Source organism: Primulina eburnea, chromosome 2 (assembly GCF_022965805.1).
Source record: "Primulina eburnea isolate SZY01 chromosome 2, ASM2296580v1, whole genome shotgun sequence".
Lineage (NCBI taxonomy): Eukaryota > Viridiplantae > Streptophyta > Magnoliopsida > Lamiales > Gesneriaceae > Primulina > Primulina eburnea.
The window spans coordinates 16,856,550-16,985,637 of record NC_133102.1 but is presented as its reverse complement, the minus strand read 5'-3'; the positions used below and the strand labels follow the sequence as shown (position 1 = coordinate 16,985,637).

At 39.3% G+C, this 129,088-nt stretch overlaps 1 pseudogene; it reads right to left on the bottom strand.

Moving 5' to 3' along the window:
* Positions 1–12,041: 12,041 nt before the first annotated feature.
* Positions 12,042–100,117, bottom strand: LOC140824156 (uncharacterized; annotated as a pseudogene).
* Between the last annotated feature and the right edge of the window lie 28,971 nt (positions 100,118–129,088).

Here is a 129,088-nt window from a genome sequence, read left to right as displayed (position 1 = left end):
CAACTTCAGTTTGTCCATCCGTTTGAGGATGACAAGTAGTAGATTACAACAACTTGTGCAAAGTTTAGCCCATAAAGTAATCCAAAAAATAGAATCCCTCTCCTTCTTAGTCCTAGGCAACCCCAAAATAAAGTGCATAGAAATGTCAGTCCAAGTTCTTTTAAGAATAGCACGCAAAAGTGTTCCTAAAGTTCTATTTACAACTTCAGTTTGTCCATCCGTTTGAGGATGACAAGTAGTAGATTACAACAATATTGAGCAAAGTTTAGCCCATAAAGTAATCCAAAAATAGAATCCCTCCCCTTCTTAGTCCTAGGCAACCCCAAAATAAAGTCCATAGAAATGTCAGTCCAAGTACTTTTTAAGAATAGCACGCAAAAGTCTTCTCAAAGTTCTATTTACAACTTCAGTTTGTCAATCCGATTGAGGATGACAAGTAGTAGATTACAACAATATTGAGCAAAGTTTAGCCCATAAATTAATCCAAAAATAGAATCCCTCCCCTTCTTAGTCCTAGGCAACCCCAAAATAAAGTCCATAGAAATGTCAATCCAAGTTCTTTTAAGAATAGCACGCAAAAGTGTTCCCACAGTTCTATTTACAACTTTAGTTTGTCCATCCGTTTGAGGATGACAAGTCGTAGATTACAACAATATTGAGCAAAGTTTAGCCCATAAAGTAATCCAAAAATAGAATCCCTCCCCTTCTTAGTTCTAGGCAACCCCAAAATAAAGTCCATAGAAATGTCAGTCCAAGTTCTTTTTAAGAATAGCACGCAAAAGTGTTCTCAAAGTTCTATTTACAACTTCAGTTTGTCCATCCGTTTGAGGATGACAAGTAGTAGATTACAACAATATTGAGCAAAGTTTAGACCATAAAGTAATCTAAAAATAGAATCCCTCACCTTCTTAGTCCTAGGCAACCCCAAAATAAAGTTCATAAAAATTTCAGTCCAAGTTCTTTTAAGAATAGCACGCAAAAGTGTTCCCAAAGTTCTATTTACAAATTCAGTTTGTCCATCCGTTTGAGGATGACAAGTAGTAGATTACAAATTTATTGTGTAAAGTTTAGCCCATAAAGTAATCCATAAATAGAATCCCTCCCCTTCTTAGTCCTAGGCAACCCCAAAATAAAGTCCATAGAAATGTCAATCCAAGTTCTTTTTAAGAATAGTACGCAAAAGTGTTCTCAAAGTTCTATTGACAACTTCAGTTTGTCCATCTGTTTGAGGATGACAAGTAGTAGATAACAACAATATGGAGCAAAGTTTAGCCCATAAAGTAATCCAAAAATAGAACCCTCCCCTTCTTAGTTCTAGGCAACCCCAAAATAAAGTCCATAGAAATATCAATCCAAGTTCTTTTTAAGAATAGCACGCTAAAGTGTTCCCAAAGTTCTATTGACAACTTCAGTTTGTCCATCTGTTTGAGGATGACAAGTAGTAGATTACAACTTTATTGTGCAAAGTTTAGCCCATAAAGTAATCCAAAAATAGAATCCAAGTTCTTTTTAAGAATAGCACGCAAAAGTGTTCCTAAAGTTCTATTGACAACTTCAGTTCTATGGACTTTATTTTTGGGTTGCCTAGGACTGAGAAGGGGAGGGATTTTATTTTTGGATTACTTTATGGGCTAAACTTTGCTCAATATTGTTGTAATCTACTACTTGTCAACATAAAGTAATCCATAAATAGAATCCCTCCTCTTCTTAGTCCTAGGCAACCCCAAAATAAAGTGCATAGAAATGTCAGTCCAAGTTCTTTTTAAGAATAGCACGCAAAAGTGTTCCGAAAGTTCTATTGACAACTTCAGTTTGTCCATCCGTTTGAGGATGAGAAGTAGTAGATTACAACAATATGAAGCAAAGTTTAGCCCATAAACTAATCCAAAAATAGACTAAGATTACAACAATATTGTGCAAAGTTTAGCCCATAAAGTAATCCATAAATAGAATCCCTCCACTTCTTAGTCCTAGGCAACCCCAAAATAAAGTCCATAGAAATGTCAATCCAAGTTCTTTTTCAGAATAGCACGCAAAAGTGTTCCCAAAGTTCTATTTACAACTTCAGTTTGTCCATCCGTTTGAGGATGACAAGTAGTAGATTACAACAATATTGAGCAAAGTTTAGCCCATAAAGTAATCCAAAAGTAAAATCCCTCCCCTTCTTAGTCCTAGGCAACCCCAAAATAAAGTGCATAGAAATGTCAATCCAAGTTCTTTTAAGAATAGCACGCAAAAATGTTCCCAAAGTTCTGTTGACAACTTCAGTTTGTCCATCCGTTTGAGGATGACATAAAGTAATCCAAAAATAGAATCCCTCCCCTTCTTTTAAGAATAGCACGCAAAAAGTGTTCCCAAAGTTCTATTGACAACTTAAGTTTGTCCATCTGTTTGAGGATGACAAGTAGTAGATTACAACAATATTGAGCAAAGTTTAGCCCATAAAGTAATCCCAAAATAGAATCCCTCCCCTTCTTAGTCCTAGGCAACCCCAAAATAAAGTCCATAGATGTGGGGACCCGGGCTCTAACTCAATTCTTTTGGGATTTAATTGGATCTTTGCTCGAAAATGTAGGTCAAAATTTTGCTTTTAACATTAATTCAAATTTATAATTTAAGCATAACATGTCTTTATATTAATTAAACAACATAATGTACATACACGTCTGTTTTGTACACTCATACACTAGTGTTTAAAAGTTTCAGTACAAGTCTAGGACAAACAACTAATAAGCTGCAACGCCCGAGATCTCCACGCTATCAACAATCTCTCATCTTCCTCGTGACCCCGATCCTGCCCCACCTATTGCCATGCACACATACAGACACGACAACAGCCGGATAACTCCGGTGAGAACAAATCCCAGTATAAAACATGGATGCATGTAATGTCATAAATCATGTACAAAAGCATAGCGTATATCATTTAACATGAATTAACATCTAAACATGTAATAGAATACAAATCTGTATTCAACATCTAGTTCTTGACTCGATTCATTTCTACTCTAGGGATCCCGGTGTGAATAAGACGGTCTTTCACCTACCCAACCACTCGGGGTGATGGTACGTCTTATTCCTAGACTTCGGTCAACTCTGTATCGAGGGTCTACACATAGAGCAAATCTGCTCCTATGCGTCGATACACCGAAACGTCTAGTTTTGGCCAATCTGCCAATGTCTCCTATCTCAGGACTCGAATATAAATCAATAAACAAGACATTACATAATCAAATGTAATAACAATCTAGTATGTGATTTAGGGAAACTCGTATCAAATCTGAATCGAGTTGTGCAATCCCGTGACCACATGAATTATACCTTTCTTGTCGATCAATTTGTCACAATCTCGAATCAGCTGCCAACTCTGTCAAATCTAGTCTGAAATAACAATGTAACAATACATTCTGTCAAGACCTAACTCATATCAAGTTTTGCACAAGTCAATACTCACTCATACTCAACCTCGGTAACAATCAACGGCATAACGACATATTTCTTGGTACCGATCAACTCAATCTCAACACAACAATATCACAATCAATCATAATCAATCATAATCTCATCCAACATAATATCTATACTGAAATTTGCAAAATCTCTATACATTACATGCTGGAAAATCAAGACCATCACGTACAACATCCATAATTCGATCCGGTAGCGAATATACAATGCTCATAATCTCAAGAACACATATCTTCAACAAAATCATACTTTCTCCAACACATATATTTTGAAACATGCTGGAATGAACAATACTTACATCCTTTGCTAGCTCTTGTTGCAAGTATCACAAATCCGGGCTCGGAATTAAAATCAGATGAACAAATCTTGCACAATATAATTTCTAGGCTATGAAAAACTTGAGGATTCTTGGGAAGGAACTCTCGGTTCTGCTGATGGAGGGATGAAGAAGTGAAGTGTCAATTCAACATATATATATATCATGCCATGTGTCAAGTTGAGAAACAAAGGTGGCACTTCGCATGCAGCACCGCGGGTGCGGTGGCTCAGGAGCGCGGGTGCGCTGTGCCCACGGCATGCCTTGCATTTTTCTGGAATTCTCCGACCGCGGGTGCGATCATTGCAGGACCGCGGGTGCGGTCGCACCACCGTGGGTGCGGTCTTACTAACACCGCGGGTGCGGTCTTGCTTCGCACAAATCCACCAACTTTCTGTCAATGCACCGCGGGTGCTGTGTCTCCTAGCACCGCGGGTGCGGTGTAGCTTCGGCCATGCTCGCTCAAAATTCCATAATTCATGCAATAGTTTCTACTTTCATCTTATGGCATGCATTCTCATATCTTCCGAGTCTCTCTCATGAATGAATACTAATGAATCTCGAGCCTTACAATAGAAATGTCAATCCAAGTTCTTTTTAAGAATAGCACACAAAAGTGTTCCCAAAGTTCTATTGACAACTTCAGTTTGTCCATCCGTTTGAGGATGACAAGTAGTAGATTACAACAATATTGAGCAAAGTTTAGCCAATAAAGTAATCCAAAAATAGAATCCCTCCACTTCTTAGTCCTCGGCAACCTCAAAATAAAGTGCATAGAAATGTCAATCCAAGTTCTTTTTAAGAATAGCACGCAAAAGTGTTCCCAAAGTTTTATTAACAACTTCAGTTTGTCCATCCGTTTGAGGATGACAAGTAGTAGATTACAACAATATTGAGCAAATTTTAGCCCAATATGGGCTAAACCTTGCTCAATATTGTTGTAATCTACTACTTTTTCTCAAGTAGTAGATATTTACAACTTCAGTTTGTCCATCCGTTTGAGGATGACAAGTAGTAGATTACAACGATATGGAGCAAAGTTTATCCCATAAAGTAATCCAAAAATAGAATCTCTCCCCTTCTTAGTCCTAGGCAACCCCAAAATAAAGTGCATAGAAATGTCAGTCCAAGTTCTTTTAAAAATAGCACGCAAAAGTGTTCTCAAAGTTCTATTTACAACTTCAGTTTGTCCATCCGTTTCAGGATGACAAGTAGTAGATTACAACTTTATTGTGCAAAGTTTAGCCCATAAAGTAATCCATAAATAGAATCCCTCCCCTTCTTAGTCCAAGGCAACCCCAAAATAAAGTCCATAGAAATGTCAATCCAAGTTCTTTTTAAGAATAGCACGCAAAAGTGTTCCCAAAGTTCTATTGACAACTTCAGTTTGTCCATCCCTTTGAGGATGACAAGTAATAGATTACAACAATATTGAGCAAAGTTTAGCCCATAAAGTAATCCAAAAATAGAATCCTTCCCCTTCTTAGTGTTAGGCAACCCCAAAATAAAGTCCATAGAAATGTCAATCCAAGTTCTTTTTAAGAATAGCACGCAAAAGTGTTCCCAAAGTTCTATTGACAACTTCAGTTTGTCCATCCGTTTGAGGATGACAAGTAGTAGATTACAACAATATTGAGCAAAGTTTAGCCCATAAAGTAATCCAAAAATAAAATCCCTCCCCTTCTTAGTCCTAGGCAACCCCAAAATAAAGTCCATAGAAATGTCAATCCAAGTTCTTTTTAAGAATAGCACGCAAAAGTGTTCCCAAAGTTCTATTAACAACTTCAGTTTGTCTATCCGTTTGAGGATGACAAGTAGTAGATTACAACAATATTGAGCAAAGTTTAGCCCATAAAGTAATCCAAAAATAGAATCTCTCCCCTTCTTAGTCCTAGGCAACCCCAAAATAAAGTCCATAGAAATGTCAGTCCAAGTTCTTTTTAAGAATAGCACGCAAAAGTGTTCTCAAAGTTCTATTTACAACTTCAGTTTGTCCATCCGTTTGAGGATGACAAGTAGTAGATTACAACAATATTGAGCAAAGTTTAGCCCATAAAGTAATCCAAAAATAGAATCCCTCCCCTTCTTAGTCCTAGGCAACCCCAAAATAAAGTCCATAGAGATTTCAGTCCAAGTTCTTTTTAAGAATAGCACGCAAAAGTGTTCTCAAAGTTCTATTGACAACTTCAGTTTGTCCATCCGTTTGAGGATGACAAGTAGTAGATTACAACAATATTGAGCAAAGTTTAGCCCATAAAGTAATCAAAAAATAGAATCCCTCCCCTTCTTAGTCCTAGGCAACCCCAAAATAAAGTCCATAGAAATGTCATCCAAGTTCTTTTTAAGAATAGCACGCAAAAGTGTTCCCAAAGTTCTATCGACAAATTCAGTTTGTCCATCCTTTTGAGGATGACAAGTAGTAGATTACAACAATATGGAGCAAAGTTTAGTCCATAAAGTAATCCAAAAATAGAATCCCTCCCTTTCTTAGTCCTAAGCAACCCCAAAATAAAGTGCATAGAAATGTCAATCCAAGTTCTTTTAAGAATAGCACGCACAAGTGTTCCCAAAGTTCTATTTACAACTTCAGTTTGTCCATCCGTTTGGACTACTTTGCGGAATCTTGGTGTACTTCAAGATTCCGCAAGGCGGCAATCGCAATTATCACCCGAATAGAGGTTATTCTCGATAAAGGAGAATATGTGTCAAAGTAATCAAGCCCTTCTTAGTCCTAGGCAACCCCAAAATAAAGTCCATAGAAATGTCAATCCAAGTTCTTTTAAGAATAGCACGCAAAAGTGTTCCCAAAGTTCTATTTACAACTTCAGTTTGTCCATCCGTTTGAGGGTGACAAGTAGTAGATTACAACTTTATTGTGCAAAGTTTAGCCCATAAAGTAATCTATAAATAGAATCCCTCCCCTTCTTAGTCCTAGGCAACCACAAAATAAAGTCCATAGAAATGTCAATCCAAGTTCTTTTTAAGAATAGCACACAAAAGTGTTCCCAAAGTTCTATTTACAACTTCAGTTTGTCCATACGTTTGAGGATGACAAGTAGTAGATTACAACTTTATTGTGCAAAGTTTAGCCCATAAAGTAATCCATAAATAGAATCTCTCCCCTTCTTAGTCCTAGGCAACCCCAAAATAAATTCTATAGAAATTTCAATCCAAGTTCTTTTTAAGAATAGCACGCAAAAGTGTTCCCAAAGTTCTATTGACAACTTCAGTTTGTCCATCCGTTTGAGGATGACAAGTAGTAGATTACAACTTTATTGTTCAAAGTTTAGCCCATAAAGTAATCCATAAATAGAATCCCTCCCCTTCTTAGTCCTAGGCAACCCCAATATAAAGTGCATAGAAATGTCAATCCAAGTTCTTTTTAAGAATAGCACGCAAAAGTGTTCCCAAAGTTCTATTTACAACTTCAGTTTGTCCATCCGTTTGAGGATGACAGGTAGTAGATTACAACAATATGGAACAAAGTTTAGCCCATAAAGTAATCCAAAAATAGAATCCCTCCCCTTCTTAGTTCTAGACAACCCCAAAATAAAGTTCATAGAAATGTCAATCCAAGTTCTTTTTAAAAATAGCACGCAAAAGTGTTCCGAAAGTTCTATTTACAACTTCAGTTTGTCCATCCGTTTGAGGATGACAAGTAGTAGATTACAACAATATTGAGCAAAGTTTAGCCCATAAAGTAATCCCAAAATAGAATCCCTCCCCTTCTTAGTCCTAGGCAACCCCAAAATAAAGTGCATAGAAATGTCAATCCAAGTTCTTTTTAAGAATAGCACGCAAAAGTGTTCCCAAAATTCTATTGACAATTTCAGTTTGTCCATCCGTTTGAGGATGACAAGTAGTAGATTACAACAATATGGAGCAAAGTTTAGCCCATAAACTAATCCAAAAATAGACTAAGATTACAACAATATTGTGCTAAGTTTAGCCCATAAAGTAATCCATAAATAGAATCCCTCCCCTTCTTAGTCCTAGGCAACCCCAAAATAAAGTCCATAGAAATGTCAATCCAAGTTCTTTTTAAGAATAACACGCAAAAGTGTTCCCAAAGTTCTATTTACAACTTCAGTTTGTCCATCCGTTTGAGGATGACAAGTAGTAGATTACAACAATATTGAGCAAAGTTGAGCCCATAAAGTAATCCAAAAGTAGAATCCCTCCCCTTCTTAGTCGTAGGCAACCCCAAAATAAAGTCCATAGAAATGTCCATCCAAGTTCTTTTTAAGAATAGCACGCAAAAGTGTTCCCAAAGTTCTATTTACAACTTCAGTTTGTCCATACGTTTGAGGATGACAAGTAGTAGATTACAACTTTATTGTGAAAATTTTAGCCTATAAAGTAATCCATAAATAGAATCCCTCCCCTTCTTAGTCCTAGGCAACCCCAAAATAAATTCCATAGAAATGTCAATCCAAGTTCTTTTTAAGAATAGCACGCTAAAGTGTTCCCAAAGTTCTATTGACAACTTCAGTTTGTCCATCCGTTTGAGGATGACAAGTAGTAGATTACAACTTTATTGTGCAAAGTTTAGCCCATAAAGTAATCCATAAATAGAATCCCTCCCCTTCTTAGTCCTAGGCAACCCCAATCTAAAGTGCATAGAAATGTCAATCCAAGTTCTTTTTAAGAATAGCACGCAAAATTGTTCCCAAAGTTCTATTTACAACTTCAGTTTGTCCATCCGTTTGAGGATGACAAGTAGTAGATTACAACAATATGGAGCAAAGTTTAGCTCATAAAGTAATCCAAAAATAGAATCCCTCCCCTTCTTAGTCCTAGGCAACCCAAAAATAAAGTCCATAGAAATGTCAATCCAAGTTCTTTTTTAGAATAGCACGCAAAAGTGTTCCCAAAGTTCTATTTACAACTTCAGTAAGTCCATCCGTTTGAGGATGACAAGTAGTAGATTACAACAATATTGAGCAAAGTTTAGCCCATAAAGTAATCCAAAAGTAAAATCCCTCCCCTTCTTAGTCCTAGACAACCCTAAAATAAAGTCCATAGAAATGTCAATCCAAGTTCTTTTTAAGAATAGCACCCAAAAGTGTTCCCAAAGTTCTATTTACAACTTCAGTTTGTCCATCCGTTTGAGGATGACAAGTAGTAGATTACAACAATATTGAGCAAAGTTTAGCCCATAAAGTAATCCAAAAGTAGAATCCCTCCCCTTCTTAGTCCTAGGCAACCCCAAAATAAAGTGCATAGAAATGTCAATCCAAGTTCTTTTAAGAATAGCACGCAAAAGTGTTCCCAAAGTTCTATTGACAACTTCAGTTTGTCCATCCGTTTGAGGATGACAAGTAGTAGATTACAACAATATGGAGCAAAGTTTAGCCCATAAAGTAATCCAAAAATAAAATCCATCCCCTTCTTAGTCCTAGGCAACCCCAAAATAAAGTCCATAGAAATGTCAGTCCAAGTTCTTTTAAGAATATCACGCAAAAGTGTTACCAAAGTTCTATTTACAACTTCAGTTTGTCCATCCGTTTGAGGATGACAAGTAGTAGATTACAACAATATCGAGCAAAGTTTAGCCCATAAAGTAATCCAAAAATAGAATCTCTCCCCTTCTTAGTTCTAGGCAACCCAAAAATAAAGTGCATAGTAATGTAAGTCCAAGTTCTTTTTAATAATAGCACGCAAAAGTGTTCTCAAAGTTCTATTTACAACTTCAGTTTATCCATCCGTTTGAGGATGACAAGTAGTAGATTACAACAATATTGAGCAAAGTTTAGCCCATAAAATAATCCAAAATTAGAATCCCTCCCCTTCTTAGTCCTAGGCAACCCCAAAATAAAGTCCATAGAAATGTCAATCCAAGTTCTTTTTAAGAATAGCACGCAAAAGTGTTCCCAAAGTTCTATTGACAACTTCAGTTTGTCCATCCGTTTGAGGATGACAAGTAATAGATTACAACAATATGGAGCAAAGTTTAGCCCATAAAGTAATCCAAAAATAGAATCTCTGTAACGCCCCGAAAATTTTAAAGTCCACGCAAACCACGTGCATGCAATTATTAAATTCTTTGTATTTTAATTAATTGTTTTAATTGCATTAATATTAATTATGTTGTACATAATTGCATGTTTAAATTATATTTTCTACATGATAGCTTTAAAATGATGTTTTTAAGGAATATTCAAGTGACGATCGAAGAACGGGGACCGAAGGCTGAAAAATAGAAAATGATTTTTATTTAAAAGTTGTTTTTAATTATTTTAATTAAGGGTGATGTTTTTCTTATTTTTGAAAATATGGTGTTTTGAGGTGATTTTATACGCCGGGACGTAAATTTTATCGGTGTTGGTTTTTCAACAAAAATACGAGCGTTTTGGCAATCCGGCTAATAAATTCACAAACTTTATTAAACAAAATTATTTTTAATATTTTGATTAAATTCTAATTAAGCACTATTGGGCCTAATTAATCTACTTAATGGGCCTAAGCTTAATTAGTAACTTAATTAAGTATTTAATATTCAAAACCCACCCAAACCCTTTACAAATCACACGACACTTTTTAAATTCTCTCCCAATTCTCCCCACCCCTCTCTTGTATCACGGCACACACAACTCACAATTTGAGAAGGGAAATTCGAATGGTGCTAAGGAAACAAAAGCCAAGGTTGCGTCCCGTTCTTCGTCGTCAACGGATACTCGAGCGTATTTAACGCAAAGGCACACCCTAATCTCCTTTTCTCATCCATCATATCATATAACTCTTTTAAATATTGGATGCATGAAGATTATGTAAAAGTTTTCTGAAATTTTCGGTTTATGCACTCTAGTATGCTAAAATCATGATTTTAATTTCTTTAAAGTGTTCCTTGCATGTCGAGGGGCTGCCATGACATTTAGGGTTGATCAAGTTAAGTTATTATGTGAATTAAAGTCACTTACATACACATCAAACTCACGGAAATCACATAAGGAGCAAGCAAACAAGCTGTAAATCTATTTTACTGTAACAGGCTTGGGGTGGTCGGGTTTCATGGGTAAGGGGCTGGCTTGGAGTCAGGGCTAGCCAGTGTCATGGTCTGGGTCAGGGAAGAGTCCTAGCCACGCTAGGACTCGAGACATGAGGCTGGGGAGGAGTCCTAGCAATCTAGGACTCCACCCGAGAAGAAGCAAGGGTAGCGCAGGCTTTAGCTGTTCACTTAGGTGTCATATTTCGAAATTAAAGAACCAAAAATGAATCCAAGGGTCCACGGGGGTGGCTCATGACTTGGGAGGGTAGAATAAATTATAAAAATGCTATGTTTAAAATTTGGGATCAAAATAATGAGTTTGGATTTATTCGGGATTTAATCGTCGCACGAAACGCTAATTAGCGAGTTAATTGAAAAGTCTAGTTTTAAGCTTCATAAAATCATGAAAAATTATATTTAAGCTTGAATAATTATTATAAGTCTAAGTTTCTGATTTAAGAATTTTATGTTGAGGTTTGGGATTTTTCGGGATTAAAACGCATTAATACGTCTCAATTATAGAATAAATTAAAAGTCATTGTTGTATGCCAAATAAAATTACGAAAAAATTCACGTAAGCTTAAATAATTATTTGGGACATTTTAGAGTCATGAAATCAAGAAAAAGTAGAATTCGTAAAAAGTCGAGTCCACGGGTAAAACGGTCTTTTTACACCGGGAAATTAGTAAAGGTCATGGCAGTGCCCGAAATGCTATTTTACGATATTATGATTATGTTTAAAATGTTTATGAAATGTTCACGATTAAATTATGATTTTAAATGTCTATTTGTTATTTATGACTGAGAGAAGACATTTAAAATACATATTGCATGCTTGGTTTCAAAAACGAAAAATGTAATGATATTCATGATTTTTCTAAGTGATGTGAATGGAATAAAAAAATGTGGAAGGATGTGAAGTTATTGTGACTAATTCGTTAATGGTGGCGACGTCGTGAGGGTTATGGTCCCAGTGGGAGTCCGACGATCGTGTTTCCATCATTGCGAATATGTGGTAACGGATATGTGGTAACGGTTTTGTGGTAACGGAAGAATGGAAATATCGTGAGGGGAGAAGGCCCCAGAGGGAGCCCATTTATGGGAAAAGGCCCCAGAGGGAGCCCCGACGATCGTATTTCTGTTCGAATCATGATAGGCCAGGGCCCAGTTGACCGGTGAGAGTGTTGCCGGTGTCCCCCGCCGCCCAGTACTGTGGTTTTATGTAGATGGATCCATCGACCCTCATGATCATGATCAAGAAAGTCACAATTAACGATCTGATTTCAACAAAGGAAAAGGAAAAATGAAAAGGAAAAAGGAAAATGATTATGATCAAGTTAAAATGTTTTATGTCATGATAAGGGAAACGATCAAGACTTTTATGTGCATGTCATGAAAGGGTTCATGAAAAAGTTTTATGCATCATGAAAGTATTTATGAAAATGATTATGTTTAAGTTTATGCATCTTCATGATAAAGATATTTTAAGTACAAGTATTTTTCACCGTTATATGTTGACTGTATTACGTATTACTTGTTATCAAGATTATGGTGTGTTGAGTCTTTAGACTCACTAGGTGTGATGGATGCAGGTGGTTCTGAGGGAGGCCTTGATGAGTGATACTACTGGACTGATGGCGCACACAACCCGAGGACCAGCGCATTATTTTCCGCATTACGCTTTATGATTTCTTTTAAAGATTTTAAGACTATTTATTTATGCTTTGGAGAGGTTTTTGGAGAATTTAGTATGGGCTACACTTTTCAACATTTATTGCTTTTTAGGTTTGGTAAAACGTTTTTACGATTTCTGGTTTGACTATTACCTTTCAATTTTCAAATACTAGTTGGATGATTTACTTTAAAATGGTGAAAGATTATTTTATGTGCATGTGCATGCAATGACCGAAAATGTGAGAGATTAAAAAAAAAATTTCTAGTACTTTTAAAAGCAATAAGAAGAACAGGACGTTTCAATCCCTCCCATTCTTAGTCCTAGACAACCCCAAAATAAAGTGCATAGAAATGTCAATCCAAGTTCTTTTTAAGAATAGCACGCAAAAGTGTTCCCAAAGTTCTATTTACAACTTCAGTTTGTCCATCCGTTTGAGGATGACATTTCTATGGACTTTATTTTGGGGTTGCCTAGGACTAAGAAGGGGAGGGATTCTATTTTTGGATTACTTTATGGGCTAAACTTTGCTCCATATTGTTGTAATCTACTACTTGTCATCCTCAAACGGATGGACAAACTGAAGTTGTAAATAGAACTTTGAGAACACTTTTGCGTGCTATTCTTAAAAAGAACTTGGATTGACATTTCTATGGACTTTATTTTGGGGTTGCCTAGGACTAAGAAGGGGAGAGATTCTATTTATGGATTACTTTATGGGCTAAACTTTGCTCAATATTGTTGTAATCTATTACTTGTCATCCTCAAACAGATGGACAAACTGAAGTTGTCAATAAAACTTTGGGAACACTTTTGCGTGCTATTCTTAAAAAGAACTTGGACTGACATTTCTATGGACCTTATTTTGGGGTTGCCTAGGACTAAGAAGGTGAGGGATTCTAGTTTTGGATTACTTTATGGGCTACACTTTGCACAATAAAGTTGTAATCTACTACTTGTCATCCTCAAACGGATGGACGAACTGAAGTTGTCAATAGAACTTTGGGAACACTTTTGCGTGCTATTCTTAAAAAGAACTTGGATTGACATTTCTATGGACTTTATTTTGGGGTTGCCTAGGACTAAGAAGGGGAGGGATTCTATTTTTGGATTACTTTATGGGCTAAACTTTGCTCAATATTGTTGTAATCTACTACTTGTCATCCTCAAACGGATGGACAAATTGAAGTTGTAAATAGAACTTTAGGAACACTTGTGCGTGCTATTCTTAAAAGAACTTGGATTGACATTTCTATGGACTTTATTTTAGGGTTGCCTAAGACTAAGAAGGGGAGGGATTCTATTTTCGGATTACTTTATGGGCTAAACTTTGCTCCATATTGTTGTAATCTACTACTTGTCATCCTCAAACGGATGGACAAACTGAAGTTGTAAATAGAACTTTGGGAACACTTTTGCGTGCTATTCTTAAAAAGAACTTGGATTGACATTTCTATGGACTTTATTTTGGGGTTGCCTAGGACTAAGAAGGGGAGGGATTCTATTTTTGGATTAGTTTATGGGCTAAACATTGCTCAATATTGTTGTAATCTACTACTTGTCATCCTCAAATAGATGGACAAACTGAAGTTGTCAATAGAACTTTGGGAACACTTTTGCGTGCTATTCTTAAAAGAACTTTGATGCGATCATGGATAGCCAAGCTCCGAGGAAAGCATGGAAACACATGGGAGTGGCGTTTGGGAACCAAAAGAAAATCATTCGAGCATTGTTGGAGAAACCCGAGGCTACACGGACGTGTACACGGACCTGTACACGGGGTCCGTGTCCTTCACAACCCGAGATGAGCAAATCCAGTGCCTGCACGGACCTGGAGACGGACCCAGGCACGGGGTCCGTGCCCTTTGAAGTTGGCGAATACAGTGCCTACACGGACCCGTACACGGAGGAGAGCACGGGGTCCGTGACCCTTGATTCCGGATGAAGATTAGTACAGTAAGTACACGGACCCAGACACGGAGGTCTGCACGGGGTCTCAAAAGTGTGCTCAAGCTTTGTATTTGGGATATCAAACAATCAAGGTTCAAACTTGTGAACAAATGCGACCGACTCACTTGGACTGTGTAGACAAGAAATTCGAATATGATTTTTTTTTTTTTGACTGAGAGAGACAATTAAATATGACTCTCTAAAGGGAATTGAACAATATTTCAAAAAGAAATAATGGTGAATTTTCGGAATTTTTGTACTCTTTTTTTTTTGGCTTGAGTACTACTCGAAAATCCCAAAAAAAAGGTCACCAACAAATTTCGAGAATCACAGATTCACGAAAAAAATTACGAAGAACGATAGAACAAAACAGATCTGAAAATAAACGAAGAAATAATACAGATCTGCAATTTAAGAACAGGATAATTTACTTGAATTCAATAAACCTGAAGCTCTGATACCAAATGACGTGAATCTTGATACGAATAAATAGCAAACACGATTGAAAATAAATCGCACCCTCTATTCAATTACGATATTAAGATCCGTGTGTTTTCCCGATCTTTTGATTCAAGTATAGTGTGATATTCACCTCTAAACTAGCAAGAGTTTAGCAAAAAATAAACACGAGGATAAACAATCGAAAACTATACGAACCTTCGAAGAACTTTGCCTACGACAATCCGCACAAGCAACGATCGACAAACGCCACAAAGTTAAAAACTTTGATAAGTTTGATTTGATTTGACAAAGCTAAAAGCTTTGAAAAGTTGAGAGAAAATTCTCACAAGTTTGATAAACTCAAAATATTATGTGTATTGTGTGTTAAAATTCGTCCAACCTAGTCTATATATCAAAAGATATCAAAAATCTAGTCTCCCAAAATAATAAAACTCTAGAAAAGGAAATAAATCCACGCAGAAAACACTAGGCACGGACCCCGTGCAGACCTCCGTGTACATACTGTAAAACTCTTCAATCGGGATCAAGGGACACGGACCCCGTGCTCACCTCCGTGTACGGGTCCGTGTAGGCACTGTATTCGCCAAATGTATAGGGCACGGACCCCGTGCCTGGGTGCGTCTCCAGGTCCGTGCAGCCACTGTAAAAACTCATCCCAGCTTGTAAAGGACACGGACCCCGTGTGCAGGTCCGTGTACAGGTCCGTCCAGACTCGGTCAGCAACATCAATGCTTGAATGACTTTCCGTTGGCCTACAAACGTACTCCCATGCATCACGACCTCTTCCGGCTTGCTCATGACTCTTTGTAGCGCCTCCTTGAATCTCTTTAGTCGACCCCTCGTGATTGGTCCCTCCGGCAACTGCAAAGGATCCCATGCTTTCCTTGGGACGTCCACGTTCGCATCATCCAAATGACGTGAATCTTGATACGAATAAATAGCAAACACGATTGAAAATAAATCGCACCCTCTATTCAATTACGATATTAAGATCCGTGTGTTTTCCCGATCTTTTGATTCAAGTATTGTGTGATATTCACCTCTAAACTAGCAAGAGTTTAGCAACAAATAAACACGAGGATAAACAATCGAAAACTATACGAACCTTCGAAGAACTTTGCCTACGACAATCCGCACAAGCAACGATCGACTAACGCCACAAAGTTAAAAACTTTGATAAGTTTGATTTTATTTGACAAAGCTAAAAGCTTTGAAAAGTTGAGAGAAAATTCTCACAAGTTTGATAAACTCAAAATATTATGTGTATTGTGTGTTAAAATTCGTCCAACCTAGTCTATATATCAAAAGATATCAAAAATCTAGTCTCCCAAAATAATAAAACTCTAGAAAGGGAAATAAATCCGCGCAGAAAACACTAGGCACGGACCCCGTGCAGACCTCCGTGTCTGGGTCCATGTACATACTGTAAAACTCTTCAATCGGGATCAAGGGACACGGACCCCGTGCTCACCTCCGTGTACGGGTCCGTGTAGGCACTGTATTCGCCAAATGTATAGGGCACGGACCCCGTGCCTGGGTCCGTCTCCAGGTCCGTGCAGCCACTGTAAAAACTCATCCCAGCTTGTAAAGGACACGGACCCTGTGTGCAGGTCCGTGTACAGGTCCGTCCAGACTCGGTCAGCAACATCAATGCTTGAATGACTTTCCGTTGGCCTACAAACGTACTCCCATGCATCACGACCTCTTCCGGCTTGCTCATGACTCCTTGTAGCGCCTCCTTGAATCTCTTTAGTCGACCTCTCGTGATTGGTCCCTCCGGCAACTGCAAAGGATCCCATGCTTTCCTTGGGACGTCCACGTTCGCATCATCCTCCCCTTCTTGAGAAGGATTTGTCCTCAAATCTTGCTCGTCACCTACATCAAACAACGACAAGTCACTAACATTAAAAGTAGAGCTAACATTATACTCACCCGGCAAGTCGAGTTTGTAGGCATTGTCATTGATCCTCTCAAGAACTTGGAATGGTCCATCGCCCCTAGGTAATAGCTTCGAGCGTCGCTTCTCCGGAAACCTCTACTTCCTCAAGTGTAGCCACACCCAATCGCCCTTCTCGAATACCACCTTCTTTTTCCCTTTGTTGGCTTGCTTAGCATATTGCTCATTTCGCTTTTCAATATTAGCTTTTACCTTCTCATGCAAACTCCTAACGAATTCAGCCTTCTTTTTGCCGTCTAAGTTTAACCTTTCACTCACAGGTAAAGACATCAAATCCAACGGAGTCAAAGGATTAAAACCATATACAATCTCAAATGGTGAATAGCTAGTAGTAGAGTGCACACAACGATTATAAGCAAATTCAACAAATGGCAAGCAATTCTCCCAATTCTTTAAGTTCTTCTTGAGTATAGCACGTAATAAAGTTCCTAACGTCCTATTAACTACCTCAGTTTGACCATCAGTTTGAGGGTGACAGGTCGTAGAAAACAGTAACTTAGTGCCAAGTTTAGCCCACAGTGTTTTCCAAAAGTAACTTAGGAATTTAACATCACGGTCCGACACAATGGTCCTAGGCATGCCATGCAGCCTAACGACTTCTCTAAAGAATAGGTCCGCAATGTTAGATGCATCATCTGTCTTGTGACAAGCAATAAAGTGTGCCATTTTAGAAAACCTATCCACAACAACAAATATAGAGTCCCTCCCCTTCTTTGTCCTAGGTAACCCCAAAACAAAGTCCATAGAGATATCAACCCAAGGTTCACGAGGGACGGGAAGTGGTGTATATAATCCATGTGGTAGTGTCCTAGACTTAGCTTGTCTACAAGTTATGCACTTCTCACAAATACGCTCAACATCACGCTTCATGTGTGGCCAATAAAAATGTTCATGTAATGCACTTAAAGTCTTAGCCACCCCAAAGTGTCCCACCCCCATGTGCTTCCCTAACAAGTAATTCACGAATTGATGACTTGGGAATGCACAATCTATCCTCTCTAAACAAGAAACCTTTATGCAAGTAAAATTTATCATGTGGACCATGCATACAAGTTTCAAACACTTCCTTAAAATCATCATCTAGCACATACAACTCTTTAACAAGTTCAAACCCCAATATTTTAGATTCCAAAGTAGAGAAAAGTACATACCTCCGTGATAGTGTGTCGGCCACAACATTTTCCTTACCTTGCTTATACTTGATCATGTAGGGGAATGTCTCTATGAAGGCCACCCACTTAAAAGAACTTGGACTGACATTTCTATGGACTTTATTTTGGGGTTTCCTAGGACTAAGAAGGTGAGTGATTCTATTTTTGGATTAGTTTATGGGCTAAACTTTGCACAATAAAGTTGTAATCTACTACTTGTCATCCTCAAACGTATGGACGAACTGAAGTTGTCAATAGAACTTTGGGAACACTTTTGCGTGCTATTCTTAAAAAGAACTTGGATTGACATTTCTATGGACTTTATTTTGGGGTTGCCTAGGACTAAGAAGGGGAGAGATTCTATTTATGGATTGCACAATAGTCCATAGAACATCATATATAAATTCCATTCAATTGAGAATAGAACGCAAAAGTGTTCCCAAAGTTCTATTGACAACTTCAGTTTGTCCATCTGTTTGAGGATGACAAGTAGTAGATTACAACTTTATTGTGCAAAGTTTAGCCTATAAAGTAATCCATAAATAGTATCCCTCCCCTTCTTAGTCCTAGGCAACCCCAAAATAAAGTCCATAGAAATGTCATTCCAAGTTCTTTTTAAGAATAGCACGCAAAAGTGTTCTCAAAGTTCTATTTACAACTTCAGTTTGTCCATACGTTTGAGGATGACAAGTAGTAGATTACAACTTTATTGTGCAGAGTTTAGCCCATAAAGTAATCCATAAATAGAATCCCTCCCCTTCTTAGTCCTAGGCAACCCCAAAATAAAGTCCATAGAAATGTCAATCCAAGTTCTTTTTAAGAATAGAACGCAAAAGTGTTCCCAAAGTCTTATTTACAACTTCAGTTTGTCCATCCGTTTGAGGATGACAAGTAGTAGATTACAACAATATGGAGCAAAGTTTAGCCCATAAAGTAATCCAAAAATAGAATCCCTCCCCTTCTTAGTCCTAGGCAACCCCAAAATAAAGTCCATAGAAATGTCAATCCAAGTTCTTTTTAAGAATAGCACGCAAAAGAGTTCCCAAAGTTCTATTTACAACTTCAGTTTGTCCATCCGTTTGAGGATGTCAAGTAGTAGATTACAACAATATCGAGCAAAGTTTAGCCCATAAAGTAATCCAAAAATAAAATCCCTCACCTTCTTAGTCCTAGGCAACCCCAAAATAAAGTCCATAGAAATGTCAGTCCAAGTTCTTTTTAAGAGTAGCACGCAAAAGTGTTCTCAAAGTTCTATTTACAACTTCAGTTTGTCCATCCGTTTGAGGATGACAAGTAGTAGATTACAACAATATTGAGCAAAGTTTAGCCCATAAAGTAATCCATAAATAGAATCCCTCCCCTTCTTAGTCCTAGGCAACCCCAAAATAAAGTCCATAAAAATGTCAGTCCAAGTTCTTTTTAAGAATAGCACGCAAAAGTGTTCCCAAATTTCTATTGACAACTTCAGTTTGTCCATCCGTTTGAGGATGACAAGTAGTAGATTACAACAATATGGAGCAAAGTTTAGCCCATAAAGTAATCCAAAAATAGAATCCCTCCCCTTCTTAGTCCTAGGCAACCCCAAAATAAAGTGCATAGAAATGTCAATCCAGTTCTTTTAAGAATAGCACGCACAAGTGTTCCCAAAGTTCTATTTACAACTTCAGTTTGTCCATCCGTTTGAGGATGACAAGTAGTAGATTACAACAATATGGAGCAAAGTTTAGCCCATAAAGTAATCCAGAACTAAAATCCCTCACCTTCTTAGTCCTAGGCAACCCCAAAATAAAGTCCATAGAAATGTCAGTCCAAATTCTTTTTAAGAGTAGCACGTAAAAGTGTTCTCAAATTTCTATTTACAACTTCAGTTTGTCCATCCGTTTGAGGATGACAAGTAGTAGATTACAACAATATGGAGCAAAGTTTAGCCCATAAAGTAATCCAAAAATAAAATCCCTCCCCTTCTTAGTCCTAGGCAACCCCAAAATAAAGTTCATTGAAATGTCAATCCAAGTTCTTTTTAAGAATAGCACGCAAAAGTGTTCCCAAAGTTCTATTTACAACTTCAGTTTGTCCATCCGTTTGAGGATGACAAGTAGTAGATTACAACAATATTGAGCAAAGTTTAGCCCATAAAGTAATCCAAAAGTAGAATCCCTCCCCTTCTTAGTCCTAGGCAACCCCAAAATAAAGTGCATAGAAATGTCAATCCAAGTTCTTTTAAGAATAGCACGCAAAAGTGTTCCCAAAGTTCTATTTACAACTTCAGTTTGTCCATCCGTTTGAGGGTGACAAGTAGTAGATTACAACAATATGGAGCAAAGTTTAGCCCATAAACTAATCCAAAAATAAAATCCATCCCCTTCTTAGTCCTAGGCAACCCCAAAATAAAGTCCATAGAAATGTCAGTCCAAGTTCTTTTAAGAATAGCACGCAAAAGTGTTCCCAAAGTTCTATTTACAACTTCAGTTTGTCCATCCGTTTGAGGATGACAAGTCGTAGATTACAACAATATTGAGCAAAGTTTAGCCCATAAAGTAATCCAAAAGTAGAATCCCTCCCCTTCTTAGTCCTAGGCAACCCCAAAATAAATTGCATAGAAATGTCAATCCAAGTTCTTTTAAGAATAGCACGCAAAAGTGTTCCCAAAGTTCTATTGACAACTTCAGTTTGTCCATCCGTTTGAGGATGACAAGTAGTAGATTACAACAATATGGAGCAAAGTTTAGCCCATAAAGTAATCCAAAAATAAAATCCATCCCCTTCTTAGTCCTAGGCAACCCCAAAATAAAGTCCATAGAAATGTCAGTCCATGTTCTTTTAAGAATAGCACGCAAAAGTGTTCCCAAAGTTCTATTTACAACTTCAGTTTTTCCATCCGTTTGAGGATGACAAGTAGTAGATTACAACAATATTGAGCAAAGTTTAGCCCATAAAGTAATCCAAAAGTAGAATCCCTCCCCTTCTTAGTCCTAAGCAACCCCAAAATAAATTGCATAGAAATGTCAATCCAAGTTCTTTTAAGAATAGCACGCAAAAGTGTTCCCAAAGTTCTATTGACAACTTCAGTTTGTCCATCCGTTTGAGGATGACAAGTAGTAGATTACAACAATATGGAGCAAAGTTTAGCCCATAAAGTAATCCAAAAATAAAATCCATCCCCTTCTTAGTCCTAGGCAACCCCAAAATAAAGTCCATAGAAATGTCAATCCAAGTTCTTTTTAAGAATAGAACGCAAAAGTGTTCCCAAAGTCTTATTTACAACTTCAGTTTGTCCATCCGTTTGAGGATGACAAATAGTAGATTACAACAATATGGAGCAAAGTTTAGCCCATAAAGTAATCCAAAAATAGAATCCCTCCCCTTCTTAGTCCTAGGCAACCCCAAAATAAAGTCCATAGAAATGTCAATCCAAGTTCTTTTTAAGAATAGCACGCAAAAGTGTTCCCAAAGTTCTATTTACAACTTCAGTTTGTCCATCCGTTTGAGGATGTCAAGTAGTAGATTACAACAATATCGAGCAAAGTTTAGCCCATAAAGTAATCCAAAAATAAAATCCCTCACCTTCTTAGTCCTAGGCAACCCCAAAATAAAGTCCATAGAAATGTCAGTCCAAGTTCTTTTTAAGAGTAGCACGCAAAAGTGTTCTCAAAGTTCTATTTACAACTTCAGTTTGTCCATCCGTTTGAGGATGACAAGTAGTAGATTACAACAATATTGAGCAAAGTTTAGCCCATAAAGTAATCCATAAATAGAATCCCTCCCCTTCTTAGTCCTAGGCAACCCCAAAATAAAGTCCATAGAAATGTCAGTCCAAGTTCTTTTTAAGAATAGCACGCAAAAGTGTTCCCAAATTTTTATTAACAACTTCAGTTTTTCCATCCGTTTGAGGATGACAAGTAGTAGATTACAACAATATGGAGCAAAGTTTAGCCCATAAAGTAATCCAAAAATAGAATCCCTCCCCTTCTTAGTCCTAGGCAACCCCAAAATAAAGTGCATAGAAATGTCAATCCAGTTCTTTTAAGAATAGCACGCACAAGTGTTCCCAAAGTTCTATTTACAACTTCAGTTTGTCCATCCGTTTGAGGATGACAAGTAGTAGATTACAACAATATGGAGCAAAGTTTAGCCCATAAAGTAATCCAAAAATAAAATCCCTCCCCTTCTTAGTCCTAGGCAACCCCAAAATAAAGTTCATTGAAATGTCAATCCAAGTTCTTTTTAAGAATAGCACGCAAAAGTGTTCCCAAAGTTCTATTTACAACTTCAGTTTGTCCATCCGTTTGAGGATGACAAGTAGTAGATTACAACAATATTGAGCAAAGTTTAGCCCATAAAGTAATCCAAAAGTAGAATCCCTCCCCTTCTTAGTCCTAGGCAACCCCAAAATAAAGTGCATAGAAATGTCAATCCAAGTTCTTTTAAGAATAGCACGCAAAAGTGTTCCCAAAGTTCTATTGACAACTTCAGTTTGTCCATCCGTTTGAGGATGACAAGTAGTAGATTACAACAATATGGAGCAAAGTTTAGCCCATAAACTAATCCAAAAATAAAATCCATCCCCTTCTTAGTCCTAGGCAACCCCAAAATAAAGTCCATAGAAATGTCAGTCCAAGTTCTTTTAAGAATAGCACGCAAAAGTGTTCCCAAAGTTCTATTTACAACTTCAGTTTGTCCATCCGTTTGAGGATGACAAGTAGTAGATTACAACAATATTGAGCAAAGTTTAGCCCATAAAGTAATCCAAAAGTAGAATCCCTCCCCTTCTTAGTCCTAGGCAACCCCAAAATAAATTGCATAGAAATGTCAATCCAAGTTCTTTTAAGAATAGCACGCAAAAGTGTTCCCAAAGTTCTATTGACAACTTCAGTTTGTCCATCCGTTTGAGGATGACAAGTAGTAGATTACAACAATATGGAGCAAAGTTTAGCCCATAAAGTAATCCAAAAATAAAATCCATCCCCTTCTTAGTCCTAGGCAACCCCAAAATAAAGTCCATAGAAATGTCAGTCCATGTTCTTTTAAGAATAGCACGCAAAAGTGTTCCCAAAGTTCTATTTACAACTTCAGTTTTTCCATCCGTTTGAGGATGACAAGTAGTAGATTACAACAATATTGAGCAAAGTTTAGCCCATAAAGTAATCCAAAAGTAGAATCCCTCCCCTTCTTAGTCCTAAGCAACCCCAAAATAAATTGCATAGAAATGTCAATCCAAGTTCTTTTAAGAATAGCACGCAAAAGTGTTCCCAAAGTTCTATTGACAACTTCAGTTTGTCCATCCGTTTGAGGATGACAAGTAGTAGATTACAACAATATGGAGCAAAGTTTAGCCCATAAAGTAATCCAAAAATAAAATCCATCCCCTTCTTAGTCCTAGGCAACCCCAAAATAAAGTCCATAGAAATGTCAATCCAAGTTCTTTTTAAGAATAGAACGCAAAAGTGTTCCCAAAGTCTTATTTACAACTTCAGTTTGTCCATCCGTTTGAGGATGACAAGTAGTAGATTACAACAATATGGAGCAAAGTTTAGCCCATAAAGTAATCCAAAAATAGAATCCCTCCCCTTCTTAGTCCTAGGCAACCCCAAAATAAAGTCCATAGAAATGTCAATCCAAGTTCTTTTTAAGAATAGCACGCAAAAGTGTTCCCAAAGTTCTATTTACAACTTCAGTTTGTCCATCCGTTTGAGGATGTCAAGTAGTAGATTACAACAATATCGAGCAAAGTTTAGCCCATAAAGTAATCCAAAAATAAAATCCCTCACCTTCTTAGTCCTAGGCAACCCCAAAATAAAGTCCATAGAAATGTCAGTCCAAGTTCTTTTTAAGAGTAGCACGCAAAAGTGTTCTCAAAGTTCTATTTACAACTTCAGTTTGTCCATCCGTTTGAGGATGACAAGTAGTAGATTACAACAATATTGAGCAAAGTTTAGCCCATAAAGTAATCCATAAATAGAATCCCTCCCCTTCTTAGTCCTAGGCAACCCCAAAATAAAGTCCATAGAAATGTCAGTCCAAGTTCTTTTTAAGAATAGCACGCAAAAGTGTTCCCAAATTTTTATTAACAACTTCAGTTTTTCCATCCGTTTGAGGATGACAAGTAGTAGATTACAACAATATGGAGCAAAGTTTAGCCCATAAAGTAATCCAAAAATAGAATCCCTCCCCTTCTTAGTCCTAGGCAACCCCAAAATAAAGTGCATAGAAATGTCAATCCAGTTCTTTTAAGAATATCACGCACAAGTGTTCCCAAAGTTCTATTTACAACTTCAGTTTGTCCATCCGTTTGAGGATGACAAGTAGTAGATTACAACAATATGGAGCAAAGTTTAGCCCATAAAGTAATCCAGAACTAAAATCCCTCCCCTTCTTAGTCCTAGGCAACCCCAAAATAAAGTCCATAGAAATGTCAGTCCAAATTCTTTTTAAGAGTAGCACGTAAAAGTGTTCTCAAATTTCTATTTACAACTTCAGTTTGTCCATCCGTTTGAGGATGACAAGTAGTAGATTACAACAATATGGAGCAAAGTTTAGCCCATAAAGTAATCCAAAAATAAAATCCCTCCCCTTCTTAGTCCTAGGCAACCCCAAAATAAAGTCCATTGAAATGTCAATCCAAGTTCTTTTTAAGAATAGCACGCAAAAGTGTTCCCAAAGTTCTATTTACAACTTCAATTTGTCCATCCGTTTGAGGATGACAAGTAGTAGATTACAACAATATTGAGCAAAGTTTAGCCCATAAAGTAATCCAAAAGTAGAATCCCTCCCCTTCTTAGTCCTAGGCAACCCCAAAATAAAGTGCATAGAAATGTCAATCCAAGTTCTTTTAAGAATAGCACGCAAAAGTGTTCCCAAAGTTCTATTGACAACTTCAGTTTGTCCATCCGTTTGAGGATGACAAGTAGTAGATTACAACAATATGGAGCAAAGTTTAGCCCATAAACTAATCCAAAAATAAAATCCATCCCCTTCTTAGTCCTAGGCAACCCCAAAATAAAGTCCATAGAAATGTAAGTCCATGTTCTTTTAAGAATAGCACGCAAAAGTGTTCCCAAAGTTCTATTTACAACTTCAGTTTGTCCATCCGTTTGAGGATGACAAGTAGTAGATTACATCAATATTGAGCAAAGTTTAGCCCATAAAGTAATCCAAAAGTAGAATCCTTCCCCTTCTTAGTTCTAGGCAACCCAAAAATAAAGTGCATAGAAATGTCAGTCCAAGTTCTTTTTAATAATAGCACGCAAAAGTGTTCTCAAAGTTCTATTTACAACTTCAGTTTGTCCATCCGTTTGAGGATGACAAGTAGTAGATTACAACAATATTGAGCAAAGTTTAGCCCATAAAGTAATCCATAAATAGAATCCCTCACCTTCTTAGTCCTAGGCAACCCCAAAATAAAGTCCATAGAAATGTCAGTCCAAGTTCTTTTTAAGAATAGCACGCAAAAGTGTTCCCAAAGTTCTATTGACAACTTCAGTTTGTCCATCCGTTTGAGGATGACAAGTAGTAGATTACAACAATATGGAGCAAAGTTTAGCCCATAAACTAATCCAAAAATAAAATCCATCCCCTTCTTAGTCCTAGGCAACCCCAAAATAAAGTCCATAGAAATGTCAGTCCAAGTTCTTTTAAGAATAGCACGCAAAAGTGTTCCCAAAGTTCTATTTACAACTTCAGTTTGTCCATCCGTTTGAGGATGACAAGTAGTAGATTACAAAAATATTGAGCAAAGTTTAGCCCATAAAGTAATCCAAAAGTAGAATCCCTCCCCTTCTTAGTCCTAGGCAACCCCAAAATAAATTGCATAGAAATGTCAATCCAAGTTCTTTTAAGAATAGCACGCAAAAGTGTTCCCAAAGTTCTATTGACAACTTCAGTTTGTCCATCCGTTTGAGGATGACAAGTAGTAGATTACAACAATATGGAGCAAAGTTTAGCCCATAAAGTAATCCAAAAATAAAATCCATCCCCTTCTTAGTCCTAGGCAACCCCAAAATAAAGTCCATAGACATGTCAGTCCATGTTCTTTTAAGAATAGCACGCAAAAGTGTTCCCAAAGTTCTATTTACAACTTCAGTTTGTCCATCCGTTTGAGGATGACAAGTAGTAGATTACAACAATATTGAGCAAAGTTTAGCCCATAAAGTAATCCAAAAGTAGAATCCTTCCCCTTCTTAGTTCTAGGCAACCCAAAAATAAAGTGCATAGAAATGTCAGTCCAAGTTCTTTTTAATAATAGCACGCAAAAGTGTTCTCAAAGTTCTATTTACAACTTCAGTTTGTCCATCCGTTTGAGGATGACAAGTAGTAGATTACAACAATATTGAGCAAAGTTTAGCCCATAAAATAATCCAAAAATAGAATCCCTGTGGCGACCCGGACGCTAATCATCTTCTTAATCATCTTTGGGATTAAATTTTCAATTAAGATAAAACAGGGTCTAAAAATTTTTCTTTTTAACATTTTACTGCGGAAGGTAATGGAATCTAAACAATATACATCTCTGTATGAAAACTACAGTTCAGTAGAAAAGTACAATACTGTACAACATAAGTCTAAGGTTCAATTACTAAATTCAAGTAATAAACCAAGTCTGCTACAAGTCCGGAATCACCACGCTAACTCGTCTTCTCTCATCGTCATCTCGACCCTGATCCAGCCCCACCTGTTGTCATGCACACATACAAAACAAGACAACAGCCGGATAACTCCGGTGAGAATAAATCCCAGTGTAGAACATGGTAAGCATGTATATAAACAACCTGAATTATAAAACATGCTATCATGTATAGAAACAATCTATTTCATAATCTATGAAATTAATCAAATAAGCATGCAACTCAAATCAGATAAACATGCATATAAACAATCTTAATCATAAAACATGCTAACCCAACTGAAAGCAGTAATGATGGGTCCCATGATCTAGGAGCCACATCCATATAAGCATGCAGTTCTAATCAAATCATGTCTAGACTTGACTCGATCTATAACTCTAGGGATCCCGGTGTGAATAAGACGTCACTGTCTGTCACCTACCCTACCGATCGAGGTGCTGTACGTCTTATTCCTAGACTTCGGCCTGATCTGTATCCACATCTACAAAAGGGCGGTGATCTTCCCCTAAGCTGAGATATCGCCGAACGTCAAGCAGTCTGGCTGATCTCCAAACTGTCTTATCTTAAATGCATGAATACAAAATCTGTAAACAAGCATGATCATCTTAATGCAATGCAACATGATCTGTACACAAAGCATAATAAGATAAAACATAAACAAGAATATAGTATGTGATTTATTGGGCAACTCAAGGATGATCTCGATTGAGTTGTTTCTTCCCGAATATCACATGATTTATACCTTTGTCGTCCCTGTCTGACGAAGACGATGATCTGTATTCAACTCTATCCATCTCGAATCTGAAATGACAATATCGAATACGCTGTATCAGTAATAACTCAATATTTCATCTGTTCTGATCAATATTCAATTCAGTATACAATCTGATCAATATCTGAACAAGATACAATCTGAGTCATATCAATAATATCACAATCTAATCAAAATCATATCTGAATCTGATCAATCTAACTCAACTGATGTTTCGACGGCATAACAATACAATCTGAATAACCCCGTCAATCTGAACATCACAAATATAATACTGAACTCATAATCAGTGTCAATACAATCATACTCTGAATACTAACACAATTCTGATATAGAATCTCAGTCAATATCTTTCAAAAATCATAACAATTACAGAAACAATCTGTTCTTTAATCTATCTTCAATTCTACAATGTCTACGGTAGTAGAAACACCATATCTGAATCATATGCAATTCTAGCAATATCATATTCTCAAAACATCTCAAAACGTAACAAAACTTACGTCCTTGTGTAGCTCGTAGCTAGAGGAGTACGCTACCGTGTTCGAATTTGAATTCTGATGCCCGGATTCTTCACAAATGAATTTAGAACCTCACGAAGACAAGTTTTCTCTCCACCCTTCGATTTCTGTTCCTTTCTCCTCTGAAAGACACGAGTTCCACTTATATATATACTACATGCAACCATCTAAAACGTGGCCTACTTCTTGGCGCTGCACGTCAGACCGCGGGTGCGGTGAGTGTAAGGAGCGCGGGTGCGCTCAAGCGGTGATCATATCCAAAATGTTCGAAGCAACGACCGCGGGTGCGGCGTTATCTTTACCGCGGGTGCGGTGTCTGCACCGCGGGTGCGCTCTTGCTAATACCGCGGGTGCGGTGTGGCCACGGGATTTGCACTCCATTTTCTGCACATGCACCGCGGGGGCGGTCATGCTAGCACCGCGGGTGCGGTTGTGCAAACTTCTAAATACTAGTTTTCTGATCATGCAACACCTGGTTCTCAAATCTTTCTTCCCTCATTGCATGACATGCATTCTCATATCTTCCAAATCTCTTGTTAATGAAGATTGATAATCTTGATTTATCCATTCAATAATTCTCGGGCATTACATTTCTCCCCCTATTAGATCTGAGTTCGTCCTCGAACTCTCAAGTAATCAATTCAGCGGTACGAGAAGCAATGTATACTAGAGTTCAACTCGAACTCAACTCTCTGATTCCAGTCTGGAATAAGAATTCATGAAGTATCCTATCATAATACTTCTTAAACCAACTCTGACCGAATCAATCTTGCCATCCTTGTTATACAACATTTGTATAAACCAATTACAGTTCAGTAACCAATACCAACAGTCATTGTTCAACCTGTTTATCTAAATCAAGGATATATTCAATCTTCCACTCTCAATACTAAGCATCATTATCTGATGTTGGTTTATTAAATCTGTCATTTTTGAGCTATCTTTATTCCTGTCTGAATCTTCTTTATACGGACTCTATAACACTTACTGTACAATGTGTCATCTGTAACGATCTCCGTACTCTTTTGATAGCTATCACCACACAATCACTTATAAGGTAACAAAACTTTATGTCAACTAGTGCTAGCATCCAGCACTACCACTCTCTGAATATCTTCCAATATCTGGCTATATCTGATTATTACACCCTGACTATCTGTCAATGTCTCTGACTACCAGCCAATCTGTAATAAATCTGCACAAGAGAGCTTATGATAGAGTCTATCACAAGTACAACTCCATCAAAATCACAATCTGATATCATCTAATTCAATATTCTAATCCATTTGATTATTTCTTTGACATCGATCTATGTCATCTAGTTCTGTTTGTACGTAATCTGGTACAAACTGATAGATATAGATTGAGAAGTCTGTCAATCATAATCATATTATGTCAAAATCTAAAGAAAATGGCTGTAATGTCATTACGAAAACCATAGAAATGTACTCCCATTTCTATTCAGAAATATACATATGCTGTAACAAATCTTCTGATTCCTGTCTTTCTGTCTTTTTCTGTTAGCAATTCAGACTTATCAGTACAATTTCTGCCAACATTTCTGTACAATTTCTGCTATAACTGATCTAATCTGTTTATATCACAACTGTCTGTTATCCGAATGAAAACTGAATCCATCACTGTGCATGTCTGACACCATTTGTGATATCTGATTCGAACTATTCGGTATAAACAATCAGTTAATAATATGAAATAAAGAAGAAATACCTACCTGGTATTCGGCTCTGATTATAAATATCAATTCTGTTATACAATTCTGAAACATTCGGATATCACAAGATAATCAATCTTATACAAGCACAATTCACATATCAGTTGCCCTAATCGAAACTCTGTTCTGATTATCGAAATACAATTCTGAGCATTCTGATCACATTTCTGAACTGTTGCAACTCTCAACTGTTTACAATATTCTGTATCAAACATACATGCTTACTACAGTAATATCAATCAGATTCAAGATAAAAACAGCTTATACAGATCTAGTGAGTTTAAGAAAACTCATAGAACAACGATTGCTGGCAATACTGATAATTCTTACCACTGATTAATCTTCACAGTGCCCAAATCATCTGCCATATCTCATCTGCAAATAGAATATGCTCCCAAAAAATATAAGATGTCTCAAATACTGATTTAGAGTAATCACAATACGTAAGCAGATATAACATAATAAGGGAATGAGAGAATAAGAAAATCTGTAAAACTCAGCAATTCTGACTTTCTGACATTTCTGCTAATTCTGATATATCTGTTACCTGTGTCGTTTACAAACACTGATTTCCGTCTCAACTGTGCAAATAAATCGGTATACAAACTGCAGATATTACATATTCTGAATACCATCTGTTTCAATTAAGATTCATACCTGGCTAATTTCTGTATACAATAATCACAGTTCTCTGAATATTCAATAAATCTTCAAATATTCCGTTTAATCAATCAGATGCTGTTAGCATATCAAAATCTCATAGATATAACAAGCATAGAATCATCAGAACATCTTTGAATATACTAAAACATGCCAAAGAGCCACACAAAATCGGATGTAACTCCTGGTCGAAATTCTTCTACTGATCTTTCAATTCATTCTGTAACATTCTGCACACTCAATATCATTCTGCTCTGAATTCTAAACAACAATCAGTATCTGATCTGAATTCAATTCTGAAATCTATCTTTCTGATATAAGACAAATCTAAAATCTTATCTAGGCAAACATCTGCCTGTTAGAGTAGGTGCCCGTCGAGCCAAGTGTTGGCCGAGTGTTCACAATGAAACTCTATGAATAAGCAGTCTTTATTTTAATAATATTTGAAATTATTATTTTGGCGAATCTTTATCTGTATACCCATGCTAGCTGCATAGATAAAGCCCTTGAATATACAAATAGTAGAAAGAATATGAGATGCTCATATGATGAGTATCATGAAACTCATATTTGTAATACTGTATATTCTAAATGGTTCCTAGTCGATTCAGCCGCCACTAAGAAGGATATAGGCCGCTCGAGTTAGAGACTAGTATCTGCGATGTGAGTACCATGTTTCATTGGTAGGGGACATTGTGATGTCCGAACATGCAGATAGGTGCTCCTTGTAGAGTGCACTGAACAACCCTCCATAAAAGGACTTTCCAAGTGGTTCTCACTTATCGAGTGGAAAAGTCCTGGTTTATGGTTGTACAGAATTAGTCCTTATGACCCGGGACAACATTGAGACTCTATGTGCTAGAATTACACTTTGACTTGTTTACCGACTCTCATGGGGTCATCAGGTGGCAAGGTTGGGTGTTCTGTCGAAACACATAGGAGTCGATGCATTGTAGTCGGGGATTCACCGCTTACCTTCGGGTATGGATATCCTATGTGTTATCATGTGTATGTAGATCGAAATCTCTGGCCAGAGTATGGTTGTAATTATGAAAGGTGTTTCATAGATTACACCATCGATGCAACTACGACATGACACATAGTATCGATTCATTGACAACTCTCGATAAACCAATGGTTGTCGAATCGATCGGGATATATGAGTTGAAGGGACCGTACTGTACGCTAACCATAATTGAATGGTTCTTGCAGGCACTATCATGTGATACCTAGGGAATCACGTAAGCGATGCTGCTAGGCGTTTAACGTGATTGGTTGGGTACTATCAGACTTGAGTTCTGACGTTCTTACTATCAAGGAGTTGATAAGTAAGAATGGAGCAATTGGGGTATGCTCGAATAAGGACATGTTTAGTCCGAATCACATGGAGATGTGAACCCACGGCTAGTTGTATCAATGAACCATTGAGGGCCACACAAGTACTAGCTTTGTAAATCCCGATGAGAAGTAAAAATAGTTCAATGTGTTGAACGGCTTATAAAGGAGTTTATAAGCGTAAGGAAAATTAGAAGTATGACTTCTATAAAGGAGAAAATAGTTCAAAGTGTTGAACGGCTTATAAATGTGTTTATAAGTGTAAAGAAAAATAGAAGTATGACTTCTATGAGAGAAATGTAAATTTTGATTTATGGAAGTGTTCCTAAATTAAAATTTGGCCAAGTGACTAATGTTTTTGAGAATTGTGATTTTCATAAACATTATTATGGACTAAATTAAATTAATTCAAGTGTTGAATTAATTAAACACTAGTGGGCCTAGTAGAGCCCAAATAATTAAATTAATTCAAGTGTTGGATTAATTAAATAATATTGAATCTAGTAGAGCTCAATTAAAATAATTATTTAACTAGTGGGACTTGAGTAAATTCAAGTAATATTTAATTTGTCTCAAATATGTTTGAGATAATTAAATTTAGTCTATGGTTTTTTATTTGATAGAAAACTATATTATATGAATGCATGGGAGGTGAAGAGTTGGGGAATACTTTTGAATAAAATATTGGTTGGCATGCAACTTTTTGTATCAACTTTTTGCAATCCCAAGACTTGATTCTCCTCCCTCATTCTCAACTCCATATGGCCGAAAACCTACCTCCTTTTTCTCTCCCATTTTTCTCCATTTTTGTGTTCTTCAATTTGTTGAAGAAAACACACTTCTCTTTGAAAAATCCTCAAATATTTCTAGTGCAATATTTGAGGGGATCTACCTAGTTGGTGGTGGGCCTAATTTGAAGGAAAGATTCAAGGATTTGGAGGAGGAGCTTGTAGATCTTCATGCCTTGAAGAGCTTTGTTGTTTGACAACAAAGTTGGAGCCATAATCAACTTTTTAAAGTTGATAGGTAACACTTTCTTACACCCTATGAATGTCATTTTGTGTGTTATTGTATTTGTTGCACAAGGAAATGGGGTGGCCGAAATTTTAAGCTAAAATTTTAGATTTCAAACTTCCGTTGCGCTTCCGGCCACCGTAACCGGTCCGCTTTCAAGTGGTATCCGAGCTATGGTTACGTTTTTGTGTAGCAAATACAATATATATTATGTTGAGATCGATTTCTAACCGCATGAGTGTATTTTTGCAACAAATTCAAGGCCACATTTGGGGATTTTTTCGGCAGCTTGTTGCTGCCCATTTCGGGCAGCCCAAGCTGCCCGAAGGGCTGCCCGAAACGGGCAGCAAGGGCAGCCCTAGGGGCTGCCCGAAACGCCCCATCCTTTTAATAAAATAAAAAAAAAAAAAAATTTTTTTAAGTTGGCCGGAATCCGGCGACGGAGCTCCGGCGACGGCGATGACGGCTAGGGTTTCCAAAAGTGTTTTGGAATATCAAAGTTTCATGGGCCTTGAGTTGTTGGGCCATTGGATGGCTAACATGTTTGTGAATTTTAAATGGGCTAAAAATGTTTTTGGTGAAAAATAAGTTTTTAGGGCCCATAAGTTTAAAATTACAAAAGTTGCAAATTTTTCTCATAAAATAAATAATTGAAGTTGGACTTTAATTATTTATAGTAAATTGTGATTTATAAGAAATTCGGTTATAAATAAATTAATTGGAAAGTAGACAAAGGTGTTTGTATACTTTGTTAATTTAGTTTATAATCGTGGCGGTTAGTGATTGGATCAAGATATATAATATTGGATCAATTAATTATAGTGATAATTAATTGATGGTGTATGATATGTGATATTATGCATGAAGGATGATCAAAAGCCCAAGCCCAATTTGCTAGGTGTATGCTAGGATATTTGTGTTGAATGATTGTAATAATTATCAATTTATCAAGTGGGCTTGGTTTATGGCCCGTTCCCACCCCATGAGATGTATCCCTATGTGCCATGGATATTTATTTGTAAATATTAGAATAGGGGAAGATCAAGATTGGAAGATGGTGGCCTTGGTGATTATGAAGATCGAAGACATGTAATATTGGATGCTAATGTAATAGTATAGTTGCATTGCATCCCGTGCATTTACCCTAGGATTGGACCTAGGCCCGTGTTTGGCTCACACGGGCCATTAGTACTTGGGGCGATTGATCATCCTTGTATTGTTTACTGTTTATAATATATGCATGATATGTTATAAATAATGAGTATGTGCGTTATTATTATGATAATAACAAAGTTGCATGAATCCGGCAAACATACGATCAAACATGGCGAGCTTTTAAAATAAAATTAATGATGAGACCTTTCAAAATTAAAAAACCCTCATTTTGAATAAGATTCAAAATTAATATCAAGCCCGAAAAGGGGAATTATAAATTTGTTTATAATTTCCTTGTCTTCCATCGACAATGGGTGCATGATGAACGCTACCCGTACTCGGGGCTCGGCTCATATTATTGGGGGGGCCCTGGGTGCCGGAAAGCTGTGACATCCATTGACATGGTGATGTGAACTACGTGGAACTCCCATGATTTCGGCTCATATTATTGAGGGAACTCATGGCGACCGTCCATTAAGGTTCAACATCGATGGGTAAGGCTTGACACGTGAAGATGAACGACGTCATATTATTGGGTCCTAATCAAACGTGAGACAAAAGTTTACGTTAAGGGTTGCATTGTGATGCAATTGGAAACTACCTTTTAGGAATTGTGATTGGCTGATATTATTCGGGATCATAATTCGCTAATTGGACCTTACGTACCTACTGAGGAAAAGGAGTTTCCCGTTTTCACTAGAGGGTAGTGAAAGATGTCAAAACAGTGGGAGTAAATATTTATAAAGTTAAAGTCCATACTTTATATCTTACCAAATATTTAAAATAGTCATCAACATTTATCTGTTTTTACTTTTCAGTACAAATCGACAATGTCTTCGATGCGCAATTCGATATCTATAATACTCGACAAACACATATTAACTGGACCTAATTACCTCACTTGGCTAAGAAATTTGAAAATAGTCTTAAATTCGGAAAGGGTAACATATACACTAACTCAGTCGCCCCCTGTTGAGGCTCCGACTGACTGCAATCCTGAGGAATTGCAGGCTTACAAGGAATGGTGTGACCATGACTTGATAGCCAGGTGTTATATGCTGACTTCTATGAACGATGAGCTACAGAGGCGTTTTGAGGGTGCAAAGAGTGCTGCTGACATTCATTTGCATCTCAAAGAGCTCTTTGGAGAGCAAACGCGTCCTCTTAGGCATGCTACCGTCAAGGAGCTGATCACTTTGCGCATGCGAGAGGGGACCTCGGTCCATGAGCATGGCCTAAAGGTGATCGGGCTCGTGGACAAGCTCGTTGGCATGGATCTGATCCTGCCTTCGAGTTGACCACCGACATGTTGCTGTTATCGCTGCCTAGCTCATTTGATCCTTTTGTGGTGAACTTCAACATGAACAAGATGGAACCGACCCTTGAGGAGTTGGTGAACATGCTTGTTACGTTTGAATCCACCATCAAGAAAGAGAAGTTGGTTCTTTATGTGGGTTCTTCATCTGGTACGAAGATTGATCCACATCGGAAGGGAAAGAAGAGTTCTTTCCAACGTCCCGAGAAGAACGTGCCCTTGTTGAGGCAATCTCCGAACCCTGTTGAGGCAGCCAGACCAGTTAAGGCTGACAAGACTAATGATGTATGTCATCACTGCAAGAAGCCTGGACATTGGAGGCGTAATTGCAAAGAATATCTTGCCCAGAAGTGTTCTGGAAACGGTATGTTCTAAATTTAAGTAAACATTTTAATTAACTCTACTTCTTGGGTATTAGATACCGGTTGTGACTCACATCTCTGTAATGGGTTACAGGTGATGGGAAGAAGTAGGAAGCTTAAGGAAGGTGTGACCTTCTTGAGGATGGGCAATGGAGCAAGAGTTGCTGCCAAGACCTTAAGAGATGTTTACTTATTGTTGAACAATAGTTTTAAGTTAATTAAGAGATGTTTTGTTTGTACCTGTTTGATGTAAAACATTGTTTCCATTTCTATTGTGATAAAAATGGATATTCTTGTTTATTTAGCAAAGGTGTTTGCAACATTTACAAGAATGAATGTTTAATTGGTACTTGAGAACTTGAAAACGATCTCTATAACTTAAAAGTAAAAGATATTCTATTAATGTCCATTCAAAGGCAGATACCATATGAGATATGGATGGGTAAGCCTCCCAAATATTCTTATCTTAGAATATGGGGAGCCCTGCTTATGTGAAGGAGGTAGTGGGAGATAAATTGGATTGTTGATCCATTTTATGTTACTTTGTGGGATATCCAAGGAATTAAGTTGGATATCATTTCTATCATCCCCAAGAAACAAAAGTGTTTGTTTCTAGGAATGCAACCTTTTTGGAAAAGGATTTTCTATTGGATAGAAAAAGGGAGATGAGAGAACTCGAAGAGGTTCGAGAGAAACCCACAATTATAGAACCCACACCCGATGAGCCAAGAGAGGAGATACAAGCTCCTAGCAGATACGAGAAAGTCTCGAGACCACCTATGAGGTATGGTCAGCTTCTTGAAGAAGGCCATGATGAGCCTAACCATGGATGTGATCCATGGACCTTCAAGGAAGCGTTATCGGATGCCGATTCATCCAAGTGGCTTGAAGCAATGGAATCTGAGATGAATTCCATGCATTCGAACCAAGTGTAGGATCTTGTGGATCCACCTGAGGGAACTGTTCCCATAGGGACTTGGGGCGGATGGGAAGGTATTGACTTTCAAGGCGCGATTGGTGGCAAAAGGATGTACTCAAAGACAAGGAGTTGACTTTGAGGAAACCTTTTCCCAGTCGTAATGTTCAAGTCCATAATTATTTTTCTAGCCATAGCTGCATGGTATGACTATGAGATATGGCAGATGGATGTTAAGACAGTCTTTCTTAATGGGGATTTTAAGAAAGTGATTTACATGTCTCAACCTGAAGGGTTTACATCTATCGGAAGTGAGCATATGGTATGTAAACTTCAGAGATCTATTTATGATCTAAAGCAGGCATCAAGGAGTTGGAACCTTAGATTCGATAGTACAATCAAAGAGTTTGATTTACTAAGAATCATGAGGGACCCTGTGTGTATAAGAAGGTCAGTGGGAGTGTTGTGACATTCCTGGTGTTATATGTTGATGACATTCTACTCATTGGGAATGATGTAGGAATGTTGCAATCAGCTGAGATATGGTTAGCGAGTAAGTTCTCGATGCAGAACTTGGGTGAAGCATCTTTTGTATTGGGATACATATCTATTGAGATAGATCGAAAAGATGGCTTGGTCTCACCCAGTCCACATACATGATACCATCGTGAAGCGGTTCTCGATGGATGCGTCCTTGAGAGAACATCTATCAATGTGTCATGGCGTGTCCCTATCCAAGTCTGTCTCCTGAGACTGATGCAGAGATAGTGACGATGACACGCATTCCGTATGCTTCGGCAATTGGTAACATCATGTATGGGATGATATCTACACGTCCTGACGTGGCGTTTTCACTATGTGTAGTGAAAAGATATCAATCGAACCCCGGTCTTCCACAACTAGAAAGCTGTGAAAGACATCCTCAAGTTGTGAGAAGGAGCAATAAGTTGTTCTTGGTCTATGGGGTAGAGAACTGAAATTGGAAGGCTATACCGACTCTAGCTTCCAAAGCGATATCGATAACTCGAAGTCAACCTCTAGTTTCGTATTCATGCTCAACGGTGCTGCTGTCTCTTGGAAGAGTTCCAAGCAAGACAATATTACGGATTCCAGCACAGAGGCCGAATACATTGCTGCATCAGATGCAGCAAGAGAGGCTGTTTGGATAAGGAATTTCGTCCAAGAGTTGGACGTCATTCCTAATGGAATTGCTCCTATCCCGGTGTTGTGTGACAACACGGGAGCTATAGCTCAAGCAAAGGAGCCAAGGTCTCATCAGAAATCCAAACTAGTATTGAGAAAGTACCACATCCTCGGAGAGATTGTGGAAAGAAGAGTAGTGTCTATTGACAAAGTCGGCTCCACAGATTATGTTGTTGATCCACTAGCTAAGCCTTTACCTGGACCATTGTTCGACAAGCATCGCGAATCAATGGGTTTTAAGCATAAGGGTAGTTGGCTCTAGTGCAAGTGGGAGATTGTTAGAGTAGGTGCCCGTCGAGCCAAGTGTTGGCCGAGTGTTCACAATGAAACTCTATGAATAAGCAGTCTTTATTTTAATAATATTTGAAATTATTATTTTGACGAATCTTTATCTGTATACCCATGCTAGCTGCATAGATAAAGCCCTTGAATATACAAATAGTAGAAAGAATATGAGATGCTCATATGATGAGTATCATGAAACTCATATTTGTAATACTGTATATTCTAAACGGTTCCTAGTCGATTCAGCCGCCACTAAGAAGGATATAGGCCGCTCGAGTTAGAGACTAGTATCTGCGATGTGAGTACCATGTTTCATTGGTAGGGGACATTGTGATGTCCGAACATGCAGATAGGTGCTCCTTGTAGAGTGCACTGAACAACCCTCCATAAAAGGACTTTCCAAGTGGTTCTCACTTATCGAGTGGAAAAGTCCTGGTTTATGGTTGTACAGAATTAGTCCTTATGACCCGGGACAACATTGAGACTCTATGTGCTAGAATTACACTTTGACTTGTTTACTGACTCTCATGGGGTCATCAGGTGGCAAGGTTGGGTGTTCTGTCGAAACACATAGGAGTCGATGCATTGTAGTCGGGGATTCACCGCTTACCTTCGGGTATGGATATCCTATGTGTTATCATGTGTATGTAGATCGAAATCTCTGGCCAGAGTATGGTTGTAATTATGAAAGGTGTTTCATAGATTACACCATCGATGCAACTACGACATGACACATAGTATCGATTCATTGACAACTCTCGATAAACCAATGGTTGTCGAATCGATCGGGATATATGAGTTGAAGGGACCGTACTGTACGCTAACCATAATTGAATGGTTCTTGCAGGCACTATCATGTGATACCTAGGGAATCACGTAAGCGATGCTGCTAGGCGTTTAACGTGATTGGTTGGGTACTATCAGACTTGAGTTCTGACGTTCTTACTATCAAGGAGTTGATAAGTAAGAATGGAGCAATTGGGGTATGCTCGAATAAGGACATGTTTAGTCCGAATCACATGGAGATGTGAACCCACGGCTAGTTGTATCAATGAACCATTGAGGGCCACACAAGTACTAGCTTTGTAAATCCCGATGAGAAGTAAAAATAGTTCAATGTGTTGAACGGCTTATAAAGGAGTTTATAAGCGTAAGGAAAATTAGAAGTATGACTTCTATAAAGGAGAAAATAGTTCAAAGTGTTGAACGGCTTATAAATGTGTTTATAAGTGTAAAGAAAAATAGAAGTATGACTTCTATGAGAGAAATGTAAATTTTGATTTATGGAAGTGTTCCTAAATTAAAATTTGGCCAAGTGACTAATGTTTTTGAGAATTGTGATTTTCATAAACATTATTATGGACTAAATTAAATTAATTCAAGTGTTGAATTAATTAAACACTAGTGGGCCTAGTAGAGCCCAAATAATTAAATTAATTCAAGTGTTGGATTAATTAAATAATATTGAATCTAGTAGAGCTCAATTAAAATAATTATTTAACTAGTGGGACTTGAGTAAATTCAAGTAATATTTAATTTGTCTCAAATATGTTTGAGATAATTAAATTTAGTCTATGGTTTTTTATTTGATAGAAAACTATATTATATGAATGCATGGGAGGTGAAGAGTTGGGGAATACTTTTGAATAAAATATTGGTTGGCATGCAACTTTTTGTATCAACTTTTTGCAACCCCAAGACTTGATTCTCCTCCCTCATTCTCAACTCCATATGGCCGAAAACCTACCTCCTTTTTCTCTCCCATTTTTCTCCATTTTTGTGTTCTTCAATTTGTTGAAGAAAACACACTTCTCTTTGAAAAATCCTCAAATATTTCTAGTGCAATATTTGAGGGGATCTACCTAGTTGGTGGTGGGCCTAATTTGAAGGAAAGATTCAAGGATTTGGAGGAGGAGCTTGTAGATCTTCATGCCTTGAAGAGCTTTGTTGTTTGACAACAAAGTTGGAGCCATAATCAACTTTTTAAAGTTGATAGGTAACACTTTCTTACACCCTATGAATGTCATTTTGTGTGTTATTGTATTTGTTGCACAAGGAAATGGGGTGGCCGAAATTTTAAGCTAAAATTTTAGATTTCAAACTTCCGTTGCGCTTCCGGCCACCGTAACCGGTCCGCTTTCACTGCCAACTCGTATATCACTGGCAAATTTGCCAATGTTAAGCTCGATTTCAGTACATCTACTGAGTACATAAGGATACCATCTGCTCCTTTCTGTATCAATCGAGTCATAGACAACACAGATATCAAAGGAATTCGAAATCTAAAATCCTTACTGTGAAATCTCTACTCATCAGCCATATCTGGTCTGAATCTTATACTCGAGTTCTGTACTTGTTTAGCATACTATTATCAACAATGCAATCAAATCTGGAACACAAGTACATTCTAATCTAACTCGATCTTACTCTTATCTTACTGAAGTTTATGATATTTCACAGAAATCTCTGATATCTATCTTTCTTTTCCCCAAATTACAGGGATCAATACTACAGTACAACCAGACTCAACAGGTACAACATATATCAATGCAATTCTTTCAAAGATACTCATAATGAATGCATTAGTATACATCAATACATTTGCAACATAATCATAGAGTAACAGTACCTGTCACTATATCATCAAGTGTCTCCTGGGGCTGTTCTTCGATCACCATATCCAGATGGTCCTGCTCCCTGAAATCTTCGGGAACCTCTCTGGGGACAAACTCTAGCAAAGTGCCCCGGCTGTCGACAGATACGACAACTACCAGTAACTCCCTGGCATAGCTCCGTGGGATGTCTTCCTCCGCAAGTGCTGCAATACCCTCCAATATAACTTGAGCTAGAACCACTCGAGCTAGAGGAACCACTTCCCAACTTCTTGAATGACTTCTTTTGAACTTTCAGAAAATCTTGCTTTCCACTCGTGCTGCCACGCTCAATTCGAAGAGGGGACTGCTGTGTCTGGGGTGGCTTCACACACAACCTTGTCAATTGCATAATCAGGCTCGCCTCCGCTCTCTTTGCTCTACTCAGAATGTCAGCAAAATGGTAAGGTCGTTGCAAATTCATAAATGCAACTACCTCTGAATTCAACCCTCTGATGAATTGATTCACTACAGCTTCATCATTCCCAGCTAAATGAGGAGCAAAATGCAGTAGAGTAGAGAATTTAGCAATATATTGGTCAATATTCAGCTGCCCTTGGCTCAAATTCTCAAACTCTAATTTCTTGTTCTCTCGATACGAAGCTGAGAAAAATCTTCGATAAAATTCAGTTCTGAATATTTCCCATGACATCACTGTACCTCTCTGTGCCCACATTCGTCTACTGGTAATCCACCAACTCCTGGCGGCTTCTCGTAACTGATAAGGCACCATTTTAACCCTCTGTTCATCTGTACAATCAAGCAAATCGAACAAGATTTCTATATCATCAAACCAGTTCTGACAATCTTCAGATGTCTCGGTACCACTCAGAATCGGCGGCTGTAATAACTCAAACTCTTTCATCTTTTCTTCTAGCTGAGCTTCTGATACATCCATCTGTTCAGACGAAGTGTTACCCCTTTCTGGAAATCTCCGAGGTGGTATATCTGAATATCAAACAAATCAATATACAATCTATATATTCTGTCTCAGCCCTCCTCTGATCATATACCTCTGATCCAGACTCGGTTCTGATTCAGGCTTAATAATTACATGCTGCAATCAACTCAGATACAACAACATGTAATAGGAAAAGCAGTAAATCATGCTAGCACCCATAATGTAATTCACATTATAATAAATCTCATGCTAGCAATCACATGCAAGGAAGAAAATTCAATCTACCCCGCTCATTATCTTCTATCTTAGTCTAAAGAATCTATCAACTCTGACTATCTCAATCTAAAGGAACTATCGGCTCTGATACCACCTGTTGTGGGGACCCGGACGCTAATCATCTTCTTAATCATCTTTGGGATTAAATTTTCAATTAAGATAAAACAGGGTCTAAAAATTTTTCTTTTTAACATTTTACTGCGGAAGGTAATGGAATCTAAACAATATACATCTCTGTATGAAAACTACAGTTCAGTAGAAAAGTACAATACTGTACAACCTAAGTCTAAGGTTCAATTACTAAATTCAAGTAATAAACCAAGTCTGCTACAAGTCCGGAATCACCACGCTAACTCGTCTTCTCTCATCGTCATCTCGACCCTGATCCAGCCCCACCTGTTGTCATGCACACATACAAAACAAGACAACAGCCGGATAACTCCGGTGAGAATAAATCCCAGTATAAAACATGGTAAGCATGTATATAAACAACCTGAATTATAAAACATGCTATCATGTATAGAAACAATCTATTTCATAATCTATGAAATTAATCAAATAAGCATGCAACTCAAATCAGATAAACATGCATATAAACAATCTTAATCATAAAACATGCTAACCCAACTGAAAGCAGTAATGATGGGTCCCATTATCTAGGAGCCACATCCATATAAGCATGCAGTTCTAATCAAATCATGTCTAGACTTGACTCGATCTATAACTCTAGGGATCCCGGTGTGAATAAGACGTCACTGTCTGTCACCTACCCTACCGATCGAGGTGCTGTACGTCTTATTCCTAGACTTCGGCCTGATCTATATCCACATCTACAAAGGGGCGGTGATCTTCCCCTAAGCTGAGATATCGCCGAACGTCTAGCAGTCTGGCTGATCTCCAAACTGTCCTATCTTAAATGCATGAATACAAAATCTGTAAACAAGCATGATCATCTTAATGCAATGCAACATGATCTGTACACAAAGCATAATAAGATAAAACATAAACAAGAATATAGTATGTGATTTATTGGGCAACTCAAGGATGATCTCGATTGAGTTGTTTCTTCCCGAATATCACATGATTTATACCTTTGTCGTCCCTGTCTGACGAAGACGATGATCTGTATTCAACTCTGTCCATCTCGAATCTGAAATGACAATATCGAATACGCTGTATCAGTAATAACTCAATATTTCATCTGTTCTGATCAATATTCAATTCAGTATACAATCTGATCAATATCTGAACAAGATACAATCTGAGTCATATCAATAATATCACAATCTAATCAAAATCATATCTGAATCTGATCAATCTAACTCAACTGATGTTTCGACGGCATAACAATACAATCTGAATAACCCCGTCAATCTGAACATCACAAATATAATACTGAACTCATAATCAGTGTCAATACAATCATACTCTGAATACTAACACAATTCTGATATAGAATCTCAGTCAATATCTTTCAAAAATCATAACAATTACAGAAACAATCTGTTCTTTAATCTATCTTCAATTCTACAATGTCTACGGTAGTAGAAACGCCATATCTGAATCATATGCAATTCTAGCAATATCATATTCTCAAAACATCTCAAAACGTAACAAAACTTACGTCCTTGTGTAGCTCGTAGCTCGAGGAGTACGCTACCGTGTTCGAATTTGAATTCTGATGCCCGGATTCTTCACAAATCAATTTAGAACCTCACGAAGACAAGTTTTCTCTCCACCCTTCGATTTCTGTTCCTTTCTCCTCTGAAAGACACGAGTTCCACTTATATATATACTACATGCAACCATATAAAACGTGGCCTACTTCTTGGCGCTGCACGTCAGACCGCGGGTGCGGTGAGTGTAACGAGCGCGGGTGCGCTCAAGCGGTGATCATATCCAAAATGTTCGAAGCAACGACCGCGGGTGCGGCGTTATCTTTACCGCGGGTGCGGTGTCTGCACCGCGGGTGCGCTCTCGCTAATACCGCGGGTGCGGTGTGGCCACGGGATTTGCACTCCATTTTCTGCACATGCACCGCGGGGGCGGTCATGCTAGCACCGCGGGTGCGGTTGTGCAAACTTCTAAATACTAGTTTTCTGATCATGCAACACCTGGTTCTCAAATCTTTCTTCCCTCATTGCATGACATGCATTCTCATATCTTCCAAATCTCTTGTTAATGAAGATTGATAATATTGATTTATCCATTCAATAATTCTCGGGCATTACAATCCCTCCCCTTCTTAGTCCTAGGCAACCCCAAAATAAAGTCCATAGAAATGTCAATCCAAGTTCTTTTTAAGAATAGCACGCAAAAGTGTTCCCAAAGTTCTATTGACAACTTCAGTGTGTCCATCCGTTTGAGGATGACAAGTAGTAGATTACAACAATATGGAGCAAAGTTTAGCCCACAAAGTAATCCAAAAATAGAATCTCTGTAACGCCCCGAAAATTTTAAAGTCCACGCAAACCACGTGCATGTAATTATTAAATTCTTTGTATTTTAATTAATTGTTTTAATTGCATTAATATTAATTATGTTGTACATAATTGCATGTTTAAATTATATTTTCTACATGATAGCTTTAAAATGATGTTTTTAAGGAATATTCAAGTGACGATCGAGGAACGAGGACCGAAGGCTGAAAAATAGAAAATGATTTTTATTTAAAAGTTGTTTTTAATTATTTTAATTAAGGGTGATGTTTTTCTTATTTTTGAAAATATGGGGTTTTGAGGTGATTTTATACGCCGGGACGTAAATTTTATCGGTGTTGGTTTTTCAACAAAAATACGAGCGTTTTGGCAATCCGGCTAATAAATTCACAAACTTTATTAAACAAAATTATTTTTAATATTTTGATTAAATTCTAATTAAGCACTATTGGGCCTAATTAATCTACCTAATGGGCCTAAGCTTAATTAGTGTAATGCCCAAGATTTTGTATCATGTTAATCTGAGATTATTGATTATTAGTGGACACGATTATAACCCGGACCAAGAAATAGGAAGAGCCATGAGGTGGGCCGAAAGTGTCTCGCCCGGGCGGAAGTTTTTGTCCGCTCGAGCGAGACGGAGTTCTGAAAGAGGGCCGAGAGTTACTCGCTCGGGCGGAAGTTTGTGCTCGCCCGAGCGAGACTGCTTGAATTGCGAGGGCCGAGAGTTACTCGCCCGGGCGGAAACTTATGTCCGCCCGAGAGAGAGACGTGTTCGGTAAAGGAATGGGCCACGTCGTGTAATACATGCACGGATATATATATGTATATTCAGAAACGAAATGAATCAGAGGAAAAAGAAGAAATCGAGACCCCTTTTCCAAATTGATCTGAAATTCAATCGTGCGATCAATCCGTCCGTCTGATTTTGATTCTGACTTCGGTACCGAGTTCCTAGCAACGTAGGCTACAACTGGACACAGACTGTGAATTCAGGACTTCGACTGAGCAGGAAACCGAGACTGCAAAGAAAGGTATAAGTCAATGTGGTATTGGGAGATGGACTTGAGTCGGCTTGGACTTGGGTTTCCCTAAATCACATACTTTATTTATTGCATTGATATTTGCATTTATTTGATTAATATACTTGTGCTCTTGATATTTAGATGACAGGTATTAGTCGAACTGTCTTGTGACACACCGTGCCGGATAGTGGTGGTATCGCCACGGCACATTGCACGATGTCACAAGATAGGATGCTAGCGATAGGGCTACAGTCCATGACGGATAGGTCAGGACACTGGATGTATGGTTATATCGAGTAATGGAATCCATTACGGAATTCGATATAGGAACACTATATTTGGTTATATCGAGTAAAGGGGTTGGAATCCTTCTATTACGGAATTCGATATAGGAATACCGGGGCACTAGTTATATCGAGTAATAGAGATTATGGTTCCCTCCTTTACGGAATTCGATATAGGAATACCACATCTGGAAACCGGGATCCCTAGACTAGGATTGAGTCTAGTCTTAAATGATGTAGCTACGAGTATTGTTTATGTTTCGGATTAAGATACATATTCATGTTACCTGATTACATGCTTTATATTTGTTTATATGATTGCATGTTTCATTGATTTATACTGGGAGTATATTCTCACCGGTTTATCCGGCTGTTGTCTTGTCTGTATGTGTACTTGACAACAGGTGGGACAGGATCAGGGTCCAGGAGATGAGAGAGATCGTGATTAGCGTGGAGGCTCCGGACTTGGACTAGAGATAGGGTTGAACACTTGATAGTAGTTTTTAAACCCTAGTTTGAATAAATGTGTGAAATACAGGACTTGTATTTTATATATATACTGATATATATATATATGGTTTGATTTCACTACGTTCCGCATTTTAAAAAATAAAAAAAAAAATAAAATTTAGACCCTGTTTGTAATTGATTAATTAGTCCCATTTATGATTAAGAACTTGATTAGCGTCCGGGTCCCCACAACAGGTGGTATCAGAGCGATAGATCTTTGAGATTGAGATAGGAGCTAGTGAGCGGGGTAGAATGAGATTTTCTTTCCTTGCTTTTGATTGCTAGCATGTTTACCGCTTTAATACATGTTACCTGACTTATCTGCTATTGATATGGTATTGTGTATTATTGGAATGGATCAGCTGTAAGATGATCCAGGGAGGCTTGAAACAGGATTATTGTTGGAACCACTAACCCTTTTGGTTATCAGATATGCCTCCGAGGAGAATGCCAGAACAGGGGAGTACCTCGAATCCTCCCATGGATGTGACACCTACAGCAATGGAGAAATTGCAGAAACGGTTTCAGTCATTTCATCCACCGACTTTGATAGGAACGGAGAACTCCGTGGATTGTGAAAGTTGGTTGGACGACATTGAATCACTGTTTGACTCTTTGGAGTATACGGAGGAAAAGAGGGCAAAACTGATAATACACCAGTTGCATGACGTTGCTAAACACTGGTGGATTACGACAAAAAGGGCATTGGAACAGCGAGGTACGGCAATTACCTGGAATGTGTTTAAGACTGAATTTTATCTACGGTTCTTTCCAGTTTCTTATAGGAAGGACAAGGGAGCCGAGTTTGCAAACCTGAAACAAGGCCAGTTGAACATTGAGGATTATGTGGCTAAGTTTTCGACACTGCTTCGATTTGCTCCCCACGTAGCTGAACATGATGAGGCCGTAGCAGACCAGTTCATAAATGGCCTAAATCCTGAGATTTTTACGCTGGTGAATACTGGGAGGCCCAACAATTTCACCGATGCCCTGAATAGAGCCAAGGGAGCCGAGGCAGGCCTGATGAGGCAGAAAGAGGCTTCGTTTGTGCTTCCAGCACCGGGACAGCAACCACCTCCTAGATTTGAAGGTGGCAGCAGCGGTAGCGGAAAGAAGGATTTCTTGAAGGCTAGAGGGAAGCAATTCAAGAAATCAGGGACTACCTCGTCCAGTTCGAGTGGCTCTAGACAGACCGGTCAGATCCAGAGCTATGCAGGACCGTACTGTAGTACTTGTGGAGGGAGACATTCCACAGATCAGTGCCGAGGAGTAGTTGGCAGCTGTCGTATCTGTAGACAGCAAGGACACTTTGCTCGAGTGTGTCCCCAAAGGAGTGCCCAGGGATCACAGGCTGCTGAGTCGTCTGGATCAGCGGCTCAGACAGGTAGACGACCGTCTGTCGTGCATACTTTTCAGCCAGTACCGTCTACTCTGTCACAGCAGAGGCCAGGAGGGGGCCAGACCGCGAGCCAGCCTCCGAGACAGCAGGCCAGAGTTTTTGCTTTGACCGAGGAGCAGGCACAGGATGCACCTGATGATGTAGTTGCAGGTAACTGTTTTATTTCTGGTTATCCTGCTTACGTACTGATTGATACTGGTGCATCACATACTTTTATGTCTGAGCGATTTGCTTTAATGCATTCATTGCCTGTTGAGTCCATAGCTACTGTAGTATCTGTCACGTCGCCGTTAGGAACAGGGTTGCTATCGGTAAAATCTGTGAAATCGTGTATACTGCAGTACGATGGGCATACGATTGATTTAGACTGTATGGTTCTTGGTTTATCTGATTTTGATTGCATTGTCGGCATCGACATGTTGACCAAGTACCGAGCTACAGTCGATTGTTTCCACAAGATTGTTCGATTCAGACCTGAGATGGCTAAGGAGTGGAAATTTTATGGTAAGGGTTCTAGAGCTAGAATTCCTTTGATATCTGCCATAAATATGACTCGATTATTGCAGAAGGGAGCGGATGGATTCCTGGTATATTCAGTTGACTTACTGAAAACGAGCCCAGCATTGGCAGATTTGCCAGTGGTGTGCGAGTTTGCTGATGTCTTTCCAGATGAGATTCCGGGATTGCCTCCGATTCGAGAGATAGACTTCAGCATTGAGCTAATGCCAGGAACAGTTCCGATGTCGAGAGCTCCTTATAGGATGGCACCGATCGAGTTGAAAGAATTGAAAGAACAGTTGGAGGATTTACTGGCCAAAGGATATATCAGACCGAGTGTATCTCCTTGGGGTGCTCCAGTACTGTTCGTGAGAAAGAAACACGGGTCGATGAGACTTTGTATCGACTATAGGCAACTGAACAAGGCAACGGTAAAGAATAAATACCCCTTGCCTCGTATTGATGATCTGTTTGATCAGTTGCAAGGTTCATCTGTGTATTCCAAGATCGACTTGAGATCTGGATACCATCAACTGAGAGTCAGGGACTCTGATATCTCAAAGACAGCATTCAGAACGAGGTATGGACATTATGAGTTTATTGTCATGCCTTTTGGTTTGACGAATGCACCAGCGGTATTTATGGGATTGATGAACCGCGTCTTTCAGAAATACTTAGATGATTTTGTGATCATATTCATTGATGATATATTGATTTATTCAAAGAATATGATTGAGCATGCTAATCATCTGAGGACGGTGTTGAGAATTCTGAGAACTGAGAAGTTGTATGCGAAACTGTCGAAATGCGAGTTTTGGCTGAAACAGGTTGTGTTTTTGGGTCACATTATATCGGGAGACGGTATATCAGTTGATCCTAGTAAGGTTGAGGCAGTGATTTCTTGGCCGAGACCTACATCTGTGCCGGAAAGTCGCAGTTTTATGGGTTTGGCAGGATATTACCGACGATTTATTCAAGATTTTTCGAGTATTGCCAAACCGATTACACAGTTGACTCAGAAAAATGCCCCGTTTAATTGGTCTGAGGAATGTGAGACCAGTTTTCTTGAATTAAAGAAAAGATTAACCAGTGCGCCTGTGTTGACGATTCCTTCAGGTACTGGTGACTTTGTGGTTTATTGTGATGCATCTCGCAGAGGGTTGGGATGTATACTGATGCAGCGAGGGCATGTCATTGCCTATGCCTCTAGACAATTGAAACCACATGAGACTCGTTACCCAATTCATGATCTTGAATTGGCAGCCATAGTCTTTGCATTGAAGATATGGCGACATTATCTGTACGGTGAGAAATTCGAAATTTATTCTGATCATAAAAGCTTGAAATATCTGTTCTCGCAATCAGAATTGAATATGAGACAGCGAAGATGGCTGGATTTATTGAAAGATTTCGATTGTGAAATCAAGTATTATCCAGGGAAGTCCAATGCAGCAGCTGATGCACTGAGTCGAAAGGTATGTGCACTATCCTTATCGACGATTGGTGTATCGAATTTGATAGAAGACTGCTGTTTGTCTGGATTAGAATTTGAAACAGATTATGGACCGTTAAGACTTTATACGGTGCAAGTAGAACCAGAGCTGATTATGAGAATTAAGGCAGCTCAGCGAGGTGATCAGAATGTACAGAAATCAGTATCGATGGTTAGAGCAGGACATCGATCAGAGTATCAGGTACGTGATAACGTCTTGTATGTGAATAATCGCCTGGTTGTGCCGAATGTTTCAGATTTGAGACGACAGATATTGTCAGAAGCGCACAACAGTCGATTCAGTATTCATCCTGGTGGCAGAAAAATGTATAATGATTTAAAGACACAGTATTGGTGGAAACAAATGAAATCTGATGTGACCGAATTTGTAGCCAAGTGTCTGAATTGCCAACAGGTGAAAGCTGAAAGAAAGAAACCAGGAGGATTGTTACAGAGTTTGTCCATTCCTGAATGGAAATGGGATCACATTTCCATGGATTTTGTGACACAGTTGCCGAGATCCTCCCGAGGTTTTAATGCGATTTGGGTCGTGATTGATCGATTGACCAAATCAGCATGTTTTATTCCATACAAGATGACGTACCGATATGATCAGATGGCTGATATTTATGTCAAGGAAGTGGTTAGATTGCACGGAGTGCCGAAGTCGATTGTTTCAGATCGTGATCCTCGATTTACTTCGCACTTCTGGCAGAGTTTACAGCAAGCTCTTGGTACGAAGTTACATTTGAGCACCGCATATCATCCACAGACCGATGGACAGTCAGAGCGAACTATCCAGACCCTGGAAGATATGCTGAGAGCAGTGGTACTAGATTTTAGCACTACTTGGCAAGATGCATTGTCTCTTTGTGAGTTTTCGTACAACAACAGCTATCAGACGAGTATTGAGATGGCACCATTCGAAGCGTTGTACGGAAAGAAATGTCGATCCCCTCTGTATTGGGATGATATCTCTGAAGTTCCTGAGACTGGACCTGAGATGATCAGAAATATGACCGAGAAAGTGAAATTGATTCAGAAGAAAATGAAGGCAGCTCAGGACAGACAAGCCAAGTATGCCAACATCAGACGACGACCGTTGGTATTTGAGGCTGGAGACCGAGTATTCCTGAAGATTTCTCCTTTCAGAGGTGTTAGCAGATTTGGCAAGAAAGGGAAATTGTCTCCACGATATGTAGGTCCTTATGAGATTCTCGAAAAGATAGGAGATCGTGCCTATCGACTTGCTTTGCCGCCTTCATTATCTGAGATACATGATGTCTTTCATGTATCGATGCTGCGGAAATATCTCCCTGATGATTCTCACGTGATTCGACCAGACGAGACTGAGCTGGATGAGACATTGAGTTATGTCGAGAAACCGATCCGGATTATAGATCGTAAAGAAAAACAGCTCAGAACAAAGACGATTCCTCTTGTGAAAGTTCAATGGACTCGTCATGGTGTTGAAGAAGCCACGTGGGAGACTGAATCAGATATGAGACAGGAATTCCCAGCATTATTTCACTGATGTAAATTTCTTATACAGTGTTTGTATATACTCCTTATTGATACGAATGAAATGCTCGTGATTTCGAGGACGAAATCGTATCTTAGAGGGGGAGAAATGTAATGCCCAAGATTTTGTATCATGTTAATCTGAGATTATTGATTATTAGTGGACACGATTATAACCCGGACCAAGAAATAGGAAGAGCCATGAGGTGGGCCGAAAGTGTCTCGCCCGGGCGGAAGTTTTTGTCCGCTCGAGCGAGACGGAGTTCTGAAAGAGGGCCGAGAGTTACTCGCTCGGGCGGAAGTTTGTGCTCGCCCGAGCGAGACTGCTTCAATTGCGAGGGCCGAGAGTTACTCGCCCGGGCGGAAACTTATGTCCGCCCGAGCGAGAGACGTGTTCGGTAAAGGAATGGGCCACGTCGTGTAATACATGCACGGATATATATATGTATATTCAGAAACGAAATGAATCAGAGGAAAAAGAAGAAATCGAGACCCCTTTTCCAAATTGATCTTAAATTCAATCGTGCGATCAATCCGTCCGTCTGATTTTGATTCTGACTTCGGTACCGAGTTCCTAGCAACGTAGGCTACAACTGGACACAGACTGTGAATTCAGGACTTCGACTGAGCAGGAAACCGAGACTGCAAAGAAAGGTATAAGTCAATGTGGTATTGGGAGATGGACTTGAGTCGGCTTGGACTTGGGTTTCCCTAAATCACATACTTTATTTATTGCATTGATATTTGCATTTATTTGATTAATATACTTGTGCTCTTGATATTTAGATGACAGGTATTAGTCGAACTGTCTTGTGACACACCGTGCCGGATAGTGGTGGTATCGCCACGGCACATTGCACGATGTCACAAGATAGGATGCTAGCGATAGGGCTACAGTCCATGACGGATAGGTCAGGACACTGGATGTATGGTTATATCGAGTAATGGAATCCATTACGGAATTCGATATAGGAACACTATATTTGGTTATATCGAGTAAAGGGGTTGGAATTCTTCTATTACGGAATTCGATATAGGAATACCGGGGCACTGGTTATATCGAGTAATAGAGATTATGGTTCCCTCCTTTACGGAATTCGATATAGGAATACCACATCTGGAAACCGGGATCCCTAGACTAGGATTGAGTCTAGTCTTAAATGATGTAGCTACGAGTATTGTTTATGTTTCGGATTAAGATACATATTCATGTTACCTGATTACATGCTTTATATTTGTTTATATGATTGCATGTTTCATTGATTATACTGGGAGTATATTCTCACCGGTTTATCCGGCTGTTGTCTTGTCTGTATGTGTACTTGACAACAGGTGGGACAGGATCAGGGTCCAGGAGATGAGAGAGATCGTGATTAGCGTGGAGGCTCCGGACTTGGACTAGAGATAGGATTGAACACTTGATAGTAGTTTTTAAACCCTAGTTTGAATAAATGTGTGAAATACAGGACTTGTATTTTATATATATACTGATATATATATATGGTTTGATTTCACTACGTTCCGCATTATAAAAAAAAAAAATAAAAAAAAATTTAGACCCTGTTTGTAATTGATTAATTAGTCCCATTTATGATTAAGAACTTGATTAGCGTCCGGGTCCCCACAATTAGTAACTTAATTAAGTATTTAATATTCAAAACCCACCCAAACCCTTTACAAATCATACAACACTTTTTAAATTCTCTCCCAATTCTCCCCACCCCTCTCTTGTATCACGGCACACACAACTCACAATTTGAGAAGGGAAATTCGAATGGTGCTAAGGAAACAAAAGCCAAGGTTGCGTCCCGTTCTTCGTCGTCAACGGATACTCGAGCGTATTTAACGCAAAGGCACACCCTAATCTCCTTTTCTCATCCATCATATCATATAACTCTTTTAAATATTGGATGCATGAAGATTATGTAAAAGTTTTCTGAAATTTTCGGTTTATGCACTCTAGTATGCTAAAATCATGATTTTAATTTCTTTAAAGTGTTCCTTGCATGTCGAGGGGCTGCCATGACATTTAGGGTTGATCAAGTTAAGGTATTATGTGAATTAAAGTCACTTACATACACATCAAACTCACGGAAATCACATAAGGAGCAAGCAAACAAGCTGTAAATCTATTTTACTGTAACAGGCTTGGGGTGGTCGGGTTTCATGGGTAAGGGGCTGGCTTGGAGTCAGGGCTAGCCAGTGTCATGGTCTGGGTCAGGGAAGAGTCCTAGCCACGCTAGGACTCGAGACATGAGGCTGGGGAGGAGTCCTAGCAAGCTAGGACTCCACCCGAGAAGAAGCAAGGGTAGCGCAGGCTTTAGCTGTTGCAGGGAAGGAAAGGGGCGGCTCGCGGCTGGCTTTTGTTAGAGTAGGTGCCCGTCGAGCCAAATGTTGGCCGAGTGTTCACAATGAAACTCTATGTATAAACAGTCTTTATTTTAATAATATTTGAAATTATTATTTTGGCAAATCTTTATCTGTATACCCATGCTAGCTGCATAGATAAAGCCCTTGAATATACAAATAGTAGAAAGAATATGAGATGCTCATATGATGAGTATCATGAAACTCATATTTGTAATACTGTATATTCTAAACGGTTCCTAGTCGATTCAGCCGCTACTAAGAAGGATATAGGACGCTCGAGTTAGAGACTAGTATCTGCGATGTGAGTACCATGTTTCATTGGTAGGGGACATTGTGATGTCCGAACATGCAGATAGGTGCTCCTTGTAGGAGCACTGAACAACCCTCCATAAAAGGACTTTCCAAGTGGTTCTCACTTATCGAGTGGAAAAGTCCTGGTTTATGGTTGTACAGAATTAGTCCTTATGACCCGAGACAACATTGAGACTCTATGTGCTAGAATTACACTTTGACTTGTTTACCGACTCTCATGGGGTCATCAGGTGGCAAGGTTGGGTGTTCTGTCGAAACACATAGGAGTCGATGCATTGTAGTCGGGGATTCACCGCTTACCTTCGGGTATGGATATCCTATGTGTAATCATGTGTATGTAGGTTGAAATCTCTGGCCAAAGTATGGTTGTAATTATGAAAGGGGTTTCATAGATTACACCATTGATGCAACTACAACATGACACATAGTATCGATTCATTGACAACTCTCGATAAACCAATGATTGTCGAATCGATCGGGATATATGAGTTGAAGGGACCGTACTGTACGCTAACCATAATTGAATGGTTCTTGCAGGCACTATCATGTGATACCTAGGGAATCACGTAAGCGATGCTGCTAGGCGTTTAACGTGATTGGTTGGGTATTATCAGACTTGAGTTCTGACATTCTTACTATCAAGGAGTTGATAAGTGAGAATGGAGCAATTGGGGTATGCTCGAATAAGGACATGTTTAGTCCGAATCACATGGAGATGTGAACCCACGGCTAGTTGTATCAATGAACCATTGAGGGCCACACAAGTACTAGCTTTGTAAATCCCGATGAGAAGTAAAATAGTTCAATGTGTTGAACGGCTTATAAAGGAGTTTATAAGCGTAAGGAAAATTAGAAGTATGACTTCTATAAAGGAGAAAAATAGTTCAAAGTGTTGAACGGCTTATAAATGTGTTTATAAGTGTAAAGAAAAATAGAAGTATGACTTCTATGAGAGAAATATAAATTTTAATTTATGGAAGTGTTCCTAGATTAAAATTTGGCCAAGTGACTAATGTTTTTGAAAATTGTGATTTTCATAAACATTATTATGGACTAAATTAAATTAATTCAAGTGTTGAATTAATTAGACACTAGTGGACCTAGTAGAGTCCAAATAATTAAATTAATTCAAGTGTTGAATTAATTAAATAATATTGAGTCTTGTAGAGCTCAATTAAAATAATTATTTAACTAGTGGGACTTGAGTAAATTCAAGTAATGTTTAATTAGTCTCAAATATGTTTGAGATAATTAAATTTAGTCCAAGGTTTTTAATTTGATTAAAAACCATATAATATAATGTGCATGCATGGGAGGTGAAGAGTTGGAGACTACTTTTTGGGATATCAAAGCATGGCATGCAAAAAGGTGTTTTTGCTTTTTGCTTTTTGGACATCCAAGACAAGTCTCCTCTCCCCATTCTATCTAGCATATGGCCGAATTCCCTCTCATGATTCTCTCCCAATTTTTCTTCCATTTTGTTCTTCATTTTCTTGGAGAAAAATTCTTCTCTTTGAAAAATCCTCAAATATTTCTAGTGCAATATTTGAGGGGATCTACCTAGTTGGTGGTGGGCCTAATTTGAAGGAAAGATTCAAGGATTTGGAGGAGGAGCTTGTAGATTCATCTTCCATTCAAGAGCTTTGTTGTTCAACAACAAAGTTGGAGCCACAATCAACTTTTTAAAGTTGATAGGTATATTTTCTTATCATCCTATGTATGGTTTTGAGTTTTTGTAAATATTACACAAAACATGTTGGTGGCCGAAAATTCTTGTATAAAATCGAAAATTTTGACTTCCGTTGCGCTTCCGGCCACCGTAACCGGTCCGCTTTCAAGTGGTATCCGAGCTAAGGTTACGGATTTTGTGTAATATTTACGTAATATTATGTTGAGATCGATTTCTAACCGCTTGAGAAATTTTTTGGTGCATGTATGGTGAAGGCCGAAATTTTTTGAAGAAAAACAAAAAAAAAAAAAATGTTTTTCGGGCAGCCCGAGGGGCTGCCCGAAATGTTCAGTTTTTAAAATAAAAAAAAAAAATTTTGTTGTTGCCGGAATCCGGCGACGGAGCTCCGGCGACGGCGATGACGGCTAGGGTTTCCAAAAGTGTTTTGGACAATCTTAGTGTCATGGGCCTTGAGATGTTGGGCCATTGGATGGACAACATTATTTGTTAAATTTAAATGGGCCTAAGTATTTTTGGTGAAAAATGGGTTTTGGGCCCTTAAGTTTAAATTTACAATTGTTGCACATATTTTCTCATAAAATAAATAATTGAAGTAGGACTTCAATTATTTATAGTAAATGGTGATTTACAAGAAATTCGATTATAAATAAATTAATTTGAAAGTAGACAAAGGTGTTTGTATACTTTGTTAATTTAATTTATAATTGTGGCGGTTAGTGATTGGATCAAGATATATAATATTGGATCAATTAATTATAGTGATAATTAATTGATGGTGTATGATATGTGATATTATGCATGAAGGATGATCAAAAGCCCAAGCCCAATTTGCTAGGTGTATGCTAGGATATTTGTGTTGAATGATTGTAATAATTATCAATTTATCAAGTGGGCTTGGTTTATGGCCCGTTCCCACCCCATGAGATGTATCCCTATGTGCCATGGATATTTATTTGTAAATATTAGAATAGGGGAAGATCAAGATTGGAAGATGGTGGCCTTGGTGATTATGAAGATCGAAGACATGTAATATTGGATGCTAATGTAATAATTTAGTTGCATTGCATCCCGTGCATCTACCCTAGGATTGGACCTAGGCCCGTGTTTGGCTCACACGGGCCATTAGTTTTGGGGCGATTGATCATCCTTGTATTGTTTTCTATTTATGATATATGCATGATATGTTATAAATAATGAGTATGTGCGTTATTATTATTATAATAACAAAGTTGCATGAATCCGGCAAACATACGATCAAACATGGCGAGCTTTTAAAATAAAATTAATGATGAGACCTTTCAAAATTAAAAAACCCTCATTTTGAATAAGATTCAAAATAAATATCAAGCCCGAAAAGGGGAATTATAAATTTGTTTATAATTTCCTTGTCTTCCATCGACAATGGGTGCATGATGAACGCTACCCGTACTCGGGGCTCGGCTCATATTATTGGGGGAGCCTCGAGTGCCGGAAAGCTGTGACATCCATTGACATGGTGATGTGAACTACGTGGAACTCCCATGATTTCGGCTCATATTATTGAGGGAACTCATGGCGACCGTCCATTAAGGTTCAACATCGATGGGTAAGGCTTGACACGTGAAGATGAACGACGTCATATTATTGGGTCCTAATCAAACGTGAGACAAAAGTTTACGTGGAGGGTTGCATTGTGATGCAATTGGAAACTACCTTTTAGGAATTGTGATTGGCTGATATTATTCGGGATCACAATTCCCTAATTGGACCTTACGTACCTACTGAGGAAAGGAGTTTCCCGTTTTCACTAGAGGGTAGTGAAAGATGTCAAAACAGTGGGAGCAAATATTTATGAAGTAAAAGTCCAAACTTCATATCTTACTAAATATTTAAAATAGTCATCAACATTTATCTGTTTTACTTTTCAGTACAAATTGACAATGTCTTCGATGCGCAATTCGATATCTGTAATACTCGACAAACACATATTAACTGGACCTAATTACCTCACTTGGCTAAGAAATTTGAAAATAGTCTTGAATTCGGAAAGGGTAACATATACACTGACTCAGTCGCTCCCTGTTGAGGCTCCGACTGACTGCACTCCTGAGGAATTGCAGGCTTACAAGGAATGGTGTGACCATGACTTGATAGCCAGGTGTTATATGCTGACTTCTATGAACGATGAGCTACAGAGGCGTTTTGAGGGTGCAAAGAGTGCTGCTGACATTCATTTGCATCTCAAAGAGCTCTTTGGAGAGCAAACGCGTCCTCTTAGGCATGCTACCGTCAAGGAGCTGATCACTTTGCGCATGCGAGATGGGACCTCGGTCCATGAGCATGGCCTAAAGGTGATCGGGCTCGTGGACAAGCTCGTTGGCATGGATCTGATCTTGCCTTCGGAGTTGACCACCGACGTGTTGCTGTTATCACTGCCTAGCTCATTTGATCCTTTTGTGGTGAATTTCAACATGAACAAGATGGAACCGACCCTTGAGGAGTTGGTGAACATGCTTGTTATGTTTGAATCCACCATCAAGAAAGAGAAGTTGGTTCTTTATGTGGGTTCTTCATCTGGTACGAAGATTGATCCACATGGGAAGGGAAAGAAGAGTTCTTTCCAACGTCCCGAGAAGAACGTGCCCTTGTTGAGGCAATCTCCGAACCCTGTTGAGGCAGCCAGACCAGTTAAGGCTGACAAGACTAATGATGTATGTCATCACTGCAAGAAGCCTGGACATTGGAGGCGTAATTGCAAAGAATATCTTGCCCAGAAGTGTTCTGGAAAAGGTATGTTCTAAATTTAAGTAAACATTTTAATTAACTCTACTTCTTGGGTATTAGATACCGGTTGTGACTCACATCTCTGTAATGGGTTACAGGTGATGGGAAGAAGTAGGAAGCTTAAGGAAGGTGTGACCTTCTTGAGGATGGGCAATGGAGCAAGAGTTGCTGCCAAGGCTATTAAGGATGTTTACTTATTGTTGAACAATGACTTTAAGTTAATTCTAAGAGATGTTTTGTTTGTACCTGTTTGGTGTAAAACATTGTTTCCATTTCTATTGTGATAAAAATGGATATTCTTGTTTATTTAGCAAAGGTGTTTGCAACATTTACAAGAATGAATGTTTAATTGGTACTTGAGAACTTGAAAACGATCTCTATAACTTAAAAGTAAAAGATATTCTACTAAATGTCCATTCAAAGGCAGATACCATATGAGATATGGATGGGTAAGCCTCCCAAATATTCTTATCTTAGAATATGGGGAGCCCTGCTTATGTGAAGCGGGTAAGTGGGAGATAAATTGGATTGTTGATCCATTTTATGTTACTTTGTGGGATATCCAAGGAATTAAGTTGGATATCATTTCTATCATCCCCAAGAAACAAAAGTGTTTGTTTCTAGGAATGCAACCTTTTTGGAAAGGGATTTTCTATTGGATAGAAAAAGGCAGATGATAGAACTCGAAGAGGTTCGAGAGAAACCCACAATTATAGAACCCACACCCGATGAGCCAAGAGAGGAGATACAAGCTCCTAGCAGATACGAGAAAGTCTCGAGACCACCTATGAGGTATGGTCAGCTTCTTGAAGAAGGCCATGATGAGCCTAACCATGGATGTGATCCATGGACCTTCAAGGAAGCGTTATCTGATGCCAATTCATCCAAGTGACTTGAAGAAATGGAATCTGAGTTGAATTCCATGCATTCGAACCAAGTGTAGGATCTTGTGGATCCACCTGTGGGAACTGTTCCTACAGGGACTTGGGGAGGATGGGAAGGTGTTGACCTTCAAGGCGCGATTGGTGGCAAAAGGATGTACTCAAAGACAAGGAGTTGACTTTGAGGAAACCTTTTCCCAATCGCAATGTTCAAGTCCATAAGGATTTTATTAGCCATAGCTGCATAGTATGACTATGAGATATGGCAGATGGATGTCAAGACAAACTTTCTTAAATGGGGATTTTAAGAAAGTTATTTACATGTCTAAACCTGAAGGGTTTACATCTATCGGAAGTGAGCATATGGTATGCAAACTTCAGAGATCTATTTATGATCTAAAGCAGACATCTAGGAGTTGGAACCTCAGATTCGACAGTACAATCAAATAGTTTGATTTACTAAGAATCATGAGGGACCCTGTGTGTATAAGAAGGTCAGTGGGAGTGTTGTGACATTCCTGGTGTTATATGTTGATAACATTCTACTCATTGGGAATGATGTAGGAATGTTGCAATCAACAAAGATATGGTTAGCGAGTAAGTTCTCGATGAAGGACTTGGGTGAAGCATCTTTTGTATTGGGATACAGATCTATTGAGATAGATCGAAAAGATGGCTTGGTCTCACCCAGTCCACATACATTGATACCATCGTGAAGCAGTTCTCGATGGATGAGTCAATGAGAGGACATCTACCAGTGTGTCATGGCGTGTCCCTATCCAAGTCTGTCTCCCAAGACAGATGCAGAGATAGTGGCGATGACACGCATTCCGTATGCTTCGGAAATTGGTAATATCATGTATGGGATGATATCTACACGTCCTGACGTGGCGTTTGCACTATGTGTAGTGAAAGGATATCAATCGAACCCTGGTCTTCCACACCTGAAAGCTGTGAAAGACATCCTCAAGCAGTTGAGAAGGACCAATAAGTTGTTCTTGGTCTATGGGGTGGAGAACTGAAATTGGAAGGCTATACCGACTCTGGCTTCCAAAGCGATATCGATGACTCGAAGTCAACCTCTAGGTTTGTATTCATGCTCAAAGGTGCTGCTGTCTCTTGGAAGAGTTCCAAGCAAGACAATACTGCGGATTCCAGCACAGAGGCCGAATACATTGCTGCATCGGATGCAGCAAGAGAGGCTGTTTGGATAAGGAATTTCGTCTAAGAGTTGGACGTCATTCCTAATGGAGTTGCTCCTGTCCCAGTGTTTTGTGAAAACACGGGAGCTATAGCTCAAGCAAAGGAGCCAAGGTCTCATCAGAATCCAAACTCGTATTGAGAAAGTACCACATCCTCGGAGAGATTGTGGATTGAAGAGTAGGGTCTATTGACAAAGTCGGCTCCGCAGATTATGTTGTTGATCCACTAGCTAAGCCTTTACCTGGACCATTATTCGACAAGCATCGCGAATCAATGGGTTTTAAGCATATGGGTAGTTGGCTCTAGTGCAAGTGGGAGATTGTTAGAGTAGGTGCCCGTCGAGCCAAATGTTGGCCGAGTGTTCACAATGAAACTCTATGTATAAGCAGTCTTTATTTTAATAATATTTGAAATTATTATTTTGGCAAATCTTTATCTGTATACCCATGCTAGCTGCATAGATAAAGCCCTTGAATATACAAATAGTAGAAAGAATATGAGATGCTCATATGATGAGTATCATGAAACTCATATTTGTAATACTGTATATTCTAAACGGTTCCTAGTCGATTCAGCCGCCACTAAGAAGGATATAGGACGCTCGAGTTAGAGACTAGTATCTGCGATGTGAGTACCATGTTTCATTGGTAGGGGACATTGTGATGTCCGAACATGCAGATAGGTGCTCCTTGTAGAGTGCACTGAACAACCCTCCATAAAAGGACTTTCCAAGTGGTTCTCACTTATCGAGTGGAAAAGTCCTGGTTTATGGTTGTACAGAATTAGTCCTTATGACCCGAGACAACATTGAGACTCTATGTGCTAGAATTACACTTTGACTTGTTTACCGACTCTCATGGGGTCATCAGGTGGCAAGGTTGGGTGTTCTGTCGAAACACATAGGAGTCGATGCATTGTAGTCGGGGATTCACCGCTTACCTTCGGGTATGGATATCCTATGTGTAATCATGTGTATGTAGGTTGAAATCTCTGGCCAGAGTATGGTTGTAATTATGAAAGGGGTTTCATAGATTACACCATTGATGCAACTACAACATGACACATAGTATCGATTCATTGACAACTCTCGATAAACCAATGATTGTCGAATCGATCGGGATATATGAGTTGAAGGGACCGTACTGTACGCTAACCATAATTGAATGGTTCTTGCAGGCACTATCATGTGATACCTAGGGAATCACGTAAGCGATGCTGCTAGGCATTTAACGTGATTGGTTTGGTACTATCAGACTTGAGTTCTGACGTTCTTACTATCAAGGAGTTGATAAGTGAGAATGGAGCAATTGGGGTATGCTCGAATAAGGACATGTTTAGTCCGAATCACATGGATATGTGAACCCACGGCTAGTTGTATCAATGAACCATTGAGGGCCACACAAGTACTAGCTTTGTAAATCCCGATGAGAAGTAAAATAGGTCAATGTGTTGAACGGCTTATAAAGGAGTTTATAAGCGTAAGGAAAATTAGAAGTATGACTTCTATAAAGGAGAAAAATAGTTCAAAGTATTGAACGGCTTATAAATGTGTTTATAAGTGTAAAGAAAAATAGAAGTATGACTTCTATGAGAGAAATATAAATTTTAATTTATGGAAGTGTTCCTAGATTAAAATTTGGCCAAGTGACTAATGTTTTTGAAAATTGTGATTTTCATAAACATTATTATGGACTAAATTAAATTAATTCAAGTGTTGAATTAATTAGACACTAGTGGACCTAGTAGAGTCCAAATAATTAAATTAATTCAAGTGTTGAATTAATTAAATAATATTGAGTCTTGTAGAGCTCAATTAAAATAATTATTTAACTAGTGGGACTTGAGTAAATTCAGGTAATGTTTAATTAGTCTCAAATATGTTTGAGATAATTAAATTTAGTCCAAGGTTTTTAATTTGATTAAAAACCATATAATATAATGTGCATGCATGGGAGGTGAAGAGTTGGAGACTACTTTTTGGGATATCAAAGCATGGCATGCAAAAAGGTGTTTTTGCTTTTTGCTTTTTGGACATCCAAGACAAGTCTCCTCTCCCCATTCTATCTAGCATATGGCCGAATTCCCTCTCATGATTCTCTCCCAATTTTTCTTCCATTTTGTTCTTCATTTTCTTGGAGAAAAATTCTTCTCTTTGAAAAATCCTCAAATATTTCTAGTGCAATATTTGAGGGGATCTACCTAGTTGGTGGTGGGCCTAATTTGAAGGAAAGATTCAAGGATTTGGAGGAGGAGCTTGTAGATTCATCTTCCATTCAAGAGCTTTGTTGTTCAACAACAAAGTTGGAGCCACAATCAACTTTTTAAAGTTGATAGGTTTATTTTCTTATCATCCTATGTATGGTTTTGAGTTTTTGTAAATATTACACAAAACATGTTGGTGGCCGAAAATTCTTGTATAAAATCGAAAATTTTGACTTCCGTTGCGCTTCCGGCCACCGTAACCGGTCCGCTTTCAGCTTGGGCGAGCCAGGCTAGGTCCTTAGGGTCCCAGGATGATGGGCATGGGTCGGGCCAGGGGCTGGGACAGATGGGTCTGCTGCTGGTCCAAGGAAACGAGAGGATAGTGCATGGCAGTAAGCATGGGCGCGAGGCTGCTGTGCAATTCAGATGGCTCGTGCGAGGGGTTTAAGGGGCTGGGCTGGTATGGGTCGAGTCCAGGCGCGGTCCTAGGGAAGGTTGGGGTTGGCTGGGCTCGGTGGTGGCTCGGATGGTTGAGTCCTAGACCAATTAGGAGTCCTAAACATACAAGGAGACTCACTCACACACACATGCAATCGGGTCCAATTGACAGCAGGTTTTTCAAGGGCTTAAGGGGCTGGTCAGGGGCTTGGGCTTGTTCAATAAGGTGCCTAGGTGGGTTAGCTAGGGTTTGGCTCGAGGTGGCTCGGGCGTGGCTCGAGTAAATTGGGAGTTGGCTCGGTAGGTTCACTTAGGTGTCACATTTCGAAATTAAAGAACCAAAAATGAATCCAAGGGTCCACGGGGGTGGCTCATGACTTGGGAGGGTAGAATAAATTATAAAAATGCTATGTTTAAAATTTGGGATCAAAATAATGAGTTTGGATTTATTCGGGATTTAATCGTCGCACGAAACGCTAATTAGCGAGTTAATTGAAAAGTCTAGTTTTAAGCTTCATAAAATCATGAAAAATTATATTTAAGCTTGAATAATTATTATAAGTCTAAGTTTCTGATTTAGGAATTTTATGTTGAGGTTTGGGATTTTTAGGGATTAAAACGCATCAATACGTCTCAATTATAGAATAAATTAAAAGTCATTGTTGTAGGCCAAATAAAATTACGAAAAAATTCACGTAAGCTTAAATAATTATTTGGGACATTTTAGAGTCATGAAATCAAGAAAAAGTCGAATTCAAAAAAAGTCGAGTCCAGGGGTAAAACGGTCTTTTTACACCGGGAAATTAGTAAAGGTCATGGCAGTGCCCGAAATGCTATTTTACGATATTATGATTATGTTTAAAATGTTTATGAAATGTTCACGATTAAATTATGATTTTAAATGTCTATTTGTTATTTATGACTGAGAGAAGACATTTAAAATACATGTTGCATGCTTGGTTTCAAAAACGAAAAATGTAATGATATTTATGATTTTTCTAAGTGATGTGAATGAAATAAAAAAATGTTGAAGGATGTGAAGTTATTGTGACTAATTCGTTAATGGTGGCGACGTCGTGAGGGTTATGGTCCCAGTGGGAGTCCGACGATCGTGTTTCCATCATTGCGAATATGTGGTAACGGATATGTGGTAACGGTTTTGTGGTAACGGAAGAATGAAAATATCGTGAGGGGAGAAGGCCCCAGAGGGAGCCCATTTACGGGAAAAGGCCCCAGAGGGAGCCCCGACGATCGTATTTCTGTTCGAATCATGATAGGCCAGGGCCCAGTTGACCGGTGAGAGTGTTGCCGCTGTCCCGCGCCGCCCAGTACTGTGGTTTTATGTAGATGGATCCATCGACCCTCATGATCATGATCAAGAAAGTCACAATTAACGATCTGATTTCAACAAAGGAAAAGGAAAAAGGAAAAGGAAAAAGGAAAATGATTATGATCAAGTTAAAATGTTTTATGTCATGATAAGGGAAACGATCAAGACTTTTATGTGCATGTCATGAAAGGGTTCATGAAAAAGTTTTATGCATCATGAAAGTTGTAATGCCCGAGAATTATAGAATTGTTAAACCAAGATTATTAATCCTCATTAACGGTAGACTCGGAAGATATGAGAATGCATGACATGCAATGAGGGAAGAAAGATTTGAGAACCAGGTGTTGCATGATCAGAAAACTAGTATTTAGAAGTTTGCACAACCGCATCCGCGGTGCTAGCATGACCGCCCCCGCGGTGCATGTGCAGAAAATGGAGTGCAAATCCCGTGGCCACACCGCACCCGCGGTATTAGCGAGAGCGCACCCGCGGTGCAGACACCGCACCCGCGGTAAAGATAACGCCGCACCCGCGGTCGTTGCTTCGAACATTTTGGATATGATCACCGCTTGAGCGCACCCGCGCTCCTTACACTCACCGCACCCGCGGTCTGACGTGCAGCGCCAAGAAGTAGGCCACATTTTATATGGTTGCATGTAGTATATATATAAGTGGAACTCGTGTCTTTCAGAGGAGAAAGGAACAGAAATCGAAGGGTGGAGAGAAAACTTGTCTTCGTGAGGTTCTAAATTGATTTGTGAAGAATCCGGGCATCAGAATTCAAATTCGAACACGGTGGCGTACTCCTCTAGCTACGAGCTACACAAGGACGTAAGTTTTGTTACGTTTTGAGATGTTTTGAGAATATGATATTGCTAGAATTGCATATGATTCAGATATGGCGTTTCTACTACCGTAGACATGGTAGAATTGAAGATAGATTAAAGAACAGATTGTTTCTGTAATTATTATGATTTTTGAAATATATTGACTGAGATTCTATATCAGAATTGTGTTAGTATTCAGAGTATGAGTGTATTGACACTGATTAGGAGTTCAGTATTATATTTGTGATGTTCAGATTTACGGGGTTAGTCAGATTGTATTATTATGCCGTCGAAACATCAGTTGATTTATATTGATCAGATTCAGTATTGATTGAGATGGATCAGATTCCGTAATTATTCAGATTGGATTGTAGTGTCGATGACATGAGTTAGATTGTATATTGTTCAGATATTGATCAGATTATGTACTGATTTGAGTATTGATCAGAACAGATTGTGTATTGAGTTATTCACTGATACAGCGTATTCGATATTGTCTTTTCAGATTGGTATGGACAGAGCTGAATACAGATCATCATCTTCATCAGATCGGGATGATAAAGGTATAATTCATGTGATATCTGGGAAGATATAACTCAAATCAGATCTCATTTGAGTTTCCCAATAAAATCACATACTAGACTATCATTTATGTTTTGATATGATTGTTTATAGAATTGTTTATAGAACTTGTTTACAAATCTTGCTATGCTTTGTTTACAGATCTGGTGACATTGCATTAGAATGATTATGTTTGTTTACAGATTGTGTATTCATGCATTAAGATAGGACAGTCTGGAGATCAGGCAGACTTCTAGACGTTCGGCGATATCACAGCTTAGGGGAAGATCACCGCCCCTATTGTAGATGTGGATACAGATCAGGCCGAAGTCTAGGAATAAGACGTACAGCACCTCGATTGGTAGGGTAGGTGACAGACAGTGACGTCTTATTCACACCGGGATCCCTAGAGTTATAGTTGAGTCGAGTCTAGACATGATTTGATTAGAACTGCATGTGTTTAGAGATGTGGTTTCATAGACTATGAAACCCATAGTTATTGCTTTCAGTCATGATAGCATGTTTCTATGAATTGTTTTGAATTGCATGTTTATCTGAATTGAGTTGCATGCTTATTTTGATTTGATTTCATAGATTATGAAATCTATTACTTTTGCATGATTGCATGCTTTATGATTTAGATTGTTTCTATACATGCTTACCATGTTTTATACTGGGATTTATTCTCACCGGAGTTATCCGGCTGTTGTCTTGTTTTGTATGTGTGCATGACAACAGGTGGGGCTGGATCAGGGTCGAGATGACGATGAGAGAAGACGAGTTAGCGTGGTGATTCCGGACTTGTAGCAGACTTAGTTTATTACTTGAATTTAGTAATTGAACCTTAGACTTAGGTTGTACAGTATTGTACTTTTCTACTGAACTGTAGTTTTTATACAGAGATGTATATTGTTTAGATTCCATTGCCTTCCGCAGTTACATTTTAAAAAGAAAAAAATTTTAGACCCTGTTTTATCTTAAATGATAATTAAATCCTAAAGATGATTAATAAGACAGATCAGCGTCCGGGTCCCCACAACAGGTGGTATCAGAGCCGATAGTTCCTTTAGACTGAGATAGTCAGAGTTGATAGATTCTTTAGACTGAGATAGAAGAGAATGAGCGGGGTAGATTGAATTTTCTTTCCTTGCATGTGATTGCTAGCATGAGATTTATATCAATGTTGAATTGCATGATGTATGCTAGCATGATTTATTGCTTTCCCTATTACATGTTGTTTGTTATCTGAGTTGACTACAGCATGTAATTACCAAGACTGAATCAGAACCGAGTCTGAATCAGAGGTATATGATCAGAGGAGGGCTGAGACAGATTGTATAGATTGTGTACTAATCTGTTTGATAATCAGATATACCACCTTGAAGAATTTCAGAAAAGGGCAGTACTTCGTCTGAACAGAGAGATGTATCAGAAACTCAGTTAGAAGAAAAGATAAAAGAATTTGAGTTATTACAACCGCCGATTCTGAGTGGTACGAGACATCTGAAGACTGTCAGAACTGGTTTGATGATATAGAAATCTTGTTTGATTTACTTGATTGTACAGATGAACAGAGGGTTAAAATGGTGCCTTACCAGTTACGAGAAGTCGCCAGGAGTTGGTGGATTACAAGTAGAAGAATGTAGGCAGAGAGAGGTACAATGATTTCGTGGGGAATATTCAGAACTGAATTCTATCGAAGATTTTTCTCAGCGTCGTACCGAGAGGACAAGAAAGCAGAGTTTGAGAATTTGAGCCAAGGGCAGCTGAATATTGACCAATATATTGCTAAATTCTCTACTCTACTGCATTTTGCTCCTCAGATAGCTGGAAATGATGAAGCTGTAGTGAATCAGTTTATCAGAGGACTGAACTCGGAGGTAGTTGCATTTATGAATTTGCAGCGACCTTACCATTTTGCTGACATCCTAAGTAGAGCGAAGAGAGCTGAGGCAATGTCTGATTAGACAATTGACAAGGTTGTGTGTGAAGCAACCCCAGACACAGCAATCCCCTCTCCGATATGATCACGGCAGTACGAGTGGGAAGCAAGATTTGTTGAAAGCCCGCAAGAAGCCATTCAAGAAGTTAGGTGGTGATTCCTCGAGTTCCAGTAGTTCTAGTCCGAGCTATACTGGAGTGTATTGCAGGAGTTGCGGAGGGAGACATTCCACCGAGCAATGCCAGGGAGTGACCGGTAGATGCAATAATTGTGGACAGCCGGGACACTTTGCTAAAGTCTGTCCCCAGAAGCGTTCCCGAAGATTGTAGGGAACAAAGTTCAAAAGAAAACACAGATCTAGAATTTACAACAGGTACTATTCTTTGTAATTAGATTGCATATGTATTGATATATACTAATGCATTCCTTAAGATTATCCTTGAATGAATTGCATGGAGATATGCATTATCTATTGGGTCTGTATGACTGTAATGTTTATGTACTTGTGTTGCTGATTTGATTGCATTATTGATAATAGTATGCTAAACAAGTACAAAACTCAAGTATAAGATTCAGACCAGATATGGTTGATGAGTAGAGATTTCACAGTAAGGATTCTAGATTTCGAATTCCTTTGATATCTGTGTTGTCTATGACTCGATTGATACAGAAAGGAACAGATAGTATTCTTATGTATTCAGTAGATCTACTGAAATCGAGCCTAGCATTGGCAGATCTGCCAATGGTGTATGAGTGGGCTGATATTTGCCTAGATAAGATTTTAGATTTGTTTTATATCCGACAGATAGATTTTAGAATTGAATTCACGTCAGATATTGATTGTTAATTTAGAATTCAGTACAGAATGACATTGAAGGTATAGAATGATACTGAATGATTAGACAGAATTAAAAAAAAAAATTGACAGACTAGAATACTGGTTGAGAATTACAGATGATTGGGTATTCTTTTGAAGACATTTCAGTTCTGTTTCTAAATTATAGCGTTTATGTTCAGAGGTATTCTGAAGATTATGCTTGGTATATCTATGATGTATTGATATATTGCCGTATTTGATTGATTATGTTGAATATTTAAAGACTGTGTTAAATATTCAGAGAACCGTGATTATTGTATACAGAAATTAGTCAGGTATGAATCATAATTGAAACAGATTGTATTCAGAATATGTGATATCTGCAGTTTGAATACCGATTTATTTGCACCATTGAGACAAAAATCAGCGACGGTAAACGACACAGGTAACAGATATATCAGAATTAGCGGAAATGTCAGAAAGTCAGAATTTCTGAGTTTTACAGATTTTCTTATTCTCTTATCCACTTATTATGTTATATCTTCTTGTATATTATTGTGGGGACCCGGACGCTAATCAAGTTCTTAATCATGTTTGGGACTAATTAATCAATTATAAAACAGGGTCTAAATTTTTTTTTTTTTTTTTAAAATACACAGCGGAAACGTAATGTAATTTACTCAAATTACATATTAAACATGAACTTACATCTCAGTATAAAAGTACAAGTCATGTACAACATATATTTATTCAACTAGGGTTTAACAACTAATATCAAGTGTCTAACCCTATCTTTAAACCAAGTCCGGAATCACCACGCTAAACTCGTCCTCTCTCATCCTCTTCTTGACCCTGATCCAGCCCCACCTGTTGTCATGCACACTTACAAAACAAGACAACAGCCGGATAAATCCGGTGAGATATGAATATCCCAGTATAAACAATGTATACATGCAATCATATAAAACATATATAAAAGCATAATAACAAATATTCATAACATGTATCAAATCAGAACATAAATCAATATCAAACAATGAATCATACTCAGACTCAAACTCGACTCAAATAACGCGTCGTCTCAGACTCGACTCAACTCTATCCTAGGGATCCCGAAGTCTGAATAATAGCAATTATACCGAATCTCAGTCGATAGGAATGAATCAATCCCTGAACGGCATCGATATAATACATATATCCAGTGTCTGGGCGAATCAGCCGCAGAATTGACGACTCAGTCAATAACCTGACGAATCAGCCAGTAATTAAGCGAATCAGCTTAAGTTTAGACGAATCAGTCAATCACCAGACGAATCAGCCGGTGACTAGGCGAATCAGCCTATAATGGACGAATCAGTCAATAACTCAACGACTCAGAAATCAATACATACAGTCAGTATCTAAGCAAATCAATCAATGACTAGCGAATTAGCAGTCCTTACATGCAGTGGCTATAAATCAATAGACAACAAACATCAATCTCATCAATTACAAGAATCAATGTAATAAACTAAGTATGTGATTTAGGGAAACTCGAGTCAAACCTTCCTCGAGTTGTGCAATCCCAACACAACATTAATTTATACCTTTCTTTCTGATACCCTGGCTCTGTCGAAGTCTCGAACCTCAGGCCTGTCAATAACTCAATCTGACAATACGATATCGAGGGTACAATATCAATACACCAACCAAACAATACTGGATATAATCAGAATTCTACCAAATTCTGTTTCAACAACATAACGTCATAATTTCAATATATCCAGTACTACCATTCAAGAACAACTCAATTCTGATATCAAATATCAGTCAATCTAACTCTGAGATTCATAACAATTTCATATGGTATCTTTTTCTCAGTCCGGTTTCGATTATACGATGTCTAATATGCCAAGAACATCATATATGAATCATATCAGATTTTGACAATACCATAATTTCAAATCATATCAAAACGTAGCAAAACTTACGTCCAGTTGTAGTTTACGTTGATAGAACTCGGTACTGAAGTCGGATTTAAAATCTGACGGACGGATTTCTCGCAAATTAATTTCAAACCTCGGAACTTCAAAACCTTCCCCTCGATTTCTTTTTCTTCTGAAGATTACGTTTACATGTATATAGATATATATATACACACCTCGTACACAAGCAACAAGTGGCACATTTTCGTGCTGCATGCCTGGCGCATATGCGCGCACAATTCCGCGCATATGCGCCGAGAGCCTTCTCCTTGCTAACCGACTGCTCGCGCATATGCGCGAACACAAGTCGCGCATATGCGCGAGACCTACTGGAGTGCTCGCGCATATGCGCGCACTACCTCGCGCATATGCGCGAGACTTACAGTCTCGGCATTCATGCTACTGGACACCTCGCGCATATGCGCGCCCTCTCGCCGCGCATATGCGCGGGGTCTTCTGCCCGATGCGCGCATGTTCGCGCACTATATCGCGCATGTGCGCGCATGGCAGCTCCCTCGCACACCTTTCGTGTATTTTCCGTCTTTTCCGGCTAATCCGTTCTGTCTATATTTACCGTAATTAATTCATAAATCATTTCAGATTAATTCCAGATTACGGTACTCATACCCAAATCATTTCAGATTACGGTAATTAAATTCTAGGGCATTACATTTCTCCCCCTCTTAGATCTGAGTTCGTCCTCGAACTCTCACTAAATTAATTCCGATCTATCAGAAGGAATGTATAACAGAGTTTAACATCCAAACTCATTTCATTAACATTATTCTAAGGTATCTTTCTTTCCCGGATCTTGACTCCAAACGGAAACTACTCATTCAAGAAGTATAATGCCATAATACGACTTGAAATGATTCGTGACAGAATCAATCGTAAAATATTGGCTATACAGCATCCGTATATGCCAATCAATAGTTCTATAACAACTCAGTATCCTCACTTATTAATCCTAGTCAAGGATATATTCAAATTCCAGTTCCAATTATCAATCGTCATCATCCGACATTGGTCTATGTCAAAATAAATTTCTGAGCTGTTTTCATTTTCTTCTGACTCAACTTCATTCTTTCAGTCATATCTCTGATCATGTCAGGTTCAATTTCAGGAACCTCAGAGATATCTTCCACTAAAGAGGGAATCGACACCTCTTTTCGTGCAATACTTCGAAAGAAGTTATTTCAATACACGTCTGATAGTTATGATGGTACGAAAACTCACCAAATGGCACTGCATCTTGCCATCTAGTGCTGAAATCAAACACTACTGCTTTCAACATATCCTCCAATGTCAGGATCGTCTACTCAGACTATCCCTCGGTCTGTGGATGATTGCGGTACTAAAAGGTAACTTTATACCTAAAGCCTACTGCAAACTCTGTCCAACGTACGATATAAACCAAAAATAACGGTCTACTACAATCGACTTTGTCACTCTATGCAGTCTGATCACTCATCTGACATAAATTTCAGTCATCTAATCATAACTGTACGTCATCTAGTACGGAATAAGGCATGCGAATTGGTCAATCGATCAATCACAACCCAAATCGCATCACAACCTCGGGAGGATCTCAGTAATCTCATTATAAAATTCATGGAATTGTGATCTCCTTTCCTTACAGGAATAGTCAAACGCTGTAATAGTCCTCCGGGTTTCATTTTCTCAGCCTTCATCTGTTGGCAATTTAGATATTTGGCTACAAATTCAGCAATATCAGCTTTCATTTGTTTCCACCAACACTGTCTTCTATCTGATTCAAACCCGAATTCAGAATAGCAACACTATTCAGTCGGATTCAAGACATCACTCATTAGTACCGATCTCCTAAACTCATAAAACCGCAAATATCTGACACTGATATTCACCTTGGTCAACTAAGCACGGTTAACTCAATCTCTCTGACTGAACTCAGATCTGAAATCTTATCAGGGGAAAACATTACCAACCTTCATATCATTGGTAAATCAGCCAATGATAGACTCAATTTCAGTAAATCAACTGAAGACATAAGGAGTCATTCTGCTCCTTTCTGTACTAATCGAATCATAGCTAGTACGAATTATCAAAGGAATTCTCAATCTAGAATCCTTATCGTACAATATTCATCCCTTGGCCATCTCAGGTTCAATTCTCACCCTCTTCTAAAATTAATCTAGGGTAGCTCTGTACTTGATCCGCATATCAATATCCGTAATGCAATCCCAAACTCAGACAACATCGGTACAATACTAGCTACCATAGACTCTAACTCGATCTCATTCTTATCCTACTGTAGTATACCAGATCTAACAGAACTCACTGATACCAGATCTTTTCTCAAAGGAACAGAAACACATACTACAGTAACTAGAGATTCAACAGATAATGCATGGATCAATGCAAATTTTTCAGAAATAAAAATATGTGAAGCACCGGTATCCCTCAATACATATGCAGGATAATCAAACAAATCAGTTACCTGCAACATTGTCATCTAGTGCTTCCTGAGCCTGCTCCTCGGTCAAAGCAAATACTCTGGCCTGCTGTCTAGGAGGCTGGCCAACTGTCTGGCTTCCTCCTGGCCTCTGCTGTGACTGAGATGGTGCTGGACTGAAATGAAGGAACAGCAGCTGATCGTCTACTCCATTGTGCCGCTGATCCAGATGGTTCGGCTTCATGGGATCTTTGGGAAACCCTCTGCGGACATACTCTGGCAAAATGTCCCTGTTGTTTGCAGAAGTGGCAACTACCAAGTACTCCTTGGCATTGCTCGGTGGAATGTCTCCCTCCACAATTTACGCAGTAAGCTCCAGTATAACTCTGTTGGGGACCACTAGAACTAGAGGAACTGCCGCCAGACTTCTTAAACTGCTTTCCTCTAGCCTTCAAAAATTCTTTCTTTCCACCACTACTATCACTCTCGAATCTGGAAAGTGGTTGCGGTGGTCTCCATTCTTGAGGCACAAATGCAGCTCCTCTCTGCCTTATCAGGCCCGCCTCAGCGCCCTTTGCTCTATTCATGGCATCAGCAAAGTTATTGGGTCGCCCTGTGTTCACCAATGTAAAAATATCGGGGTTCAGGCCATTGATGAACTGGTCAGCAGTAGCTTCTTCGCTGTCCTCCACATGTGGAGCAAATTTCAGTAAAGAGGAGAACTTAGATACAGTACTCCTCTATGTTCATCTGTCCCTGCTTTAGATTGGCAAACTCCGCCCCCTTGTCCTTTCGGTACGATACTGGAAAGAAACGTTGATAAAATTCAGTTCTAAACATATTCCAGGTGATCGTCGTACCTCTATGCTCGAAGGCTCTCTTTCTCGTAATCCACCAGTCCTTGGCAACATCGTGCAACTGGTGTCCAATTAATTTCCCTCTCTTCTCATCTGTATACTCCAAGGAGTCAAAAAGCATTTCTATATCCCCAAGCCAACTCTCGCATTCTACAGCATTCTCTGTTCCTTTCAAAGTCGGCGGATGAAATGACTGAAATCGTTTCAGTAACGTTTCCATTGGAGTCGGTGTTACATCCATTCAAGGATTTGATGTACTACCCTGTTCTGGAATTCATCTAGGAGGCATATCTGAAACTCAAAAGGATTAGTGACCCAATCCAACCCATCTGTTTCAATTCAATCTCCCTCCCGATCATCTTACTGCTGATCGAGAATCAATTCAGATTCGTGCCCAATAATACATATTACAAAATCAAATCAGATAAATCAAGTAACATGTATTATATAAAGCAGTAAGCATGCTAGCATTCACAAGCAAGGAAAGAAAACCTCAATCTACCCCGCTCACTATCCTCTTCTATCTCAATCTCAAGAATCCACAGTTCTAGTAACCTACAGCTCTGATACCACCTGTTGTGAGGACCCGGACGCTAATCAAGTTCTTAATCATGTTTGGGACTAATTAATCAATTATAAAATAGGGTCTAAATTTTTTTATTTTTTTTTTTAAAAATACACAGCGGAAACGTAATGTAATTTACTCAAATTACATATTAAACATGAACATACATCTCAGTATAAAAGTACAAGTCCTGTACAACATATATTTATTCAACTAGGGTTTAACAACTAATATCAAGTGTCTAACCATATCTTTAAACCAAGTCCGGAATCACCACGCTAAACTCGTCCTCTCTCATCCTCTTCTTGACCCTGATCTAGCCCCACCTGTTGTCATGCACACATACAAAACAAGACAACAGCCGGATAACTCCGGTGAGATATGAATATCCCAGTATAAACAATGTATACATGCAATCATATAAAACATATATAAAAGCATAATAACAAATATTCATAACATGTATCAAATCAGAACATAAATCAATATCAAACAATGAATCATACTCAGACTCAAATAACGCGTCGTCTCTGTAGTGACCCGTTCCAGAATCACCTACTAATCAAAAACTAAGCATGCAATTAACCTAATAATTATAATCAGAGATAACAGCGGAAAATACCAACAAAATGATAGTTATACAACCCAATCGAAATAGAATAATATTGAAAACTAAACCAACCAGATACTCACCGTCCTCCTCCTGCTCTTCCCGAGCTGTCCAACCTGAGGCCTGCCCCGTGGGAATGGGGTGTCCAAGAATAAACAAAACCGAGGACGTGAGCGATAAGAACGCCCAGTACAAAAGTATGAGTATACAAACCTATATGAAATGCACATGCTATGATATGATACCAGGGTAGTCAAGAAACAGGAATCACAAAGGATCTCAAAATGCTCAGTCTAGAGGCGCCAAGTGGATAGTGCCGCGCGGTCCAACCTCTGGGTCACTGCATCCACTACAAGACAGACGTGGACCTAAAATGTCCCGGACCACCGAAGCCCTCCCGACCCGTCGGCCACTGTGTACTCTCGGTGTCCATGCGTCCACAAGACAGGGCTGAGCGGCCCCAAGATATAGCTTATCTCGAAAGAGATACAGCTCAACAGTAAAGGCTATCTCGAAGAAGATACGGCTCAACATGAAATGCAACGTGCAGTAATAAACGTGACATAATAGCATGCATCATATGACATATATCAATGCACCACATAATCATGCAACACATATAAGAATGTATACTCAACCAGGATATCTCGGATAGTACTTTCGTACCTCTATCACAGCAAGCCTAGCCTTACGCAACACCGCTAATCAGGTCTAGAACAAGCCTACGCATCAAAAGCATACTCAATCAATACTACCATGCTCGACTAGCAAAACCAGTACTCCCTAGTACTACCAAAGGTTTAGGGTTTACCTTCGTCCGTCGACAGCCCTTTGATGTCGATTGCCTTGAAACTCAGGCGCCGCTACGCTACTACTCCTGGCAGCTCTTGGCTATCGCTCGACCAACAACTAACCCTAGAAACCTTCCAAACTCTCCAAAATGAGAGAAAACTCAAGAAATTGGCAAGTCAAAAATGAGAAATCCGAGCACTATTTATAGGCCATGTTCGGATCCTCCGAACAACACTTCGGAACGTCCGAACGCTACGTGTCCATTGGCTCTTGACAGCTCATGATCGGATCCTCCGATCATACACTTCGGACCGTCCGAACATGCACGTGTCCAGCTGCTCTTGACACCTCATGATCGGATCCATCGAACCCACTTCGGACCTTCCGAACTCTTCGGTGCTTCCGAACCATCTTCGGTCCGTCCGATCATGACTCGGTCAAAATTACACATTAAACCTTCTTAATCACCATTAATCCGTTAATTACCCAATTTGGAATTCGGGCTACTACATTCTCCCCCCCTTAAAACGATTTCGTCCTCGAAATCAAGCTTAGAGAATGAACAAAACGAAAATAACAACATCGTTACCCTCAAAATCTAAAGGACAACCCATCACTAGACGCTTAGCTAACACCGAATGACCCATCGGAGTAGAAACAGAAAGAATGACGTCTACGATCGTCCTGGTCACCCCAACGACCTACACTCCCCTGACTACTCTCATCACCAAAGTGGTCAGCCATTGCTACAACATAGAATGGGGAAATGGTAAAATGGTCCACGAAAAATCCCAAAACAGAATCTATATCCCAAAATCGTACGCATGCTCTGATACCATAAATGTAGTGACCCGTTCCAGAATCACCTACTAATCAAAAACTAAGCATGCAATTAACCTAATAATTATAATCAGAGATAACAGCGGAAAATACCAACAAAATGATAGTTATACAACCCAATCGAAATAGAATAATACTGAAAACTAAACCAACCAGATACTCACCGTCCTCCTCCTGCTCTTCCCGAGCTGTCCAACCTGAGGCCTGCCCCGTGGGAATGGGGTGTCCAAGAATAAACAAAACCGAGGACGTGAGCGATAAGAACGCCCAGTACAAAAGTATGAGTATACAAACCTATATGAAATGCACATGCTATGATATGATACCAGGGTAGTCAAGAAACAGGAATCACAAAGGATCTCAAAATGCTCAGTCTAGAGGCGCCAAGTGGATAGTGCCGCGCGGTCCAACCTCTGGGTCACTGCATCCACTACAAGACAGACGTGGACCTAAAATGTCCCGGACCACCGAAGCCCTCCCGACCCGTCGGCCACTGTGTACTCTCGGTGTCCATGCGTCCACAAGACAGGGCTGAGCGGCCCCAAGATATAGCTTATCTCGAAAGAGATACAGCTCAACAGTAAAGGCTATCTCGAAGAAGATACGGCTCAACATGAAATGCAACGTGCAGTAATAAACGTGACATAATAGCATGCATCATATGACATATATCAATGCACCACATAATCATGCAACACATATAAGAATGTATACTCAACCAGGATATCTCGGATAGTACTTTCGTACCTCTATCACAGCAAGCCTAGCCTTACGCAACACCGCTAATCAGGTCTAGAACAAGCCTACGCATCAAAAGCATACTCAATCAATACTACCATGCTCGACTAGCAAAACCAGTACTCCCTAGTACTACCAAAGGTTTAGGGTTTACCTTCGTCCGTCGACAGCCCTTTGATGTCGATTGCCTTGAAACTCAGGCGCCGCTACGCTACTACTCCTGGCAGCTCTTGGCTATCGCTCGACCAACAACTAACCCTAGAAACCTTCCAAACTCTCCAAAATGAGAGAAAACTCAAGAAATTGGCAAGTCAAAAATGAGAAATCCGAGCACTATTTATAGGCCATGTTCGGATCCTCCGAACAACACTTCGGAACGTCCGAACGCTACGTGTCCATTGGCTCTTGACAGCTCATGATCGGATCCTCCGATCATACACTTCGGACCGTCCGAACATGCACGTGTCCAGCTGCTCTTGACACCTCATGATCGGATCCATCGAACCCACTTCGGACCTTCCGAACTCTTCGGTGCTTCCGAACCATCTTCGGTCCGTCCGATCATGACTCGGTCAAAATTACACATTAAACCTTCTTAATCACCATTAATCCGTTAATTACCCAATTTGGAATTCGGGCTACTACAGTCTCAGACTCGACTCAACTCTATCCTAGGGATCCCGAAGTCTGAATAATAGCAATTATACCGAATCTCAGTCGATAGGAATGAATCAATCCCTGAACGGCATCGATATAATACATATATCCAGTGTCTGGGCGAATCAGCCGCAGAATTGACGACTCAGTCAATAACCTGACGAATCAGCCAGTAATTAAGCGAATCAGCTTAAGTTTAGACGAATCAGTCAATCACCAGACGAATCAGCCGGTGACTAGGCGAATCAGCCTATAATGGACGAATCAGTCAATAACTCAACGACTCAGAAATCAATACATACAGTCAGTATCTAAGCAAATCAATCAATGACTAGCGAATTAGCAGTCCTTACATGCAGTGGCAATAAATCAATAGACAACAAACATCATTCTCATCAATTACAAGAATCAATGTAATAAACTAAGTATGTGATTTAGGGAAACTCGAGTCAAACCTTCCTCGAGTTGTGCAATCCCAACACAACATTAATTTATACCTTTCTTTCTGATACCCTGGCTCTGTCAAAGTCTCGAACCTCAGGCCTGTCAATAACTCAATCTGACAATACGATATCGAGGGTACAATATCAATACACCAACCAAACAATACTGGATATAATCAGAGTTCTACCAAATTCTGTTTCAACAACATAACGTCATAATTTCAATATATCCAGTACTACCATTCAAGAACAACTCAATTCTGATATTGTGGGGACCCGGACGCTAATCATGTTCTTAATCATGTTTGGGACTAATAAATCAATTATAAAACAGGGTCTAATTTTATTTTTTTTTTTTTTTGTAAAATACAAAGCGGAAACGTAATGTAATTTACTCAAATTACATATTAAACATGAACATACATCTCAGTATAAAAGTCAGTATAAAAGTACAAGTCCTGTACAACATACATTTATTCAATTAGGGTTTAACAACTAATATCAAGTGTCTAACCCTATCTCTACCAAGTCCGGAATCACCACGCTAAACTCGTCTTCTCTCATCCTCTTCTTGACCTTGATCCAGCCCCACCTGTTGTCATGCGCACATACAAAACAAGACAACAGCCGGATAACTCCGGTGAGATATAAATATCCCAGTATAAACAATGTATAAATGCAATCATATAAAAACATATACGAAAGCATATAAGAATATTCATAAATGATAATCTCAGGCATTCAATAATCATGAATGATATAACACTGTAACTCAACATGTTGTATCGGACTCAACTCATCCGACGCGTCGTCTCAGACTCGACTCAACTCTATCCTAGGGATCCCGATGTCTGGATATAGGTAATTATATCGAATCTCAGTCGATAGGAATGAATCAATCCCTAAACGGCATCGATATAATTAATATCTCCAGTGTCTGGGCGAATCAGCCGCAGAATTGACGACTCAGTCAATAACCTGACGAATCAGCCAGTAATTAGGCGAATCAGCCAATAACCAGACGAATCAGCCTGTAATTAAGCGGATCAGCTTAGGTTTAGACGAATCAGTCTATAACCCGACGAATCAGCCGGTGACTAGGCGAATCAGCCTATAATAAGACGAATCAGTCAATAACTAGTGAATCAGCAGTCATTACATGCAGTAGCTATAAATCAATAGGCTACAAATATCAATCTTATCACACAGTAGCTATAAATCAATAGACTACAATCATAAGTCTGATCAATTGCAAATATCAATGCAATAAGTAAAAGTATGTGATTTAGGAAAACTCGAGTCAAACCTCACTCGAGTTGTGCAATCCCAACTCAACATTAATTTATACCTTTCTTTCTGATACTCTGGCTCTGTCGAAATCTCGAATCCCAAGCCTGTCAATACTCAATCTGACAAGAACAATATCGAGAAGTATAATATCAATACACCTGTGGAATCAAATCTGTTCTGCTCAATACTTAACTTACTTCAATATCGATGGTACAACGGTATAATATCAATATATCCAACCATACCATATCAATCAGATATTAATTCTAATATCTCCTACTCAATAACAACTCAATTCTGATATCAACTCGACTCCAAAACTACTCCGAAAATCATAACAATTCCATAATCAGTCAGTTTCTTAATCTGACTTCAATTCTATGATGTCTATTATGTCAAGCACAACATATATGAGTTCCATTCAATTCTGACAATATCATAATTTCAAAGCATGTCAAAAAGTAGTAAAACTTACGTCCAGTTGTAGCCTACGTTGCTAGGAACTCGATACTGAAGTCGGATTCAAAATCAGACGGACGGATTTCTCGAAAAAGGCGTAAGGATTTCTACTTTCTCTTCAGACCCTTTTCTTCACTTTTCTGAATGAATTTCGAATGGATTACCACCTATATATATCATTGCATGCATGTCAAGAGGTGGCGCATTCTTTGCAAGGCACGTCGTACCGCGGGTGCGGTAGGTGTAAGACCGCGGGTGCGCTCATGCGTCGACAATCTTATCCATCTTGCAATTGCACGACCGCGGGTGCGGTACATGTCGAGACCGCGGGTGCGGTACTGCACCGCGGGTGCGGTAATGTTAACACCGCGGGTGCGGTCACCCTTCGGTATTGATTCTTTCAAATTCCCGTAGCACCATCGCGGGTGGGGTCCTCCCGTTACCGCGGGTGCGGTCTGGCATGCTCATATCTTTCATAATTTTATTTCTGAATACATTTCTCGGTGTCTCGATTAATCCCGTCATAATCACATGAAATGATAAATCAATCATCGTTAATTGCAGTGATTAATTCTTGGGCATTACAGATATCAAATATCAGTCAATCTAACTCTGAGATTCATAACAATTTCATATGGTATCTTTTTCTCAGTCCGGTTTCGATTATACGATGTCTAATATGCCAAGAACATCATATATGAATCATATCAGATTCTGACAATACCATAATTTCAAATCATATCAAAACGTAGCAAAACTTACGTCCAGTTGTAGTTTACGTTGATAGGAACTCGGTACTGAAGTCGGATTTAAAATCTGACGGACGGATTTCTCGCAAATTAATTTCAAACCTCGGAACTTCAAAACCTTCCCCTCGATTTCTTTTTCTTCTGAAGATTACGTTTACATGTATATAGATATATATATACACACCTCGTACACAAGCAACAAGTGGCACATTTTCGTGCTGCATGCCTGGCGCATATGCGCGCACAATTCCGCGCATATGCGCCGAGAGCCTTCTCCTTGCTAACCGACTGCTCGCGCATATGCGCGAACACAAGTCGCGCATATGCGCGAGACCTACTGGAGTGCTCGCGCATATGCGCGCACTACCTCGCGCATATGCGCGAGACTTACAGTCTCGACATTCATGCTACTGGACACCTCGCGCATATGCGCGCCCTCTCGCCGCACATATGCGCGGGGTCTTCTACCCGATGCGCGCATGTTCGCGCACTATATCGCGCATGTGCGCGCATGGCAGCTCCCTCGCACACCTTTAGTGTATTTTCCGTCTTTTCCGGCTAATCCGTTCTGTCTATATTTACCGTAATTAATTCATAAATCATTTCAGATTAATTCCAGATTACGGTACTCATACCCAAATCATTTCAGATTACGGTAATTAAATTCTAGGGCATTACAATTATGATTACTCTAAATCAGTATTGGAGACATCTTATATTGTTTGGAAGCATATACTATTTGCAGATGAGATATGGCAGATGATTTGGGCACTGTGAAGATTGATCAGTAGTCAGAATTATCAGTATTGCCAGAAATCGCTGTTTTATGAGTTTTCTTAAACTCACTAGATCTGTATAGGTTGTTTTTACTTCGAGTCTGATGGATAGTACTGTGATTTGCAAATATTGTAGACAGTTGAGAGTTGCAACAGTTCAGAAATGTGATATCAGAATGTTTCAGAATATATAACAGAATTTGATACCTGTAGTCAGAGCCGAATACCAGGTAGGTATTTCTTCTTTATTTCATATTATTAACTGATTGTTTATACAGTATAGTTCGAATCTGAAAGCACAGATAGTGTCAGAAATGCACAGTAGTGGGTTCAGTTTTCATTCTGATGATTGTGAATGTATGATATTCGAACAGATAGTTGTAATATAAACAGAGTATATCAGTTATGACAGAAATTGTACAGAAATGTTGGCAGAAATTGTACTGATATGTCTAAATCGCTAACAGAAAAGACAGAAAGATAGAAATCAGAATATTACTACAGATTTTGTATATTTCTAAATAGAAATGGGAGTACATTTCTGTGGCTTTTGTATTGAAATTACCGCCATTTTCTTTAGATTGAGATATGATATGATTATGATTGACAGATTTCTCAATCTATATCTATCGGTTTGTACCAGATTACGTACAAACAGAACTAAATGACATAGATCGATGTCAAGGAAATGTTCAGATAGAACAGAACATTTAAGGAAATTATATCAGATTGTGATTTTGATTGAGTTTGCATTTGTAATAGAAGATATCATGAACTCTTTCACAGATTATTCACAGATTGACAGGTAGTCAGGGTGTATGATTCAGATACTGACAGATATTGGTAGAGCTTTAGTACTGGATGTTAGTACTAGTTATGATTTATTGTCACTATATGACTTATTGCATGACAATAGTTATCAAGACGGTTCAGAATGGACAGATTAAAGAAACCAACATCGGATGATGATGCTTGGTATTTGAAACTGAAGATTTCATATGTCCTTGATGGGGATTAACAGGTTTGATAACAACTGCTAGTATTGTTTTGTTATAGACTATGGAGTGGTTTATACGGATGTTGTATAACCCACGTGGCAAGATTGATTTTGTCAGAATTTAAGAAGTATTATGATAGTGTACTTCATGACGTCTTATTCCAGATGTGGAATCTGAGGTTGATACCAGAAAGAGATTTCAGAATGGATTCATTGAGATGAGAGTTTGATTTAAACTCTGTTATACATTTCTTCTGATATATCTGAATTGATTGTTTGTGAGTTCGAGGACGAACTCAGATCTAAGAGGGGGAGAAATGTAATGCCCGAGAATTATAGAATTGTTAAACCAAGATTATTAATCCTCATTAACGGGAGACTCGGAAGATATGAGAATGCATGACATGCAATGAGGGAAGAAAGATTTGAGAACCAGGTGTTGCATGATCAGAAAACTAGTATTTAGAAGTTTGCACAACCGCATCCGCGGTGCTAGCATGACCGCCCCCGCGGTGCATGTGCAGAAAATGGAGTGCAAATCCCGTGGCCACACCGCACCCGCGGTATTAGCGAGAGCGCACCCGCGGTGCAGACACCGCACCCGCGGTAAAGATAACGCCGCACCCGCGGTCGTTGCTTCGAACATTTTGGATATGATCACAGCTTGAGCGCACCCACGCTCCTTACACTCACCGCACCCGCGGTCTGACGTGCAGTGCCAAGAAGTAGGCCACGTTTTATATGGTTGCATGTAGTATATATATAAGTGGAACTCGTGTCTTTCAGAGGAGAAAGGAACAGAAATCGAAGGGTGGAGAGAAAACTTGTCTTCGTGAGGTTCTAAATTGATTTGTGAAGAATCCGGGCATCAGAATTCAAATTCGAACACGGTGGCGTACTCCTCTAGCTACGAGCTACACAAGGACGTAAGTTTTGTTACGTTTTGAGATGTTTTGAGAATATGATATTGCTAGAATTGCATATGATTCAGATATGGCGTTTCTACTACCGTAGACATGGTAGAATTGAAGATAGATTAAAGAACAGATTGTTTCTGTAATTATTATGATTTTTGAAAGATATTGACTGAGATTCTATATCAGAATTGTGTTAGTATTCAGAGTATGATTGTATTGACACTGATTAGGAGTTCAGTATTATATTTGTGATGTTCAGATTTACGGGGTTAGTCAGATTGTATTATTATGCCGTCGAAACATCAGTTGATTTATATTGATCAGATTCAGTATTGATTGAGATGGATCAGATTCCGTAATTATTCAGATTGGATTGTAGTGTCGATGACATGAGTTAGATTGTATATTGTTCAGATATTTATCAGATTATGTACTGATTTGAGTATTGATCAGAACAGATTGTGTATTGAGTTATTCACTGATACAGCGTATTCGATATTGTCTTTTCAGATTGGTATGGACAGAGCTGAATACAGATCATCATCTTCATCAGATCGGGATGATAAAGGTATAATTCATGTGATATCTGGGAAGATATAACTCAAATCAGATCTCATTTGAGTTTCCCAATAAAATCACATACTAGACTATCATTTATGTTTTGATATGATTGTTTATAGAATTGTTTATAGAACTTGTTTACAAATCTTGCTATGCTTTGTTTACAGATCTGGTGACATTGCATTAGAATGATTATGTTTGTTTACAGATTGTGTATTCATGCATTAAGATAGGACAGTCTGGAGATCAGGCAGACTTCTAGACGTTCGGCGATATCACAGCTTAGGGGAAGATCACCGCCCCTATTGTAGATGTGGATACAGATCAGGCCGAAGTCTAGGAATAAGACGTACAGCACCTCGATTGGTAGGGTAGGTGACAGACAGTGACGTCTTATTCACACCGGGATCCCTAGAGTTATAGTTGAGTCGAGTCTAGACATGATTTGATTAGAACTGCATGTGTTTAGAGATGTGGTTTCATAGACTATGAAACCCATAGTTATTGGTTTCAGTCATGATAGCATGTTTCTATGAATTGTTTTAAATTGCATGTTTATCTGAATTGAGTTGCATGCTTATTTTGATTTGATTTCATAGATTCTGAAATCTATTACTTTTGCATGATAGCATGCTTTATGATTTAGATTGTTTCTATACATGCTTACCATGTTTTATACTGGGATTTATTCTCACCGGAGTTATCCGGCTGTTGTCTTGTTTTGTATGTGTGCATGACAACAGGTGGGGCTGGATCAGGGTCGAGATGACGATGAGAGAAGACGAGTTAGCGTGGTGATTCCGGACTTGTAGCAGACTTAGTTTATTACTTGAATTTAGTAATTGAACCTTAGACTTAGGTTGTACAGTATTTTACTTTTCTACTGAACTGTAGTTTTTATACAGAGATGTATATTGTTTAGATTCCATTGCCTTCCGCAGTTACATTTTAAAAAGAAAAAAATTTTAGACACTGTTTTATCTTAAATGATAATTAAATCCTAAAGATGATTAATAAGACAGATCAGCGTCCGGGTCCCCACAAAAGTATTTATGAAAATGATTATGTTTAAGTTTATGCATCTTCATGATAAAGATATTTTAAGTACAAGTATTTTTCACCGTTATATGTTGACTGTATTACGTATTACTTGTTATCAAGATTATGGTGTGTTGAGTCTTTAGACCACTAGGTGTGATGGATGCAGGTGGTTCTGAGGGAGGCCTTGATGAGTGATACTACTGGACTGATGGCGCACACAACCCGAGGACGAGCACATTATTTTCCGCATTACGCTTTATGATTTCTTTTAAAGATTTTAAGACTATTTATTTATGCTTTTGAGAGGTTTTTGGAGAGTTTAGTATGTGCTACACTTTTCAACATTTATTGCTTTTTAGGTTTGGTAAAACATTTTTACGATTTCTGGTTTGACTATTACCTTTCAATTTTCAAATACTAGTTGGATGATTTACTTTAAAATGGTGAAATATTATTTTATGTGCATGTGCATGCAATGACCGAAAATGTGAGAGATTAAAAAAAAAAAATTCTAGTACTTTTAAAAGCAATAAGAAGAACAGAACGTTTCAATCCCTCCCCTTCTTAGTCCTAGGCAACCCCAAAATAAAGTGCATAGAAATGTCAATCCAAGTTCTTTTTAAGAATAGCACGCAAAAGTGTTCCCAAAGTTCTATTTACAACTTCAGTTTGTCCATCCGTTTGAGGATGACATTTCTATGGACTTTATTTTGGGGTTGCCTAGGACTAAGAAGGGGAGGGATTCTATTTTTGGATTACTTTATGGGCTAAACTTTGCTCAATATTGTTGTAATCTACTACGATTGACATTTCTATGGACTTTATATTGGGGTTGCCTAGGACTAAGAAGGGGAGGGATTATATTTTTGGATTACTTTATGGGCTAAACTTTGCTCCATATTGTTGTAATCTACTACTTGTCATCCTCAAACGGATGGACAAACTGAAGTTGTAAATAGAACTTTGAGAACACTTTTGTGTGCTATTCTTAAAAAGAACTTGGATTGACATTTCTATGGACTTTATTTTGGGGTTGCCTAGGACTAAGAAGGGGAGAGATTCTATTTTTGGATTAGTTTATGGGCTAAACTTTGCTCAATATTGTTGTAATCTACTACTTGTCATCCTCAAACAGATGGACAAACTGAAGTTTTCAATAGAACTTTGGGAACACTTTTGCGTGCTATTCTTAAAAAGAACTTGGACTGACATTTCTATGGACCTTATTTTGGGGTTGCCTAGGACTAAGAAGATGAGGGATTCTATTTTTGGATTACTTTATGGGCTAAACTTTGCACAATAAAGTTGTAATCTACTACTTGTCATCCTCAAATGGATGGACGAACTGAAGTTGTCAATAGAACTTTGGGAACACTTTTGCGTGCTATTCTTAAAAAGAACTTGGATTGACATTTCTATGCACTTTATTTTGGGGTTGCCTAGGACTAAGAAGGGGAGGGGTTCTATTTTTGGATTACTTTATGGGCTAAACTTTGCTCAATATTGTTGTAATCTACTACTTGTCATCCTCAAACGGATGGACAAACTGAAGTTGTAAATAGAACTTTGGGAACACTTGTGCGTGCTATTCTTAAAAGAACTTGGATTGACATTTCTATGGACTTTATTATGGGGTTGCCTAGGTGACGTGAATCTTGACACGAATGAATAGCAAACACGATTAAAAAATAAATAGCACCCTCTATTCAATTACGATATTAAGATCCGTGTGTTTTTCCCGATCTTTTGATTCAAGTATGGTGTGATATTCACCTCTAAACTAGCAAGAGTTTAGCAACAAATAAACACGAGAATAACAATCGAAAATTAGAACGAACCTTCGAAGAACGATGCCTACGACAATCCGCACAAGAACGATCGACAAACGCCACAAAGTTAAAAACTTTGATAAGTTTGATTTTGATTTGAACAAAGCTTGGCTTTGAAAAGTTGAGAGAAAATTCTCAAAGTTGATAAAACTCAAAATATATTATGTGTATTGTGTTCAAAATTCGTCCAAGATATAGTCTAGATATCAAAGATACCAAAAATCTAGTTCCCTAGCAAAGTAAAACTCTAAAGAAGGAAACAAAATCGCGCAGAAAACACTGGACACGGACCCCGTGCAGACCTCCGTGTCCGGGTCCGTGTACATACTGTAAAACTCTTCAGTCGGGATCAAAGAACACGGACCCCGTTGTAAGGCTCGAGAATTATCGGTTGTCATTAAAGTTGACTCGAAGCTATGGTAATGCATGACATTTAGAGTGGAATTTTTGAAGCATGGCCGAAGCCACACCGCACCCGCGGTGTTAGAGATACAGCACCCGCGGTGCATTGAGAGGAAATTAGTGAAATTGTGCGAACAGACACCGCACCCGCGGTGCTAGCAAGACCGCACCCGCGGTGTGAGACCGCACCCGCGGTCATGTAAGGACCGCACCCGCGGTCTAGGTGCTGCATTTTTGGATGAACTCGCCGTGAGCACAGCGCACCCGCGCTGCTAGTGTACCGCACCCGCGGTAGTGCGTGTCATTTGAAAAATAAAGACACTTGTTCCTTGCCATGCAATACAAGGGTATGTGGCTTCATTTCCTTGCCATTTCAGTAGCAAGCACCGAGGGAATTCCAGAGAGAAAGCTTCCAAGTTCTTGTAGTTAAAAATTAAATCATGCAAGATTTAGCCGTCCGAATTAGATTCCGAGTTGAGATTCTTGTTTCTCTCTACAAGAGCTAGCTAAGGATGTAAGTATTATCCATTTTCAGCATGTTTCGAAATAATGATGTTGGGGAAATTCAGATTTGAGTTAAAATATGAGTTCGTGATATATTGAGCATGATATATTCGTTGTCAGATCGATTTTCAGACACTGTAGGCTATTGTTTCGATTTTCAGCATGTGTTATGTTACGATTGTTCAGATTTCAGCCTATGTATTGAGGTGTGATGAGATTATGAGTTGATTATGATCGAGTATGATATTCTTGAGTTACCGGTATCGAAGAATTATGCCGTTACGCCGTCGAATTGCATTGAAACCGATGTTAGCTTTGTATATTGATTTGCTTGAGATGTATATGATTGAAGTGCACATTGTTTATGCCATTTCAGATTTGTATTGGCTATTGTGAACTCGAGACTTCGACTACGACACCGACTATTCGACAAGAAAGGTATAATTCATGTGGTCTTGGGATTGCACAACTCGATTCAGATTTGATACGAGTTTCCCTAAATCACATACTAGATTGTTATTACATTGATTATGTAATGTCTTGTTTATTGATTTATATTCGAGTCTTGAGATAGGAGATATTGGCAGATTTGCCAAAACTAGACGTTTCGGTGTATCGACGCATAGAAGCAGATTTGCTATATGTGTAGACCCTCGATACAGAGTTGACCGAAGTCTAGGAATAAGACGTACCGTTGCCCCGAGTGGTTGGGTAGGTGACAGACCGTCTTATTCACACCGGGATCCCTAGATTAGAAACGAGTCGAGTCAAGATTTAAATGTTGAATACAGAATTGTATTCTTCTACATGTTTAGATTTTCATTCATGTTACTTGATATATATGCTATGCTTTGTGCATGATTATTACATTGCATGCATCCATGTTTTATACTGGGATATGTTCTCACCGGAGTTATCCGGCTGTTGTCGTGTCTGTATGTGTGCATGGCAACAGGTGGGGCAGGATCAGGGTCACGACGAGGAAGAGAGAGTTGATAGCGTGGAGATTTCGGGCGTGGAAGATTCCTAGTGTTTCCTACTAGACTTGTAGCACTTATGTTTGTAGTTGTTATTGAACACTAGTGTATGTTTGTACGCAAAGACTTGTATGTACATTACGTTGTTTAATTTCTATCGAGACATATTATGCTTTCGTTAATACATTTGAATTAATGTTAAAAGCAAATTTTTGACCCACATTTTTGAACAAAGATCCAATTAAATCCCAAAAGAATTGAGTTAGAGCCCGGGTCCCCACAACAGGTGGTATCAGAGCCGAAGGTTCTGTAGATTGAGATAGAGTAGAATGAGCGGGGTAGATCGAGTCATCTTCCTTGCTTTTGAGATGCTAGCATGGTTTACTGCTTTCCCTTTTATATATTGTTGTATTATCTGAATTGATTTACAGCATTCCAAGCCTGAATCAGAACCGATTCTCGATCAGAGGAGGGCTGAGACAGATGATATTGATTGTGTACTAATCAGTTTGATAATCTGATTTATGCCGCCTAGACGTATACCACAGCCAGAGCAGGGTAGCACGTCCGGTGCACAGATGGATGTTACCGCTACGCCGATGGAGACCTTATTGAAGAGATTTCAGTCTTTCCATCCGCCTACTCTGAAGGGCACAGAGAGTGCAGTAGAGTGCGAGAGCTGGCTTGATGATATTGAGATGTTGTTTGAGTATTTGGCCTATACTGATGAGCGACGTGTGAAACTGATAGGGCATCAGATGCAAAAGGTTGCCAAGAGCTGGTGGTTGACGACGAAGAGAGCCTTGGAGCACCGAGGCATTGACATCACGTGGAAAGTCTTCAAGGATGAGTTCTATCAGCGTTTCTTCCCCGTCTCCTACCGGAAAGATAAGGGAGCTGAATTTGCGAATCTGAGATAGGGACAGTGGAACATCGAGGAGTATGTTGCTAAATTTTCTGCTTTGCTACTATTTGCACCGCATGTAGCCGGGAACGACGAGGCAGTGGCCGATCAGTTCATCAACGGGTTGAACCCAGATGTTTTTACTTTGGTGAACACGGGACGGCCTAACACTTTTTCAGAGGCACTGAACCGAGCGAAGGGAGCAGAGGCTGGCTTGATCAGGCAGCGAGGAGCTTCCTACGGTGTTCAGGGGCAGAGACCGCCACAGTCTACGACCGTACAGTTTCCACCACCTCCTCCTCGTTTTGACAGCGGAGCTAGTGGTAGTGGCAAGAAGGAATTCCTGAAGGCTAAGGGCAAACAGTTTAAGAAATCTGGGAGTAGTTCATCGAGTTCGAGTGGATCTCGACAGAGAGGTCAGGGTTCAGATTATAGTGGCGCATACTATGGTTTGTGCGGAGGGCGACATACCACGGAGCAGTGTCAAGGAGTTCTGAGACGCTGCAACATCTGCAGACAGCAGGGGCATTTCGCCAGAGTGTGCCCACAGAGGAGTTCTCAGCGATTCCAGAGTGCAGGATCGTCTGCTGCATTGCCACAGATGGAGAGACATGCATCTTCTGTACACTCCTTTCAGCCACCCTCCACACAGACTCAGCAGAGACCAGGAGGTAGTCAGACCGTGAGTCAGCCTCCCAGACAGCAGGCACGTGTTTTTGCCCTGACAGAGGAGCAGGCGCAGGAGGCGCCAGATGATGTCATTGCAGGTAACTGTTTTCTTTGCGGTTATCCTGCATATGTGTTGATTGACACATGTGCATCTCATACATTCATCTCTGAACATTTTGCATTGAGACATGCATTACCTGTTGAGTCGATGTCTACAGTAGTGTCTATAGTTTCTCCGTTGGGGAGTGGTTTGATTTCTGTAACTACTGTTAGACACTGTATGCTTCAGTTTGAAGGGCATGAGATCGATCTTGATTGTGTAGTACTTGGCTTAGCTGATTTTGATTGTATAGTTGGCATAGATATGTTAACCAAGTACAGGGCCACTGTGGATTGTTTCCACAAGATTGTCAGATTCAGACCCGAAATGACAGCTGATTGGAAATTCTATGGCAAGGGTTCCAGATCTCGGATTCCCTTAGTATCTGCTCTGACTATGAGTAGATTGCTTCAGAGAGGAGCAGAGGGCTTTCTCGTATATTCAGTAGATCTACTGAAGTCGAGCCCAGCATTGGCAGATCTTCCAGTGGTTTGCGAGTTTGCAGATGTTTTTCCTTATGAGATTCCAGGGTTGCCTCCGGTTCGAGAGGTTGATTTCAGCATAGATCTTATGCCCGGTTCTGTTCCTATTTCGAGAGCTCCGTATAGGATGGCGCCGATAGAGCTAAAAGAGTTGAAAGCACAGTTGGAGGATCTTTTGTCCAAGGGATATATCAGACCCAGTGTATCTCCTTGGGGTGCTCCGGTGCTTTTCGTTCGAAAGAAAGATGGTTCGATGCGATTGTGTATTGATTACAGACAGCTGAACAAGGAAACCGTGAAGAACAAGTATCCTTTGCCTCGCATCGACGACTTGTTTGATCAGTTACAGGGATCTTCTTTATATTCGAAGATCGATTTGAGATCAGGGTATCATCAGCTCCGAGTTAGAGATGTTGATATACCGAAGACTGCATTCCGAACCAGGTATGGACATTACGAGTTTGTTGTTATGCCTTTTGGGTTGACGAATGCACCTGCGGTGTTTATGAGTTTGATGAACCGCATTTTTCAGAGATATTTAGATGATTTTGTGATTGTGTTTATTGACGACATTTTGGTGTAATCGAAGAGTTTGACTGAGCATGTAGATCACCTGAAGATTGTATTGAAGACTTTGAGAAATGAGCGGTTGTATGCCAAACTGTCCAAATGTGAATTCTGGCTGCGACAGGTTGTCTTCTTGGGGCATATTATATCTGGAGAGGGTATTGCGGTAGATCCGAGTAAAGTTGATGCTGTGATCAGTTGGCCGAGACCGACTTCTGTGCCAGAGATACGCAGTTTCATGGGTCTAGCCGGGTATTATCGACGTTTTATTCGAGACTTCTCCAGTATAGCGAAGCCTATCACTCAGTTGACACAGAAGAACATGCCATTTGTGTGGTCAGAAGAGTGTGAGAGTAGTTTTGTTGAGCTGAAGAAGAGGCTGACTAGTGCGCCTGTCTTGACGATTCCTACCGGTACAGGTGAGTTCGTTGTATATTGTGATGCATCTCACAGAGGGCTAGGATGTGTTCTTATGCAGCGAGGACACGTGATAGCGTACGCCTCTAGACAGCTGAAGCCGCACGAGACCCGTTACCCGATTCATGATCTTGAATTGGCGGCGATTGTCTTTGCCTTGAAGATCTGGCGTCATTATCTGTATGGCGAGAAATTTGAGATCTATTCCGATCATAAGAGCCTGAAGTATCTCTTTTCTCAGTCAGAGTTGAACATGAGGCAGCGACGATGGCTTGATCTGTTGAAAGATTTTGATTGCGAGATCAAGTACTATCCAGGGAAGTCGAATGCAGCGGCAGACGCCTTGAGTCGAAAGGTATGTGCTCTTTCCTTGTCGACTGTAGGTGTATCGAATTTAGTAGAAGATTGTTGCTTGTCCGGATTGACATTTGATACAGATAGTAGACCGTTGCGACTTGCTGCGATTCAGATTGAGCCAGATTTGATTTTGAGGATCAAAGAAGCATAGAGAACTGATCCGAGCGTTCAGAGATCGATTAATATGGTCAGAGCTGGTCATATATCAGAGTATCAGGTTAGAGATTCTATTCTGTATGTGAATAACCGTCTAGTGGTGCCAGATGTTTCAGATTTGAGACGACAGATCATGTCAGAGGCACACTGTAGTCGATTCAGCATTCATCCTGGTGGCAGGAAGATGTACAATGACTTGAAGACACAATTCTGGTGGAAGCAGATGAAGACAGATATTGCAGAATTTGTGTCTAGATGTCTGAATTGCCAATAGGTGAAGGCAGAGCGGAAGAAACCCGGAGTTTTACTTCAGAGTTTGTCGGTTCCTGAATGGAAATGGGACCGCATTTCCATGGATTTCGTGACGAAGTTACCTCGATCTTCGCGGGGCTGTGACGCGATTTGGGTTGTGATAGACAGACTGACCAAATCAGCGTGCTTTATTTCCGTACAGAATGACCTATCGTCACGATCAGATGGCAGAATTATATGTCAGAGAGGTCGTCAGATTGCATGGTGTGCCGAAGTCGATCGTATCAGATCGTGATCCACGATTTACTTCTCACTTTTGGCACAGTTTGCAGCAGGCTTTAGGTACGACTTTACACCTGAGCACTGCTTATCATCCCCAGACAGACGGACAGTCAGAGCGGACTATCCAGACTTTAGAAGACATGCTGAGAGCTGTAGTACTAGACTTTGGTACTAGTTGGCAAGATTCATTGCCGTTGTGTGAGTTTTCATACAACAACAGCTATCAGACGAGCATAGAGATGGCACCGTTCGAAGCTCTATACGGAAAGAAGTGCAGTTCTCCGTTGTACTAGGATGATATATCTGAGGTACCAGAGTTGGGGCCTGATATGATTCGTGAGATGACCGAGAAAGTGAAGATCATTCAGAAGAGAATGAAGACAGCACAGGATAGGCAAGCGAAGTATGCCAATATCAGACGCAGACCGTTAGTGTTTGATCAGGGAGACAGAGTATTTTTGAAGATTTCACCTTTCAGAGGCGTCGTCAGATTTGGCAAGCGTGGAAAGTTGTCTCCTAGATACGTCGGTCCGTATGAAATCCTCGAGAAGATTGGCGATCGAGCTTACAGACTTGCTCTTCCTCCTTCATTATCCGGCATTCACGATGTTTTTCATGTATCGATGCTTCGCAGATATATGCCAGATGAGTCTCATGTCATTCAGCCTGACGAAGCCGAGTTAGACCAGACTTTGAGCTACGTTGAACAGCCGATACAGATTCTGGATCGGAAGGAAAAGAAGCTTAGAACCAAGACCATTCCACTTGTGAAGGTTCAATGGAGTCGTCATGACATCGAGGAAGCAACTTGGGAGACAGAGTCTGAGATGAGACATAAACATCCCGAGCTATTCATATGATGTGAGTCTTTCTTCCAATTTTGATTATACGGTGTTATATATACTTGCATTATTATTTGCTCATGAGTTCGAGGACGAACTCTTGTCTAAGAGGGGGAGAAATGTAAGGCTCGAGAATTATCGGTTGTCATTAATGTTGACTCGAAGCTATGGTAATGCATGACAATTAGAGTGGAATTTTTGAATCATGGCCGAAGCCACACCGCACCCGCGGTGTTAGAGATACAGCACCCGCGGTGCATTGAGAGGAAATTAGTGAAATTGTGCGAACAGACACCGCACCCGCGGTGCTAGCAAGACCGCACCCGCGGTGTGAGACCGCACCCGCGGTCATGTAAGGACCGCACCCGCGGTCTAGGTGCTTCATTTTTGGATGAACTCGCCGTGAGCACAGCGCACCCGCGCTGCTAGTGTACCGCACCCGCGGTAGTGCGTGTCATTTGAAAAATAAAGACACTTGTTCCTTGCCATGCAATACAAGGGTATGTGGCTTCATTTCCTTGCCATTTCAGTAGCAAGCACCGAGGGAATTCCAGAGAGAAAGCTTCCAAGTTCTTGTAGTTAAAAATTAAATCATGCAAGATTTAGCCGTCCGAATTAGATTCCGAATTGAGATTCTTGTTTCTCTCTACAAGAGCTAGCTAAGGATGTAAGTATTATCCATTTTCAGCATGTTTCGAAATAATGATGTTGGGGAAATTCAGATTTGAGTTAAAATATGAGTTCGTGATATATTGAGCATGATATATTCGTTGTCAGATCGATTTTCAGACACTGTAGGCTATTGTTTCGATTTTCAGCATGTGTTATGTTACGATTGTTCAGATTTCAGCCTATGTATTGAGGTGTGATGAGATTATGAGTTGATTATGATCGAGTATGATATTCTTGAGTTACCGGTATCGAAGAATTATGCCGTTACGCCGTCGAATTGCATTGAAACCGATGTTAGCTTTGTATATTGATTTGCTTGAGATGTATATGATTGAAGTGCACATTGTTTATGCCATTTCAGATTTGTATTGGCTATTGTGAACACGAGACTTCGACTACGACACCGACTATTCGACAAGAAAGGTATAATTCATGTGGTCTTGGGATTGCACAATTCGATTCAGATTTGATACGAGTTTCCCTAAATCACATACTAGATTGTTTTACATTGATTATGTAATGTCTTGTTTATTGATTTATATTCGAGTCTTGAGATAGGAGATATTGGCAGATTTGCCAAAACTAGACGTTTCGGTGTATCGACGCATAGAAGCAGATTTGCTATATGTGTAGACCCTCGATACAGAGTTGACCGAAGTCTAGGAATAAGACGTACCGTTGCCCCGAGTGGTTGGGTAGGTGACAGACCGTCTTATTCACACCGGGATCCCTAGATTAGAAACGAGTCGAGTCAAGATTTAAATGTTGAATACAGAATTGTATTCTTCTACATGTTTAGATTTTCATTCATGTTACTTGATATATATGCTATGCTTTGTGCATGATTATTACATTGCATGCATCCATGTTTTATACTGGGATATGTTCTCACCGGAGTTATCCGGCTGTTGTCGTGTCTGTATGTGTGCATGGCAACAGGTGGGGCAGGATCAGGGTCACGACGAGGAAGAGAGAGTTGATAGCGTGGAGATCTCGGGCGTGGAAGATTCCTAGTGTTTCCTACTAGAATTGTAGCACTTATGTTTGTAGTTGTTATTGAACACTAGTGTATGTTTGTACGCACAGACTTGTATGTACATTACGTTGTTTAATTTCTATCGAGACATATTATGCTTTCGTTAATACATTTGAATTAATGTTAAAAGCAAATTTTTGACCCACATTTTCGAACAAAGATCCAATTAAATCCCAAAAGAATTGAGTTAGAGCCCGGGTCCCCACACCGTGCTCACCTCCGTGTACGGGTCCGTGTAGGCACTGTATTCGCCAACTTCAAAGGGCACGGACCCCGTGCCTGGGTCCGTCGCCCCTAGGTAATAGCTTTGAGCGTCGCTTCTCTGGAAACCTCTCCTTCCTCAAGTGTAGCCACACCCAATCGCCCTTCTCGAATACCATCTTCTTTTTCCCTTTGTTGGCTTGCTTGGCATATTGCTCATTTCGCTTCTCAATATTAGCTTTTACCTTCTCATGCAAACTCCTAACGAATTCAGCCTTCTTTTTGCCGTCTAAGTTTAACCTTTCACTCACAGGTAAAGACATCAAATCCAACGGAGTCAAAGGATTAAAACCATATACAATCTCAAATGGTGAATAGCTAGTAGTAGAGTGCACACAACGATTATAAGCAAATTCAACAAATGGCAAGCAATTTTCTCAATTCTTTAAGTTCTTCTTGAGAATAGCACGTAATAAAGTTCCTAACGTCCTATTAACTACCTCAGTTTGACCATCGGTTTGAGGATGACAGGTCGTAGAAAAAAGTAATTTAGTGCCAAGTTTAGCCCACAGTGTTTTCCAAAAGTAACTTAGGAATTTAACATCACGGTCTGACACAATGGTCCTAGGCATGTCATGCAGCCTAACGACTTCTCTAAAGAATAGGTCCGCAATGTTAGATGCATCATCCGTCTTGTGACAAGCAATAAAGTGTGCCATTTTAGAAAACCTATCTACAACCACAAATATAGAGTCCCTCCCCTTCTTTGTCCTAGGTAACCCCAAAACAAAGTCCATAGAGATATCAACCCAAGGTTCACTAGGGACGGGAAGTGGTGTATATAATCCATGTGGTAGTGTCCTAGACTTAGCTTGTCTACAAGTTATGCACTTCTCACAAATACGCTCGACATCACGCTTCATGTGTGGCCAATAAAAATGTTCATGTAATGCACTTAAAGTCTTAGCCACCCCAAAGTGTCCCATTAGGCCACCCCCATGTGCTTCCCTAACAAGTAATTCACGAATTGATGACTTGGGAATGCACAATCTATCCTCTCTAAACAAGAAACCTTTATGCAAGTAAAATTTATCATGTGGACCATGCATACAAGTTTCAAACACTTCCTTAAAATCATCATCTAGCACATACAACTCTCTAACAAGTTCAAACCCCAATATTTTAGATTCTAAAGTAGAGAAAAGTACATACCTCCGGGATAGTGCGTCGGCCACTACATTTTCCTTACCTTGCTTATACTTGATCATGTAGTGGAATGTCTCTATGAAGGCCACCCACTTAGCATGCCTCTTGTTCAGCTTTTGTTGCCCCTTAAGGTGCTTAAGAGACTCATGATCCGTGTGAATCACAAACTCTTTAGGCCTCAAGTAGTGCTGCCACGTCTCTAGGGTCCTCACAAGTGCGTAGAACTCCTTATCATACGTGGGATAGTTCAATGCCGCTCCATTGAGCTTCTCACTAAAGTATGCCACCGGCCGCCCTCCTTGCATCAACACTCCACCAATACCTACACCCGATGCATCACATTCAATTTCAAAAGTATTAGCAAAATCAGGTAAGACAAGTAAAGGAGCATTAATCAACTTTTTCTTAATGATATTAAAGGACTTCTCTTGCTCCTCGCCCCAATAGAATGGAACGTTCTTCTTGATCACCGCCGTCATCGGTGCCTCCAATGTGCTAAAATCTTTGACAAACCTCCTATAGAAGCTTGCAAGACCATGAAAGCTTCGAACTTGACCAACATTAGTAGGCGTTGGCCAATCTCGAATGGCACTTACCTTGTCTTCATCAACTTGTATACCCTGTGAGCTTACCACAAAACCAAGGAAGACAAGTTTGCTAGTACAAAAATCACATTTCTTCAAGTTACCATACAAATTTTCAGCCCTTAATGTGATTAGTACAAGTTTCAAGTGTTGAACATGCTCTTCAAGATTCTTGCTATACACTAGGATATCATCAAAGTAAACCACAACAAATTTACCTATATGTGCACGCAAGACATGATTCATTAACCTCATAAAGGTGCTAGGTGCATTAGTTAAACCAAAAGGCATAACCATCCACTCATACAACCCATATTTAGTTTTGAAAGCAGTTTTCCACTCATCACCTTCTCTCATCCTAATTTGGTGATACCCACTCCGTAAGTCAATTTTACTAAAGATGCAAGACCCATGCAATTCATCTAACATATCATCTAGTCTAGGTATGAGATGCCTATACTTAATGGTTATGTTATTGATTGCCCTACAATCCACACACATACGCCATGAGCCATCTTTCTTAGGGACTAGTAAAACGGGCACCGCACAAGGTGACATGGACTCACGCACAAACCCCTTATCTAATAGCTCACTTACCTATAGTTGTAGCTCCTTAGTCTCCTCCGGATTGCTCCTATAAGCTGGACGGTTTGGCAAGGCACTCCCGGGCACCAAATCAATTTGGTGCTCAATCCCCCTCAATGGTGGTAAGCCTTGAGGTAGCTCCTCCGGAAATACATCGTCAAATTCCTGCAATAGTGAAACAATAATGCTCGGAAGGGATCCGGCTATATCACTTGTGTTAAGGAGAATCTCCTTGTAAAGAATCAACACAAGTGGCTCATGTATGTGCAACAATTTTTCAACTCACTTTTTTGGGCCATATATAATTTCTTTTTGGCCTCTTTCCTCTCTTTTTCTTTCCCCTCATTTTCTTTCCTCTCTTTTTTTGTTTTTGTGGCTATCTCACTCTTTTGATCACTCTTTTTTTCAGCCACTTCATTTTTGTTTTCAAAGGCCATCTCACTTTTTATTTCACTCTTTTTTTCGGCCTCATCTCTCTTTTTCTTTTTCAGGTGGTCCTCCAATACTTACTTTGGGGACAAAGGAAGCAATACAATGGATTCTTTCTTTAATACAAATGAATAACGATTTTTGAACCCATCATGAGTAACGTGCCTATCAAATTGCCAAGGCCTACCCAACAAAATATGGCAAGCATGCATTGGCACCATATCACACAAAACCTCATCCACATACTTCCCAATAGAAAATGACACTAGGACTTGCCTATTTACTTTCACCTCCGCACAATCATTCAACCACAGAAGCCTATATGGTTGAGGATGTTTTACTGTAGGCAATCCCAATTTCTCCACCAATTCAACACTAGCCACATTAGTGCAACTCCCCCCATCTATGATGACATTGCAAACCCTACCATTCACAAAACATCTAGTGTGGAACAAATTCTCCCTTTGGCTAGCCTCCTCCTCCTTGACTTGGGCACTCATGATCCGCCTAGTCACTAGCGCTTCTCCTACAACCGCCCCATATCCCTCATCGCGGTCCTCCAATGCAGGCATATCATCATCACTACCCTCGCCATCTCCCTCACTTGGAGACTCATACTCACCATAATCATTCAAGATCATCACCCTCTTATTAGGACAATCACTAGAAATATGACCCATCCCTTGACACCTAAAACATCTAACATCTCTAGTACGATTAGAAGGAGTTTCAGATTTACCTTGGACTCCTTGCTTAGGTGCCTCCGGCTTAGTGTCAAATCTTGGCTTGGGCACCACTTTATTTTCCTCCCGCTTCACTCCGCTTGACCGCCAAGAAGATGATGCACCTCCAGTTTGATTGGTGCGGCCAACTCCTCGCCTCTTGAGTTGTTGCTCCACCTTTATGGCCATTTGCACCATCTCATCTAGATCTAAGTAGTGCCTAAGCTCTACTTGATCTTGGATCTCCCTGTTTAAACCACAAAGAAAACGAGCCATAGTTGCTTCATTATCCTCCTCAGTATTTGCCCTAATCATGAGTATTTCCATCTCCTTATAGTAGTCCTCAACACTCTTCAACCCTTGCCTCAAAGTTTGTAACCTCTTAAACATCTCCCTATAGTAGTGGTTAGGTACAAACCTCTTCCTCATTACACTCTTCATCTCATCCCAAGACTCAATGGGTCTCTCATTATACTTTCTTTTAGTGGTCACTAATTGATCCCACCAAATGAGAGCATAGTCTAAGAATTCAACCACCGCCAACCTCACCTTCTTTTGTTCGGAGTAGTGGTGACATTCAAATACAAACTCTACCCTCTTTTCCCATTCTAGGTACGCCTCCGGGTCAGATTTCCCATGGAATGAAGGGATTTTCATCTTAATGCTACCCATGTGACCATCTTCCCTAGTCTCCTCATACCTACCCCTCATAGCTTCTCTTCTTCCTCTTCCAAATCCTCTATCTCTCCCATTCCTACCCCAATTCTCATTTTGACTCTCATCGCCTCCTCCTAGATCATACTCCTCATCATCTCTACCCAAATCCTTAGGCTTAGGTTTACCCCCACTAACACTAACCTCAAGTTTACCCAACCTCTCATGCAACGACTCCATTTGGGTCGCCATCGCTCTACTAAAATCCCCAAACAACGCATCTAGATGAGCTTTGGACACCCCCGAATTCGAACTATCTCCTACCTCCCTCTCCATTTAATTTCAAACTTGTACCTGCAAGAAAAGGTTAGTAGAAATAAAATAATCCTCACCCAAATGCTCACGGTCACTCCAAAGAAATTCACTCGTCTCTCCTCTCTTATTTTTTTTTTGCTCACAACAAATACTCACTAGTCACTCCAAAGAAATATCACTCACACTCAAGTAATGTCACTCAAAATTGAGAGTTTCCTCAAGAGTTACAAGCTTTGTATTTGGGATATCAAACAATCAAGGTTCAAACTTGTGAACAAATGCGACCGACTCACTTGGACTGTGTAGACAAGAAATTCGAATATGATTTTTTTTTTTTTTGACTGTGAGAGACAATTAAATATGACTCTCTAAAGAAAATAGAACAAGATATCAAAATGAAATAATGGTGAATTTTCGGAATTTTTGTACTCTTTTTTTTTGCTTGAGTACTACTCGAAAATCCCAAAAAAAAACCACCAACAAATTTTCGAGAATCACAGATTCACGAAAAAAAATTTACGAATAGCGAAAGAACAAAAACAGATCTGAAAATACGTGAAGAAGTAATACAGATCTGCAATTTAAAAACAAGATATGTGCTTGAATTCAATAAACCTTGAGCTCTGATACCAAATGACGTGAATCTTGACACGAATAAATAGCAAACACGATTAAAAAATAAATCGCACCCTCTATTCAATTACGATATTAAGATCCGTGTGTTTTTCCCGATCTTTTGATTCAAGTATGGTGTGATATTCACCTCTAAACTAGCAAGAGTTTAGCAACAAATAAACACGAGAATAACAATCGAAAATTAGAACGAACCTTCGAAGAACGATGCCTACGACAATCCGCACAAGAACGATCGACAAACGCCACAAAGTTAAAAACTTTGATAAGTTTGATTTTGATTTGAACAAAGCTTGGCTTTGAAAACTTGAGAGAAAATTCTCAAAGTTGTAAAACTCAAAATATATTATGTGTATTGTGTTCAAAATTCGTCCAAGATATAGTCTAGATATCAAAGATACCAAAAATCTAGTTCCCTAGCAAAGTAAAACTCTAAAGAAGGAAACAAAATCGCGCAGAAAACACTGGACACGGACCCCGTGCAGACCTCTGTGTCCGGGTCCGTGTACATACGGTAAAACTCTTCAGTCGGGATCAAAGGACACGGACCCCGTGCTCACCTCCGTGTACGGGTCCGTGTAGGCACTGTATTCGCCAACTTCAAAGGGCACGGACCCCGTGCCTGGGTCCGTCTCCAGGTCCGTGGAGTCACTGTAAAAACTCATCCCAGCTTGTAAAGGACACGGACCCCGTGTGCAGGTCCGTGTACTGGTCCGTCCAGACTCGGTCAGCAACACCAATGTTTGAACGACTTTCCGTTGGCCTCCAAACGTACTCCCATGCATCACGAGCTCTTCAGGCTTACTCATGACTCCTTGTAGCGCCTCCTTGAATCTCTTTAGTCGACCCCTCGTGATTGGTCCCTCCGGCAACTACAAAGGATCCCATGCTTTCCTTGGGACGTCCACGTTCGCATCACTAGTACTAAGAAGGGGAGGGATTATATTTTTGGATTACTTTATGGGCTAAACTTTGCTCCATATTGTTGTAATCTACTACTTGTCATCCTCAAACGGATGGACAAACTGAAGTTGTAAATAGAACTTTGAGAACACTTTTGCGTGCTATTCTTAAAAAGAACTTGGATTGACATTTCTATGGACTTTATTTTGGGGTTGCCTAGGACTAAGAAGGGGAGGGATTCTATTTTTGGATTAGTTTATGGGCTAAACTTTGCTCAATATTGTTGTAATCTACTACTTGTCATCCTCAAACAGATGGACAAACTGAAGTTGTCAATAGAACTTTGGGAACACTTTTGCTTGCTATTCTTAAAAGAACTTGGACTGACATTCCTATGGACTTTATTTTGGGGTTGCCTAGGACTAAGAAGGTGATGGATTCTATTTTTGGATTACTTTATGGGCTAAACTTTGCACAATAAAGTTGTAATCTACTACTTGTCATCCTCAAACGGATGAACGAACTGAACTTGTCAATAGAACTTTGGGAACACTTTTGCGTGTTATTCTTAAAAAGAACTTGGATTGACATTTCTATGGACTTTATTTTGGGGTTGCCTAGGACTAAGAAGGGGAGGGATTCTATTTTTGGATTAGTTTATGGGCTAAACTTTGCTCAATATTGTTGTAATCTACTACTTTTCATCCTCAAACAGATGGACAAACTGAAGTTGTCAATAGAACTTTGGGAACACTTTTGCGTGCTATTCTTAAAAAGAACTTGGACTGACATTTCTATGGACCTTATTTTGGGGTTGCCTAGGACTAAGAAGGGGAGGGATTCTATTTTTGGATTAGTTTATGGGCTAAATTTGCACAATAAAGTTGTAATCTACTACTTGTCATCCTCAAAAGGATGGAAGAACTGAAGTTGTCAATAGAACTTTGGGAACACTTTTGCGTGCTATTCTTAAAAGAACTTGGATTGACATTTCTATAGACTTTATTTTAGGGTTGCCTAGGTCTAAGAAGGTGAGGGATTATATTTTTGGATTACTTTATGGGCTAAACTTTGCACAATAAAGTTGTAATCTACTACTTGTCATCCTCAAACGGATGGACGAACTGAAGTTGTCAATAGAACTTTGGGAACACTTTTGCGTGCTACTCTTAAAAAGAACTTGGATTGACATTTCTATGCACTTTATTTTGGGGTTGCCTAGGTCTAAGAAGGTGAGGGATTCTATTTTTGGATTACTTTATGGTCTAAACTTTGCACAATAAAGTTGTAATCTACTACTTGTCATCCTCAAACGGATGGACGAACTGAAGTTTTCAATAGAACTTTGTGAACACTTTTGCGTGCTATTCTTAAAAAGAACTTGGATTGACATTTCTATGCACTTTATTTTGGGGTTGCCTAGGACTAAGAAGGGGAGGGATTCTATTTTTGGATTAGTTTATGGGCTAAACTTTGCTCAATATTGTTGTAATCTACTACTTGTCATCCTTAAACAGATGGACAAACTGAAGTTGTCAATAGAACTTTGGGAACACTTTTGCGTGCTATTCTTAAAAAGAACTTGGACTGACATTTCTATGGACCTTATTTTGGGGTTGCCTAGGACTAAGAAGGTGATGGATTCTATTTTTGAATTACTTTATGGGCTAAACTTTGCTCAATATTGTTGTAATCTACTACTTGTAATCCTCAAACGGATGGACAAACTGAAGTTGTAAATAGAACTTTGGGAACACTTGTGCGTGCTATTCTTAAAAGAACTTGGATTGACATTTCTATGGACTTTATTTTGGGGTTGCCTAGGACTAAGAAGGGGAGGGATTATATTTTTGGATTACTTTATGGGCTAAACTTTGCTCCATATTGTTGTAATCTACTACTTGTCATCCTCAAACGGATGGACAAACTGAAGTTGTAAATAGAACTTTGAGAACAATTTTGCATGCTATTCTTAAAAAGAACTTGGATTGACATTTCTATGGACTTTATTTTGGGGTTGCCTAGGACTAAGAAGGGGAGGGATTCTATTTTTGGATTAGTTTATGGGCTAAACTTTGCTCAATATTGTTGTAATCTACTACTTGTCATCCTCAAACAGATGGACAAACTGAAGTTGTCAATAGAACTTTGGGAACACTTTTGCTTGCTATTCTTAAAAGAACTTGGACTGACATTCCTATGGACTTTATTTTGGGGTTGCCTAGGACTAAGAAGGTGATGGATTCTATTTTTGGATTACTTTATGGGCTAAACTTTGCACAATAAAGTTGTAATCTACTACTTGTCATCCTCAAACGGATGAACGAACTGAAGTTGTCAATAGAACTTTGGGAACACTTTTGCGTGCTATTCTTAAAAAGAACTTGGATTGACATTTCTATGGACTTTATTTTGGGGTTGCCTAGGACTAAGAAGGGGAGGGATTCTATTTTTGGATTAGTTTATGGGCTAAACTTTGCTCAATATTGTTGTAATCTACTACTTTTCATCCTCAAACAGATGGACAAACTGAAGTTGTCAATAGAACTTTGGGAACACTTTTGCGTGCTATTCTTAAAAAGAACTTGGACTGACATTTCTATGGACCTTATTTTGGGGTTGCCTAGGACTAAGAAGGTGAGGGATTCTATTTTTGGATTACTTTATGGGCTAAATTTGCACAATAAAGTTGTAATCTACTACTTGTTATCCTCAAACGGATGGACGAACTGAAGTTGTCAATAGAACTTTGGGAACACTTGTGCGTGCTATTCTTAAAAGAACTTGGATTGACATTTCTATGGACTTTATTTTAGGGTTGCCTAGGTCTAAGAAGGTGAGGGATTATATTTTTGGATTACTTTATGGGCTAAACTTTGCACAATAAAGTTGTAATCTACTACTTGTCATCCTCAAACGGATGGACGAACTGAAGTTGTCAATAGAACTTTGGGAACACTTTTGCGTGCTATTCTTAAAAAGAACTTGGATTGACATTTCTATGCACTTTATTTTGGGGTTGCCTAGGTCTAAGAAGGTGAGGGATTCTATTTTTGGATTACTTTATGGTCTAAACTTTGCACAATAAAGTTGTAATCTACTACTTGTCATCCTCAAATGGATGGACGAACTGAAGTTTTCAATAGAACTTTGTGAACACTTTTGCGTGCTATTCTTAAAAAGAACTTGGATTGACATTTCTATGCACTTTATTTTGGGGTTGCCTAGGACTAAGAAGGGGAGGGATTCTATTTTTGGATTAGTTTATGGGATAAACTTTGCTCAATATTGTTGTAATCTACTACTTGTTATCCTCAAACAGATGGACAAACTGAAGTTGTCAATAGAACTTTGGGAACACTTTTGCGTGCTATTCTTAAAAAGAACTTGGACTGACATTTCTATGGACCTTATTTTGGGGTTGCCTAGGACTAAGAAGGGGAGGGATTCTATTTTTGGATTAGTTTATGGGCTAAATTTGCACAATAAGTTGTAATCTACTACTTGTCATCATCAAACGGATGGACGAACTGAAGTTGTCAATAGAACTTTGGGAACACTTGTGCGTGCTATTCTTAAAAGAACTTGGATTGACATTTCTATGGACTTTATTTTAGGGTTGCCTAGGTCTAAGAAGGTGAGGGATTATATTTTTGGATTACTTTATGGGCTAAACTTTGCACAATAAAGTTGTAATCTACTACTTGTCATCCTCAAACGGATGGACGAACTGAAGTTGTCAATAGAACTTTGGGAACACTTTTGCGTGCTATTCTTAAAAAGAACTTGGATTGACATTTCTATGCACTTTATTTTGGGGTTGCCTAGGTCTAAGAAGGTGAGGGATTCTATTTTTGGATTACTTTATGGTCTAAACTTTGCACAATAAAGTTGTAATCTACTACTTGTCATCCTCAAACGGATGGACGAACTGAAGTTTTCAATAGAACTTTGTGAACACTTTTGCGTGCTATTCTTAAAAAGAACTTGGATTGACATTTCTATGCACTTTATTTTGGGGTTGCCTAGGACTAAGAAGGGGAGGGATTCTATTTTTGGATTAGTTTATGGGCTAAACTTTGCTCAATATTGTTGTAATCTACTACTTGTCATCCTCAAACAGATGGACAAACTGAAGTTGTCAATAGAACTTTGGGAACACTTTTGCGTGCTATTCTTAAAAAGAACTTGGACTGACATTTCTATGGACCTTATTTTGGGGTTGCCTAGGACTAAGAAGGTGATGGATTCTATTTTTGGATTACTTTATGGGCTAAACTTTGCTCAATATTGTTGTAATCTACTACTTGTAATCCTCAAACGGATGGACAAACTGAAGTTGTAAATAGAACTTTGGGAACACTTGTGCGTGCTATTCTTAAAAGAACTTGGATTGACATTTCTATGGACTTTATTTTGGGGTTGCCTAGGACTAAGAAGGGGAGGGATTATATTTTTGGATTACTTTATGGGCTAAACTTTGCTCCATATTGTTGTAATCTACTACTTGTCATCCTCAAACGGATGGACAAACTGAAGTTGTAAATAGAACTTTGAGAACACTTTTGCGTGCTATTCTTAAAAAGAACTTGGATTGACATTTCTATGGACTTTATTTTGGGGTTGCCTAGGACTAAGAAGGGGAGGGATTCTATTTTTGGATTAGTTTATGGGCTAAACTTTGCTCAATATTGTTGTAATCTACTACTTGTCATCCTCAAACAGATGGACAAACTGAAGTTGTCAATAGAACTTTGGGAACACTTTTGCTTGCTATTCTTAAAAGAACTTGGACTGACATTCCTATGGACTTTATTTTGGGGTTGCCTAGGACTAAGAAGGTGATGGATTCTATTTTTGGATTACTTTATGGGCTAAACTTTGCACAATAAAGTTGTAATCTACTACTTGTCATCCTCAAACGGATGAACGAACTGAAGTTGTCAATAGAACTTTGGGAACACTTTTGCGTGCTATTCTTAAAAAGAACTTGGATTGACATTTCTATTGACTTTATTTTGGGGTTGCCTAGGACTAAGAAGGGGAGGGATTCTATTTTTGGATTAGTTTATGGGCTAAACTTTGCTCAATATTGTTGTAATCTACTACTTTTCATCCTCAAACAGATGGACAAACTGAAGTTGTCAATAGAACTTTGGGAACACTTTTGCGTGCTATTCTTAAAAAGAACTTGGACTGACATTTCTATGGACCTTATTTTGGGGTTGCCTAGGACTAAGAAGGTGAGGGATTCTATTTTTGGATTACTTTATGGGCTAAATTTGCACAATAAAGTTGTAATCTACTACTTGTCATCCTCAAACGGATGGACGAACTGAAGTTGTCAATAGAACTTTGGGAACACTTGTGCGTGCTATTCTTAAAAAGAACTTGGATTGACATTTCTATGCACTTTATTTTGGGGTTGCCTAGGTCTAAGAAGGTGAGGGATTCTATTTTTGGATTACTTTATGGTCTAAACTTTGCACAATAAAGTTGTAATCTACTACTTGTCATCCTCAAACGGATGGACGAACTGAAGTTTTCAATAGAACTTTGTGAACACTTTTGCGTGCTATTCTTAAAAAGAACTTGGATTGACATTTCTATGCACTTTATTTTGGGGTTGCCTAGGACTAAGAAGGGGAGGGATTCTATTTTTGGATTAGTTTATGGGCTAAACTTTGCTCAATATTGTTGTAATCTACTACTTGTCATCCTTAAACAGATGGACAAACTGAAGTTGTCAATAGAACTTTGGGAACACTTTTGCGTGCTATTCTTAAAAAGAACTTGGACTGACATTTCTATGGACCTTATTTTGGGGTTGCCTAGGACTAAGAAGGTGAGGGATTCTATTTTTGAATTACTTTATGGGCTAAACTTTGCTCAATATTGTTGTAATCTACTACTTGTAATCCTCAAACGGATGGACAAACTGAAGTTGTAAATAGAACTTTGGGAACACTTGTGCGTGCTATTCTTAAAAGAACTTGGATTGACATTTCTATGGACTTTATTTTGGGGTTGCCTAGGACTAAGAAGGGGAGGGATTATATTTTTGGATTACTTTATGGGCTAAACTTTGCTCCATATTGTTGTAATCTACTACTTGTCATCCTCAAACGGATGGACAAACTGAAGTTGTAAATAGAACTTTGAGAACACTTTTGCGTGCTATTCTTAAAAAGAACTTGGATTGACATTTCTATGGACTTTATTTTGGGGTTGCCTAGGACTAAGAAGGGGAGGGATTCTATTTTTGGATTAGTTTATGGGCTAAACTTTGCTCAATATTGTTGTAATCTACTACTTGTCATCCTCAAACAGATGGACAAACTGAAGTTGTCAATAGAACTTTGGGAACACTTTTGCGTGCTATTCTTAAAAGAACTTGGACTGACATTTCTATGGACTTTATTTTGGGGTTGCCTAGGACTAAGAAGGTGAGGGATTCTATTTTTGGATTACTTTATGGGCTAAACTTTGCACAATAAAGTTGTAATCTACTACTTGTCATCCTCAAACGGATGGACGAACTGAAGTTGTCAATAGAACTTTGGGAACACTTTTGCGTGCTATTCTTAAAAAGAACTTGGATTGACATTTCTATGGACTTTATTTTGGGGTTGCCTAGGACTAAGAAGGGGAGGGATTCTATTTTTGGATTAGTTTATGGGCTAAACTTTGCTCAATATTGTTGTAATCTACTACTTTTCATCCTCAAACAGATGGACAAACTGAAGTTGTCAATAGAACTTTGGGAACACTTTTGCGTGCTATTCTTAAAAAGAACTTGGACTGACATTTCTATGGACCTTATTTTGGGGTTGCCTAGGACTAAGAAGGTGAGGGATTCTATTTTTGGATTACTTTATGGGCTAAATTTGCACAATAAAGTTGTAATCTACTACTTGTCATCCTCAAACGGATGGACGAACTGAAGTTGTCAATAGAACTTTGGGAACACTTGTGCGTGCTATTCTTAAAAGAACTTGGATTGACATTTCTATGGACTTTATTTTAGGGTTGCCTAGGTCTAAGAAGGTGAGGGATTATATTTTTGGATTACTTTATGGGCTAAACTTTGCACAATAAAGTTGTAATCTACTACTTGTCATCCTCAAACGGATGGACGAACTGAAGTTGTCAATAGAACTTTGGGAACACTTTTGCGTGCTATTCTTAAAAAGAACTTGGATTGACATTTCTATGCACTTTATTTTGGGGTTGCCTAGGTCTAAGAAGGTGAGGGATTCTATTTTTGGATTACTTTATGGTCTAAACTTTGCACAATAAAGTTGTAATCTACTACTTGTCATCCTCAAATGGATGGACGAACTGAAGTTTTCAATAGAACTTTGTGAACACTTTTGCGTGCTATTCTTAAAAAGAACTTGGATTGACATTTCTATGCACTTTATTTTGGGGTTGCCTAGGACTAAGAAGGGGAGGGATTCTATTTTTGGATTAGTTTATGGGATAAACTTTGCTCAATATTGTTGTAATCTACTACTTGTTATCCTCAAACAGATGGACAAACTGAAGTTGTCAATAGAACTTTGGGAACACTTTTGCGTGCTATTCTTAAAAAGAACTTGGACTGACATTTCTATGGACCTTATTTTGGGGTTGCCTAGGACTAAGAAGGGGAGGGATTCTATTTTTGGATTAGTTTATGGGCTAAATTTGCACAATAAAGTTGTAATCTACTACTTGTCATCCTCAAACGGATGGACGAACTGAAGTTGTCAATAGAACTTTGGGAACACTTGTGCGTGCTATTCTTAAAAGAACTTGGATTGACATTTCTATGGACTTTATTTTAGGGTTGCCTAGGTCTAAGAAGGTGAGGGATTGTATTTTTGGATTACTTTATGGGCTAAACTTTGCACAATAAAGTTGTAATCTACTACTTGTCATCCTCAAACGGATGGACGAACTGAAGTTGTCAATAGAACTTTGGGAACACTTTTGCGTGCTATTCTTAAAAAGAACTTGGATTGACATTTCTATGCACTTTATTTTGGGGTTGCCTAGGTCTAAGAAGGTGAGGGATTCTATTTTTGGATTACTTTATGGTCTAAACTTTGCACAATAAAGTTGTAATCTACTACTTGTCATCCTCAAACGGATGGACGAACTGAAGTTTTCAATAGAACTTTGTGAACACTTTTGCGTGCTATTCTTAAAAAGAACTTGGATTGACATTTCTATGCACTTTATTTTGGGGTTGCCTAGGACTAAGAAGGGGAGGGATTCTATTTTTGGATTAGTTTATGGGCTAAACTTTGCTCAATATTGTTGTAATCTACTACTTGTCATCCTCAAACAGATGGACAAACTGAAGTTGTCAATAGAACTTTGGGAACACTTTTGCGTGCTATTCTTAAAAAGAACTTGGACTGACATTTCTATGGACCTTATTTTGGGGTTGCCTAGGACTAAGAAGGTGATGGATTCTATTTTTGGATTACTTTATGGGCTAAACTTTGCTCAATATTGTTGTAATCTACTACTTGTAATCCTCAAACGGATGGACAAACTGAAGTTGTAAATAGAACTTTGGGAACACTTGTGCGTGCTATTCTTAAAAGAACTTGGATTGACATTTCTATGGACTTTATTTTGGGGTTGCCTAGGACTAAGAAGGGGAGGGATTATATTTTTGGATTACTTTATGGGCTAAACTTTGCTCCATATTGTTGTAATCTACTACTTGTCATCCTCAAACGGATGGACAAACTGAAGTTGTAAATAGAACTTTGAGAACACTTTTGCGTGCTATTCTTAAAAAGAACTTGGATTGACATTTCTATGGACTTTATTTTGGGGTTGCCTAGGACTAAGAAGGGGAGGGATTCTATTTTTGGATTAGTTTATGGGCTAAACTTTGCTCAATATTGTTGTAATCTACTACTTGTCATCCTCAAACAGATGGACAAACTGAAGTTGTCAATAGAACTTTGGGAACACTTTTGCTTGCTATTCTTAAAAGAACTTGGACTGACATTCTATGGACTTTATTTTGGGGTTGCCTAGGACTAAGAAGGTGATGGATTCTATTTTTGGATTACTTTATGGGCTAAACTTTGCACAATAAAGTTGTAATCTACTACTTGTCATCCTCAAACGGATGAACGAACTGAAGTTGTCAATAGAACTTTGGGAACACTTTTGCGTGCTATTCTTAAAAAGAACTTGGATTGACATTTCTATTGACTTTATTTTGGGGTTGCCTAGGACTAAGAAGGGGAGGGATTCTATTTTTGGATTAGTTTATGGGCTAAACTTTGCTCAATATTGTTGTAATCTACTACTTTTCATCCTCAAACAGATGGACAAACTGAAGTTGTCAATAGAACTTTGGGAACACTTTTGCGTGCTATTCTTAAAAAGAACTTGGACTGACATTTCTATGGACCTTATTTTGGGGTTGCCTAGGACTAAGAAGGTGAGGGATTCTATTTTTGGATTACTTTATGGGCTAAATTTGCACAATAAAGTTGTAATCTACTACTTGTCATCCTCAAACGGATGGACGAACTGAAGTTGTCAATAGAACTTTGGGAACACTTGTGCGTGCTATTCTTAAAAGAACTTGGATTGACATTTCTATGAACTTTATTTTAGGGTTGCCTAGGTCTAAGAAGGTGAGGGATTATATTTTTGGATTACTCTATGGGCTAAACTTTGCACAATAAAGTTGTAATCTACTACTTGTCATCCTCAAACGGATGGACGAACTGAAGTTGTCAATAGAACTTTGGGAACACTTTTGCGTGCTATTCTTAAAAAGAACTTGGATTGACATTTCTATGGACTTTATTTTGGGGTTGCCTAGGACTAAGAAGGGGAGGGATTATATTTTTGGATTACTTTATGGGCTAAACTTTGCTCCATATTGTTGTAATCTACTACTTGTCATCCTCAAACGGATGGACAAACTGAAGTTGTAAATAGAACTTTGAGAACTTGGATTGACATTTCTATGCACTTTATTTTGGGGTTTGCCTAGGTCTAAGAAGGTGAGGGATTCTGTGACACCCCGATCCTCTTTTAAAATAAATACGCAGCGGAAATAAAATTTTCTCTTTAAAATATACGGAAGGAGTTTCAAAATACATTTCATCAAATATCTTTACAAAATAAATACATGATCATTTAAATGACATAACAAAAACAAAACATCATTCCTATGATCATGCCAAAATTCTCCTTCCAACGGTGTATGCATATGACCCCCGATCTACAGTCAACGTCCCGAGGCACCACTCTGATCTGCATCACATGAAAATAACTGAAATGAGAATAAATCTCAGCAAGTGGAACTCTTATATAACAATGAACAATAACTCTGTAAAACATCTCTTTGAAATCATAAATACCATCAACTCTGAACTGTAAACTCTGAATATCAATAACATAGCAATAGCATATAAAATATGATGGTATTTCTGTGGGGACCCGGACGCTAATCAAGTACTTAATCATCATTGGGACTAATTAATCAATTATAAAACAAGGTCTAAATTTTTTTTTTTTTAAAATACACAGCGGAAACGTAATGTAATTTACTCAAATTACATATTACACATGAACATACATCTCAGTATACAAGTACAAGTCCTGTACAACATATATTTATTCAACTAGGGTTTAACAACTAATATCAAGTGTCTAACCCTATCTCTAACCCAAATCCGGAGCCTCCACGCTATCTATCTTCTCTCATTCTCTTCTTGACCCTGATCCAGTCCCACCTGTTGTCATGCACACATACAAAACAAGACAACAGCCGGATAACTCCGGTGAGATATGAATATCCCAGTATAAACAATGTATACATGCAATCATATAAAAGCATATACGAACTATTCATAACATGTCTCAAATCAGAAACATATGAGCACATAATCAATGTCAAGCATTCAATAAACATGAATGATATAAACAATGTAAATCAACCTGTCATATCCGACTCAACTCAACCGACGCGTTATCTCAGACTCGACTCAACTAACACGTCGTCTCAGACTCGACTCAACTCTATCCTAGGGATCCCGATGTCTGAATAATGATAATATACCGAATCTCAGTCGATAGGAATGACTCAATCCCTAAACGGCATCGATATAATTCATATATTCAGTGTCTGGGCGAATCAGCCACAGAATTGACGAATCAGTCAAGAATTAGGCGAATCAGCCAATAACCAGACGAATCAGCCTGTAATTAAGCGAATCAACTTAAGTTTAGACGAATCAGTCAAAATATAGCGAATCAGCTATAATTAGGCGAATCAGCCAATAAATAGACGAATCAGTCTATAACCGGACGAGTCAACAGGTGACTAGGCGAATCAGCCTATGACTCACGACTCAGTAATCAATACATGCATTCAGTATCTAAATCATTCAGTCAATGACTAACGAATCAGTAGTCATCTCATGCAGTAACTATAATCAATAGGCTACAAATATTAATCTTATCATACAGTAGCTATAAATCAATAAGCTACAATCATAAGTCTTATCAATTGCAAATATCAATGCAATAATAAAAGTATGTGATTTAGGGAAACTCGAGTCAAACCTCACTCGAGTTGTGCAATCCCAACTCAACATTAATTTATACCTTTCTTTCTGATACTCTGACTCTGTCGAAGTCTCGAACCCCAAGCCTGTCAATACTCAGTCTGACAATAACGATATTGAGGGTATAATATCAATACACCATCCAACCAATACTGGATATAATCAGAATTCAATCAAATTCTGTTTCAACGACATCACGTCATAATTCCAATATATCCAGCAATACCATATCAGTCAGATATCAACTCTAATATCTCATAATCGATAACAACTCAATTCTGATATCAAATCGACTCCAAAACTACTCCGAAAATCATAACAATTTCATAATCATTCAGTTTCTAAATCTGACTTCGATTCTATGATGTCTAACATGTCAAGAACATCATATATGAATTCTATTCAATTCTGACAACATCATAATTTCAGAGCATGTCAAAACTTAGCAAAACTTACGTCCAGTTGTCGCCTGTGTTGATAGGAACACAGTACTGCAGTCGGATTCAAAATCAGACGGACGGATTTCTCGTAAATCACAAATCTATGCGTCGAACCCTTTCTTTCCCTCTTGCCTCGGTTTCCTTCATTTCTGAAGAATTTTTCGTTTGTATGTATATATATATATATACATTGCATGATATAAGGGCAAGTGGCATTGTGCATGTTCTGCACGTTTCTCGCTAGGGCGGTCAAAACCTACCGCTAGGGCGAGTCAGTTTCGGTCGAGATCCTCGGCTGAACATCTCCTGTCGCTCGGGCGGTCAAAAGTTGCTCGCTAGGGCGAAGAACTCTCGGCCCTCACAATTATACATGCGCGCTCGGGCGGTGCTTTTCTGCCGCTCGGGCGCGAGATGTTCGGCCTAACATCTTGAGATGTTCGGTTCAACATCTTGGCTTAACATAAACCAACGCCCGGCTTCGTCATTTGAGTTCCTATGACTTCCATTACGTCAATTAATCAACGTCTGATTAAAATGATTAAATCTCGGGCATTACATTTCTCCCCCTCTTAGATCTGAGTTCGTCCTCGAACTCACAAGCAATCAATTCAGATATATCAGAAGAAATCTATAACAGAGTTTAATTCAAAACTCATATTTCTGATTCCAATCTGGAATGAGAATTCACTAAGTATCATATCATAATACTTCTCCAATCCTTCTGACTGAATCAATATCGCATTACTGGCTATACAACATCCGTATAAACCAATCTACATCTTATCACATATCAGTATCATCAGCTGTTAACAAATCTGTTTACCTCAACCAAAGACATAAACAATCTTTAGCTTCAACTACCAATCGTCATCATCCGACGTTGGTTTCTTAAATCTGTCCATTCTGAACTATCTGCATCTTCCTTCGAATTGTCTTCAAAAGAAATCTGTAGTACTCATCGTATACTGTCTTGTCTATAACTATCTCATTACCCATCTGATAAGTTGATAGTTATTGTCACACAGTGAGAATAAGTTATATCAAGTAGTGCTAACATCCAGCACTAAAACTGTACAAAAATCTTCCAATATCTGGCTAATACATTCTGACGGTCTGTCAATCTGTAAAACCATCTAAGAGAAAGTTCATGATATACTCTATCACGAATACAAACTCAAGCAACATCACAATCTGACATAGTCTACTGTTGCATTCTGCTCTTTTTGACCAGCTCTCTGACATCAATCTGTGTCATCTGGTCATGTTTGTACGTTATCTTGTACAAACTAATAGATATAGAATCACAATCATATCATATTACAATCTGTAAAAAGACGGTAATTTCATTACGAAGGCTATAGAAATGTACTCTCATTTCTATTTAGAACTTTACAATTCTGTAATAATTCTTCTGATTTCTATCTTTCTATCTTTTCTGTTAGCAATTTAGACATAACAGTACAATTTCTGCCAACATTTAAATACAATTCTGTTATAACTGATCTCATCTGTCTATATTACCACTATCTGTTCGAATATAATACAGTCTCAATCATCAGACTGAACACTGAATCCATGACTGTAAGCTTCTGACAATATCTGTTCTTTCTGATTCGAACTATTTGATATACACAAATCAGTTAATAACATAAATTAAAGAAGAAATACCTACATGGTATTCGGCTCTGCCTATCAATATCAAGCTGTACTGTACCATTCTGACACATCTGACATCACAGAATAATCAATCTCATACAAAATACAAAATCACATATCTGTTACTCTGATCGACACTCTGTTCTGACTATCGTTATTGAGTTCTAACCATTCTAATCAGCTTTTTGAACTGCTAACGTTTCAACATCAGCTCTGGTTCGGACGGTACAATGTAATCTCCATTGCCTACCATTTGTCTTAAACACGTATTCAGAATAAGCATCAATATTCAATCAGATTCAAGGCTAAAATCAATCTCTCTGATTGGAATCAGATCTGAAGTCTTATCAGAGAAAACATTAATAACTTTTATATCATTGGTAAATCAGCCAATGATAGACTCAATTTCAGTAAATCAACTGAATACATAAGGAGTCACTCTGCTCCTTTCTGTCATAATCGAGTCATAGCTAGTACGAAGATCAAAGGAATTCTCAATCTAGAATCCTTATCGTACCATATTCATTCTTGGTCATCTCAGATCTGATTCTAACCATCTTCTGGAACTAATCTATGGTAGCTCCGTACTTAGTCAGCATATCAATATCAGTAATGCCGTCCCAAAATCAGAGAACACTAGCACAACACAAGCTACCACACGATCTAACTCGATCTCATTCTCATCCTACTGTAGTACACAAGATCTAACAGAAATCACTGATACAAGATCTTTTCCCCAAAGGAAAATAAACAATACTACAGTAAATAGGGACTCAACAGATGATGCATGCATCAATGCAAATCTTTCAAAAATAAAAGTATGTGAAGCACCGGCATCCCTCAATACATATGCAGGATAATCAAACAAATCAGTTACCTGCAACGTCATCATCTGGTGCTTCCTGAGCCTGCTCCTCGGTCAAAGCAAATACTCTGGCCTGCTGTCTAGGAGGCTGGCCAACTGTCTGGCTTCCTCCTGGCCTCTGCTGTGACTGAGATGGTGCGGGCTGAAATAAAGGAACGGCAGCTGATCGTCTACCCCACTGTGCCGCTGATCCAGATGGTTCAGCTCCCTGGAATCTTTGGGGACCCCTCTGTGGACATACTCTGGCAAAATGTCCCTGTTGCTTGCAGAAATGGCAACTACCAAGTACTCCTTGGCATTGCTCAGTGGAATGTCTCCCTCCACAATTTCCGCAGTAAACGCCGGTATAACTCTGCTGAGAACCACTAGAGCTAGAAGAACTGCCGACAGACTTCTTAAACTGCTTTCCTCTAACCTTCAGAAAATCGGTCTTTCCACCAATGCTACTGCCACTCACGAATCGGGGAAGTGGTTGCTGTGGTCTCGACACTGGAGGAACAAATTCAGCTCCTCTCTGCCTTATCAGGCCCGCCTCAGCGCCCTTTGCTCTATTCATGGCATCAGCAAAGTTATTGGGTCGCCCTGTGTTCACCAATGTAAATATATCGGGATTCAAGCCATTGATGAACTGATCAGCAACGGCTTCGTCATTTTCAGACACATGAGGAGCAAACTTCAACAAGGTAGAGAACTTGGTCACATATTCTTCAATGTTCAGCTGACCCTGTCTCAAATTGGCAAACTCCGCCCCCTTGTCCTTTCTGTACGATATTGGGAAAAATCTCTGATAAAACTCAGTTTTAAATACATCCCAAGTAATAATCGTACCTCGTTGCTCCAAGGCCCTCTTCATTGTAACCCACCAGCTTTGTGCAACATCAAGCAACTGGTGTCCAATCAATTTAATCCGGCGCTCATCACTGTATCCCAGTGAATCAAACAGCAACTCAATGCTACCTAACCAACTCTCACACTCGACTGATGTCTCAGTACCTTTCAGAGTGGGTGGTTTGAATGACTGAAACCTCTTCAGCAAGGTTTCCATTGGAGTTGGTGTTACATCCATTGGAGGATTCGATGTACTACCCTGTTCTGGGATTCTTCTGGGAGGCATATCTGAAACTCAAAAGGATTAGTAGTCCAATCCAGTACCTCTGTTTCAATTCAATCTCTCCTCCGATCATCTTACTGCTGATCGAGAACCAATTCAGATTCGTGCCAATAATACATATTACAAAATCAAATCAGATAAATCAAGTAATATATATTATATAAAGCAGTAAGTCATGCTAGCAATCACAAGCAAGGAAAGAAAATTCAATCTACCCCGCTCACTAGCCTCTTCTATCTCAATCTAAAGAATCTACAGTTCTAGTACCTACTGCTCTGATACCACCTGTTGTGGGGACCCGGACGCTAATCAAGTACTTAATCATCATTGGGACTAATTAATCAATTATAAAACAAGGTCTAAATTTTTTTTTTTTTAAATACACAGCGGAAACGTAATGTAATTTACTCAAATTACATATTACACATGAACATACATCTCAGTATACAAGTACAAGTCTTGTACAACATATATTTATTCAACTAGGGTTTAACAACTAATATCAAGTGTCTAACCCTATCTCTAACCCAAATCCGGAGCCTCCACGCTATCTATCTTCTCTCATTCTCTTCTTGACCCTGATCCAGTCCCACCTGTTGTCATGCACACATACAAAACAAGACAACAGCCGGATAACTCCGGTGAGATATGAATATCCCAGTATAAACAATGTATACATGCAATCATATAAAAGCATATACGAACTATTCATAACATGTCTCAAATCAGAAACATATGAGCACATAATCAATGTCAAGCATTCAATAAACATGAATGATATAAACAATGTAAATCAACCTGTCATATCCGACTCAACTCAACCGACGCGTTATCTCAGACTCGACTCAACTAACACGTCGTCTCAGACTCGACTCAACTCTATCCTAGGGATCCCGATGTCTGAATAATGATAATATACCGAATCTCAGTCGATAGGAATGACTCAATCCCTAAACGGCATCGATATAATTCATATATTCAGTGTCTGGGCGAATCAGCCGCAGAATTGACGAATCAGTCAAGAATTAGGCGAATCAGCCAATAACCAGACGAATCAGCCTGTAATTAAGCGAATCAGCTTAAGTTTAGACGAATCAGTCAAAATATAGCGAATCAGCTATAATTAGGCGAATCAGCCAATAAATAGACGAATCAGTCTATAACCGGACGAGTCAACAGGTGACTAGGCGAATCAGCCTATGACTCACGACTCAGTAATCAATACATGCATTCAGTATCTAAACCATTCAGTCAATGACTAACGAATCAGTAGTCATCTCATGCAGTAACTATAATCAATAGGCTACAAATATTAATCTTATCATACAGTAGCTATAAATCAATAAGCTACAATCATAAGTCTTATCAATTGCAAATATCAATGCAATAAATAAAAGTATGTGATTTAGGGAAACTCGAGTCAAACCTCACTCGAGTTGTGCAATCCCAACTCAACATTAATTTATACCTTTCTTTCTGATACTCTGACTCTGTCGAAGTCTCGAACCCCAAGCCTGTCAATACTCAGTCTGACAATAACGATATTGAGGGTATAATATCAATACACCATCCAACCAATACTGGATATAATCAGAATTCAATCAAATTCTGTTTCAACGACATCACGTCATAATTCCAATATATCCAGCAATACCATATCAGTCAGATATCAACTCTAATATCTCATAATCGATAACAACTCAATTCTGATATCAAATCGACTCCAAAACTACTCCGAAAATCATAACAATTTCATAATCATTCAGTTTCTAAATCTGACTTCGATTCTATGATGTCTAACATGTCAAGAACATCATATATGAATTCTATTCAATTCTGACAACATCATAATTTCAGAGCATGTCAAAACTTAGCAAAACTTACGTCCAGTTGTCGCCTGTGTTGATAGGAACACAGTACTGCAGTCGGATTCAAAATCAGACGGACGGATTTCTCGTAAATCACAAATCTATGCGTCGAACCCTTTCTTTCCCTCTTGCCTCGGTTTCCTTCATTTCTGAAGAATTTTTCGTTTGTATGTATATATATATATATACATTGCATGATATAAGGGCAAGTGGCATTGTGCATGTTCTGCACGTTTCTCGCTAGGGCGGTCAAAACCTACCGCTAGGGCGAGTCAGTTTCGGTCGAGATCCTCGGCTGAACATCTCCTGTCGCTCGGGCGGTCAAAAGTTGCTCGCTAGGGCGAAGAACTCTCGGCCCTCACAATTATACATGCGCGCTCGGGCGGTGCTTTTCTGCCGCTCGGGCGCAAGATGTTCGGCCTAACATCTTGAGATGTTCGGTTCAACATCTTGGCTTAACATAAACCAATGCCCGGCTTCGTCATTTGAGTTCCTATGACTTCCATTACGTCAATTAATCAACGTCTGATTAAAATGATTAAATCTCGGGCATTACAATTTCTCTTTTGCTCTGGGGATTGATATCAATAGTATCTCTGCTCTGGGGTGCTCGTATCCCAAATCGATATAAATACCGATAACTCTGAGGGATATAAGCCTATAGGCGATGATCATCTAATATTGCATGCAATCTCTGACTATGTATTTATCAATCCGAAAACATTTAAACTCTTCTCTGGTTTTAACAATCACTTTGAACTCTATATATCTCTTTGTATTCCCTTTAATCAATAATGAGACATACAATGCCTCCAATACATATAACAATACATACTATGGATCAAATGAAAGGGAATAACACAATAAACTCTTTGAAACACATACATATATAATCATGTGAGCAAAAGGAATGAATTTCCACTTACAAACCACAACAAACACCTCAACTTAGCTCTTGATCACCACCTACAACAAATAATCCACAAATAACACCAATATCAACTAAATATCCAAGATTACAAGCTAAATAATCCATAAATCCACATAAACAACCAACCTAAACAACTCTTAATTTACAACCTTAACAGAATCGCACCAAAAGCTTACCCAAGCTTCCTAGCACCAAGGAGAACGTCGAACTCAAGTCGAAATTCCAAACAAACGCCTGAATCGAAGATAGGAAAGGAAAGAAATGACTGAAAACCCTTGAAATGGAGAGAAAAGTCGAGAATGGAGGAGAAAAGAAAGGGAAAGTATGGCCAACCACTCCAAAAAGTAGCTTAAAAACTCGCCCATACCTTCACCGCGGGTGCGCTCCTCTAAGCACCGCGGGTGCGCAATGGTTACGGCATTCTCAAAAATTCTGGAACACGAACAGCGCGGGTGCGGCGACGCAAGCAGCGCGGGTGCGGTCTCTACCGCAGGGGCGGTCTCTACATCACCGCGGGTGCGGTGTGCTCACGGCATTCCAACTCCAAAACAGCACAGTACACCGCGGGGGCACTCCAGTTAAGAGCGCGGGTGCACTCAGGTCACGGCAAAGCACTATTCCCATGCAACTAGAATCGATCCGAAACTCTGAAACGAACAACCAACATCAACTAACACCTCAAGACAATAAAACTAACAATACTATAGCCCAAAAATACAACTCTGAACATCTAATCAAATATCCCAAATAACAAACGAAACTTAAATCGTACCGTACACCGGGCTCGGCTATTACAATCTCCCCCCCTTAAGGGAATTTCGTCCGCGAAATTGATGTCACGGCACGAACAACTCAGGATACTTCTCTCTCATCTCATCCTCTGGTTCCCACGTAGCCTCCTCTAACAAATGGTTCCTCCAAAGAACTTTGACAATGCCAATCTCTTTGTTCCTCAGAACTCTAACTGTGCGATCCAAAATCTGAATCGGAATCTCTTGATATGTCAAATTCGGCGTCAAGTCCAATGGCTCATGGCGTAGAACATGGGAAGGATCTGTAACATACTTCCTGAGCATCGAAACGTGAAACACATTATGAACTCTGTCAAGATCTGGAGGTAGGGCTAATCTGTAGGCTCGATCGCCAACTCTGTCCAATATCTCGAATGGACCAATAAATCTAGGACTCAACTTGCCCTTCTTGCCAAATCGCATCACACCCTTGAGAGGTGCTATCTTCAGAAACACGTGGTCGCCAACCTCGAACTGCAAAGGTCTGCGACGAACATCTGCATAGCTCTTCTGTCTGGACTGGGCAGTCTTCATCCTTTCTCTGATAACAGCAACAACATCAGCAGTCTGCTGGACCAACTCTGGTCCCAACATCTTCCTCTCACCAACCTCGTCCCAATACAAGGGAGACCTGCACTTCCTGCCATAAAGTGCCTCATACGGTGCCATGCCAATCGTCGCCTGGTAGCTATTATTATAAGTGAACTCAGCCAAAGGCAACAAAGAATCCCAGCTACTTGGAAAGTCTATAGTACAAGCTCTGAGCATATCCTCAAGAATCTGAATGACTCTCTCTGACTGACCATCACTCTGAGGATGATAGGCTGTACTGAACGCTAATCGCGAACCCATAGCTCTGTGCAAACTCTTCCAAAACTCTGAAGTAAATCTGGGGTCACGATCAGACACGATCGACACAGGGACACCATGAAGTCTGACAATCTCTGCTATGTAGTCCTCGGCATACTGGTTCATCGAATACGTCGTCTTGACTGGAAGAAAGTGCGCTGACTTAGTCAATCGATCAACGACAACCCAAATAGAATTGAAACCTCTCCGCACTCTGGAAAGACCAGTCACGAAATCCATCGTAATATGCTCCCACTTCCACTGAGGAATCGGCAACGACAACAATGTCCCAGCAGGTCTCTGGTGCTCAATCTTCACCTGCTGACAAGTAAGGCACTGAGAAATGAACACGGCAACATCCTTCTTCATACCTGGCCACCAGTAGAGTCGACGAAGATCCTGATACATCTTCGTACTGCCTGGATGAATCGAATACGGCGCGGTATGAGCCTCTGTCAGAATATCTCTACGAATATCATCGCCAACAGGAACACAAATACGACCTCTGAAAGTCACCAAACCATCACCATTCAAGGCGAACTCTGAATTACCTCTAATCTCTGCTCTATCTCTCAACTCTGTCAACTGAACATCAGTCGACTGCTCTCTACGGATCCTGTCCGTCAATGAAGATCGAATAACTAACGCTGAAAGACGAGCAATGGTGCCTGGAATCACCAGATCAATATCCTCTCTCTGCAAATCCATCAGCAACGGTCTCTGAATCAAAGAACTCAATGAAACACTCGACTTGCGGCTTAAAGCATCAGCCACAACATTCGCCTTCCCTGGGTGATAACTGATAGTCACATCGTAATCCTTGACAAGCTCTAACCACCTCCTCTGTCGCATATTGAGCTCTTTCTGCGAGAACAGATACTTCAAACTCTTGTGGTCTGTGAAGATCTCACACTTTTCGCCATACAGATAGTGTCTCCAAATCTTAAGGGCGAAAACCACAGCTGCTAGCTCCAAATCGTGCGTCGGATAATTCTTCTCATAATCCTTCAACTGGCGAGAAGCATAGGCAATGACCTTACCTCTCTGCATCAACACTGCACCGAGACCCTTCTTCGACGCATCGGTATAGACCACAAAATCCTCTGAACCACTGGGCAATTCGAGAATAGGAGCTGACGTCAATCTATCCTTCAACTCCTGAAATGCGCTCTGGCAATCTATAGACCACTCGAACTTCACAGTCTTCCTTGTCAGATTGGACAATGGCAGGGCAATCTTGGAAAAATCCGAAATGAAACGACGATAATAACCCGCCAAACCAAGGAAACTGCGTACCTCTGAAACAGTCGTAGGAATAGGCCACTTCTGAATCGCTTCTATCTTCATCGGATCAACAGCAATGCCATCCCTCGAAACGACATGGCCTAGAAAAGAAATCTGATCCAGCCAAAACTCACACTTCTTCAACTTAGCAAACAACCTCCGCTCTCTCAGCAACTGGAGAACAACTCTGAGATGCTCTGAATGAAGCTCTCTGGTCTTGGAATAGATCAAGATATCGTCGATAAAGACAATGACGAAGCTATCCAAATACGGCTTGAACACACGGTTCATCAGGTCCATGAAAACAGAAGGGGCATTGGTCAAACCAAAAGACATCACGAGAAACTCATAGTGACCATATCTGGTCCTGAAAGCCGTCTTAGGGTTATCAGACTCCCTAACCTTCAACTGATAGTAGCCAGACCGAAGATCAATCTTCGAGAAAACAGTGGCACCCTGGAGTTGGTCAAATAGATCGTCAATCCGTGGCAACGGATACTTGTTCTTGATCGTCACTTTGTTGAGCTCTCTGTAATCGATACACAGACGCAAAGACCCGTCCTTCTTCTTAACAAATAGAACCGGAGCTCCCCAAGGCGAAGAACTCGGACGAATGAAACCCTTATCTAGAAGATCCTGCAACTGCGTCTTCAACTCTTTCATCTCGGTAGGAGCCATCCTATACGGAGCCTTAGAAATAGGAACCGTACCTGGAGCAAGATCAATAACAAACTCTACATCTCTATCCGGCGGCAAACCCGGAACATCATCCTCAAACACATCCGCAAACTCCCTCACCACATCAATATCATCAATATTCAACTTAATCAGTCTATCCATATCCACAACAGATGCTAGAAAAACATCACAACCTCTACACAATAGCCTCTCAGCATCAAGACACGAAATAAAAGGAAGGACCAGCGAAGTACCTGAGCTGGCGAGAACTCCTCCCTGGCCATCATCTGCAAAAGTCACCGTCTTAGCAACGCAATCAATAACAGCACGATAGGTCGACAGCCAATCCATGCCAAGAATAACATCAAAGGCAACCATCGGGATCACAATCAAATCAGCAAAGACCTCTCGATCAACAAAACGAACGGGGCACGCATACACTATGGAAGTCGGGCACAAAACATCTCCCGAAGGCAAAACAACACTAAGCTGAAGGGGAATAACAGAAGGAACTATACCCAAAGATCTCAAAAACAATTCAGACATAAAAGAATGAGTAGCACCAGTATCAATCAAAGTAGTAGCTACTCTGCCTGAAATTAAAATGGAACTAGAGATTACAGAAGAATTACGATTAATACCTTCCTTAGTCATCGAAAAGATACGACCCTGCACCTTCTCCTGGCTAGCTCCCTTAGGACAATCTCTGGAAATATGGCCTGGCATGCCACAACGATAACAAGAACGAGTGCCAAATCTACACTCTCCACGATGAGGTCTGCCACACTTGGGACACAAAGATCTCTCAGAATCAGACGGAGCAACTGGCACTGACGGTGGCCTAGGACTCTGATCCACCTTGCCCTTCCCCTTGAATCGATCTCTGCCACGCTGACCTGAACTCTGGCCTCTCTGAACACTAGCCTGGTGCCTCGCCTGTCTCTCCCTGGCGATATCCTTCTCGTCCTGCTCTGCTAGCAACGCCTTGGACACAATCTCCTTGAAAGTCATAGCCTTGGACATATTGATATCACGCCTGATCTCCGCTCTAAGGCCTCGAATGAAGTGAGCGCCTTTATCTTTATCACTAGTAGCAATGTACGGAGCAAAAAGGCAACCCTCCTCGAACCTGAGAATATACTCGTCCACATTCAAGCTCCCCTGACGAAGCTCCAAGAACTCTGTAACCTTCCTCGCTCGCAGTGCATCAGGAAAGTACTTGTCGTAGAAAAGCTCAGTAAATTCAGACCACTTCAAAGTAGAAACATCAATGCCAACCTTGGTCGCATTCCACCACAAACGTGCAGCTTTAACCAGCATGAAAACAGCACAACTGATACGGTCTCTGTCCTCATAGTGGAGATGATCAAAAATCGCCTCCAAAGCCTTGACCCACTCTACTGCAGCTAAAGGATCGGAGCTGCCTGGAAACTCGGGTGGATCCATCCTCTTAAATGCAGAAAAAATAGCATCAGAACCAACTGCTACTGGAGCAACCTGCCCCCTACCTTGGCCTCTGCCCTGGCCTGCTCCTTGCAGTCTAAGCAACTGCTGGATCTGCTCACTGTGAACCTTAGCCTGCTCCTTCAGTAACTTGCCGAACTCGTCGACAACTCTCGAGGACGAACTATCCTCCCCCTCTGACGCCTTACGCTTAGGAGGCATCCTCTACTCTACAATGCTCACAAGACACCAATCAATACAAAACAATAGATAGATGCAAAGAAAACATACCCGGACAGTTGAAAGTAGACGAAGTCATATGCATTGGTCCGAAGAAAACACCGCTCTGATACCACTAAATGTGACACCCCGATCCTCTTTTAAAATAAATACGCAGCGGAAATAAAATTTTCTCTTTAAAATATACGGAAGGAGTTTCAAAATACATTTCATCAAATATCTTTACAAAATAAATACATGATCATTTAAATGACATAACAAAAACAAAACATCATTCCTATGATCATGCCAAAATTCTCCTTCCAACGGTGTATGCATATGACCCCCGATCTACAGTCAACGTCCCGAGGCACCACTCTGATCTGCATCACATGAAAATAACTGAAATGAGAATAAATCTCAGCAAGTGGAACTCTTATATAACAATGAACAATAACTCTGTAAAACATCTCTTTGAAATCATAAATACCATCAACTCTGAACTGTAAACTCTGAATATCAATAACATAGCAATAGCATATAAAATATGATGGTATTTCTCTTTTGCTCTGGGGATTGATATCAATAGTATCTCTGCTCTGGGGTGCTCGTATCCCAAATCGATATAAATACCGATAACTCTGAGGGATATAAGCCTATAGGCGATGATCATCTAATATTGCATGCAATCTCTGACTATGTATTTATCAATCCGAAAACATTTAAACTCTTCTCTGGTTTTAACAATCACTTTGAACTCTATATATCTCTTTGTATTCCCTTTAATCAATAATGAGACATACAATGCCTCCAATACATATAACAATACATACTATGGATCAAATGAAAGGGAATAACACAATAAACTCTTTGAAACACATACATATATAATCATGTGAGCAAAAGGAATGAATTTCCACTTACAAACCACAACAAACACCTCAACTTAGCTCTTGATCACCACCTACAACAAATAATCCACAAATAACACCAATATCAACTAAATATCCAAGATTACAAGCTAAATAATCCATAAATCCACATAAACAACCAACCTAAACAACTCTTAATTTACAACCTTAACAGAATCGCACCAAAAGCTTACCCAAGCTTCCTAGCACCAAGGAGAACGTCGAACTCAAGTCGAAATTCCAAACAAACGCCTGAATCGAAGATAGGAAAGGAAAGAAATGACTGAAAACCCTTGAAATGGAGAGAAAAGTCGAGAATGGAGGAGAAAAGAAAGGGAAAGTATGGCCAACCACTCCAAAAAGTAGCTTAAAAACTCGCCCATACCTTCACCGCAGGTGCGCTCCTCTAAGCACCGCGGGTGCGCAATGGTTACGGCATTCTCAAAAATTCTGGAACACGAACAGCGCGGGTGCGGCGACGCAAGCAGCGCGGGTGCGGTCTCTACCGCAGGGGCGGTCTCTACATCACCGCGGGTGCGGTGTGCTCACGGCATTCCAACTCCAAAACAGCACAGTACACCGCGGGGGCACTCCAGTTAAGAGCGCGGGTGCACTCAGGTCACGGCAAAGCACTATTCCCATGCAACTAGAATCGATCCGAAACTCTGAAACGAACAACCAACATCAACTAACACCTCAAGACAATAAAACTAACAATACTATAGCCCAAAAATACAACTCTGAACATCTAATCAAATATCCCAAATAACAAACGAAACATAAATCGTACCGTACACCGGGCTCGGCTATTACAGATTCTATTTTTGGATTACTTTATGGTCTAAACTTTGCACAATAAAGTTGTAATCTACTACTTGTCATCCTCAAATGGATGGACGAACTGAAGTTTTCAATAGAACTTTGTGAACACTTTTGCGTGATATTCTTAAAAAGAACTTGGATTGACATTTCTATGCACTTTATTTTGGGGTTGCCTAGGACTAAGAAGGGGAGGGATTCTATTTTTGGATTAGTTTATGGGCTAAACTTTGCTCAATATTGTTGTAATCTACTACTTGTTATCCTCAAACAGATGGACAAACTGAAGTTGTCAATAGAACTTTGGGAACACTTTTGCGTGCTATTTTTAAAAAGAACTTGGACTGACATTTCTATGGACCTTATTTTGGGGTTGCCTAGGACTAAGAAGGTGATGGATTCTATTTTTGGATTACTTTATGGGCTGAACTTTGCTCAATATTGTTGTAATCTACTACTTGTAATCCTCAAAACGGATGGACAAACTGAAGCTGTAAATAGAACTTTGGGAACACTTGTGCGTGCTATTCTTAAAAGAACTTGGATTGACATTTCTATGGACTTTATTTTGGGGTTGCCTAGGACTAAGAAGGGGAGGGATTATATTTTTGGATTACTTTATGGGCTAAACTTTGCTCCATATTGTTGTAATCTACTACTTGTCATCCTCAAACGGATGGACAAACTGAAGTTGTAAATAGAACTTTGAGAACACTTTTGCGTGCTATTCTTAAAAAGAACTTGGATTGACATTTCTATGGACTTTATTTTGGGGTTGCCTAGGACTAAGAAGGGGAGGGATTCTATTTTTGGATTAGTTTATGGGCTAAACTTTGCTCAATATTGTTGTAATCTACTACTTGTCATCCTCAAACAGATGGACAAACTGAAGTTGTCAATAGAACTTTGGGAACACTTTTGCTTGCTATTCTTAAAAGAACTTGGACTGACATTCCTATGGACTTTATTTTGGGGTTGCCTAGGAGTAAGAAGGTGATGGATTCTATTTTTGGATTAATTTATGGGCTAAACTTTGCACAATAAAGTTGTAATCTACTACTTGTCATCCTCAAACGGATGAACGAACTGAAGTTGTCAATAGAACTTTGGGAACACTTTTGCGTGCTATTCTTAAAAAGAACTTGGATTGACATTTCTATGGACTTTATTTTGGGGTTGACTAGGACTAAGAAGGGGAGGGATTCTATTTTTGGATTAGTTTATGGGCTAAACTTTGCTCAATATTGTTGTAATCTATTACTTTTCATCCTCAAACAGATGGACAAACTGAAGTTGTCAATAGAACTTTGGGAACACTTTTGCCTGCTATTCTTAAAAAGAACTTGGACTGACATTTCTATGGACCTTATTTTGGGGTTGCCTAGGACTAAGAAGGGGAGGGATTCTATTTTTGGATTACTTTATGGGCTAAATTTGCACAATAAAGTTGTAATCTACTACTTGTCATCCTCAAACGGATGGACGAACTGAAGTTGTCAATAGAACTTTGGGAACACTTGTGCGTGCTATTCTTAAAAGAACTTGGATTGACATTTCTATGGACTTTATTTTAGGGTTGCTTAGGTCTAAGAAGGTGAGGGATTATATTTTTGGATTACTTTATGGGCTAAACTTTGCACAATAAAGTTGTAATCTACTACTTGTCATCCTCAAACGGATGGACGAACTGAAGTTGTCAATAGAACTTTGGGAACACTTGTGCGTGCTATTCTTAAAAGAACTTGGACTGACATTTCTATGGACCTTATTTTGGGGTTGCCTAGGACTAAGAAGGTGAGGGATTATAATTTTGGATTACTTTATGGGCTAAACTTTGCACAATAAAGTTGTAATCTACTACTTGTCATCCTCAAACGGATAGACGAACTGAAGTTGTCAATAGAAATTTGGGAACACTTTTGCGTGCTATTCTTAAAAAGAACTTGGATTGACATTTCTATGCACTTTATTTTGGGGTTGCCTAGGTCTAAGAAGGTGAGGGATTCTATTTTTGGATTACTTTATGGGCTAAACTTTGCACAATAAAGTTGTAATCTACTACTTGTCATCCTC